This window comes from Pogoniulus pusillus, chromosome 17 (assembly GCF_015220805.1).
Source record: "Pogoniulus pusillus isolate bPogPus1 chromosome 17, bPogPus1.pri, whole genome shotgun sequence".
Taxonomy (NCBI): domain Eukaryota; kingdom Metazoa; phylum Chordata; class Aves; order Piciformes; family Lybiidae; genus Pogoniulus; species Pogoniulus pusillus.
In genome coordinates, this window is record NC_087280.1 from 8,474,975 (window position 1) to 8,583,263 (window position 108,289).

The 108,289-nt window shown below is 38.5% G+C and overlaps 2 protein-coding genes and 1 long non-coding RNA gene across 3 annotated transcripts; 2 read left to right on the forward strand and 1 right to left on the reverse strand.

The window, feature by feature from the left end:
- Positions 1–634: 634 nt before the first annotated feature.
- ADAM10 (ADAM metallopeptidase domain 10) lies at positions 635–46,009 on the forward strand. The gene is made up of 16 exons (XM_064157518.1): positions 635–1,095; positions 16,290–16,440; positions 24,829–24,947; positions 25,534–25,692; positions 30,475–30,578; positions 31,584–31,733; positions 32,659–32,751; positions 33,359–33,542; positions 35,543–35,706; positions 37,254–37,437; positions 38,357–38,507; positions 40,421–40,604; positions 41,798–41,906; positions 42,194–42,414; positions 43,146–43,272; positions 43,721–46,009. Exons 1-16 carry the CDS (start codon positions 672–674, stop codon positions 43,813–43,815), a joined length of 2,619 nt encoding a protein of 872 aa, XP_064013588.1. The 5' UTR covers positions 635–671; the 3' UTR covers positions 43,816–46,009.
- Positions 46,010–49,856: 3,847 nt separating this feature from the next.
- On the reverse strand, positions 49,857–65,371 carry LIPC (lipase C, hepatic type). The gene is made up of 8 exons (XM_064157519.1): positions 65,165–65,371; positions 62,647–62,826; positions 60,646–60,763; positions 58,498–58,731; positions 56,880–57,122; positions 53,901–54,021; positions 53,012–53,230; positions 49,857–50,194 (listed from the first exon to the last, which is right to left on the reverse strand). Exons 1-8 carry the CDS (start codon positions 65,369–65,371, stop codon positions 50,089–50,091), a joined length of 1,428 nt encoding a protein of 475 aa, XP_064013589.1. The 3' UTR covers positions 49,857–50,088.
- LOC135182918 (uncharacterized) lies at positions 55,687–101,125 on the forward strand. Its single transcript, XR_010305350.1, has 3 exons — positions 55,687–55,749; positions 57,997–58,117; positions 101,049–101,125. It is a non-coding gene; the product is annotated as an uncharacterized LOC135182918 (long non-coding RNA).
- The last annotated feature ends 7,164 nt before the right edge of the window (positions 101,126–108,289 follow it).

The following is a 108,289-nucleotide window of genomic DNA, read 5'->3' on the forward strand; positions in this document are numbered from 1 at the left end:
TAGACATATAAATGTTAATAATTACATTATGCCTTACATTTTAATGGCTTTAAAGTTAAAAAGAATTGCTTTAAGACAGGAAGCCCATTATCCACAGTGGCACAAAAGCATCTAGGTCTCAAAGCAGTACTTGAGATCACCTTATTTACCTGTTAATTTAAATACACTCTGTGCTGTGCAACTGTACAGTGTAACCCTATTACTGAGGTAGCTATTTAAACCAAACTATATTTTGTACAATTCTGCATACACATCGATAACCTGTTTCCTCGAAATGCCATCCTATGTTTTCAGTGATATAAATAGCAATGTTTACTCACTGGAAACCCTCACATCTCTGCAAACCATATATTGCTCAGTTTAGCAAAGCATCGTGTATAATTTTACTTCTATTTTAAGGCAGCCACAGAGTAAGCCTATATGACAGCGGCATCTAAGCAGTGTATTAGCAATAGACCTCAAGTTCTCCATGCGATGAGCGCTTAACAGCAAAAATAAGCCTGCTGCTTAATCAGCACAAACTTCCAGCGCTGCATTAACGTGGTTCGGGTACTGGTGCCCCCTGAACGCTTCCCTCACTACACGAAACGCCCCGTTAGCCCCAGCGGTGCTGGCGTTTCCAGGTCACGGCGCTGCCCCGGTGGCACCGCCCGCCCCGGCGCGCACCCGCCATGGCGGCGGCAGGCGCCCTGACGCGCCCGCACACACGGTACCTTCCAAGCCAGGAGCAGTACGTTCATGATGGCCAGCAACGGACAAGGTCCGTTCTCGTTCTGGGTGATGACGGGCGTGTTCTCCTCTTTCCAGCGGACCCACTTGATGTGATAGACCGACTGGCCCGGAAAGCGCTCCTTGGAGGCGGAAAGGAACTGGGAGCCTGCTGCAGGCCTATCCCCTTCAGGCTCGGGGGCCGGGCTCCCCGAGGAGGCCCCCGCCACTACTGCCTCCTCGTCGCTGTTGAGCTCGGAGCTGCTCGGACAGCAGGAGTGCAGGTTGGAGAAGGACTCCAGCGAGTCCAGGCTCCGGGACTCCTCCCCTGGCGGACTGGGAGCCCCGCTGCTCCCGGAGACGGCTCCCGCGGAACCGCTTTCCGAGGTAGGCGCCGCTCCGGGGCTCTCCAGTGTCGCCAGCCCCATGCCGTCCGCAGGTGACAGACTACCTTCCGCGGCCCGTAAGGGCGACGCCGTCAGAGGGACCGGGGCAGCAACGTCCGGCTGAGGGGAAGGGCTGTGCCGTCCGCCGCCCTCCTCAGCCGAGGCCGGCCCGTCCCTGCAATCTCCCTCGCCTTCCGCCACTTCTTCCAGGAGGAGCGGGCTGGCAGCGCCCCCGTCGCCCCTCTTCAGAGAGCCCGGAGGCGGCGGGGGCTGCGCCAGGCTCTCCATGCCCGGCCCGCCACCGGGTCCTTCGCTCTCTATTGGCACTGCAGCGGCTGATCCTTCGCCAACAGCGCCCGAGACGCCATAGTAGCAGCAACGGCTCCGCCCCACCAGGGCCGTGTGGGCGGGAGGGGGAAGTAGTCGCGGGTCACAACGCGTCTCGAGGAGAAGCGGGGGTGCCCCGAGGGCGGGGCCTAGCGGGCCGGAGGGCCACGGCAGAGGCGTAGGAACCCATAGAAGGCAGCTCTGGCACCGGCGTCTGGGGAAACGGGAACACGGGGAACAGGCGGGGAGAGCGCGCCCCCTCGGGCCGCGCGAGAGGCAGCGGTGAGGCGCCAGCCCGGAAGGGGCGGCACAAGGCGCGGCAGGCGCCGGGTGGGATGAAGTGGGATGGGGTAGGCCAGGGCCGAGCAGCGCTTACGTCCTCCTGGCCGCCTTAGTGCACCTTTACTAAGGCGGTGCAGTTACCAGCAGTGCCCAGTCCCCCTCCTTGGCAGGACAGGCCACCTGACCCAGTGCTAGAGGCTACGGCGAAGAGCAGGCAGGGCGGAGGCCCCGCAGCTGCCCCGTCCGGTCCTGCCCCGCCCCGCCCCGACTGTTTTGCCGGAAGCGGGCAGGGGCGGGGCCGCGGCTGCGCGAGAAGGGCGGTGGGTCTCACGCGCAGGCGCGGAGGCAGAGCGCGGCAGGGGGCGTGCCGCGCTGCGCTCAGCTCAGCTCCGCGGAGTTTACCGGTTTGCGAGCGAGTTCAGCTTTCCTAAAGGTTTTTAGTACTTTTAACTGCATTATTAATTATCTAGATTATTAAATACTATTATAGTGAGTGTAATAGATCATATAAGAGCCAATGCAGTTGTGCTGTCTAATGAACCTATTCCCTATACCTTCATGATTTAATCGCAAGTTTTAGTTTTGGAAAGATAAGAAATTATCTTCTTTTCTGCTCCTGGAAGTTCTTTTATCTGAGTGCTTTATAAAGTTGCATTAGCTTTAGCAGCCTTAAGTATGCGCACTGTTTGTGTGATTTCTGTGTTTCTGTTTTTCTCAGCTGCAGCGTTACCGGGGGAAGTGGGTTTGTGTTTTGGAAACAGTGAACGGAAAAGCACAAACTGAGAAGCTTGTGACAAGCTGTAATATTAAAATACAGAAATCTTCTAATTACCATAAGTGAATGTAAGAATTAGCACGTTGACAAAGGTGCAGAACGTTCTGTCTGAACGGCTCCTTCATCGGAGGATTTTCCTTGACACTTGAACTATGAGGGTTGTTCAAGATAGTGACAAGATGAAGACATTTTTGTTCAGTGGAGGCGACTGTAATGCTTTACAATACGTAGAGCATCGAGACAAATAGGTAACCTAACCCAGAAATCGAAAAATGAGTAAATTAGTTTCTGCAAGGAAAAATGTGCAAGGGCTAAAGGAAACCAGCTGATGTAATGCATTTACACTTTCGTAAGGTGTCGTTGTAGTGAATGGCCCGAAGGCTATTCCCATACAGGTTTAAAGTAATCAGAAGCCTGCTCAACAAGTCCAAATGAAGCTTCTCTACCAGCTCGTTCTCCCCTGGGAACGCAGACCCTTCTCACCCAGAATCGGCACTCCAGCCCCGGTGGGGCTGTTGGAGGGACCCAGGAGGCTGCAGCCATTCCGCACCTGATGTGCGGCCCTCAGCCCTAGAGGGGTAGCGGGTGATGACGCTCCCCTGCCTCAGCTGGGAAGCCGACAGCCCCGGAAAAAAAAAAATCGCTCCTAGAGGTGGTCTCGGGCGGAACAAGCCGCTAGGGCCTGCCCTGATTTGACGCCGAGAGCTCTCCATCCGTCCCCGAGCGGCAGCAGGCAGCGAGGCCTGGCGCCATGCGCGGGAGGCGGGGCAGCTGGCACGTTCGGGGCGTGCCCTGCGGACCCGCCTCCGCCGGTAGCGTCGCGGGGGCGGGGGCAAGGCGGCGTGAGGAAGTCGTGGCGCTGGGACCGGACCGGAGCAGAGCGCGGCGGGGCCAGAGGTGTTGGGGAGAGCAGCTGGTTCGTGGGCGGAAACAGTCCTCCAAAGCGGCGGGGGACAAAGCGGAGTGAGGCGCGGAGCTCGCCCCTCCCCATCCCGGTGCCGACTGGGGCGGATGTGCTGTGGGTAGGCGGTGGCGGGGCCTGGGCCCGGTGAAGATGGATCTGGCGGGGACGATAATCCTGCTCTTCTCCTGTGCGGTGGGCGCCGGAGGTGAGGAGCTGCCGGGCCCGCCCAGCCCCGCGGGGCCCTGGCCTAGGGCTATCGGCTTCCCTTCTTCCCTTCCCCCTCTTTGCCGCGGCGCGGCTGGGGTGGCGGGCCCCACTCGCCGGGGCGCCGCTCTTTAGCTCTCGGGCGGCAGGCCGCGGTTTGAGCCGCCGGCCGTGGTTCTTCGTCGCCCGCTCCCGCGTACGGTCCCCATTATTCTGTCTGGGCCTTCTCCCGCCGCTGCCTGGGGCCGGACCGGCGTCACCAACCCTTTCCCGGGACTTTCCGCCTCTGAGGAGCGAGTCAGTTATTCTTTTCTTCCTCGGCCTCTTTTCCCTTACTGCGCTTGCCTGTACCTTCTCCGGCTCGACTCCCTCCTCTAGGCTCCGTTTCAATCCCCCACGGCCTCAGGAGCCGCTTTTCTGTTACCTTCTTCTGGTTAGTCCCTCGCACACGGACGGAGCTAGGCGACGACGGCGGCTCTGGGGAGCTGGTGTCTGGGAGAGACGGCGGGTGGGCCGTGGAGGCGCCTCCCGAGTGCGCGGGAGCGCTGCCGTTGCCCGCTTAGGTATTCCGCTGCCCGTGGAGCGGGGCGCACCCCCAAACCTCGCCTTCCCTATCGCCGAAACCAGGAAGCACGGGTAGACGGAAAGTGAAGCTTAAGGAAATAACGACGAGCCCGGGTTTTCCCTGAGGTGTGACCGTAGCTTCAGAAATGGTCTCCCCTCTCTCAGGGAAGGGAAAAACATGCTGAGGTTTACGGGAGACCTATAACTTTGTGACAGCAACCGCTATGAGTTGTTTTTCAGCATTAGGAAACTAGCAGGATAGTTTCTTTCTGTTTGGTAAATTGGTCAAATCATGGTGAGAAAACAGTTTCAAATTTTCACATGAATAAACACCGGGAAAGGTGGACTTCTTCTGGAGCAGATGATAAGGACTTAGTTTCTCTGTTTTGTTTGGTACCACTCCTGTTTGCCTGTGCTCAACATCTTTATACATCAATAGGTAGGTTTATTAACAAAGAATCTAGTCCCAAATCATCGTCTTTCACATGTACTGAAAAACTAACGTAAAAGTATGTGGAAACTTTAGTAGATTGCATTTGAGTCTAAGCTGTGAAGTGGAAGGCAAGCAGATTTACACGTTCAGAGGTCATCCCACCATTTGTATGATTAACAAAAGATTGCTGGTGACTTTTCCTTCAAACAGTTTTGCAAACTATCAAGATATTTCAGACTTAATTATTGGCATACTTTTCAAGGCCTCTTTGTTTTCTGAACTAAGTGGCGCTGGCACAGAATTAATTCAAAGGGATTCATTAACCAGTTGCAAGGGTTGTTTCCAGTGTTGAATTCTAGGCAGGCAAATACATCTTGAAGCTGAAGTCACAGTAAAAGCATGTGAAGTACAATCCTTTGGATACAGAGCAGCAAGTTGGTGAAGTGTATTTTAAAAATTCATGTTACTTTTTTTTTCTTTGAGAGAAGAATGGGCATCTTCAGTATTTGTGACACTAGGAAGCACAGTAGCTGGTAACAGAAGCACATGCCTTTCAGTGTTCAGCAGTACGGGTAGATTTTTAAAGCAAGCTTAGTAATGCTGGGTAGAAACCCAGAAATTATGGCCAATACATACCTCTAACATTTCGTGTGAAACTTTTAGAATAAAATGCTCATTGTAACTGTAAAAGATTGTATTGGTTCAAGCTGACGGGCCCTGCTAGTAGGGATGGGGCTATGCCCTACTCTCTCCTCACCCTGATGCTAAGGAGAATGGTAGTCTTGTGCTGTTCAGTGGCAAGTCTGATATGTTATAATTTGATTATGTCATTGATCGTTCAGTTGAGTTTTGTATGCTGTGTCATCATTTATCTCACCCAATTGATGAATGGAACAGAAGAGAGCACTTACGCAGTTTTTGAGGATTTAAAATGTTGCTGGGACGCCATCACCAGACTGCTTCTGTTGCGTCTCTCAAATGTGTGCCTGGTCTTGATCATAGAAACAATTTATTTCTAAGAACACTATTTGGGGGCCTGCCCTGAAGTTGGGTAATTAGGGGTGGCAGAGTATGCTGGAGAGTATGGGCAAGTGCCTAGGCTGGTGGTCACCTCCGGTGTTTTGGAATCTCATCTCTGAGCAAGTGGAAGTTCCTGATAAGCTGGTGAAGTGTTTGGAAAGAGGATGTTGTCAGCCTAGAAGTTCCTGAGAAATACAAATCACTGCAATGTGCTGAGGCCTGCTCCATGCCTTCTGAGCTCTTCTCCATTGCTGTTCAGCATACAGAGGAAGAGGTCTCTGGGCATGTAAACATGCCAACACATGGCAGTTGCAGCCGAGAGCCAGCCTTTGCCAGTATTGATCGCTTCTGTACAGAAGTACACAAGGAAAACAGCTTGTCCTGCAAAAGGTGGGGATGAGCCAGGGCCGGCAGAGGACCACGAGGAAGAGACAAAGGTACACTTGATATATATGCCTGGACGAGTGTGATGGTTTGGGGGTTATCTAGTTCTGTTACCAAAACATTCTAGCTTGCTTCAAACTAGCACAACGAGCTGCAGGACATACAGAATAGCAGCGGTCACCATCCAGGTGAGCCTGTTATCATCTGTCTGATCCAGTGCTGGGGAAATGGAGTGAGTAGTCTGGAAATGAAAGGTAGCAAAGCCAAGCAGCTGGTATCCCTGCCTAGGGAAGTGGGCATTGACAAGGTTAATGGAAAAACAGTACAAACCCTTAGCCTCTGAGACTACTTCTAGCAGGTGTGAGGGACAGGTACCCCTTAAAAGAGAATATGACAAGTCATATGGGAAGATTGATCACCATGAAGAAAGGCATCCAATTCTTGAGGGAGCTAGCTGTGCTGGAACTGCTCTATATGGACAGGAATGGCAATCCTCAGTCTACAAACCCAGATATGAATAAATGGTTAGTCTGCTGTAGCAATATGAGGCAAGTCTTTTGTAATGTACGGGTTTGTGTTTTAGTTGTGGAGGAAGTGTCCTGAAGGATTGACTGAAGCCAAGAGAACATGTCCTACTCCTCACCTGTGCAGTCTCATAGTTCAACTATTAGAAGCAGGTGTTTTCCTGTCCAAGGCAAGGAACCTGGGAAGCACACACCACAGTGTATCTGTGACCTGGGGGAAGACTTGAAAAAGTGGAATGGGAAGTTTGTTTCTGCCCTAGCTGCATGAGTCTGTGAATCATTAAAAATCAGCAAGTGCCGATTGCTTCTGCACTCCTGTAGCAGTGGCAATATTGCATCAGCTGGGATTCCCTGATCCCTATTTATAAATTAATTTGACAACTGGGGAGTTGGGAGGTGATCAGTAAAACCCTTCAACAATCTCATATGGCCAGTGTGTACATCCAGTGGAGAATGGAGACTGACAGTGGACTACTGTGGTGTGAACGGGGTGCACCAGCAATGAGTGCCGCTGTGCCAGACATACTGGAGCTCCAGCCAAATGGTATTCCACAACTGACATTGCTAATGCATTATTCTGCATTGCCATAGTACCAGAGCACAAGCTACAGTTTGCTTTTTACCTGGAGAGGTGTCCAGTACACCTGGAATCAACTGCCCCAGGGGTGAAAACAGTGCCACTGTTTGCCATGGACTGATCCAGGCTGTACTGGAATGGGGTGGAGTTCTGGAACACTTCCAGTACGTTGGTGACATCATTGTGCAGTGTGACACAGCAGAAATATTTGTGAGAGGGAAGAAAATAATCCAGAGTCTTCCGAAGGCTGGGTTCACTACAAAGCGGAGTACGGTCAAGAGACCTGCTTGAGAGATCTAGTTTCTAGGGATAATCCAGCACCAGAGGTGTTGTCAGATGGATGTCATTAATAAAATTTCAGGTATGTTTCCACCTACCAATTAGAAGGTAAGCCAGGCCTTCCTGGGTGTCATGAGTTTCTGGAGGATGCATATCCAAGACTCTACTTCGATTGTGAGCCCTTTCTACCAAGTGACTTGGAAGAAGAATGATTTCCAGTGGGGCTGTGAACATTGAACGCCATTGAACAAATCAAACAAGAGACAGGGTGTTACAAATGCTCTCCACACTGCAGCTAGTAGAGCACAGCATGTTACTTTATGATGCCTTTGGCAAAAAAACATCCTAGGAGACATGAAGGCGACCCCTAGGGTTCTAGAGTCAAAGCTACAAAGAAGCTGAGGCCAGCTACACAGACCAAAAAAAATGCTGACAGCATTTGAAGGAGTTTGAGCTGCCTCAGAGGTGATTGATACTGATACACAGCTTGTGCTGTCACCCCAACTGCCACTGCTGGGCTGGATGTACAAGGAAAGAGCCTCCTTTACCTATCATGCCATATGAAGCACATGGATCATACTGATAATACAGTGGGCTCAGTTAGGGAGCCCTAACTGCCCAGGAGTCTTAGATGTCATCACAGACTGCCCAGAAGGCAGAGATTTTTGGGGTGTCACCAGAGCAAAACCTGCCAGAAAATGAAAAGTGATCTGATTTTTTCACTGACAGGTCCTGCTGCCTTGTGGGAAAGCAGAAAAGGTGAGAAGCTTGCTATTCTCCACTTCTGTGGGAACCCAACTCCCACATGACAAGTTGCAGAAGATGCTGAGAGAAAAGGTGAATCAAGTCAGTTTGCGGAGGTGAAAGCCATCCCACTGGCTTTAGATACTGCTGAGCAAGAGAAATAGCCAGCTGTCTATCTCCATACAGGCTCATGGATGGTGGAAATGCTTTATGAGGATGGCTACAGCAATGGAAGGAAAATAACTGGCAATGCAGGGGTAAAGCTGACTGGGCAGCTGAATGGTGGCAAGAGCAGCGAGCTTCATGGTCAAAGTACATAATGAGGATGCCTATATACCTGAGAATTGAGCCACTGAAGAACATAACAACCAGCAGGTAGATCAAACTGCTAAGATTAAAGCGGCTCAGGTGAATCTGGACTTGCAGCGTAAGGGTGAATTATTTCTAGCTCGGTGGGCCCATGATACAGTAATTTTGAAAGTTCCATTAATCTGCAACTTAAAAAATAAATGCACTTCTTTATGTTCAGTCAGAGATATTGTTACAGAATACCTGAGTTTGAACTTTTCTTTCAGAATTATGGAAGGCTTCGTGTCTGTACACTAGACTCAATACCCTCTAGACTCTGTGGACTCAGTTGTAAGAGTCTTTAAGTACTTTAGTTGTAAAAGCATGAATGGAACTAATTGTAACATTAATTCACAAGTATAAATCACAAAAGCAGTATTTTTAGATGTTCAGATATAGCTTAGATGGTTGGTTTGAGGAAAAAGATTTGTGAAATTTTTGTTTCGCTTGGAAAATTTCATATTGGTCTTAAAATTATGTAAAATAATGAGATCAAAGGCAATAATTAGTGTTGCTGCACTAATGAAGTGTACTGCTGTGACTGAATTATGCTGCTTTATAACTGTCTGTGTGGTCTGTGATTAAAATAGACAGGTTATCAGCAATTTGGTCTAAATAGGCCTGGACATGTGCTTCATCACATTTAATATTGAACCACTTTTAGGACTCTCTCAGAAGTTTCTCTTTCTTTGCTATTACTGCATAAGTCTGAACTTCATAAAAGAAGTGGTCCAGTAGATCAGGAAAAGCCATGGTAATTTTTTCATTAATAATTGAGGAAAGGTAGAGTTTATTGTAAATTGATACTGTATACTAGAGGGTAAAATGCAGGGCACGTATCTCAGTTTTTTTCAACCTGAAATCTCCACATTTTCCCAAATACCTCTGATCTGCTTGCTGGTGCTGGTAACAATTTTGAAGTGTACAAAGTGGTACTTAGTTTCAGTAGTATTATTTGCAGCACTTGATAGCATGTATTGTTGCATGTGATAAAGATGCATGCAGGTATATGAAAACACAACTTAATTATCCATACATGGTAGTATACTTTGAGGAATGGAAATAACTGAAAGATGCCCTCCTTCTACTGACAACCATTAAAAATAAGAGAACTATTGAGACCTCTCAAAAGGTTGGATTTAGCAAAGGGGGTCATGTTTTGGCTAAAGAGATCCAATGGTGAACATTGTTGCAAATGTATGATATTTCATTTTTTTCTGGTACTACACACTCTTCTATGTTGCTTGGACTTGTGTCTTAAGTGTCTTGTGCTGCTGGATATTGAACTGCCTATTTCTCAGTTAAAGGAGGAGAAATTCTGGTCTTTTTTCTGGACAGAAGGGGGCAGTTGTGGGAAGACGTTTATGATCTGTCAGCATCTGAGTGATTTGGTTTGCATCATTGCTATAAATTGAGAAGAATACTAGCCTTCATTAGCAAGGCACTCAACCTCCAGCATTTATCTGGAGTTTAAAAAACATGAATTTTATATGGCTGAATGAGACAGACAGCTGTCAGGTGGTTGTTTCAGAAATACCTGTGGTAATGAAAAGTAAATAAAATCAGGTGTTTAGATGGCAACTTTAAAATGCCATGGCGTGACTGTAATGAGTTACTGCTGTATAGTGATTCTGTCCTGACTCTGCATTCCTACCTCTTCTTTCACCATCTCTATTGTCTGATAGCATGTGATGCCAATTCAACCTGATAATTTAAAAGAAACCGATTCTTGCTAACATGTAACTTCCATTGGTTTATTGCACAGACCGAGCCCAGTGGGGAGAAAGAGGCAGGACTTGCATGGCATAAGAGGAAAGAAGGTGGGACTAAAAACCAGACATCTGTTTATTGTTTATACTGGTGGTGCCACACTGTTAACTATGACCCATGAGTGAGTTTTTCAATGGAGGGAAATGATCTTGACTTGACTTTTTTGTTACGTGTTTTTCTTTAACCAAAAACTAGCTTTACCAGAAGAGAAAGTATTTTCCAGCTGAATGGGGTATAGTGCTATCATAAGGGAAGGATAGAGATGGAGTGGATGAAATGGGGCAGTGGGACCTGCCCTTGTATTGGTAGTTAGGAAACTGCAGCCCAAATAAATTATTCCATGAAATTCAAGTCAGGATATTCCACAGGCACTGTCACCTTGGGACATTTGCCTAAATGCTCCACCTAATTCGGCTTAAATTCCTTCCTTTATATTTTCTTCTAAGCCCATGAGAATAAAGCTTCATTCCCTGGAGTTTTTTTTTTCCATAGAATTTTTCAATTACAATGAATTAATGACAGCAGTTTCTCACTCGGGTTGAGATCTTTGTGTGTACTGTTACAACAGTTTCTTGGGGTGCACTGCTGGGGTTCTGTGACAGACCTCTTTCTTTTTGATGCAGAATCTTGTAATAACAAAATCTGCATCTTGCAGCTATTCCCGCCTCATGTACCTCAGTAAAATCTTCTTTCCAATTTAACAGACTTTTGCCAGAGCATCCTGTAAATCCTTATGTTACCAAAGTTGAGTTACTTTCACTCCCTTTCTAAAGAAGACAGTCGCTTTTGATAAGTAGCTGGTTTTATTAGAAGAAGATTGTGTATCAGTTGCAGGCTTTGGCTGCTGTAACAATATTACTGTTACATGTCCTTTTGAAACTGGAAGTACATGTTCATTTTGAAGCCTTGATTTCAACCCAACCTGAAGTCTCGTTTTTAGAAAAGCTAAGAAGTAGCACATACTCAAGATGATACACAACTGCTTTGGTGTAGCAGGAGGAGAGTAGCAAGAGTGTTTGTGTTAAGTGCTCAGTATGAGAGTACTTAAAATGTAAGGACTCTTTTTAAGTTTTGGAGAAAGGGAAAATAGCATTGTTACCCTGTGGTCACAGAACGTGTTTTTACTTAAAGCCCTCTCTGCTTTTGCTTAGCAGAGAGAATAGTTTTAGGGCTTTTTAATGTCAGTAGTCTTTTGCTGTCTTGTCATAGTATTTAGTACTTTAAAACTGTTCACTGTGACTCAGCTTAGTGCAGTCTCTCAATTTTCCACATGGGCACCTGGATCAGGTGCAAAGTGTTATTTGGTCTTCAGTAAGTTGTCATGCTTTAAAACATTTTAGTTAGGTGCCTGAAGGTATCAAATTGTAGCTTGCAATACAGAGAAAAAATAGTCTATAACAATTTAAGCAATGCATTATTAGAAGCCTCCTACCACAGAAAAGTTGAAAACTATTTAACTTGTTAAATAGCCATGAAATTATGGAGTACATATATTTACACATAGTGCAACTTACTAACTCTTCAGTTTTTCACAAAGTTTTTGAAATGAGTTATTAGTGTCCCTTTCTAGATTTAGATTCGTTCTAAAATCTTTAGGTAAAGTTCAGCTTATATCTTCATTTTGAAGCTTACCTTCTTTAATGTTGATGCTTTCGGATCATACAGCTGGAATTAGAAAGCATGTACCTCTAGTCAGGTCAGTTTGTATTGTGCATCACTTTAACAGTTGAATTCAGACTAATCTTACTTGGTTGATCGATGTTCTTGAGCTGTAGGAGGCATTTCTACTTCATTTTGTGGGATTGTTGGAAGCGACTACTGAAACATTGCACAGTATCCTTCTTCCTCAAATTTTTCCTCATGTTGGTTGCTGAAACTTTGGATTTATTCTGTATCTTATTTGGACAAGAATTCACATGAGCTTGCTTAAATCATAGATGCTATTAATGTTTAAGATGTATAAAGGCTGAATGAGAACAGACTTGTATCTTGAGACAAAGAGTGATAGGAAATCAGAATAGAGTTTTATTATTTGATTATTTACAGTCAACAGTGAGCATTGAATACTTGCAGGAGCCTACAGTACCATGAGGAAACTTGCATGTGGTTCATCTGCACAGTATATAATTACTTGAATTTTAAGAAGGTAAAGATCATCTTGTGCATGTTGCTGCTAAATGTAAGCAATACATTTGAAGGTATTAATTCACTCAGTCATCTTTTGTGTTGCTCATCGTACTTATTGGTGATCAGACATTCTAATCCTTTGAATAATAAACAGAAGTACTGAGAAATCTGGTAAACAATAAATACAGGGAAAGACAAATTTGTATCACAGTATTATCAAGGTTGGAAGAGACCTCATAGATCATCAAGTCCAACCCTTTACCACAGAGATCAAGGCTAGACCATGGCACTAAGTGCCACGTCCAATCCTGCCTTGAACAGCTCCAGGGACAGTGACTCCACCACCTCCCCGGGCAGCCCATTCCAGTGTCCAATGACTCTCTCAGTGAAGAACTTTCTCCTCACCTCGAGCCTAAATTTCCCCTGGCGCAGCCTGAGGCTGTGTCCTCTCGTTCTGGCACTGGCCACCTGAGAGAAGAGAACAACCTCCCCCTGGCCACAACCACCCTTCAGGTAGTTGTAGAGAGCAATAAGGTCACCCCTGAGCCTCCTCTTCTCCCAGCTCCCTCAGCCTCAGAATTGTAGTCTAAGTAGAACAACTTATTTTCTCTTTAGCTTTGGGATACATTTGTCTCATTGGTATATAAAGAAAAATACTGCTTTGAAATCTCTGAGAATTCTCACATTTAGGTTCATCTGAGATTAAATTGAAGTGTCCTGTTGTTCTCGCAGAATTAAGATTTTTTGAGAAAACTTTCTGTTTGATCTCTTAAATGCTACACTTTGATATTTCTTCAGGAAAAAAAAATATGGTGGCCTAAGTCAGGTTCTTGAAAAACCAAGCATGATTTGAATAATTTGTTCCCATCCTAAAAGAAGAGGTTGAGAAAGGAGGGCTTTGAATGTAGATGAGGAGCTAGGAACAATGGGGCAAACACTTGCATATACACGAGTAAGAATATAATCTGGTGAAAAAAGTGACAAAACAAAATGGAGAGGGAAAAAAATTACATCTCTGATTGTGATTTCTCTGCGTTCAGAATGTAGTTAACTACTATGAAATGCAGTTCCTGTGATATGGAAGCAAGTCTTACACTCTTCATGAGGATGTATTTGGAAATTACCTTAGAACTAGACAACCAGCAACTTGCATATTCTGTATTCTGATTTCATCTTCTGAGTGTAGATAAGATTGCATTGTGTACCACAGCTTTCAAGAGACAATTCCAGTTTTATGTCAAGTCTGTCTTGATTTATGAAGAGGTTGAGAGATTAATTTCAGTGCCCCTTTTGTGATGAAATTGTGTTACCGCAGGTAAAAATGATAATGCATTTTCTCTCCCGAGTTTATATTATCACATTGCATCTCAGTGAACTGAAAAGATAGGGCCACCTTGTTTCCATAAAAAACATCTAGTTCACTGAAACACCTAAAGTTTTGGAATATGTTTATCAAAGGGGTCACGTAGGGAAGAATTTGTATGGAAACTTTTACTATAAATGGAGAGTGCTGAAACGTTCATTCTGCAAATACATTTGGCAATATATTGCTGTCACAGCTTAAAAGAAATTTTGATTTTTTGCAGAGTAACACTTAAGAAATTGCCCTTTGAGTGATTTGATACGTAGTTTCTGTAATGAATAGTTGGTTTGTTCTTTGGAAACAGTTGCTTCTGTGCAATTAGAAGAAAAGAAGGATTGATTGTATGTTTATTGCATAGAATTACACTGCAAGGCTTTTTTTCAAACAGGGCCAATGTTTTCACGTTAGCTTCTGATAAAAGTTGATATCAAACCATGCAGTTACTCCTTCAAATGTGAAACATACATTGTTGCAGGCCTTCAATTCTTTGCTGGCTTTTATGTTTAATACATCAAGAAACGTGATGTAATTTGGGGTGTATGTAATCTGACTTTGAAACCAGAACCACTGGAATGATCTCACTTTTGACTGTAGATGCTACAGACAGATATTTAAATTATTTACTTGTGATTGGACATTTTAAATAAGAACTGTTTTTCACTGTATGTGAAACCGTGTGCACTGCCTCCATTGCAAAGACACTTGGTGCCATGGTCTAGTTGATTGGTTAGGGCTGGGTGATAGGTTGGACTGGATGATCTTGGAGGTCTCTTCCAACCTGGCTGATTCTATGATTCTATGATTTGCTTCACAAATTGTTTGAGTCCACGTGGTTTTGTTTAGGCTTTTTTTCCCACTGTTTCTCTGTGTTATTTTCTACTGTTGGAACTTCTTCTGGTTTCTGATCATAGTTACTGAATTGATATAATAGTATCTTACACAAGATCTGTGTTTACTTTTGGCAGGCAGATAAAATATTTTTCATGCATAGCTGTTTAGTGCTGGTGTTTGATATAGAAGTATGCTAAAACTTGTGAGGAGTATCAGTGTTGAATGTACAGAGGGAGGGGATGGAGACCTTGGTGATGAGGATATGAAAATGTACTTCTCATGAAATACACACTGTACTGTGAATAGAGTTCTATGATTGATTAGGATGTCTTAGCTAATAAGAGGATGAATCCTGGCTAGAAACTTATTTGGAAGAAGTGCCCAAAATCCGAATTAGCCAAATGTCTGTAATGCATGTAGCAGTTCCTTGTCTGGAGGACAGTAGTGCTATGTTAAGTTCATAACTTCAATTCTTACATTACTGACCTGTTGGATGTGTGGTAGGCAAAAGTACATCTTGACAGCATATCTACAGACATCTGGGCAGCACAAGTATTTTTTTTGTCCTGTTATTGCCTGCTGATGCTTGGAGTGAAAACTATTGTATTTCAGTAAAATGCTATGGTGGTCCTGTGTTTACAGATTACAGATCTTTGAAGAGCTGTCAAATGCCATTGCCTCTGGTCAGTTCTGCATGTCCCTTCCCCCATCAGGATGTTGGGACCAAAATCTTTCCTCATTTTTTGTCACACTTTTAATGCCAGTCAGAAATAACTACCTTACAAGGAAGTGTCTGAAATGTATATCCACAGACATAGATTAAGCTTTAATAAAGTGTCTCCATATAGTGGAGTATTCCATGTGATACAAAATGTTGCATTGCTCGGTGGCATGATCTGCTTCTAATTTTTCAGGATACTTGACATATGAAATATAAATATTCTAAGCAAAGGACTGATGTCATGAGCACAGAGTGAAACTGGAAGTACAGTTCTAAGGAGGCGGAATAAAGGTGTTCACTTTTTGAGCATTTTGTATTTTGCATCAAGAGTGCATTTCCAAAACGTGGCTACAATGATGAAGTTTGTGCTATGGAGTAGTTCTGGAGTGTGGCAAAACACCTGTTTTAGCTCAGGTGTTGCAGAACCCTGACTAGCTTGCCTCGGGAAACGTGATCAAAGGCAATACCCCATGGACTCCAGACGATTCCACGTGAATTATGCCAGAGACATTTATTGATCATTGGGCTCTCAGTAAATACCCTCAGGGCCACAAGGCACGTGCCTACACATTAGCATAATTAGTCAAGGACAACCCACTCTATCAGCATAAGCCAAGCCTTGTTTTCCTCATTAACGAGGTGTCCATTATCTGTCATTTTTGAGATAAAGTAGCCAGCAGCTGGTGGGAGCCAACGTCAGCATCCATCTGTTATTATCCTTCTTCACTCTGTTCCCACATCCTTCTTCACTTTGCATTCCCACACTGGAGTAAATGACCTATACACCTTTTCAATGAAACTGAAGTGGAACATGCCTTCCTAGGTCCACTTAATGCATTCTAAGTGCAAGTGTGCATTCAGTCTGTGTGACCAGAGTAGAATGAATTTGAAATGTGCAAGGGAGAAAAGGAAAGCTAAAATGCATAGTGTGTTTTGCGCCACAGATGTCCTATACCTGCTGTTGTTATATCTGAGAAGTCACTATTATGATCTTACTTTTTTTCCTCTTTTTTTTCAGGCCAGTATGGAAATCCTCTGAATAAATATATTAGACATTACGAAGGACTGTCATATGATGTGGATTTATTACACCAAAAACACCAGCGTGCCAAAAGAGCAGTATCGCATGAAGATCAGTTCTTGCGCCTGGATTTTCATGCCCATGGAAGGTTAGTGATACTTTGAAAGGTATTAGTTTTAATTATTGCATTCATACAAGGTTTAATTATAGAGAATTATAAATGGTGAAATACATTTGCCAAACTAATCCTAGCTGGAATACACTAAAATGTAGTGGTTACAATTTGATATCCAGTGAAAGTGTGAAATGCTCATCTTGTAAGCATTTACAGAAACTTCAAGTGCTAACTAGTAATGCACTTTGAAGCATAAGCAATGGAATTATACTGGGAACAGAACTGTAGTTGATTCTGTTTATAATGTAGCTTTGATGTATTTTTTTACAAAATATGTCACCACTGTTCCCTCCATGTTCCCCATTCCTGTCTCCTGGAGTTCTTTCCAGTGCCAGACTGCTGGAGCAGGTTTAATTGAGGAAAAAGGAAATTTGAAATTGCATTCAAAACTAGAAACTAAGCCCCAAAAATGTTCTATTTTGTGTGCAGTGGTGACCTCTTTTTTTCTGGGCTGTTGTGGAATTTAGGAATGATTTGATGTGGGGAAAACAATTAATGTTGCAAGACTTTCTTTGCTTTCTACTCAGCGCGTGACTGTAGGATCCAGTACAAAAGGTAGATATTCACTGAGCATGTGAAGTACAGTTTCAGTTACAATTTAAGTAATTAGAAGCTGGTAAGTACCTGCTAGCCATGAGCAGAGAAATGAGCAGATTAACCAAGCAAAGGTAAAACCAGGTCTTCTGAACCTGTTTGGAATATTGCTTTATAAATAAGCTTTCTGCTTCTGAGACATCTTGTAATTTCTTTGAGGAGTGAAGTGTTGATACTGGAAGCAGATGATGTAAGGACTCAATTTCAGTTCATGCTCTCAAAAGGTTAGCATTAGGGCTACATATGTAACTTGTAGAACTGCAGTCTAAATCCTGAAGTCCTGTTCTTTAAACCACGGTTGTGGGTGTGATTTTTGTAGTCCAGTGTATTCTATTATTTGAAGAAGAGCCATATTGCTCTTGTCTTTGTTATAGTTTCATAAGCAATCTCTAGTCTTCTTCGTGAAATTGTTCTAATAAACAATACTGCAGAGTAAATTGTTTCAGAGGCTCCTTATATTACAAACCTCTCCACTTTTAAATGGCCCAGCAAGGCTGCAAGACGGTGAGTTTACCTTCAGTCTAATGTTGCCACTCTTAAGATGCAAATTTAATGCTTAATTTAGGCTTATCAAAGTGTGTTGCAAAGTGACTGCACTCCAATCGTTTTTGTACTAGCACTAGTAGTTGTGAAACTGTTAAAGGAATAGGATCTGGGAACTGATTCAGATGAAAATTACTTGCAGAAAAAAGAAGTAAATCAGTATGACTTGAAGGGCAATGGATGGAGGATGAGACCATTCTTTTGGGGAGCAGTCTACATTTCAGGCTACCTGAACAGGTTCATGTTGTCATTGGTGAAGATACCATAATACTCTTCTGTAAAACAGAGCTCTTAGCTTAGTCTGTACATTCTATCTGTGCTACTAAGGTGGGCTGAAAATCCTTATTACATGAAGATGTTAACTGTACCCAAGATAAAGAAGCCTAAAGATTTTGTTTCACTTCTCAGGTCTCAGTCACAGATTTATAAAGATTTTGGTAACAGCTACTATTACTTATGAATAAAAGTATTAGTGTTTATATGTGAAATTGATTAAAATCTCTGTACTCTGAGGCACAAATCCATCACTAACCAAGATGACTGAATGGAAGCCTATTATAAGGTCACATAAGTCCACAGTTCAGGATTTTGGTCATGTCCTGTGACATATCTAATTTCCTGTGAAAGAGGGGGTAATTGACAGGCTGTAAATTTAGTCCACAATTCCTGTTTTGGGAGTGTTCTTACAAACCACTTTATTTCAGTATGAATTAGGAAGAATCAAATGAATTTACTTCAGTCTCTTTAGTAGCTTTGAAGGTGTGTAGCAGTTTGAAAACTGTAGAAATAGGATGGCCTTTTTGCAGTTGCATCTTTTTTGTTGTGTGTAACTATAACTATATATTAGATAATTAAAAATAACACAACATTAAAACCTATCAATTACTCTACTCTGTGCTGAGGTAGAAAATAAAGTTTTTGCAAAACACTTAAAGCACTTAGATGTAGCTCATGGACTTCTAAAGTGCTGTTTTATTTAAATACAGATAAAGAAAGTTAAAGGCATTCAATCAACATGAGGCTTGAAATTCTGCAAATTTAAACCCAATTTTTATTTTAATGGTCTTATACCAAATGCTTACTTAGGACTTTGTCCAGGTGTAGTGGATTATTAACATACAGATGTCTATCTTGCATCTCTTCTAACTTAGTAAGATACTAAACATCAACTTATGTCTACTGAAACTATAATCTTCTGGTTTGAGTTGGCATCTGATGAAATGGTTGTTTCATGCAGCCAGGAAACAATGGGAAAAACTGTCCTGATGTTTACTACTGTTCACTGCTAGAAACAGCAGAAGAAGCTAGCTGGATCACAAAAGCTTTTATGCTGTATCTCTGATACCAGTTTGAACTTTATAAGCTTAATGTTTCCATTTGTGACACAGGAAACACCTGTTGGTCATGTTGATAGTTAAGATGAGAAAGTGATTTGGATGGTTGTTTTTCAGACAGATTAATTTGCCCTTCAATACATGCTGTAAGAAGAAAGGGTGCAGAAAAAAGCAGAAGCTGTGAAAGGGAAGTTGCAATACTATCATTTTGCCCTTTTCAGTTTTAGGTCTGACATATGCCAGATAATGACATCAGGTTTACAGTTTCATGGCTGGCAGCTACAAAGATTTTGATTGTGCAAATAAAATCATAGAATGGCCCAGGCTGGAAGAGACCTCCAAAGGTCATCTAACCCATCCCTCCTTGCAGTCAGCAGGGGCATAGTCAACTAGACCAGGTTGCCCAGAATCCTTTTGAGCCTCACCTTGAGTATCTCCAGGAAAAGGACCTGAAACCACCTCTCTGGGTAACCCATTTCGGTGTTCCACCACCCTCATAGTAAAGAATTTGTTCCTAAAATCCAATCTAAATCTGCTCTTCTCTAGTTTGAAGCCATTGCCCTTTGTCCTGTGTACTGTAGGCCTTTGTAAACAGTCTCTCTCCATCCTTCTTGTATTCCCACTTCAGGTACTGGAAGGCTCCTCTTAGGTCTTCCTGGAGCCTCCTCTTCTCCATGGTGAACAACCCCAGCTCTCTCAGCCTGTCTTCGTAGCAGAGCTGCTCCAACCCTTTGATCATTTTCATGGCTCTCTTCTGGACCTGCTTCATCAGGTCCATGTCGTTCCTATATTGAGGTCTCCAGACCTGTACCAGTACTCTGGGTGAGGTCTCACCAGAGCAGAGTGAAGTGGCAGAATCACCTCTGTGGATCTGCTGGCAACACATTTTTTGATGCAGCAATAGCATTTGTTCTCTTTGGCAGACTATTTGGATTTAGGAACTCTATTTCATAGTTCCCTTTGGTTGAAAAGGGGAAAAGTAAAAATGAAACATATTTTTATATCAAGTTTAAATGATTATTTAACCATGGGCTAATAATTCATTAATAAAATAGATAATGATGGATTTAAATGCAAAGCTGCCTTTTTTCCATACCAAACTTAGTCCTGCAAATGGTTGTATAACATGCCATCATTGGGAAACCTTGCTTTATTTAACCATCACCTGAAAGTTAAATGCCATGCAGTGTGCTGTTAAGGACAGACATTTTTCAAAGCTGTTGTTATTGAGTAATCTAGAATACAACTTAAGGCACATGTAATGAATTAAACCAAACTAGCCACTATTCCATTCCAAAATACTAGTTTAATAGGGCAGTTTAAATTGATTAAGCTGTGGATACATGTTAATTTGAATAATAAACTGTGTAATTTAGGTGAGTTGACATTTTGATTCACCAGTAATGCTCATTTCTAGGAAACTTCAAATGGGAAGTAATGAGAAGCTTTAAAACAATCCTGGTTGCATATCCTAGCTCTTCCAACTATCATTTTATTTTGAGTGTGTTAGTGTGAGTTGATTGAAGGTACCCTTTGAGTCCAGGGAAGGTTCATACTGGATGCACAGTGTTGATATTACTTAGCTAATTTCCCAGTATGAGGTAGCTTTTGAAACTGCTGCACCTCACACACCCCTCAAAAGTACACCAGCGTGATTCATAGAAGAGCAATGACTTTGGCAGCAGCTTGAAATGCAGTGAAGGAATTTAATATGGCATAACTCTTTGTGAGTGAAGATATTATCAGTTTTGACAATGAAGTTGGAACTTTCACTAAAATTGCTGTTGTGTTAAACTCAGTTTTGATTCAGGCACAGAATCTGTACTAGCACTTGTTCACTGACTGAACAGAACCCTACACCTGCAGAGAAGCTGAAAAATTGTTTTCTTCACGCTTCAGTATAAACATTTGCAATATATTAATTGTAGAACAACTTAAGCTGGATTCCTGTCAGCTGGATGCTTCTTCATAATTTCATTTTGAGGGCAGAGCTGGGAAACATGTCTGACATCTGATGTTCTCTGAACTTTTTACCTAATGGCAAACCTGTGAATTCCTGCAATGCTGATGCAATCAGAAAAGGAAAGGAGCTACATCTGTATAGTGTTTAATTGTGCTGCTACTCAACTTTTTACTTAATACATTCCTAATAATTTATGCTTCCTAGTATTTCCTTAATTGTCCTGTTAATTAACTGTCCACGCCCACTTAGTTGATGACTCCTGCTTGGGAAAGTTGTCTAAGGACCTTGAATGAACAGTGAAATCCAAGTGGTACTTGAATACATGGTAGTACCTGCATATTACTAATGAAAGATACATTGAGAACTTTTCAGATTTAGCTGCAATTCTTGTAAGATTTTTACCTGAAATTGCTAGCACTAAGTTCAGGCACATTTGTTGGAATATATGGTCTATACATGATCCTTTATAATAGGGAAGCTGTTACTGGAAAGGCTTCTAACATCACTTCTTTGTAAGCTATACCAATAAAGAGACCTTTTATATGTTTTTTTCTAATACTAAAAGTATTAATTTGTTGACTATAGTTAGGTTGCTCTGTAAAGTCTGAGAGAATTTAAAAATATGCCTTCATTAATAAAAAATATTTCTCTGTGTTTTAATTTGGATTTACAAGTCATGGTTGCTCCATTCAGACTCCTTTACCCCAGCATATTCAAATCTTAAAAACTATCTCCAGTTAAAATAAATCATGTAAATATCAATTATATTATTAATCATCAAATCATGTAAATATATCACTTGGTGCAATTGGAAAAACCTATTCTTCAGCTTCTACCACCTTTTACAGTTCCTTGGAACTTACAAGACTTTACTTTCTTCTGTGGTGATCCAAAATGCATTATTGTGTCATCAGTCTGCATAAATGCTTGTACAGATTTATGCTGTAATAGTCAGAAACTTGGAACTCCTTCTAACTCATGATGAAGCACATTTGTAACTGTTGTAGAACAGCAGTCCAAATCCTGAATTTCAAGTCCTGTGTTTAAGCCCACATTTTTGGTCCAGAGACTAGACAGTATTACTGAAAATGACAAAAAAAAAAATCAGTGCTGGATAACAACTATTCTGCTTTTAAAATATCTATACTATATTCTTCAGGAGAGATGCTTGACTGACTTTCATAGCATGTAAATTAACCAACATGTGCCTACTTGTAATCCTGTTTGGATAGTGTCTGTTATCTCATCAAGTCAATGTGTTTACAGCTGTGTATATCAAGAATATAATCAGTGTCAAGATGTTGAGGATGAAGGCTGCATCCTCGGTTGTGTTCAATAATAATACACTTAGCAAGTCTGACTTCTGAAGGTTAGGCCAGACATCTTTGAAAAATCACAACTGCCACCCAAAAGGTGTTGATGGAAAACAAACATAAGCTGCAGGCTTTCCATCTGGAATTGCAGAGGCTTGCAATACTGTAGTGATTGGTTTGTTGATAAGTCCTTATTAGAGGATGACGCTCTCTGTCTGCATCTAGGTGGGTAGTAGAAAGAGTGATAAACCTGGAGACATTATCTTAAGTCGTTTCAAAGATAAATTTTCTTTATAGTCAGTAGCAGGATCGTCAGAATTGTCTGTTAAGTGGTAATGGACTATGTTGTATGGGCGCAAGTGAAAACTGTGGAAAAATAATAATGTCCACAAACGTGATGGTTCTGTAACTTAGCTTGTGAGTAGTCTGCCATTGAGTTGTTCAGCTGTCTTGTGTTTGATGCAGTTCAGAGTTGGGATGATGCTGACAGTCTGTGGTAACTGAGTTTTGATTTTGGGATGCCTCATGTGAAAGCCGTTAGCAAGTACTCAAATTATTCTCCCCTTCCGTTTTTAGACTCCTTTTGTTTTTTTTAAAAGAAGACAATCTTTGACATCTTAAATGGGAAAAGTAAGGATAAAAAGACTTACACCTCAAGCCAGAGTAGTATCTTCCAGATCCTGACTTGTGAGGAGGGGCTCATGGAAGCAAAACTGCAAAGATTTTTCTGGTTCCTGCTGAGAAGAAAAGAGTATGAACCTAAATGGACTTTTCCTTTACTGGAATTGCATTCTGTACTGCTGTCAACCCATTACCTTCTGTTATGTTTTCTCAGCCACCACTTCCAGCTGTGGAGTAACTGCTTCATCTTGTGTTTAACGTTTGTTTGCTTGATTGTTTATTTAAAGCAATCTTCTATGGTCACTGTGTGATTCTGCCTGCTCAGCCTGCCCTTTTGAGTACCACTGATAGTAGCACACCCTAAGTGTGAGCTAGTGTGTATTGTTTGACTCCCAATACGTAAGTGCATCTGTAGTGAACTGCTTCATTTTTACAGGAGACTCAACCCTCATAAAATACATCAATACCAAAACTGTTGTACAAGCACTGACTGGCTTGGCACAAAGCACAAGAGTCACAGGGGACTGGTGAAGTTAAACCTTTCTCATCTACCAGCCACATCTCAGAATTTCATAACCTTGTAGTAGATACTTCTAATGCATCAGCAAAAGAGAACTCTCTTTGAAACTTTATTAACATTGTGCAACAATATAATATTTTGATTGTGAAATAATACTGTTTGCATTACAGAATAGTTGACATGAATCACAAGAGCCCTTACCAAGTTTTAAGTGTAGGCAGAGCTTTCTCCTTTGATCCTGAATTTTGCATCATAACATACAGTGTTTTCAAAATACTTGTAACTGTAGTGTCATATTATTTAATGTGCAAGTGAAGACTGAAGATACATTTTCCATATGCTTCAGCTGTAGTAAAAAGTAATTGGATTTAATCAGTTATACACTGTGGTGCTTAATCATGATGGTTATTTTGCTGTTAGTAACTGCATAATAGTTTTCCCTAGGAAAAGTCAGTTCTGTCAGTATATTGTGCATACTGAGAAACTGCTCATATTTTTTAGATGAAGGCTGACACGGGTGTAGTCAACTTAGCAGAGTTACATTTTGTGTAACACATTGGTGGCATAAATGTAATATTCCTTTAATTTCATGATTGTGCAGAAAGAAAAATACAGGAAGAAAGCTCAGAGTAAAATTGGAACGACTGAAGTTTCAACAGTTTCACTGATCTGTGTTTGCACTATGTGTTTATACAAAATTTAAGAGAATACTAAATGAAATTCTGAAGGAAGCTAATGGTTGTCACAGGTATGAAATCACATGATGTCAGGCATTTTAAAACACTTCAGTTGCTTGACTTCATTGAAACAAACTTTTCAGTTTGTATGAAGAAAATGTCGTGTTTCACGCAAGATTAGCGGTTAGGGCTTGCATCAAAGAATGTAGTCTTCTAATTTTAAAAAGAACATTCAAGAAGTAGAGTTGTTGATGTTGCCGTGCATGTACCTCTACCAGTTTTTAAGTATTTCTTTTTATTAAATATTGTTGCCCATGTTTTTTTCCCAGTTTCAATTAAAACAGTAATCAGTAATTATTTCATCTACATTTAATTTGCATTGCTTAAACTTTGGCAATTAAAGTGAAATCATTTGAGAGTTGTTTTTATCTCTTGTACTTCACAATGCCATGAAGTAAAATATGTGTTTCATAGCTACATCTGTGTGCCCTGGAGGAATGGGAACAAGAGTATAGTTTAAGTCAGCATTTTAGATTTATGCATTTCAGTCTAACCCTGTTTTTTTGCTTAAATCTTGTAAATTTGGCTATTTATATCAAAAGCTTCTAAGTAATCTTGTGTAAGAAAATATTCTAGGCTGTGGTCTAATTCTTGTACAGTATGAACATTTTTCTATAGATTAATTTTACAAGGTCTGTGAATTGTTTGCACAAAGATGTTGGATATAAGTATTTTGTTTATTTCTCTTTTAACTGAAGCTCAAAGTCAGTTTGCCGTCTTGTTTTATTCACTTCAGACACTTCAACCTTCGAATGAAGAGAGATACATCTCTTTTTAGCGATGACTTTAAGGTAGAAATATCAAACCAAGTAATTGATTATGATACTTCCCATATTTACACTGGACACATTTATGGTAAGTACAATATGTTAAAATGAGTTAAAGTGCAGTCATTTTAAACAGACACTTTTTTTTATAGTACATGCAGACAACCTGTCTCTGTAAGATTAGATTATCTGAATGCATTCAAACTTTGCTCTCATTCTCATGTAAGTTATGCTTACACAAATGAGTATTTTGCCTCATAATTTTCATATCCATAGAACCTGAAGTTCAGCTCTGGTTATGAACAACTGTTTATTGATGTCCAATGCATTTAAAAGGAATTTAAGGAACATAGAACTGCCATCATTAAGGGTAATATGCACAATTTCAGTAAATACAAAAGATAAAATTGATTAAAGAGAAATAAGGAATTAAAAGCACATTAAAAAAAAAGGATTAGAACTTACTCTCTCGCTCTTTATGCAGTCTGTTTAGTTCTAACAGGAACCTGTCTCCTGGAGATCTGTCAGCTGTGTCCTATGGTCTTGAGTGACTGCTTTAAACTGCAAAAAGAAGCATACACTGTTAGCACATAAATTGCTAAATTGGAAGCTTGCACTGGACTTGAAGCTTTTAGAAAGGTGTAACAATACTAACGCACTTTTCCCCCTAACAGGTGAGCAGGGAAGTCTTACCCATGGGTCTGTTATTGATGGAAAATTTGAGGGATTCATCCAAACTCACAGTGGGACATTTTATATTGAGCCTGCAGAGAGATATATTAAGGACAAGACTCTACCATTCCACTCTGTCATGTATCATGAAGATGATATCAGTGAGTATATCCATTTTGTGCTACAGATTAAGTATATATAGTCTTTTAAGTTGTTATTAAATGTCAGAAACTCAAGCCATTCATAAGCATAAAATGAGACTTAGGCTTGCATATGACTCTGGATCATTCTGTCCCCTATACGCAGTTAGGGACATTTACAGCAAACTGACCTGAGTCTTCCTTACTCTGCCATTTTAAGAAATCCTTAGCACTCAGGCTTAAGTGTATAAGCAGCATAATATCTGCTGAATGGATATGTGCTTCTTGTGAAGAAAACAGTCTTGAGTTAGGTAACTATGAACGATTTTAACTACTCTTATGATGATACATGTAGAAATCACTTTCAGAGTTTGTCACAATGAGGCTGTATTGTGGAAAGAAAAAACAAAACACAGGTTTAATGGATAATGCTCTGCTTATGTCTCTTGCATGAGTGCAGTGAAGAAAAAAGATCCTTCTCTGCTAAAAACTCAGCAAATTTTTGTTTTTTCTAATTGAATAAAGCTTATGGAATACAGCTATGTTTTACATTCAGTGAAAGTATTTAGCCTGTCTTTGAATGCATAAACTAGCAGGTATGTTTGTCCTTCCCCTTAACCTCATTCTGTAAATACTGTTATTAACCCGAAGTCAAAGTTGCATAATTGTCAAGAGCTTCTGAATAAATGTAGCTACTGAGTTTTATGTACATTGTGAGCTACACTTGTTTTCTGACTAAATGTATATCTTCCTGGTACTTACAAGACCCATATTCGAGAATAAAGTAACTTTTATAGGATAGTGTTCCATATACTGCTTCTGATTCTCAAAGAGAAGCTGCAGCATATGTTTAATTTTCAGCTCAACAGAGCATTGCAGGTGAGAGTCTGAGAAGTTGGTTTGCCATGCAAGCTGCTGTTGGAGTATTACAGTGTTTGCTGCCATAATGAGTAGTGGGTAAAAGTAACAAAAAAGTAACAAAATTGCAAGAACCTGATGTGAAGCCATACAGTATGTATTTTATGACAATGTTCCTGTGAATGATTTGCACATGCTTTTGTTTGACACATCTCACCAAACAGTTCAATTCACTGCTTGGCAGCAGGAATACTGGCCTACCACTTACATGGCCTGCTCTGTAAATAAGTCACTGTCTGCTTTACAAAGGGTTTTATTAACCCTTTGTAGAAATAGTGGAAGGAGAGAAGTAAATGGAAAATCAGGCAGTCATTTGCATGATTTTTCCAAGGGACAAGACAAGCAAGAAGATCGTTTCATGTCCCAGTTTCCTATGCTGTGAATAGTGAATGACTGAAAAAACTGCTGTCAACTAATGGCAGAAATAGACTTGTACCTTAAAGAAGCAAATAATTTGATGTGATGAAAGTTAATATTGCAGTTTTGTAGAAGTGATCTGTGTTGAAGGAGTAAACAGATTGCTTGACAGCTGGAAGAGGCCAATGGTGAGGTTAGTTTGTGTGGTCATCTTATTAAAGTGAATGGGAGCAGGATATGTGTGTGAGGTTTTAATTATTTAGGTGATGGCATGCTGATTTAAACCATTTTTCCTCTCAAATTCATTGCATCAAAACCATCAGTTAGAAACAAAATCAGATTATCAGAGGGAATTGTTTGGATCTATTCCAGAGAGCCACATTAAAGCAAGCTTCCAAATCAACAAGTGAGTCAATGTGTCTGCTTGCTCAGCATAGTTGAAAATAGCCCCTCTTGGAGCTAAGTCTAACCAGCGCTGTTTGAAAATGTGCCACTCCTGTTGGTTGCTGTCAGTGCACAGTCTGATGTGCATGCCTTTTGATTGCATGATTTAAATTTTTTCGTTGGTATTCTAGATGTCTCCAGGATATCCAGGGTCTGAAATACCTAAAGTATACAACTGCTTCTGTCACTTTCTGAATAATGCTTTTGAGACTAAAAATTTTTTTGCCCTTCATGAGACCTATTTTTGCATTGAACAGCGGCTCCAAAAAAAATCCAATAACTAAAACAAAGCTAAGCTTTAGTGTAGTTTTAAAAGTGAAAGCAAGCATGCAAGTCTGTTTTTTCTTGCTCTAATCTAAAGCTAACACTTGTGAAATAAAGTCAAACTATTAGTACCTTCCATGGGACAAAAGCAACAAAAATGCTTACATTTCTAAGGGATGGGAGGAAGTCGTTGTCTTTGCTTTAATTTAGGATTTTTTAACTGCTTTTCAGAAATCACAATGCAACATATGATTAGCATCTCAATGAGTCCTTGCTCAGCAGTGAAACAAAAGGGGGTTTTGTAAATGGGGATTATATTGTCAACTTCATAAAGCAGCTTTTGTCTGTTACAGTGGATATGGTGACCAGTGGAAAGCAGCCTTCTATTCATGACTTGAAACACAAGTTGAATAGTTTTAGGTTCTAAACTCTTCTTGATCAAACTGGTTTAGTGCTAGGAAGATGCAAATGTCTCTTTTCATTAAAATATTTTGGAAACTTCTCTTTGAAATTCAGGATTTCATTGGAACTGCAGAACACAAATTTGGTATTTCCTCAGATTAATATCAGACTTTCAGGAAAACATTGAATTTACTTTATGGTCTTGGAAGAGCTATGCAGCTGAGGACTGACAGTGCAATATTTCATAGTTTTTGCATATGCCTGAATCTGCTGAATGAACTGGCAGTTGCAAACTACAAATTATTAGTGAGAATTTTGTTTCTTTGGGTTTTTTAAAATATTGTGGTTGTCAGTTAAGAAGGAAAGGTCTACCTGGGAGTTGTCCTGGGAGCGCAGTGTCACAGACTGCTTAGAGTGAAACCTGTGGTAAGCGTTTTTTGTATCTTCTTAAAACTTGCATTTTGTTCTGCATTTGTGCTAGTCCTGGACAAATCACTTGGGCTTTTGAAGAACAGAATTTCCATATTTTTTAATGGGAGTTTGGTGTCCAGGATGCCTAAGTCTGATATCCATCAAGTAGTTAAATTAAATGCTTAACAGATCATACTATTTACTGACATGCAGAAGAAAAATATTCGTGTGATCAGGAATCTCTTTGCAGCAGATAGTACCTTTTTTTTTAAAGATAATAATAATTACCTGTCATCTAGTTAGAATAAGATTTCCTTGTCAGGAAGTATGAAATGACAAGAGGGGATTTTGTTGTTGTTTGTTTTAAGATTTATAATTACTATTTTTAACATGCTGTCAGGATGTACAACATTGGAAGTGGAAAATTGGAAACTGGACAATACAGGAAAAGAAAGAGAAAGCATTTGTTTTGCTTGAGGATTGTCTCTAGTTTGAGAACTGACTCTGTCATTAAACTTTTCCTTTATAGACATGAGGAAAGGTATGCTTCTAGTTTTTCCTCAACCTTACATTAACTGTAAGAAATAGTTTCCTGGTAAAGGCATGTGTTTTGACGAAATCTCAGGATTGTGTTAGGGATACAGCAGGAAGCTCTGTATCCCAAAGAGCTTGCAGAAGGCTGTAACTCAAAGCATTTAAAAGCTTCAGAAAAGCATGGACCAGACTTCTGTGATGGAGGTCAAAACTGTCCAAGTCCTCTGACACCGTGTGGTACTTGCTTAGCTCCAGAAATGGATCTGCTGTAGGGGATGGTGGAAATGAGAAATCACAAAAGATGAAGAGGCAACAGTGCCTTCACAGATTGGGGGTAATGCAGCATTTATCAAGAGAACACTTTGTATGTGACTTCCTTGGAAAAGCAGGCATGTTTCCAAAGTGAACTATCCTAAAAAACCTGCTTCCTGTGTTTAGCAGGGCAGATTCAAACTTGTCCAGGGAGGATTTGTCTTTTCCAGCAAATGCAATTGCTGTTGCAGACTGTTTCATGTTCAATTTCTTGTAATTTTATCCTGTCATGCTTTTAAAGTGTTTATTACTAGATGATTACTTCTGAGGTGAAAAATCTGTGTTTGATTTGCAGGCACTTTAGTATTAAAAATTTATTAAGAGATTTCCTAATATTTTTGGGAAACAAGATGCAGAGGAAATATTGCTCATTTTGTCTAATGTACTGAGAGCATTTATTTCTAGTACTATTCTGTCAGTTGTCACAATGCCATAGAATATGAGTAGAAGTGTGGTGATAGTACAGAATGGCTTTTTGTGCTGATATAGAATATGCTCTGCAGTCACATATCCACTTAATTGCTATGGCTTTTAGCGGTTGCCATCTGCAGAGGTCTTTAACATTACACTGGTTTTGTATAGATAGTGTGCTAATGGTGAGGCAGTATTGTCCATTGCTCACACCATTGTGTAATATGCTTTTGTTGCAGAGAAGTGGTTGATGGTGTGAAATTGGATAGTGGGTAATGAGAACTTTAGGTTTTAAATACTATGGGGGGGGGGGGGAATAAAAAGGTGGTAGAGATGGAGAAGGGAAGCATCGTATCTATAATCTTCTGCATTCAGGTTCAATCCATTGATAGTAAACTGGATCCCAACAGTCAGTGAGCAGTGCTTCTTCTTTAATATTGGTTATGGCAAAGTCAGTGTTCCACTCCATTGTTAATCAAATCACTCATTCATGTACCTCATCTCCAATGATTTTCCATTGTGAATTCATTTTATGTAAGGCTGCTGTTTAAGCTAATTGGTATGTTTCTGTAAATAATAGCTCTTGTTCCTAAGATATTTGCCCATCATATTTTCTTTTGTTATCTAGAAGGAAAAAGTGCTGAAACCACATGGGCAATATTGGACACAAACAGTAAATTGCAGTGATAAAGACTTATTTTGCAGTGGTACCTGGAATTTGAAAACTCAACTTAGCTTTCTTTATTTTAGAATATCCACATAAATATGGACCACAAGGAGGTTGTGCAGATCATTCAGTATTTGAAAGAATGCAGAAGTACCAGATGACTGGTATAGAAGAACCACCAACAGAGGTATAACACAGGCTAATGGATTATATTGATTAGAAATTTATACTATTAGCTTCCTGTTTCTTGGATGTTTTCCCTTCTACTTTTGGCCAGTCCTCATCCCTTAACATTGTGAGGTACTTGAATTATTGCTTGAGTCTCATTAAGATAGCTTTTCCATGTTCTTTTTCTGCTTATACAGCACAGATGTGCTATCTCATGGTCTTAATGAATCCTACATGATTTCAGAGTTTCAACAATTGGAATTGTAGATGGATGTAGAAATCAAGCTTGAGATGAGAAATATGTTCTATTGCAGCCAACAAAACTACACAATATGCTTGTTAAATAGCAGCAGCAGCAGCTTCAAGTTTGTTTACCTTGTGACTCGAGAAATTATCAACAGTATTATACTGTTGGTCTCTTCCAACCTGGTTGATTCTATTCAGTGCTGGTAAGAATAACATACTCTCCTAGGGTTTTACTTGTAAAACCTCATGGAGAGAGGGGGGAACCAGCCAGTGAAGGCAAATGTGTTAGCAGATACATATCTGACTAATGAACATTACTTTAACTTTATTTTTAGGGTACCATTTATTCCATGATTAAGTGCTTATTTTTTTTGTTTCAATGTGAAATGAGATGTGTTAGGGAGGGTGCCTTTAAGTCCCATAGCACTGTTGACTTATTTTTTTCTAATTTCCCAACTTCATTTTAGAAATTATTATGAAAGAAAAATTCCAGAGATCACATGAATGAAAAAAAAATCTATTCACACTGACTGCCTTTTCTATTGCAAAATGGCATGCACAGAAAGGTTTGACTGAGATATCATTTAAAAATAGATGGCATACTTTAAAACTGGCTACAACATACTTAGTTTCATTCAAGATTCTTACAGCTTTGTGAGTTAAGGAATGAAAATCTGTTTGTATTACCAGAGTATGTTTAATAAATCCCATTGCTTTTTTTTTTTAGGTAGCATATAGGTTTACACAATTAATGTATTTGTTTCCTGTGTATATGTAGAAGCCTGTTGAAGAGCCTAAAAACAGTAGTCCACAAGTTTTAAGAAAAAAGCGTGCTACTCAGGCTGAAAAAAATACATGTCAGCTATATATTCAGACTGATCATCTGTTCTACAAGCATTATGGAACTAGGGAAGCTGTAATTGCACAGGTATTTCCAATCCCTTTATTTTAAATTATGATGGCAGCTGTGGTTTCTTTAGCAACTGATCAAGACTTGCAGTGTGACTTTCCTCCATTCTTACTCAGAAAAATACTATTTCCTGAAGAGTTCTGTTCTGTTTGACAGTCTACCAAGCCTCTCTGTTAACACTTGTATGGCCTTCCATTGGAAATCTTAGTTCAAAACACTGTGAGCTAATGACACTGAAGTCCATCCTCATAGCGTCTGATGTAATGGAAGATTGAAAAGGCAGTGGTAACCAAAGTCAGATGCTTTTACTTTATCAATATACAATTAATTGGAAAAAGTTACATTTTTTTTCCCTGATCATTTGCTAAAAATATAGTAAACATGTTAACAAACTTCCCTTGAAGTCTGAAGTTTAGTGCCAGTGGAAATCTGACTTGTACATGCATAATTTGATTTGAGTAACGTTTTCCAAAGCTCTGAAGTTACCTTCAGTGATTTCTTTGTCCTCTTGGGAAAATGAAATTAACCATTACTTTCACTTCTATCTTATATTGGAAATGAAAGAAAAATGCTTCAAAAAAGCAAATTTAAAAAATAAATAAATAAATATAATACTTTTAATATTTTTTCAACAACTGTGTTGTACCAACTAATGGAATCAGTATCACAAACAGGTATCTGAATAGTTAATAGTAATATGTTGGGGAAGAAAAAGGGAAACTAGAAAATGTTTGCTGTTCTTGGTAGCAGTGCAGTTACCAGGTTATACAGTGCTTTATTCCCATTATTTTCCATCAGTGTTTGATTTAAAAGTCCTCTTAAGAGTCATGTGGTGCAATAATCTTATGTGTAAAACTGTAGACCTTGAAGTTGTTGCTGTTTAAGCCAAGCTACAGTGTAGTGTGTAGATCTTTGAACTGTAGCTATTTTCATGTTTTGACAGATCTCCAGCCATGTTAAAGCAATTGACACAATTTACCAGTCCACAGATTTCTCAGGTATCCGTAACATCAGCTTCATGGTGAAACGAATAAGAGTAAGTTGCATTGGAAATACTTCTGACTTCCCTGATAGCGGTTGGAGGCTGTGGTTTCAAAAAAGCCTGTTGCTGTTCTCTTGTAACCACTTGTTGTTAGGATTTTTTTAATGCAGGTCTCTGTAGCAATTTGTTCCCTGACCTGTTTATTTGGTTTGATTTTAGCATTTATTGTCAAAAGCCCACTACTTCTGTTAAGCCTCAGGCAATTTTTACGGGAGGAACTGTTTTAGTAGTGCAGTGTTAAATTTGTGGCAAATAGACTGTTGCTCTCCAAGAACTTTAATCTGGGTAGCCATTATCTATTTTAGTATCAAAAGTTCCTTTTAAAAAAGTTATTTAAAATTATAAATTTAAACTTTTGGGTGTTAATGGAAAAGAAAAAGAAAGAAATGAGACTGGGAGTTTACTACATGAATGCAATTCTTCCTTAACTGTGGGACTTAGTTTTCCAAGTATTAGTATGGTGATTTGTGAAAGCCTGTGAATCTTTAGCAACATATCAAACTATTTAACATAACAAGGTATTGACAGCAGAGAGCCTCTTAGTTGATATTTACAAGTGACAGTGAATCATGTCTTACAGCTTCTTTCAATTTACTTTTAGATTAACACAACCGTAGATGAAAAAGACTCTTCCAATCCCTTCAGATTTCCTAACATTGGTGTGGAAAAGTTTTTGGAACTGAACTCGGAGCAGAATCATGATGATTATTGCTTGGCCTATGTGTTTACAGACCGTGACTTTGATGATGGAGTCCTTGGTCTGGCTTGGGTTGGAGCCCCTTCAGGTAATTATATTGAAAACTTCAGTGCCATAAGTTTTGAGGTATTGTAGGCAGATTCAAGGAAGAAAGGTAGAAACTGTCATTTAAGTTGACAGCAAGTAGACAAAAATCTCATAACTGGTTTGTCACAATTTTGCTTGAGTATGGTTTGATTTTTATTTAAGAGTATATAGTGTCACTTTTGATTGGTCTTGCTGTCTTCCTAATGAGCAAGACAATCATTAAAGAAGGATGTCTGTCTTTTGTTACACAAAGGTGTAAGTTGGATGGCTCTTTGTTTATGATAGGTATAAGTGACTAGTAAAGTAACAGAAGAAACAAGAATTTCTGCTGTAAACAAAACTTACAACTACACAGTTTGAATTTTATAGTAGAACTACACTGCAGAATACTTAAATGTTCTAGATAGCATTGGAATCAATTTTCTTTATGCAATTTCTTAAGTCCAGTGAAACAAGTGAGATCTGGTTTTGGGAAATACTATAATTATTGTGTGACTTTTCTTGAACTGCTTCTCGTTAATTTCCATCTACTTCTTTATTTTGGGTCTGAAGTGTGTCTCTTGATTGAAGAAAACAATGGTCTCTGTGTGCAGCATCTCCAGGCATTTCTCCTAGATGAATTAATCTCATAAGATGTGTTAGTTTTATGATACAATAGGACCTTCTTAGTCTTCAAATTTGAATAAATACAAATTCTCGAATTGTAGCTAGCACAAATTTCAAATTGTGGAAACTTTCACACAAATCAAAATCAGAAATTCAGAAGGAACAGTCTTCCCTTGTTTTGTTCCTAAAGTGTATTTCTATGTAATAAGGAATTATACTGAAGAACAAGTTCTGAGACATTTGCAAGAGACTGGGAACTTTTACTGACAATGTTATCAAGACCTTAAACAAAATTTAAGTAGTCATGAAACAAACATTAAACTGTTCATGAGATGTAGCTGTACTTTGTAACTTTCCTTTATTTGCTCCTGTAATTTCCTTTAAAGCACATGTTGGTTGTAGAGTACTGGAGCTCTGTGGAAAACTGTTGTGGTATGACAGGCTTTGGGTTTTTTTAAACAACACATCTTGCCACATGGCAGGCACAAAGTCTCTCAGACTTTTATTACAGGAAAAAAAATGTTGAAGTAAGTAGAATATTCAGAGAGGTAGGAGATCACTGGACCCATGAAGCGTGCTAGAAGGACCTGTGTGGACTAAGCTTAGAGACTGTGAAAGAACCACAGGAAGAATAATACACAGGTGGCCTATGTAAATAGGAATCTGGGTCTGTTATGAACAATCTTGGTTATGTACTGAGCAAGCACAGGATGAATTGGAAGGTATGTTCCATAAACACTTCTGTTAGCACGCGTACTCACCTAGGTTAAATGGGGTTGTTTCACCAAGCTGTAGTTCAGAGAGCAAGGAAGCTTCTTCAGAGTGTTTTTAGACACAATTTCTATTAGGAGCAGAATACCTGAATTTTAGAATGTTGGTAATGCCTCAGTACAAAGACAAAATGTGGGAAATTTTGGGAATATTAAAGTCACGATTTCAAGACTTTTCTCAACAGTAAGTTTGATGCACTTAGGCATTTTATATCAATGCTAATGCTATGAGAGAGGATCTTCTGTAATTTTACTGTGAGGTAAATTAGATTAGAATGGGATGTAGATCGAAGCTACCTGTACTGGACGTTGCACCCTGCTAGTTTTATATTGCAAGTATGGGAAATCAGAGCTCGTCTGTGCAGTGACAGTCCAAAACAGTCTTGCTTAATAGCTATTCTGAGGCAGCTAACTTCTGTGAACGTATCCATTGAGTGCTTGAGAGCATTACCGTGGATAAATCTTAATCTACCTTCTAAGTTGGGTTAATAATTACACAGAAGAACTCCGAGTCCGTCTGCATCCACTGAGCTGCAAGCTGTTTCTTGTTCAAAATGTCACTAGAAAAGAAACGCAGTACTTCTTCCCTTGAATTACTAACTGTTCTACTTTTGCCTAAATACAGGGAGCTCTGGTGGAATATGTGAAAAGAGCAAACTGTATTCTGACGGTAAGAAGAAGTCACTGAACACTGGCATCATCACAGTTCAGAACTATGGCTCTCATGTCCCTCCCAAGGTTTCTCACATTACTTTTGCACATGAAGTTGGGCATAACTTCGGCTCACCCGTGAGTATTACTGTTGATCTGTTAACTAAGTTCAACTGTTTTGAAGTTTGTGGTTTGCAAATCAAGTTTTTACTTGTTCTTAACAAAAAAAATATGGGCATGACTCCATGTGCACGTGTGCAGGCAGATAGCTTAGTTTGGCAATCTTTTTTTGTATGCTACTTCTATGAGTCGTGAGTGCAATGGTGGATTTTGTGAATTGTTTATTTCTACTAGTTCAATCTATTATAGAGGACCTGTATTCCCTCAGTTTGCTTGCTTGTTATTGAAGACATCTTTTAAATGTGTAGCAGAAGAGGAGAAAGAAGAGGCAGAATTGCTTAAGATGACACTTTATTCAGTAGGTGAAGAAAGAACTGGCTCTTCCTTATGTTGTATTCTTTATGCTTACAAGCTTACCTAAGAAAATTGTGGAGAGGATTAAGATACCAATAATTAAGATATCAATAACAGTATTTCACAGCAAAACTATCTTCCTGGTCATTTAGGGATGTGATTTGCTTATGGCAAGCTGCAAACATGAGGCTTTTGTTTTTGCTGGAGATGAGAACAAAGTTTTCTGGTTTGGCATTTTCATTGCTGAACTTAAGTATGTGTATTTTCTACTCTTGGAAGTAAAATGAAATCAAGATATCAACTGAATAATGACTTTTCCCAACATAGATATTCACATGAGAAGCTTTCTTCATACACCTTGAGAAAATTCTTAACACTGCTCTGAGTGGGAACAAGACATTCAAATATAATTGAAAATATGAACACATGAAAGTAAAAACAAAAAAAAAAACCCAAAACACAGTCCCACAGAGTGAAACATCTTTTGAATCATCCTGGAGAATGATTCTTTCAATTTTAGTCTGAGTTGCATTTGATCCAGGGAAGTAAGTGAAAGCACATGTTTGGTCCTAACAAACTATAATGAATTCCATAGTTCTCACAACTATGTTCAAAAATTTTAAATTTGCTTACTTCTTTCGGAGACCAAGGTTGTGTTACTAGAAATTAGAATGCATCAAACCAGCATTAGAGTTCCTCTTAACACGTAGTGTTGTCAGGCTGCTAGTTCTCAGTATGCCGTCCTGTAATGCAGCGCATTCATCATGTCAGTTATCATATAGATCTTCTCACTCAGTGACAGAAACAGGCTTCTGCTCTGAAGATCTCCTTACATCTCCTTCAGAACAAGCAAAAAGACTAGACTGTGATTTCAGCTAACTCCTTCTGTTTTTATTCCACAGAAGACTTTGTGACCTTAAAGCTACTTTTTTAGGAGATGACTTTTTCAGGTTGGGACTGACAACAACAGCAAACAAAAAAAACCCAATCACCATAAAAGCAACAAAGCAAAAACTAGATCTTTGCTTTCTGTGTGCTTTTTGTATTCAAAAAACCTTGGATTATATGATAGTACTTTGCTTTTATGAACCTTGTATTTTCACTGTGTTAAGGTTACTGAATTGGGTTACTTTTGCTTATGTATAGCAAGCTATCAAAAAAATAGAGAAGCTGTCTTGATTAGAAATAGCTTTAAAATACTTGTTTTCCAGCATGATTCTGGAATGGAGTGCACTCCAGGAGAGTCCAAGAACTTGGGACAGAAAGAGAATGGCAATTACATCATGTATGCAAGAGCTACATCTGGGGACAAACTTAACAACAACAAGTTTTCTATCTGTAGCATTCGAAATATCAGCCAAGTTCTTGAGAAGAAGAGAAATAATTGTTTTGTAGGTATGTACTGCTCATTCTGGAAGCAGAATGGCTGAGCTATTACTGTTACACTTAATTAAAAATGTGTTCTGTTTATATTTATTTTATTTTTTATTTAACTTTTTTAAAATTTACTGAAAGATTCTGTAACTACAAAATTTAGTCTGAGATCTGTAATAACGGGTCAAGTTCTGGGCTTCCCAGTGCAGAAGAGACATGGACATACAAGAGTGAATCCAGCAAAGAGCTGCCAAGATATCAAGGGATTGGAGCATCTGACATGAGGCCAGGCTGCGAGAGTTGAGTCTGCTTAGTCTGGATAAGAGAAGGCTAGGGAGTGGCAGACTCTTTATCTTTTTAAGTGCCAGGTGGGAGGGATTAAAGAGTACAGGGCAGGACTGTTCTCAGTCATGCCCAGTGAAAGGACAAGAGTTAAGAAGCGGAAATTAAAATAGAGGAAACTCTATTTGTATGGTATTTTGCAGTAATTTTCTTTCTGGAGTCTAATGTGTGAGCTCTCAAGTTTTGTGAGATTTGTGCAGCATAAAGGTACTAGTAATGCAGGCTAGCACAATCAGCTTTTGCCTTGAGGTCCTCAGACTGTTAAAGGAGGAGTGCAGGAAAGGAGGCAGGTCTCCTGGAGGCATAGCAGAAAAGGTCTACTAATCACTGTTGATTTCTTATCCATGCAAAAAACTCCCATTGTTATCAGCAGAAACGTTTTACTCGGAGGCTTAGGATTGTATGAATTGCAGGAGTGGCTAAGCTGAGTGGCAAGCAAATAATGCAAGTTGACTTGAACGCTAGTCTGAAGTCCATCTTGACCAGGTGTTTTCAGTCCTGATTAGCTGGATGTCACTGCAAGTCAGTGTTAACATTTTTAAGTCTGTTTGCATATTATTTTTACAGCCTTGTACATAAATATACTGGCATTTTTCAGAATCTGGTCAGCCCATCTGTGGTAATGGGCTGGTTGAACAAGGAGAACAGTGTGACTGTGGATACAGTGACCAGTGTAAAGATGAATGCTGTTATGATGCAAACCAACCAGAAGATAAAAAATGCAAGTTAAAACCAGGCAAATCCTGCAGGTATTGTGCATGTCTGTTACAGTATGTCTTAATCTGGAGGATTTATTGGTAGCTATAATTGGTATTTTAAATCAGAATCTGTTTACCCACATTATTTTCAAAGCATTTGTTTTGTTTAAATGGTCCTATACAGGGAGAGAGAAGTTTCTAAGCACAGTTATGCTGTGCAGTTCTTGGTGCTGTTTGTAATTTGCTTTCTCTTGGGTGAATGTTCTCTAGCTTTTGAAAAAAACATAATAAAGCAACAGATTGCATCAGTGCTAAGGTATCACAGAAAAAGATGTTGAAAATCTGTAATCTTTGTCAGAAATGTGTTGTGCCAAAGCTGCATGATTCAGAAAGCCACAACCAGGATGCTGTTTTAACACTGGGTACAGTAAAGTATTCATTACCCAAGGGATAATGCAGTGCCTAGTGCCATTTCTATGACATTGCTTGACTGGAAAATGACTGAAGGATGTAGTTGATTGATTTTGTTTTATTTATTAAATGCTTGTTTTATAAATTAAGTAGAACTATGATTTAAAGTCACCTTGTTTCTTGACAATGTTGTGTATGCTATGATTTATAAGAGGAACTTCTAAAGATCATAAGACTGATGGTGAAGTAAGTTAACCTCTATCTTTTAATTCTGTGACTTAAGATAGGTGTTAATTTTTTACCTTATCTGAAAACTGAAGTGGATTGTTTTCACATGAAGGATATGACCTTTCGTTCCTCTCTAGAGACAGACATTTATCTAACATTGGGTTAGAATCCTAGCCAGAGATTAAGAAAAAATTGCTGATGTTTTTAAGTCTAAACCAGCTCAGCCGTTTAATGCAATGTAAACCATTTTGTTCTAGTTAAGCTTTCCTGCTCTTAAAAATTATCTTTGTCCAGGCAGTGGAAGTAAAGGTGGCATCTACTGATAAAATGTGTTTGGCAGTGTAGATGTGGTAGAAGGGACCATCTCCTGTGAATTCGTAGTTGCAAAAATTTACCTTTTTTCCCTCTTCCTTTGCATATTCTTATGATTTCTGCTAAAAGATAGGCCTTATATTGTCTTGTCTTAGAATTGAATTCTGAGATTTTATGTTGCATGTACGGTTAGGAGCCGTTTTCTTCTGAGTACATCGGGTGCAATTGCCACTTCCTTCCTTTGCTCTCTGTATTCAGCATACTGTAATATAGTTTTATGCTCTGCTGGAACACTCTTAAATATTCATTGCTGCATCATTCTCCCTTTTTCCAGTTCTGTTAATATTGAAAGTTTTGCTGTACAACAAGGTTTCCAAAGGTAGAGCAAATTTTAAGTGTAAGAATGGATCGTATAAATACACTGAAGGAAACTGGTATCTCTCCAGGTGCTTTGCTTGTCTTTCAGGTGTGACATAAGTCATTTTTCTTATCATGCAGTAATTTAAAAATAGATCCTGACCTATAGAAGGTCTGTGCTATCTTTTGATGTCCGCTGAGTGCCAATGACCACGTACTGTGAAGAGTGTTGAGATACAGAATAATTTGAGATGCCAACTCCGGATGCTTAGTTTTAATCAAGTAGTTTTATAACCTTCGCTCTGCTGCTTGTAATGACATGTGCACTGAAGCCTAGCATCAGAAAGTGAAATTGTTTCCTGCAGATTGCATGCTGCTATGATATGCTGGTGTACATAGCAAAAAGCTCTCAGTCAAGTATTTTGGTATCTGTGGCAGAAAGAACCCGAAGTGTTTCAGGGGAACCAGTGAAGCTATGTGGCTTCTTTGTGTGCAGTGCTGTAGCCTTTTACTGCATTAAGGGATGGGAAAAAAAACATTTTCAATTCACAATTTACTGTAATCAGGAATATGTTATTTGAGTTATTCTCAGGATGAATAATTATTCTTGCATCATTCATGCTTTCTTTACATCCACATTTTCTGTTTATTTCTAGCCCTAGTCAAGGCCCTTGCTGTACTGCACAGTGTAGTTTCAAACTGAAGACTGATAAGTGTAGAAATGATTCTGACTGTGCAAAGGAAGGAATGTGTGATGGTGTCAGTGCTCTCTGTCCAGCATCTGAGCCTAAAAAGAACTTCACAGCTTGCAACAGGAACACACAAGTTTGCCTAAATGGGGTATGTCTGCTTTAGAATCACGTGCAGCTACTGTCATCTCTTGCCAGGCCCTGTAATGTGAAGTGATACGGTTTCAATACTTAATGGAGAAGAGTGTAAGATTAATCTTCTCTTCAACAACATTTGACTTACTCCAATTAGAGTAAATAAAGACACACAGGATGTTAAGAAGCAGATAATAAATACCAAGATGGCTTTACTATTTAGAAAAGTTCTGTTTACATTTTTTTTTTTTGGGTAAAAATCTGGAATGTGAAAACGTTTTATTTCCTAGTTCCATCCTTCCATTTTTATTTGGTCTTGGTCAAGTGATTTTATTGCCTTAGAAAATTATATATCTGATCAGTACATGCTGAATTTGGTTCAGTGATAATCTACGGTTCTTCCACTTGTGTGCATGTAACACAGATATGCAAGCATATAGAATTAGGCTCACCTGCCATTAGTTTCCAGGGTTAAAGAGTCTGTGGTAGTTGCTATGAAATATTGATGGCAAGCCTCATAGAAAATCGATCTCTGGTTACTTGAAAGCAGAAACAAACAAAAAGTTATCCTCTTAGAGCAACACAAGTTTAAGCCCTTTAAGTCTAAGTCTTTTTTCCACAGTCCAGATTTTTAATCAAGTGATACTGCTTGTAGTAATTTTTTGTCTAATTTAGAGACATTTTAAAGATAGAGGAATTGTCTTTTTTATAGTTACTGGATTTCAAACCAAGATTGTAAATACACAGGTTTGTGTTTTTTACTGTTATTCAAGCTTGAAGGGTCATGTCACTGGAATTACATAGTCTTTCCAATCATTAGGTTTTACTATTTTGTGAGAGAAACTATTTTTGAAGATAAGCTTTTGATTTATTTTTCTAAGCAGTTTTGAATAATTCTGTTTCAGTGTGAATTGCATTGCTGTGACTGTTTTGCAGGGTACTTTGAGACCCCAAAAGAAGATGCAGTGTTAAAAAATAAAATATGGTAAATCACCTTTAAAAAGTAAATCTAAGAAGCCTGAACACTGCAATCAAATACCTGCAGTAATTGTTGTGTAAATTTTAAAAGACAGCCAAGCTCTTATTTCTATTGATAAGCATCTTTAGACCTACCATTGTGTTTTCGGCTATTAAAAATGTGTATCTTTCTTAATGTTGGTGTCTTAAAAGTGAAGCTGACTTTTGTGTTCTTGTGCTTTTGTCTCACAGCAATGTGCTGGCTCTATCTGTGAGAAGTTTGACTTGGAGGAATGTACATGTGCTAGTTCAGATGGCAAAGACGATAGAGAATTGTGTCATGTCTGCTGCATGAGAAAAAGTAAGATTTGTCTGAACTGTAAGCATAAATATAGCATCTGAGGAATGTTCTCATGCTGTTTTTGTTTTAGTTAATCTGAGAGTGTACTGCAGTTTTGTTCATACTTCCTTTCAGATGGACATTGCATTGTATTTTGTAGGAAGTAAACAATAGATGTGGGTTTTTTACAGATTAATAGGAACTTGATGTCTTTCAAAAGCATTTTGCACAATTAAACACCAGAATATTAATGCAGATACTTTAATAAAAGAAAGGTTTGATTTATCTAATTTGTATTTGCTTTTCAGTGGACCCAGCTAGTTGTGCAAGTACAGGCTCTCACCAGTGGGAGAAACACTTTGGTCGTAAAACTACTACTTTACAACCTGGATCTCCTTGTAACGACTTCAAAGGCTACTGTGATGTGTTCATGAGATGTCGGCTAGTAGATGCTGATGGCCCTCTAGCTAGATTAAAAAAAGCAATTTTTAATCCAGAACTATATGAAAATATTGCAGAATGGATTGTGGTAAGGTTGTTTCTGTGTTTGTTAGGGTTGACTGCTTTTTTTTTCTTAACAGTATAATATAAAATTTCCTTTACAATAATCACAGTTATTAAGTTTTTCTACACATATACAGTACTTCAGCATTCTTCAAAGTATAATCTGTCATTGTTCTCCTAGTTTTTCAGTAAGCACCTTGAGTGCAGCAAATCATTTTGACAGCCTGAAGGGAATAGAAACAACTAAGAAGTAAATATTCTGTGTTAATAATTCTGCACTGTTTTGGTGTTAATGTTTACATTTTTAACTCAATTGATTTTCTTGTTTTGACTTCACACATGTACCTTCTGATTTCTTTTAAAGAGCTAAATACATGAATCTCTAGCATTTTTGAGTTTTACTGCACTAAGTGACACTCTCCTAATGAAAGACTGTGAGAAGAGCTACAATGAAATATGTTTATAGAGCTGCACAGTCAATTTTGATTGTTTTAAATCTATATAGCTCTATTGAAATGTATCTTCTGTGAAATACTCTTCTGGTAACAGAATGAGTCTGCAGTTACTGGTTGTTTTGCATAAGAAATTTGGTCATGTTCTTGTTAAAGATGTTGTGATTGTTTAAGTGATGTTTCAGGGCAGTTTTTTGACTGTTAAAAAAGGCAGAAGCAAGCCATCCATATTCAGTGACCTCTGTCTCTAGTGCATGTGTGCTAGACCTGCAAAAATACTTTCTTTTTTTTTTAATGTTTTTAGGCTTACTGGTGGGCAGTGTTGCTTATGGGAATTGCCTTGATCATGTTGATGGCTGGTTTCATTAAGATATGCAGTGTTCATACTCCAAGCAGTAATCCAAAGTTGCCTCCTCATAAACCACTTCCAGGTGAGTACACGAAGTAATTAATATGTAGAGAAATGCTTTATCCTCAACTATTTTGTTTGAAAGAGAAATTACAGGTGTCCTAACCTTTAGTTCTTAGTCTGGCACTGAAGCTACAAGTGGAATTTATACGAGTGAAACAACTTACCAACTTTCCTACAACACAATATGCATATCAGAAGAAAGCTTCCAAGATTTTTTTAGACTTTTTCTAAATCAGAGTTCATTTTTTTCCCTCTTCCATGCTACATCTTTGTAAGAATGAACCTGAGAACTACAGTTAAGTTAATAAAATGTATTCTGTAAATACTCCATGCAGTTAGCCTTGCAGATCTAAATCTGAAGGTTTTCAGAAAATAGTTATATTTAATTTTCATGGCCAAGGCAACTCTTTTGGAAATAACTTATGTATTAAATTCATTTTAATAATGATACCTTTTTCCTGAAACAGGCACTTTAAAAAGGAGGAGACCACCACAAACCACTCAGCCACCACAGCGACAAAGACCCCGAGAGAGTTACCAGATGGGACATATGAGACGTTGACTGCAGCTTTTTGCCTTGGTTCTTCCTAGTGCCTACAATGGGAAAATTCACTCCAAAGAAAACCTACTAAGTCATTGTCCCCGATCTAACTTTCAAAAATTGAAGAGGAAAAAAACAAAAGGCATGATATGCCCTCAATGGAAGTGGAAATGGTTAATTTTTAATGAGCAAATCTTCCAACTCAAAAAAGAAGAAAAGTTTTTTCTTGCATATTTTTAATTTAGTGGCACAAAGTCCTAGAGTATCGTGGTTCTTCCCCCCCTTCTGTGCTCTTCATTGCTGCATTTTCTTCACTTGCAGGCAAATATGGCTGTAGTAAAACTTTTATTCAAGAATTGAAAAGATATATTTTTCAACTGCCAGACAAGGCTAGGAAGGTAGACCACCTCAGCAATGGAGACATTACTTGTCAATGTATATACATTGTTATATGCAGACATGTATTTCTAACGTACACCCGTACTTGTGTGCAATTGTAAACAAGAGATTTGCAATATGGATGTTTCTTTGTATTATAAAACTTTTCCGCTATTAATGAAGAAATTACTGTTTAATTGACATACTCAGGATAACAGAGGATGATGGTATGTAATGGTCAAGGATCCCGTGATGATTTACACAGCAATTTTGAATCGAATCAAATTGGTTTTGTCATGATCAGAGTTGTTTCAAGCACTCATTTCATCTTTCTCAAACAGCTGCTAAGATACAGCATACAAGATAGAATGGTCTTTTAGAGATAAGTGTTCTGCAAACTTTGCAAAGGCCAGAATGTTTCAAAACTGTTTTATGTAAGTGTCTGATTTGTTGTTGCTCAACATAACTATTTTTAATTTGTCTGATTATTCAGTTACATAATGAATAGTTAGATAAACTATTTCCATGCTTTATTAGAAAATTCTGCCTGTTACTCAACTTGTTTTAAAAATTAAAATCAGTCAGTTCGGGCTGTTCAAATATTCTTCCAGTATGATAACTAAGTTTGTATTCTGAAGGATGTGGAAAGAGAAAGAAAAGCTGTAGCTCTTTGTTTTGGTTTGTGGGGTTTTGATTGGTTTGTTTGGGGTTTTTTAATTTATCAGGGCTTCGGATAACTTTTGAGCATGATACTGTTGTTAACCACTAAAGTAGAGTGATTTGCCCAGCTACAGTGGCAGAGTTAAAATTGTAGTTAGGATTACCAAGTTTCCCACATTTTACACCAGTAGTGAAGTTCAACAGCACTATGTCCCATTCCAAAGTTTTTTATTACGAATGTAAATAATTGGCATTTTTGAAGAGAAAAACAAAAGATGTCTTAAGGTGCTTACTGCTATGCAGGTAATGAAAGGGGGCATTACAAAATGTTAAAGCTTGTGATATATTTATTGCTTGTTTTCCAAAAGCACCAAGCTAATTAGAGATGCAAATGGCTATAATTTTCCTGGCTTTGCTTAGGAGAAAAATTACTAAGGGTTGGACAGGCTTCCTTTGTTTGTTTTTTGTTTTGTTTTTTAAGAGTATAAGGTTTACACAATCATTCTCATAATGTGACGCAAGCCAGAAAGGCCAAAAATGTTACAGAATATAATGGGTTCTCTTCCTTGTAAACTTGTACAGTATGTGGTAACTTTTTCAAAATACAGCTTTTTGTACATGGTTTAGAGACAAATTTTGTACATGAAACCCCAAGTCCAATAGACTATATAAATAATTCTAAATGATCTTAACTAGTTAGAAGTGTATGTAGTTGCTTTTAAGTCATTTAAAAAACATTTGTTTCAAGACTGTGCAAAGATTGGAAGTGGGTTTGCATTTCTAAAATGGTGACTTTTATTCAACAAGAGTTCTTAGTAACTTCTTGAGTGTGGTAGACTTTGGAACATGTAAATTTTTTGCCTGTAATGTTATCCTGTGGTAGGATTTTGGCAGACAAATTCTGCCCTATTTTATTTTGAGTCTAAGTTAAATGTTTTCTGAAAACAGAAATGTGCACTGAACTCTCCACTGCAAGTCAAGATGTGGTAAAACCGAAAGTTAAGACAATGAAATGGAATACTACTGTCGATTCATGTCCACTGTGTTTTATACAGTATCTTTTTTTTTGTTCACTTTGGAAATTTTTACTAAAAATGCAAAAAATAAAGTATTGTGCAAAGATATGTAAGGTTTTTTGAAACTTGAAATGCATTAATAAATAGACTTGATGAAATAATCTTCTAAAGATCCATTTACTTTTTGAACCCTGAAAGCAAAAAAGGAACATAGAGATTCTACTTACACATAATTTTTGGCTTCTGCTGAAACAGGACTGTGGTGCAAAAAAAGTAACTGTACTGCCTTTATACTATCAGGCTGCACCTCCTAGTTAAAGGATCATGCAGTCAAATGTGAGAATAAATGATTTTGTGAAACCTTTTTTTAAGGAAAAGCCCTAAATCTACTTTTATATTACTTGTATGCTCACAGGAATAAAGCTTTTGCTGTTCTTATCTAAAAAATGGAAACTACTTACTGCTGGGATGTTCAAGCTTTGCAGCATAGCTACTGAATGGTATCTTCTGAAATAAATACTTTTTTGAAGAATAATGAAATTAACAGGCAATACTTTGAATGCACAGCTATGGATAAAACTTCTAGAAGCAGCAAATCTGCTTTTTTTCAAAGTGTTTTCTAACTGCCAAGCTGAGACTGGGTTTGTGTTTTAAGCTGATTTAAGTGATAAGACTGCTTTTTAAAAGCCAGGTCTCATTCTTTAGGGCTGTTTGTTGACAGTGACCTGCTTAGACATCTGTTTCCCTAACTGAGCAGCATATGCTTTGATGTAATCAAAGCATTTTCATAGTTCCTTCCTCACAGCACTTGTTTTAATAGCAGTGCTTCCTTTTGTAGCTAAATAGCACTGTCAGGGTAAAAGGTATTAAAAGACAATCAGGTGGAGCGAAGTCCTGCAAATGAGCATCATAAGTGCCTAATAGATCTGATCATGGTTGCTTTTAAATTTCTACCTAAGTACGAAAACTAGAGAGATAGAAAGGATGTCTGAATGTCTAAAATAGAAAATTTAAAGTGTGTTTTGGGGAAAACTTAAATAGCTGTAGTTTTTCTAACTAATATTTGACCTAATACTTCCTAGTTGGAGCTATTAATTTATTCATCTTATATTTCTTAATGTTTAGTCATTAAATATTTAAATTCACTTCTGATGTAGAGGCATGTACACTCATTATGGTGTGAATGTGAGAAGAGCACAAAATCCAACAAGCTATGAAACTATTTATACCATGCAGAATATAAGTCATTTATATTCTTTGCATTTTAATTAATGTTCCAATGTTTCTTTCAGGAAAAACATACAAAAAGGAAGGAAGAGATTTTTTTACTTCCAAATATTGAATGCTCATTATTACAGAGAGGTAAGTGAAAGGACATTAGTCATTGCATCATTCTAAGCTGGGCTTGCTCTGGCAGGAGTTAGGCTCCTAATGGTACTCAAGGGTTTGTTTTTATTTTATAGAGTGAGTTAGAAGTGATTCCAATGAGTACAAAGTAAGGCACCATTATAGGCACCTGGAGATACTAAAAACCCATCTGGATGCATTCCTGTGTTATCTGATAGAGGTGATCTTGCTCTGCAGGGGAGTTGGATTGAGATGATCTTTCAAGGTCTCTTCCAGCCTGTGACATTTGGTGATTCTGTGATTTAGGTATGACTTTAGTATTCTGCTTAAGCATTGTGAGTATGCATCAACTTGGATTTTTATTTCATTTCTGCATCAGAAATTGTTGTAATGGCTATCAAACTTAGGGACAGGACATAACATTAGAAAAAGCATCTTAATATCTGCAGGAGTTCAAATACTGATGAATGTTCTTCTGATTTTCCTAATTGACTTAAAAAAATCTCAAGTTGTCTTGAGAGTATTCTAGCTTGTTGCAGTTCAGTTGGAGAGTGGGTTTTTCCCCCCCCCCCAAAGTTTTAGCAGTCTTCAAACGGCAGTATCCCCATTATTTGAGTTTCAGCATACTGTAGCTGACCTTTTTCTGACCTTATTCTGACCTTTTTTCCACCTGCTTTTCTTGAACTAATGCTTTCAATCTTGTTTCTCCTAATGTTTTGATTGCTTTATTGGCCTTTGTAACAAAGTAATATTAAAACTGTATTTCTTTCATGTCACATATTTCTGAGTGTGTTGGTATGTGCAACTAGGGGGAAATCATCATCAAAAGGCTCTATGAGTAAGTATGTTTTACATCATACACATGTAAATAAGCTGTCTCACTATCTCTAATGCTTTTTTTTTTTCCTGGCATAGCTAACATGATAGTTTTTGCACTGGAGAAGCACAGTCAGCTTTTTTTTTAAACCTTCCCTTGCTCAATCATCCTTCAATATCTTCTGAACAAAGCCCTTTTGCTTTTTTGATGTTTTTTTTTTTAACGTTGAAGGGTTTTGTTTGGTTTTTGGTTGTGTTTGTTTTTTGGTTTTTTTTTGAGGAGGTGGAGTATGATTTGGTTCAGGAAGTTTTACTAAGTTCACAGCTTGAAAGTCAATCATTCTAATGAATGTATTTCAATTCTTCTATCAATAGAAAATTATTTTATAAACAGCCCTAAAAGTAGCTGATCTTCAGCTTTGTCCAGGAGGGAAAAGGGATTTCTAGAAATTATTTAGTGAGATGTGTAATTTGGGTTAGCCACATGCTCATACTTCTCTCTGTGTCTCGTTTTAAATTATGCTTTGGAAAACTGAAGTGGCCAGGGTACACTGTCCTTTGTTTCTTGTCTACCATTCTTCATGACACAGCCCATTTTGACTTTAAAATACTGTCATTGGATCTCTAGCAATTCTCCAGTGAATTGTAACTACTACAAATGTAAAATAAAGCGTCATCTAAAAACATTTCTGGTGCTAAAGGTCTGTGTCTTTGTTCTAAACTATTCCCTGTGTATTAACTCTGCCTTTTCTGCTATTCCTGTTTTAGGGAATGGTAGTTACTGAAAACAGCTATTAAAAGTTAGAAGCTAATATTCTGAGTGGTAATCAGAGATGCCTGCATTCAGCACTTGATCGTGTTCGTTGCTTGCAGGATTGCTGACTTCCACTTGTCAATTTGCCGTAATTCTAAAACAAATAACACTTTAATCCTGGTAATATCTGTATATTTTGATTCAAAACTCCTTGCAACCTTTAGATATGGAAAAATATGGTTTCCTCTAGGTCATATCTTTTGCCATGTAGAGAACACTGAAATGACATTCAGAATACAAAGTTATAGAAATGTTATTTTTAATGAATCTTATGCTTAGCAATACAAAGTGACAAATACTTCGACAGATGTGGATTTCTGTTTCAGTATTCACTAACCATAAAATACAGAGACAATGATTCTTTATGTACTTTATATTCTGACACAGGAAACAAGGTAATTGGATACATTTGTATTTATAAAGTTTGTGTACAATGAATATATTTCAGAGTTTTATCATTTTTGTGTGGTTTCAGATCGTGTTAGAATTTGTTATACAGTGATCTAAAAATCTCAGACCTTATCTGAATGGGGCAATATGATTTTACTGCCAAAGTTAACTGAACTTGGTTGTGGTAGCATTGTGTGTAGTATACTAAGCATCATTTAAACAATTGAATTACTAGTGATTTACATCAGTACCTTTAAAATAATTGAACAGCAAAGCAGTTTTCAACAGGATAAAGCTTAGTATAGCATTTTTGGGTGATACAGTTATTTGGCCTGTAATATGGTTATGACAGATAGCTCTGGCATTCTGTGGGTTCAGGTGCATGTTAGTTTTCAATTGTAATAAAGTTGAAACACCTGGTTAACAGTGTTGCTTTGCAATCAGTTCTTCTGTGAATTATTTAACTCTCCATTAGGAAGTAAGTTAGGAAATTTTAACTAATACTAGTCACTAGTAATGTTTTAAAGCATTTAATGGAAAATGAGGCTTTTTTCTTTCCTCTAAATCTAACAAAATCAAAATTTTCAAAGGATTATGACAATGATTCTTTCAAATAGTATTTTTATTTAGAAATACCTGCTTGTTAGAAATTAAACTTTATGAAATGTACAGTTGCCATTGATGAAAACTGCTCATTGATCACTTTGAGAGTAGACTTGTAAATAAACAAAACCATTTTTCACCTTACCATTGCATCACAAGATAGATACATGTATTTTTCTATGGGAATATTTTCATTTCATGTGATTGTGCATTTTTTAACATGTTGTACTAGAATATGTTTTGCTGAGTAGTTAGGGGTTTTGTTCTTGCTCATTTTCTGGTTTGTCTCAGAAAGCGATCTTCACATCTCACAAATGTTTTTTCTTGGGCTGGGTGAAGGTGAAGGTTGTCAATGCTTTGAGAACAAAATGTCATTCTAGAAAGAAAAAATACAAATAATGTTACTATTTACATAAAACTGCTTTCTAGATACACTGAATCTCCCTATTACTGAGTGTATTAACGCCTCCATCTCTTTGTGGTACCATACACAGCATGCCGGTCTCCATAACATACCCTCACAGTGATTTGGTCTTTGTATTCATAATGGCCATTTTCTGTGTTTCAATTGTCATTGTTATTAGCAGGACTGTTTCATTTGGCCTGCTAGTGCTTAGTTGGACCACTAATATTTAGCTATGAGGTCGCTAATAATGAGTTGTGTAGAGTGCCAACAATTTCAGCAACTGCATGTGCTACAGAAACGTATTTCATATTTGGAATTCAAATAGGTTGGAATCCAGTATTTTATTGCTTGCTATAGTTGTTTATTAACTACTTTTAAAATTTACAGTGTTGCCTATCTTTGTCAGATAATCTAAGAAAAAATTATCATATATGTAAATATCACAAAATGTAAGGAAAAGATTTGTTCATTCCAGTGCTTGAGCAAGCATAAGACAACTCAAAACAAATCTTTGTTTACTATCTTTTTCTAATGTTGAATTTCCAAAATTGCTACTTCTTTGATTGCAATATTTGAAGTAATATTCTTTCATTCCCCCCTCAAGCATTAATACAGTATTTCAATGGTAACATGTAATTTCCATTCCCATGACAAGCCTAGACTGCACAGAACAAAACTCAGCACATAATGGCAATCCATTGAAGTTCCTGACCCAAAATCTCACTTCTGCTTGCAGCAAAAAAAATGAAAAGCATTATGCACCTGAGAATACCAGCATAATTTTTTGTGAGTGAAACAACCCACTTCAGTTACCAATTCCTAGACAATTTTTTTTAAGTAGTACATCAATAGTAATTGACTTGTGCCATGTTATTAACTCTGTATTGTGCCTGTATTAACTCCTGTCCTGTACTGGACAGGAGCTTTCTGGCTCCAAAAATAAGTACACCAATCTTTTCACAGCCTTCATATTTTTATTTCAAGTTACAGAAATCTGTATTTAAATAATATTATTTAATTTGCTTTGGCAGCTAGATCAATGTGGATTTGGGGTCATCACTTTTAAAACAGATGTTATAGAAATGTTGGTTGTTTGTTATGGCAGGAGCATGCACCAAGTGCTGGGTTAGGAGAGGAAAATACTGAAAATAAGTGTTTTCAGGGGGACAAAACCCAGAAAAACTTGATTCCTCCTTTGTCTCCCAGCACACACAAACAGTTTTATGAAAATATCTTGTCTCATTTGTCTTTTGTGTCAGTATCAAGGAAATGCAGCTCTGTCAGTTAAGTGTTGTTCTACAGAAAGTCTGGAGTAGTTATGCTGGTGAGAAAGAAACTGTAGCAAGGAAAAATCACTTTCTAAGACTGAACCACAATTAAAAGGTAAGACATGCTTCTCTCTTGAATCTTAAACTGCTCAGGTAAAATTTCTCGAAGGATTAAAGCAGTGGGAATTATTACAATTTAGTTATTTCATCTGGTTGAAATTTCTGTGTGTGAATGAACAATTTCAAAAGCGTTAGTGTTGCAGTGTGTAGAGAAAAGAGCTACTCAGACTTGCTGATCTAGTTCCAAAGAAATCAGCAGGGAAAAAACAAGAATACCCAGTCACACACACACAGAAACAAACAAACAAAACCAAAGAAAACAAACGAAAAATACAAACAAACAAAAAGCTAACACGCATCATACACAAAGAAAACCCAAACAGCTAGAAAAACACACCCATAGCCTCCAAACACAGACTTCAGTTTGCATTCACAATTTTAATTTTCTTCCAAAAACTGCTCTCTATGCTACTTGATTGTTCAGCTGACAAAATTCAGATCTCTGAGTTCATACTAGTTAAAAATGCACAACCAGAATGCAGAAATTGCTATCAGATAGCAGTGAAATTGTGGTATGCAGAAGTATAGGTAGTCTTTTTGTTTTTCAGAACCATTCACGTTGAAATTTCTGTAGTGGATAAACAAAATGTCCATAGTTGAAACCTTGTTTCCACAATTTATCACTCCAGGAACCTTTTATGCAGCCTACACAGCATAGTGATTCATTATCAACTATCACACACTAGACTGAATCATGAATGAGTCAAAAATAAGGGAATTTTATGATAAAGCCCCTTATCTTCAAGGAATACTAAGATGACTACACAGTTCTGTATGTGGTCCTTCTAATGAGTACTTTCAAGAATGGTAATGCTGAGTTCCTCTATGAAGTAGATATTAAAAGTCAAATAATTAGCATTTGGCTTTTTGTAAGTAGTAAATCAAATTCTTCATGGCCTTAATGTTGGAGTCAATATTATATAGTATCTTTATTTTTGTGTGTGAAATTTCATGTAGTCATTATGGAATGAGATAATCACTTTTTAAAAACAAGTCAGAAACTGTTATCAGTTATTGTCATTCATTATGCATAAAAATTACATTGCAGAACCTGTTAAAGTTGTTTCTTGAGTCTGTGTGCTTCTGTCTTCTATTCCCAAGTATTAACAAAATTGTCACCTGAAGTTATTGTGCCTTTAATTCAGATTAATGGCAGTGATGAGCCAGAACATTTCCTACTATTCATTTCTGACCTGAGAACAAAGTAATTCTTTAAGTCACTTAAAAAAACATGCAGTCTGATCTGAGGGGGAGGGAGGAAAGGCGGAAGTTGTACATGTATAAATTCACCTTTTGCATGAGTGCTGGGGCTCAGAGGCTTCTATTTGAACTAGAATAACCTGTGTGCCAAGCATCTGCGATGTTACTAGAGAAAACTTTGTGTTTTCATTACACTTACTTCTGCTGTGTTTCTCCTGCTTTCACTCTTATTGTCTTCACTACAAGTCCTGGTCGACGAGTGCCTTTTGTCCATGGTATTATGGTTTGAACTGTGTCCCAGATATTTTCCCAAACTGCAGTTCCTTCCCATTTGAACTTGATCATTATTAGCTCACCAATGTCAGTGTCCAGAGTGATGAGAAAAGAGTAGGTTTTATTCCCATTAACACCTTCAACTCTGCAGAAAACAAAACCAAAATAATACTGCTCTAGTGATAAATTGAAGTGGAAAAATAAATAGTTTCTCTTCTTCTTAAAACCAAACAACAAATTGTATTTTCTCTTTGTTCTCTAAGAGGGCACATTGCTGTCTCTAGGATATTCTTCCTCCAGGTGCATAAAGTGGTGAAATAGGACATCATGCTAGAAAAAAAGCAGAAGTGGGAGAAGCCTGAACAGCTAGAGAAGCAGTAGTAGTTTCTAATAGCAAAGGAAAAGGCATCCTATAGTAGCATCTATGTTATGTCTTTTGTATGCTAGACCAAATGCTGACACACACTATTGGCTTTGTCCATCATGAGAAATACCTGGAGTTCTTTACCTTAAATTACAGCTCATTATTTGTGTTTTAATTAATTGGACTTCCCTGTGCAGACCACTACAGGGACCCAAGGTAAGTGGACAGGATACTTCATGGAAACTTCTAAGAGCACTAAGTTTGTTTTACAGAGTTTTTTCTTGCAAAAAATGGTAGAAGCATTGTAACAGTTTGAGATTTTAAGGGATTATGGGTGGAGATTTAGCTGTGCTAAATGATTTCAGTCATAGTGTGATGATATACATGATCACTAATATAAATTGGCACTTTGTTTCTCACCTGTACAATGACTTGTAATATCAATACTCACAGTGTGATGGGCAGGTTTTTAGCATCCTCCTTAGTGCCTGTCAGCGACATGGTGAAAGTTGGGTCTATCTGTTTTCCTTCAATTTCATTGATGAAGTGGATCTTGAACTGATAATGATAGACTGTAGAAAGGAAGAATTTTCAAAGTGATGAAATTAATGCTCAAAGAAGCATTAGATTTCTCAGGGAAAAGAGTTTTGCCTTTAAGAGCAGAAGCTTGATTGATAATTCATATTTTATTTTTTAAACAAATCTATTGAAATTGTGGTATTTTCTGATTATTGCTGGGCTGCTGTAATCCTGTAGGGTTTGGGTTACTATTGCTCTGTTTGAAAGGAGGGAAAAAAAACACAATCCAGGCTAATTCAGGATAAAATATTCTTCCATGGGAAATATTTCCAGTTTTCTGAAGCTTAGATAGATATCTTGCCAGAAATTGTAACAATCACCAGACAAATTCTTATGACTGGACACGAGTAGAGATCTATTACACAGATTGAAGACCTTATGCAATGTAGTCAGGCTTTTTTCTCTGATGGACTAGAAAATTGCCCTCCAAAAGAGATGACTCACAAACTTTCCTTGAATGCATAATGAGACATTGTGCTTAACATGCACCCATTAACAATGTGACCCTTGTTCAAACATATTGCTATAAGAAAGATGCCATTAATACTTTGAGGTTTGGTGGGTATCTAGAAGAATAGCGTTTAGGGACGTCTTTGAACTGGATATTATCAGAATGAAGAAGGCCTAAGAAATCATCAGTTATAAGCAGTTTGACATTTAGCAAATTACCAAAAAAAGGGCAAAAAAAAAACCCTCCAAACCTGATGTTAGGGTTTGTTTTGTCATGGGCACATAGATATTGCCAGACAGATTTAAATGTTTAAAACTCTGATGATTCTGCCAGGCATCTTCTTAACAAGGCTGGTAGATTATTAACTCTTAATTAAAAAAACCAAAACAAACAAAAGAAGTAATTTCCATTAACCACGACCCTGGTATTTGGAAAATTAGAGGCGTTGTATTTATCCTTGCACCAGGGTCAGGTTACACACTTTCCTTGCTTCCTCTCTTCAAGGCTTCACTAGATGCGAGAATTCCTCTGCAGTATGGTGGAGTCAGTTACCTTTTAAAGTATATACACAGATAAATTTTTCGTTTGGTTTTTGGGATGGGTTTTTTCCTTTTTACCGATTTCCCCCCCCCCCCCCCCCCCCCAACTTCAGGTGTTCCCAGTGAAGATATTTACTAGGAAAACTATCTTTCTGTTGCTGTTTCATAGTTGCTGTATGTAGTGAACAATGCGTCCTCCCTTGAGGGGAGGGGAAACAAAATGGCCAGTTCTTTGCTGCAAACCAGACGAGAACGTTTTCTTCTCTGTGTAAAAACTTGGTTGTGCTGATACATGTTCTGATAGAGCCTAGGTTTTTGTTCAGCTCTCTCTAACGAAAAGAAGTGGACGCGTTCATCTAAAAACTCTGGCTGAGGAGAGGAGCTCCAGTGCAGGTAAGTCCGCTGTGGGAAGGGAATGGCGGCACGAAGCGCCGAGCGCTCTTCGCGCCTTTTGCAGCCCCGGCCCCAGCCAAGGCGGCGGCTCGCTGGCGCTCAGGGGCTGGCAGCTGAGGGCCGGGCTGCTGAGGCGGCACGGGAAGAGGGTAGGCCCAACACCCGCCCAGCCCCCACCTCGGCGCCTGCGCTGAGGGAGGCGCAAACGTGCTGAGCGTGGCTCGCCCTGCTCACACCGCTCCCCTTGAAGGAGGCCCTGAGGGAGCTTAGTGACCACCGAGCTTACGGGCAGCCGGTGAGCGTCACCCGGGACGCGGATTCTATGCGCACCAAGCAAGGTAGAGCAAAGGGGGAGTCGCCTGGGTGTACCGTGGAGGCTTGAATGGTTAATCGTACGGTCAGGTCAAGCTATGTTCTCAACCTGGCCCAAAGCTGTGGTCAAGAGAAAGGCCATGACACAGACCGAACTCCCAGGGGCACAGACGAGAAGGCCAGTGGTATCCTGGGATGTGGTCAGTAGGCCGAGAGATGTTTTTTTCTCCCTCTGCCCAGGTGAGGCCGCATCTGGAATATTGTGTCTGGTTCTGAATATTCAGTGCCTGGAGATATTCAGAGTCTGCCTGGATGCATGCTTGTATGACCTACATTAGGTGATCCTGCCTTTGCAGGGGATTGGACTTGATGATCTTTCGAGGGGCCTTCAATCCATAATGTTCTGTGATTCTGTCTTAGGGTCCCATTGGAGCTTTATCATAAGTGTGAACTGCTTTGTAGCAAACGCTTTTGGTTTGAAATGCATTACTGTATGCTACAGAATACAGTGCTATTAACTTGAAAAAGGTGCAGATTTCCTGGTGATGCAGATGAATGTGAAGTGTAATGCTGAGTTTCTCAAATATCTTGTGTGTGGGCTTCTCACATGATCCTCAAACATTTGTGGGTTTTTTTGAGTGTTACAAAGATGACTTTGTATACACACTTCCACAGTTACTGCCTTGTGAGCTTTTATGAAGGGAGACCATTGTCTGGGGCACAAGATAGCTGCATATGCACCAAGGACAGTTTGAAGCAAAACCAGTTTCAAACATAAAAACACAATGTGTTTCAAATTGAAGTCAAAGCCAGAGAGCACAGATCTTTCAACATGAGCTGAAACTGTCTCTGTGTTCAGAGAATGCAACACAGGAATAGCATTTCTATGCCCAGGTGTGGTGGTAGTGGACACTGTCCTCAGAGCAGTTCACTTTCCCAGTTCTGATGGTGACCTGACTTGACTGAAGGAAAATTACTTCAGGAACTTGATGAAAAGCCATCAAGACAGTCTAGTGGGATTCTTAGTTGTCTGAGCAAATTGATTATTCATATAGATTTTATAAGCTTTCATAAATGAGTAAATAGCATCACAAAGATTAGGCTCATTCTGACATTCTGTGATTAATCTGGAGACTCTTAACATATTCCCACAAACCTTTGAAAGGCATCTGTGCTCTTGTTTTCAAAAAGAGTCGTCTGCTTTTTGGGAGTCTTTCCTCTCTGATGTTGTAGCCCAGTGTGTTGCAGCGATTCTTCCTACAGCTGAGGCACATTCCTTTGTCAAAAGTGTTGATGTCGTTACACCAGTATGCTGTGCTTTGTTTATCATTGTGAAGCAAAGAGTCAATGAACAGGTGAACTGACCTCTCATGGGCGCATTTCACGGTTTGAGTGATGCCTTAAAAATAATGCAAACAAAAATTTTCATGCCATTGTTCCTCTTTACCATTCCAACTGCGAAAGGACACACTAAACATTTGTAAATATGTTATTTTAACCACCTTCCTCTTTACCACTAAAACATTGTGATTTTGCCTCATTTACTGTAGCGGTTTTATTTCTGGGATAATGCAGAAGTAGTTTGTCTGAACGAACATGACAATAAAATTCAGTAATTTGCTGCTTAAACTTCTCTAAGCATGACTATAGGACTGTCAATAGGGATCTGGATTTTATTGTCCTGGCTGTTTTGGTCAGTGTGAAACACAATATGAGGCTGTGTGCAGTATTTCAGATCTTGCCACATTAAAGATAAGTTTCATTCTGACTGGTTGAACACAGTTTTCTTTCGGGTGCTTATGCAATAATGTCGTAAATTGTTCCTATCAGAGTGACAAACTCCCGTTCTGGACTGAATTTTACTTGCAGCTACTACTGGGAGAAGGAGCAAAAAGTATATTAAATATATTAATATTTAATAACTACATAGATCTACTTTTACCAAAAATGCCTTTTTATTTTCTTCTTCTGTAAGCATTATCAAATTCAAAAGTTACCTTATTCTGTGTAACAGGAATATATCAGGATGGACTAGTTTTTTTTTATATCTTCACTGAGGAGCTTTCTAGCAGAGGCTTGGGTTTATATTTGTCATGAAATACCTGCTAACAAGTAAGGCCTGCTTTCAGATAGTGTGATGGTAGTTGAGAAATATTTTTGTAATGCAGCATGCTGAGTGAACAATGCTCTTGGGGTATTTCACTGAACAGTTTTGTTTGTTAATGTGCATCAGTACCTTATACTGCATCAGTTTCTTTTACATTTACATTTAGGTACATTGGAAATAAGCTTCTATATATAAAACCTAGACTGGAATATTGGCAAGCAGATTCTAGAGAGAGCATCAACTGCGCAGCTGAAGGATGGAGAGTTGAGAAAAGGTGAATTAAGGAGGTGAGTAGTACAGCTCTGTTTTTCATTTAATTTGAAATAATTGCACATTGAGTCTGGCTTAATTAGAATAAGTTCTCATTTCCTCTACTGCTAAACCATATACCTTTGAAATTATTCAGAAGTGCTTGACAGCATCTCCTGACCTCATTTTCGGAAGTGGTGGACAGCCAGATTTCTTACTGGAGTCAGTAAGAACATTTTGAACTCAATCCATGTAAAAAACAGATAATGAATTTCTAGAAAAGAAATTTCCTAGCATATAACAGTTATAAATACTCCCATAAAATGCTACTTAAGACACAAAGATATGCAGAGTTTCCTAGAGGTATGGTCACTGCACCCTACAGTGCTGCTTTCCATTTTGTGCCATTGGTTCTTACCAGTAATTCCGTATTGTGCAATGTGGTTATACACGTGTAAGATGTGACAGCCGGGCTGAAAGGTTCCTCCGTTGGGATAAAAGTCAAAATGAGCTACAGGTTGCTTGATGCCAACACTGAGACCCATGTGCTGTTTAGTGAATGTATGAATTGCATCTACGAAGTTTGCATCATCTGGAGATAAACGGTCTGTTGGTGACATTCCCTCAAACAAGGGACCAGCAGGGTCAAGGCCTACAATAAATTCAGATAGTCCATTGTGATCAGTGTGGGTGGGCCACTCTTTTACTGTTATGAGAAAAGCCTGTAATAAATATTTTAAAACAAACAGTCCGGGTACCTTGCAAGGTCTTTCACTGGTAGAAGGAACACTTGTCCTGCAGAGGTTATGTGGTCACACCAAAAGGATAAGTAAACACAGGCGCTGAATAAACAGTAACTGCTACATGCACAAGGACACAGATCCAGAGATAGATGTGTTTGTTATAGACAAACGATGCTCACTACTGCTTTGTCACTTCAGGGATGGTTACATAACTTTGCTCTTTCATACTCTAGAGGTCATGAGTTTCAGAGGCCTTTAGAAGATATCAGTCCCACAACAAAGCTGACTTTTATCCCACATTTGGGGCCTGAAACTTTAATCATACAATGAATTGAATTAAGCTTTACAATGTACCACAAATGAAAACTCAAATATAGTTACACAATTTGCTTATGGTAATTTTCTTTGTAAAATGAGTGACTGTCAGGGAACAACAGTGTGTTTGAATAGCTTTGGTTCAAGACAGTGATCAAAGAATCATTAAGGTTGGAAAAGACCTTTAGGATTGAGTCCAACCGTAACCCAGCTACCATGGCCATTATCCTTAAGTGCCACATCTATGCGCTTCTTGAACACCTCCAAGGATGGTGACTCCACCACCTCCCTGGGCAGCCTGTTCCAATGCCTCACCACTCTCAGTAAAGAAGTTTTTTTCCTAATGTCCAATCTAAACCTCCCCAGCACACCTTAAATCCATTTCCTCTTGTACTAGTTACTTGGGAGGAGAGACCAACAGCCTCTAGTTGTAAGAGCAATAAAATATTCCCTTAACCTTTTCATCTCCAGACTAAGCACCTCCAGCTCCCTCGGTTGCTCCTCAAGTGATGTGACATCTAGATTCCTCACCAGCCTCATTGCTCTTCTCTGGACATGCTCCAGGACTGCCTAATCTGTCACACCCAGAATTGAACACAGTACTCAAGCTGTGGCCTCACCAGGGCTGAGTACAGGGGCACAATTACTTCCTTAGTCCTATTGGACACACTGTTTTTTATATAGGCCAGGATGGTGTTGGCCCTCTTGGTCACCCAGGCACACTGCTAGCCCACACTCAACCAGTCATCCACCTGCATCCCCAAATGCTTTTCCACTGGGCTGCTTTCCAGCCACTCTTCCCCGAACCTGTAGCATTGCTTAGGGTTGTTGTGACCAAAGTGCAGGACCCAGCTCTTTGTCTTGTTAAACCTCATTCTGTTGACCTCAGCCCATTGATATAACCTGTCTAAGTCTTCCTACCCCCAAGCAGATCAATGTTCCCATTTGGTGTAGTCATATCTGAAAACTTGCCAATGGTGCACCTCATCCCTTCATCCAAATCATTAGTAAAGGTACTAAAAAGAATTGGCCGCAGTACGAAGCCCTGGGGACACAGCTTGTTATTGGCCACTAGCTGGATTTACCTCCATTTATCACAACTCTTTGTGCCAGTCCATCCAGACAGATTTTAATCCATCAGAGAGTACACCATTGTTAGTGGCTAACATTTAGTTTAAAGTGTTATTGGGAATGGATATAAGATAATTTCAAGCAACATGTTACTTGTATCCTTGGTCTGTGATGTGTAATCTTCACTCTTGCATATTCTGTATGTTGTAATTTGGACTGAGCTAGGAAATACCAAGGTTAGAAATACTGTGACACTTTATTTTTTAAAGTGTTTGCGTTAAATTTTCTAACATGTGATTTCTGAGCCAAAGGGATGAAACTTCTAAACAAATATTGGTAATCAGAAGCTAAATACTGGTACACCATATGGCACGTCAAATACCTCTGCAACTTAAATCAGTTGCCTCTCATATTTCTTAAAGTTCTAAGTCTTTTACCTGTAATTCTTCCAATCTTCTTTGTACCACTGATAAAGCTTCCAGCAAATCCTGAAACGTGAGCTCCTAGGCTGTACCCAATTAGATGAGCATTGCTTCTGGAAAATTGAATGGACTCCTGGAAGACAGCAGCAACTCGATTTAAATGTAGAAAATGTGGGAAGTAAACATTGTGTTCCTAGCTTGTAGCAGATATTTCAGTGAATTGCAACACAAGAAACTTGTATATTGATGATGGAGGGGAGGTCAAATGAGATTCATAGATCGTGCACTGAATTTATTCACTGGGTGAGTGTTATTCTTTGGTTCCTTCTCATGCAGAAAGAAAATGCCACACATGGGGAACCACTACTTAGTTGTTAACATTCAGGAAAACTATCTACACAGACAGCAGGACTTTTGTTGCTATTGCAAGCAGTGCAAGTGTGCATTGCCTTTATTCTGCAGCATTTGGATTTCCTGTGGCTAAAAGTGGGTGTCTACCCTTAACTTCACAGTAAAACAATCCTTTGTAGAGAATGTCTTGCCTTTGTTTTTCCTGACATGCTAACACAAGCCAAATTAGAAGCCAAAGTATCAAACCCCTGATCAGGCTTGCCAAGTGCTGCAGCTATGACATTTCTGGGCTGATTTGTACAGAACTGTGCGTCTGATCTGAAACAAATGTATTGAGGCAGAATTGGCCTCAGGCCCTTCTTTCTGCCTAATCAATACTATCTAGATTTAAGCATTTAATTCAACTTGCAAAGCTCAAAACTTTTCTGACTTGTAAAGAAAAATGTGTCATGTTTTGCTTGCAGGAAAGGCAAACTTCTGTTTTAATTTCATTGTGCGTATTGTCTGTTCCAGTGAAGTGACTTTGCAATCTTGATGCTTTTCTTTTGTGAATATGAGGTAAAACTAGTTCTGGGAGTTGGAATGAAGGGGGCTTTAACTGTTACATGTCAAAAGGAGGCTTTTCAGCAGAAGGAAGGTTTACTGCTTGAAAGGGCTCATTTGAATGTGAAAATTCATGGTATATTTAAATCCTGGAGCATATCATAAGGTAGAAGAGAATCTAGAATGCTGAAACAAGGAGTAATTTATTCAAGCCTCATTTTGTTTGCTGGCATTAGAGAAATCACAGACTGTTGACGTGGTATGTCCTCCTGGGAAGTGAACAAAGTCCACCGTTTGATTCATTCAATAATTAAACAGATTCAAAATACAACTTCAGGTTCTGTCACCTTAAACTACATTTGACCAAGAGCTGCGGTTTCTTGTAATGTCACAATGAGAAACAGTGGCTGGCTTTTCTGCCTTCTAGCCCAACCCTTCCTGTTGAAGGCAGCTTAGCCCTTCAGTGGTACTTGGTACAAATCTTTCAGCTTTGCATTGTGTTTCCCTTTTACCTTAAACATCACTGCACTTAAAATTATTTAAAAATTAATTATGAGATAAAGAAGTATAATTTTACTTCAGGTTAGGTACCTTAAATTAGTACTGCAGATAAATTAAATAAGAGTTGCCTAGGATGCCTGGTTTGTATGAGCAATCTCATTCTAATATTTGCTTTTTGCCTGTTCTTAGTGCTGGGGACCAATGATGCCTTGCAGACTTGTCTGCAGCTTTTTCAATGCAGCCATGACCACTGCTCCCTATGTGGCAGGAGTTCTGATAAGCAGTCACTGCATTAGTGTGCTTCTGTACTCACTGTTGCCTTCATGTCATCTGTTTTGTGTGAGGCACGTCTGTCCTCTTATAAGGTTTCCTTTTACAGTTTGGATCTCTAAGCCATTATTTTAGTTTTTGTTGTTGTTGTTGTTTGGGGTTTTTTTTGAGAATGGAGGGAAAAATCAAAAACAATGTCATGCTTGAATTCTGCATTAAAAGCAGAGATTAGCATAGACAACACAATCATTTTACTTAACAGCTTGCAAATTGTAATGTGTGCATGCTTTCAAAGCGTGGGACTCTGTCAGCTGTCCACACACGTGCTAATTGAAAAACTAAACTTCTTACCTCCAGCCATTCCAGGAAGCCTGCTATCTCCTGTCCTATGTAGCGTGTATTCCGTACAGCAATGGGATAGTGCTGGTGTGCAGATGTAAGCCAGTCTGCAATGATCACATTAATTTGTTTATGCTGAGACTTCAGAGCTGCTGCCATTTTCCAAATCCAACCTTCTAGCACCCCATCCACCTGTTTCATTAAAGAACAAGCAAAAAAGGTTTCTTAAAGAAGAGCTGACTGCCAAATATTTTTTGTAAGAAGCTCAAGGAAACAAATAACAACCAAAACACCCTGACAAACAAACAGGCAAAACCCAAACACCAAAAAATGAGGACTTAATGCAAACAGATAGATTTTGGGGGGTTCAGCATAATTCAGTGTTGAGAGCTTTTGTGGGGGCAAGAAAACTAAGAATCAATGTCTTGTAATATGAACACTTAATCAGTGATGTCCCTAAATACCTCCACTGATGCTAGTATTGCTGATTAAGAAGAAAGACAGAAGTGCCCAGAAAATCTCTGATTTCGCTTGGGAGCTGCTGCTGCTCCTGTAAATTTAAGCTGAAAGTCTTGGAGAAAGAGAGAAGCTGGATTGCAGACCAGTGGGTTTTTACCTTCTGTAGCCATTCCTTTTTGAGATCTGGGGTTTTTTGACCTTTCTTTCTTAAGGATCTGATCACGATTCCTTTACTAGCGTCAAAGACTGCTTATTATTTGGTGGACCAGAGCTGTTATTTAATATATCAGATCTAATTGTTGCTCTAGTTGCACACATTGCCTGAGTTGATACTGCATCCTTATCTCTTCTGGTGGGAGTTTCTCTTTGGGGTTTCTATACATATTCATTTAAGAACCCAACACCTCTGCAAATTATGTTAATATGGATGATGAGTTTCAGTGGTGGCATCCTCGTGTCCATGGTTTGTCTTTGAGCAAAATCTTATTTGGGAGGACTGATGAATGTAATTTAGGGCAATATTTCGTTCAGAGGCATTTACCTTTTTAATAGTTTTATCAATTACTTGGATGAGGCAATTGAGTGCATCCTCAGTAAGTTTGCAGATGACACTCAGGTGGGTGGCTGCGTCGATCTGCTGGAGGGTAGGGAAGCTTTACAGCAGGATCTAGACAGGTTAAACTGATGGGCCAAGGCTAATTGCATGAAGTTCAACAAGGCCAAGTGCCAGGTCCTGCAGCTGGGTCACAACACCACCATGGTAAGCTATAAACCTGGGAATGTGTGGTAGGAAAGCTGCTACTTGGAGAGGGACCTGGTTTGTTGACAGTTGACTAAACATGAGTCAGCAGTGTGCCCAGGTGGCCAAGAAAGCCAGTAGCATCCTGGCTTGTATTAGAAGCACTGTGGCCAGCAGGAACAGGGAGGTGATCATCTCCCCTGTACTCAGCATTGGTGAGGCCACACCTTGAGTACTGCATTCAGTTCTGGGTCCCTCGCTGCAAAAAGGACATTGAGGTGCTGGAGCATGTCCGGAGAGGGGCAACAACATTCATGAAGGGCCTGGAGCACATGGCCTATGAGTAGCATAGGGAGCTTGGGTTGTTCAGTTGGAGAGGAGGAGGCTTAGGGGAGATCTCATTGCTCTCTCCATCTACCTGAAGGGAGGTTGGAGTGAGGCGGGGACCAGACTCTTCTCCTTGGTATCAAGTGACAGGACTAGACAAAACAGTTTCAAGCTAGGCCAGGGGAGGTTGAGGCTGGATGTTAGGAAATATTTCTTCATAGAGAGAGTTCTCAAATATTGGAACAGTCTGCCCAGAGCAGTGGTGGAGTTGCTGTCCCTGGAGGTGTTTAAGCATCATGTGGACCTGATGCTTAGGGACATGGTTTAGTGTTCAACCTTCAGTGCTGAGTTGAAGGCTCAACTGGATCATCTTTGAGGCATCTTCCAACCAGATATGTTCTGTGATTCTGTGACATTGGTTCTATTAGAATCAAAGACCTGTTAAAATTACATTATTTCTTATCCTGCCTTTTTTTTTTATGTTTTAAATAGAAGCAGTTCAGTTATAATTTATTGATGTTCAAGGCTTCATTTTCAGTTGAAGGTGTTGCTTATAGAGAAGTTATCTTTAAAGATGATAAAGGTGATATCTTTAAAGGTCAGTGAGAATGATGTGGGGAGTTTGTGTGCACTTCTTTCCAAGAAGTATGTAAATACCTGGCAGTGGACATACCAGAGAAATTAAATTGGTATTCAGTTCTCCGGAGGCGTAGTATGTTAAATCGGTTCCTAGTTTGAAATCTGCTGGCTTTAAATTAAGCAGGGCTGAATCTAGTTATTGGCATGGGACTCTCATATGAAAAATTGCTTATAGACTATTATTTCAGAATCTTAGTGAGGCATATCCACTTTGTATTGTTTCTAGCCATGACTGCTACCAGAGATATCCACCGTCTTTGTAATCACAAGCTTTCTTTTGAAGTTACTTATAGTACTAGCATAATGGGAAGGAAAATATATCAAATGAAATGCAGTTTGAATTAAAAATAAAATGTGAGTTCATACCGACCAGCCATGGACTATCATCACCAGAGGAAGTGAGACATTGAAATTGCATTTGTCAAGAGTCTCCAACTGATTTAAAAAAATCTGACAGCCTTCTTCAGTTGTATCTGTATAGAGTCGAAATTTGGTTTCTAAGTTTTTCTTTGTTCTGGTATGCTGACTCTGTGATCCCAGTGCCTCTGAAATGAAATTCATAACAACAGTCATAATAGGATTGAATCTAAAACCTGAAGAAGTTACTAGTGAAACACAATTTACAAGACAGAGTAAACTAGTAAGACTGAAACTCTAGCTATGTATGTTCTTTTAAGCTGTACTTTTGGGGTTTAAAAATTATGTCTTTTGAAGTTTGAGATGGTCTAGATGCGTCTCTTTAGTCTATCTGTTTAAACAGTAACAGGTCCACAAGAAACGCTGATCTTATTCCAACAGGCCCTTATAGAATAACTAAGTATTTTTGAAACACAAGTACAAGTAAAGTTGTGACTTTACAACACTGTGCACATAGAGGCAAGCACATTCATAGGATATTAATGCTACAGGGCATATTTTACTAATGTGCATTTGCTAGTAATTGCTGAGCAAGCATCGTTACACTAAAATTACCATTTTATTCAGGATTATAACTGCTTATAGGATTAGGTGACTGCTTAAGACTATTAAGATCATATAGTAAATTATTATTTTTCTCTAAAAATGCAAGATGAAATGTACTAGTGGTAATTTTTTTGTGGCTTTGTCTTTAGACAGAATAGCTTGGTATATGTAGGGCAGCATTTTTTAGAAATGTTTATTAAGTAACTGGGATGGTGCCTGTATTTATGAAGGAGACAGCAGGGTGAACTGTGGTCTCATCAACATTATGAGCATAGAAGTAAAAAGATTAATATTGAAACCGCTGAAAATTGGATTAAAATAAAGCAGAAACCTACAAAGCATATTCATGGAATCAGCCAGGTTGGAAGAGACCTCCAAGATTGGGACATGCAAGCCTGGTGTTTCTTTGTAATAAGACTTAAGACACTTCATTTATTTGAGAATAATCCACATTATATGTTAGAAACAGTGAGGATTAGTAGAAGAAAAGTTAGGAAGTGATGGACTACACAAGTGAGAGGACACATTATTTTGTGTTGGAAAGGAAACAGAGTGGAGAGTGTTTACTAATGGACTTCCTTTGGATTGTTTGGCTAATCTTGTTTCAGTTCTTCAAAGAAGCAGACAGGAAAGTGACAGAAATTTGTAAGGCATTTGCTAGTACTGAAGAGAGTGAAACTTCAAACATTAAGAATTAGATGACTTTGAAATTACAGCAACAGAAACAGACAGAAATCTTATACTATGAAGCACAAGGTCATACAGTTGATAGGAATTCTTCTGTAAATGGTGCTCATAAATTGGAAGTGACAGAAGAGTAAAAAGACTTGACTGTAGTAATCAATAACGAAACTGACTATGAGTCACTGCTGTAATTGGCTGTGAGAAAAGAAAATACAATTCCAAGATGCATCAAGGAAGACATTTTTAATAGGAAGAGAGAATGTTAGTATCAATAAGTCAAGGCATTTATTAACCACATAGAGAATAGTGTGTGCAGCTCTTGTTACCAAGTTCAGGTGATGTTACTTCAAGCTGCAACAGCTGCTCAGCAGCACCACTAAAATGGTCAGAGAGAAGGCATGTGTTTTATTGGCCCTAACGAAGCATGAAATACTCTCAGAGGCAGAACTGCAGTATTCTGTTCACTGAGAAAAGAACATAAAATGATCTGTGTTGGAACAGGAACGATATTAGTTAAATTTTATTTCTTATTTTTATTGTCTAAATACTCCTTAATACAAAATTAATGTTATAAATATTCTATTTTATTTTCTAACTCAGCAAATATGTCCTGAAGTTTTATGATGTTGTCTTAATAACATTTGGATAATTTACAAAGTACTTTCATACATTTGCACACGAGCCTTTATCCTGCAAGCATATTTAGTGATGGAAAACCCTCATATTTATATATTTGTAGTAGTAGCATCTTAAAATGCACAGCACAAAGAAATCTAATGTGAAAGTCTGGCTTTAGATCAGGCTGTATTTTTGCCACATGTCAGTCTTGTTGCAGATTTTATTCATGGCTTTAGTATAATGATAGGACATGATACAGACAGCTTATTTAGTTTGTTTAATTGAATGGTAATTCTGACCAAAGAAACCAAGCCTCACAAACTGTACTGCACTGGATATTTACTCTTTTCTGTTTGTTGCTAATGATTGTACATTTTAAGTAACTCCAGACTGTATTATGTTTCACAGCCAGGAAATATTATTGCTGAAAGTTAAGCAGCATTTTACAAGAATAGAAATTTGAAAATCTCCAAACTTAGTGAAGATTTGGTTGTCAAAATTCTTAGCTTCAGTATCTCATATTTTTCCTTAGGGGCACTTTTACCTATGCTAGCTAGCTGGGACTAAGTCTCATCACTTCTGTCTTACAATCTCTACTGGTTTTTTTTTTTTTTTATTGTGGGATAGTTCACTTCCTGAAGAGAGTAATTCTAGGAGAAAGTGAATGCAGGTAAAGAATGGAAAATTGGAAAGAATTTTAGTTGTTACAGTGTTCTTAACCTCTAATTTATTCAGGCTTTGATGAATAGTCTCTACACAAAGATAAGCATTAAATTCTATTTTTAACACAAGAACAATAAAAGTAACATATACCTGTTCCGTTTTACCTATCTTTTCTTTGGTTTCTGCCTTGTTTTTGTTTTCACTGTTGGTGTTTGTGCAATGCAAAGATGCTTTGTTGCCCTTCATATTGTTTGTACCACAACAATGAACTACTGAAAACAAGTCTAATAAATAGCTTTGGCTTTCCAGTAAGTCTGAGAGAGGGAATTAAAAATAGTTTGAACTTCATGGCTGTCAGAAGTTCCGAGTTCTACTAGAATCTATTGTATTAGAGAAACAACTGCTTCAATCCATTAATCCATGGAGAAAGAAACTTGGAGAAAGAAATAGAGCCTGAAGAGTTTGGCTTCTACAACAGACTCTTGCTAAAAAAGTTATACCAGTGATTCAGTGGCATAATTGAAGGGAACTAAAAAGTTTTATAAGTCACTTTACAAAAACTATAAAATAAAGCTGCAAAAAAAGATTGAAATGCTAACTGCGGCTAAGGGTGCCAAGATATTTCCAAAATTCCAAAGAGCTTCTGTTTGGAAAATTAGCCTTATCCAGAAGAGTGAGTTGCTGACTTAATTTTCTTTTTTTTTCTGTAGCTCCTACTCTAACGTCAGTTAGAGGTTGTTGGGGTTTTTTGTTTGTTTTGGATTTTGGTTGCAGGGTTTTTTAGGAGTTGGGTTATGATTTGCTTCATGAAATTTACTATGTTCATAGCTTAGAAATTTGCATTCCAATGAATGTATTTCAAGTCTTCTGTAAATAGAAAATTATTTTATAACCAACCCTAAAAGTAGCTGATCTTCAGTTTTATCCAGGAGGAAAAATGGAATTCTAGAAATTATTTAGTGAGATGGATAATTTGAGTTAGCCACATGCTCATACTTCTCTCTGTGTCTCAGTTTAAATTGTGCTTTGGAAAATTGAAGTGGTCAGGGCACACTGTCATTTGTTTCTTGTCTACCATTCTTCATGTCACAGTCCTGGTTTTCCTCCATTGCGTTATTTTGTTTGTTTGTTTTGCCTTTAATAGAATTCTTTTACTGTTTTTGTCTGAAAGCTTTAGCTAAGCCAAAATAGCTCAGGGGAAATCCTGTTTTTACAGCACACAGAAGCTTTGATAATCACTAGGTGTGTTCTTCTAAGAGTCCGATGATTTCCCTGATACAGTATTGAAGGGCTTTGAGCATTTAAAATGTATTCTAAATTTCTTCAAACTCATCTTTTACAGTGGATGCCTGTAGATATTTCTTCCAATACCTCTGCAATGCATGCTATTTATGAAGTTTTATCTCCATGCAATTGTGTTTGGATTTATGCTGGATTTTTGGGTTTAGTTGGACTAAGAGGAAGGAAAATGTACTGTGGCAATAATTTTGAGGTAGATTCTGCATACTGAACCGGCATAAGAATTTTTAGTATTGCTGTCATACAAATTTTGTTCGGATTTTTCTTGTACCAGTGGACTGAGTCCATCTTATAGTTGCTATGTTTTGAGCCACAGTTCGCAGAAATTTCCTGCTTTGGCAAGGGGGCTGGACTCAATGATCTCTGGAGGCCCCTTCCAACCTCTAATGTTCCATGATTCTCAAGCACTTTTATCTAGTACTCTATAACAACTCTCTCTTCCAATAAAAGGGGTCACACAGCAGTGTCCTTCAGAGATTGTTTAGCATCAGTTTCAGGTGAACAATAATCAAAATGAACAAAGCTGTTTCTGAGCTCTGCAGGCCTTTCCAGGATTATTTGAAAAGTATTTAGTAAGATGTTATTTTGTAGTGTGCTTAGTACTACATGCATCACACAAAGCAAAAAAAAAACATTTAAAAATATTACCAGCATATAAAACTTCTATTAGAAGTTTTAGCCCTTTAACCCATAGGGCATATTGTGATTCCAGTCAAAGGGACAAGATGTATAAAATTACTAAAAATGTATTTTAAATTAATGATGCTAAGGTCCAGCAAGTTATATGTTTGGGTAGCTGATTTATGTCTTGTTCAGAGTCTTAAATCTCCATTTTAAGTGCGATAAAGCTGCCTCTTGGCAGCACTGCAAGGGCAGGCAGTGCTGGGATTTTAACCTGCCACTAGAGTGACAGTGAGAATTCTGGTTTTGAGCTTTTGGTAGTGTTTGGGTTTTAGGAGTAAAGTTCTACATTTGATAGCCAGAGAGAAAGTATGCTGGTTTGAAGCTAGCTAGAATGTTTTTGGTGAGAAGAACTAGATTACAGGCTGTGAAAGGGAAACATTGGTGATGTCTACATCACTTATAGGCTTGCTGAGATGCATAAGAACAAGAACACAAACATAGATAAGGCAATTGCTCTCTGTCTGGGCTTTGGGCTGCATTTTTTCTGTCTGACCTAATCTGCCGTCTCTCTGATTAATCCACCTACTTCATAACCCCCCTGGCCGACCCTCCAGTCTTCCATGGGCACAAGGCAATGTCTGGGGTAAGGTAGACAGGGGTGGGAGAAGGTGTAAGGGTGGTTGAGAGCCCCTCCTGGGGACTCAGGTTTCTGTGAGGGCTGCTGTGTTTCTGTATTACCGTTTAACTTGTATGTTGCTGTATATATTGTAAATATTTGCTTGTATATTGTGCTAAGCTGTAAATATAAAGCTTCATTCAATTTCCAGAGCTGCTGAGTCTAGTCTGGGTGATTTACAAAGTTGGGGGGGGTAACACCCAAACCATCACAGAAAGAAATACTTTGTTTCCTGGTGACTTAAATTGTAGATTTTGGCACTATCCCAAGTCCAAAAATCCAGAAGCCAGTAGCAGTGAATACGTATTAGAGAGCAATAAAGTAGTACCTGATGATATATTAGAGTATAATTTGGTTCGTAGGGGCAGAAGAGAAGAAATGCATACATGATGACAAGACTAAAAGAATCCTCTGGGTCTGCTAGAATCTTCCCCAGTTCATATCACTGGGACTAGTTTGAATAAAGCTGCAGGATGTGATTGGTTCATAAGCATAGATTATCTTTTCTTTAGTTATTTTGTATGTGTTAATGTATGAAAAGAGAAATATAAAAATTGAGATCCCTCTAGGGAGACCACCACAAAAAGAAAGAAATGTGAGCTTTTTGTTATTTTGTTTGCTTGGGTGTTTGGTTCTTTTAGAAGCAATGTCTAGACAGATAAAAAAGTCTGTTGACCAAGCAGTGACTAAAATGATGAACCCTTTCCTGTGTGTATCCATCACAGAAAGGTAGAAGCTGTTCCTTTGGACATGATTTCAAGAAATTATTTATGCTTGTCAACTACTTTTCATTTTATTTGGTGTTGCATGGACTCAGCATCTTACAAGATCAAGCTATTTGTTTTCTTTGGATTTCTGTGGTGCTTGCTAGCCTGTTTTTCAACTCTGCTTTTTCTGAAATCCATTCTTTTCATGTCCTCCTTCTGAGGCAGAAGATTTTAAGTGTCACTTAAGACTTTGGTTAAGATAAAGCAAGCACTGATAAGATGGCTATTCCTGATCATTCTGTGATTAGACAATACATTGCACTTATTTTTTTCCTTTGCACAGTTTTACAAGTCATCCATAAACTTGTCACTGAAAGATGGAAGGCAAAAATCCAGATTTATAGAAGGGAATAAAAGTATATGACAAGTACAAAGCCTCATTCTTCAGGTCAACTATTAATTTCCTGGATAAAAATTATTTCTTAAAGTTGTTGTTATTATTATTCAGGATTGATTCCTCTCTGACCAGATTTTTGGCAACTCTAGTTTTATCTGTTACGTCTGTTCCAGTAGTCCTTGGTGTTTGGGCTTTGAAAACAGTATGTTAGACTGAAGGAAGTTTTAACATGCACTTGCATTATTTTTTTTATTTGCATGTTTGTTGTTTATCAGTTGCAGAATGACTTGAATCAAGGTTTGAAGAATTAAATTGTTTTACATGCTGTGAATGCATAGAAATTTGTGAACAAAATCACTATTTGCCAAAGAGAATTGTCATGTGATTGCTATGTGATTGTTTTCTGTGACACCTGAAAGCATGCTTTTTTTTTTCCAGTTAATGTTTCTTAATTATAGATTGTAAAACCTATTGCAAAACAATTGGGAGACAAATGTATGAACTGCAACTATTATTTGAAGTACTGGAATTCCAGATACAAAGAATGTCTTCCAATAATTTGCACTAAGTAGGAGGTATCAGCAGAACAAACTGAAAGCTGGAAACAGACAAATGGTTCTGCAGGTTCAGAGCAACCATGGGATGCCTATTTTGGCCTTGATGGTTTTGGTCTGTGAACAGAGAGCTTCAAACTGTGAGTCAGTAAAAGCCTTTTCATTAATAGCATGTTCCAGATGGCAAAAATGTGTCGTTTGAGCAAAAGATACCTTTTTCCGCACTACATTGTTTTCCTAACTGGGGGCAGGTTTTATTTTAGAACTGTTTTTTATATTGTTAGTGCAAACTGTCTTAATCCATTGGCTGCTCTTGCTCATTCTCTCTACACTTTTAACTTCACAAATGTATCAATATGAGAATTCATTCTCCAAAGTTTCTTTGATCTCTGTTTGTGATATCTACTTGGGGAAGAATTTATCATAAATTAAGTGAACCGTGAATGAGTTGTTGAGATTCTTCATGCTATTAGTTTTCTTGATGGGTGGGTAATGAAACAGCCTTGTGTTCTGTCACCAGGAGCTGTTCAACAGAAACCAGGAGGGCAGCACAGTAAAAGTATCCTGAAGCCAAGTTTGCTTTGCAAAGCAAACTGAATCTACTTTAGTGGACAAAATAAACATGGACAATGTTAAATCTTAGTCTTGTAAGTTGAGAGTATGAAATATTTTAAAAAGGAATATCCATTTTGGTGAACAAGGTCTCATTTATCAGGAGTAGAAATGTTAGGGAGTTGGATCGTGATACTTGCTGGGATTATAACAGAAAAATCCTCAATAAATTTCAAGGTGAGAATGGGATATGAAACCTGACAGCCTGGAAAGCACAAACAAAGACTCAAGAGTTCAGTTGCCAGATGGTGAAAAGAAAGTTGTTCAGAGCTGATCATGCAACAACAGGGGTAACAGAAGGCCTGCAAATATCCTTTTGAAAACTGAGGGAGCTGTGAGTAGTTAGTACCTTCCATGGATGCTGATGAGTTTTTGTGGACTGTCACCTCAAGCATTTTTTCTTCTGCTGTAGTGCTTAGTGCACTATTAGTCTAACAGCTTTGCTTTCTGATCAGTGATACAACTTCTGTCTACTTTGATGTCACATTTTACATTTCCTAGTTTTGTTGCTGAATTACAGGTATGTTAGTGAAAAGGAGATGACAGTCAGCTGGGTAGTTTACCTTAGTGCATGGATGCTTTTCTGACAGGTTCATAGGAGAAGTTCATGACAGGCTTGCCACTTCTGTGGTAAAGGTTGAATCTGATCATTCTGGATTTGTCTTCCTAATGAGTAGGCTTATTTGCCAAGTTTCAAAGTATTCAAGTTGTGTTTTAGGAAAAAGGACAGGTAGACAAGAGACAATAGCCTTGAAACCTCAGTAAATCATAATCTCAGTACAGACAGTGCACAGATCTCTTGAGATGCCATCACTAAAAGCACTATATGCTGACCATCTCTTGACTTGGATAAGTTGTACCTGAGCAATAATACCACCTGGGAAGTAAGCAGGGGGGTATACTTTGTGGTAATGTATTAGTTGATCAGTGAAGAAATGTAATTTTCTTGTCTGATGTCAGAGATATGTACAGTAACATATCTGCAGCCTCTGTATTGCCTTCTGTGAATGCAGTATTACAAACTAATCACCTTTGGGGAAAGCTTGTTTTCCTTACATGAAGGTAAAATTATTTGTAATGCAGATTAGAAAAATTCTGATAGTGGTGATATAGCTACTTAGTTTAATTGGTATAGTGGCAAGAAATAAAGTTGCCATCAAAAAAAAATGTAGGCTCATAGAAGATTTTTTGCCTTGAAGAAATGCATTGGTTTTGAGACTTTACCACATGAGAAAGAAAATTTGAGTCTAATATGTTCTGCAGTCTACTGTGCTACCATCAATGGTCACCTACCCAATAATGGGTAGAAAATGTTAGCTAACTGGTAAAAAGCCAGGAGCAATGTCACTGATAAAGTCACTGATCACATGTACAGCTGTTTCACAGTGATTTAAGAAGAAATGAAAAAGGTTACTTCAATTTAAAATGTTGCAATCAATGTAAAACAGAAACCGATGTGTTTATGCTATGTTGTTCTTTCTAAGTGCAAGTTATTAGAGCCTATCTACATTCTACTTTCACGTTAACATTTCTTTTGGACTTTTATGTAAACAATACATGTAATACACACATTAGCAGAGCAAAATAATTTCCCTGAATGTAATAACTCCGAGTATTATTATTTGCCTTCTAGGCATGCTCAGAGGCTTATTCAGGATAGGAGCCCCACTGCTGCAAATGCTACCAACCACCCAAGATTTTGTTCCCCTGAGAGCCATATTGATTTAGCAGAATTTTTCATGAGCATAGCTCATGTCTTTTCACAGTCTTCAGCATTACTTCTGGGATCTTTATGTATATAACTCTGTAAATCAATTTTATATAGCCTTAAGATAATCTTACATGTTCATCTGGGACACTGGAGCTATTTTTTTTTTAAAGATTCAGGACTGGGTGTACCAAAAAACAATGGGAGAAGGCATAAAACACGGAGACTGGAGACAGTCAGAGTTAGAAATAATTGCTTCTAGAGGAAGTAGGTGGTGTTGGCAGTAATATTTTTCATTAGGATCTTTGTCTGAGTCTTGCTGGGTGAGGATGGTGTGCTGCCTGTTAGGGTGAGTTGGGATGCTGAGTTTGGTGCCCAGATGTGCGTTGTCATAGTTCATAGGCATGAAGATTTTACCGAGACACATGCAGTATTGGGCCAGATCTGATCCTAGGAGTTGAGCATCCTTGAAGTTGATACCAGAGATCAGAGGATCCACTCCCTGATTCCTGAGCATCAATCTTGTGGCTCTTCTACACATCTGATTCAATTAGCAAGCAAATGAAAATTTGCTTTTCTACTGGGTTAGTTTGCTGTTGACTTAACTAGCTAAAAAGACTCTTGCATAAATCAAGTGAGTCAGCATAAGGAATAAGAAACGAGATCACAGAACTAATCAGGCAACTGCACTCAGAGTCTCCAAATGTGAAAATCAAAGCAAATGCAAGACACATCTAAAGACTTAAGGAAAAAAAAATTGTCACCCAAAAGCAATGATTGTTGAAAAATTTACCTTTGAATTTGCTCAAGATTATTGTTTGAAAAATAGCAACGTGACCTGCTTGTGTCTTCCCTTATTTTTTTTTATCAGTCTAACAAAAAGTACCTTTGAAAGCATCTGGAAAGTTGAATTGCTGTGGTTGTTTGACTGTCACAAAGTATGCAGAATCATAGAATGGCTTAGGTTGGAAGTGACCTCAAAGATAATCTAGTTCTGACCCTCTGTCATAGTCAGGGACACTTCCCACTAGAACAGGCCACTCAAGGCCTCATCCAACCTGGCCTTGAACATCTCCAGGGAAGGAGCATCCACAACCTCTCTGGGCAACCCATTCCAGTGTCTCATCACTCTCACTGTAGAAAACTCCTTCTTAACATCCAGTTTAAATCTTCCATCTTTCAGTTTAAAGCCATTACTCTTCATCCTGTCATTACAAGACCTTGTCAATAGTCCATTTCCAGCCTTCTTGTAGGCACCCCTCAGATACTGGAAGGCCATTACAAGGTCTTCTCAAAGCCTTCTCTTCTCCAGGCTGAAGACCCCCAACTCTTGTAGCCTATCCTCACAGGTTGTGAAGTTAAATTCTCCAAATAGTTACAGACCAAATGTATTTGGTCAACAGTCTGAAAATTCTTTGAAATGACTGGGAAAACCTAATGAGACTCTCAAGAGGACAGCTAGAAGCATATTCCTCTTGAATGCTTGAGAGGGGACACAGCAGAGCCAGAAAGTGTCATGAATACAATGTGGGGGAAAGGAACATTTTGTTACCAATCCAGAAATTGCTATTTCTTACATTCACAAGCCCAGAAGACAGATCAGTGGCTCAGATGAACAGCCAGAGAGTCATTTTCGCTGCTTGGTGAACAGCTGCCTTTGTTGCACATGGCAAGCTTACAGAAAGCACTAGAACAAGGTTAGAATGACAGATATACATTTATACTTCACACAGAAGGGCTGAAAAAATATAAAGATGTGACAAAGACATCAGAAGACTTGTAATCAGAATTATCATGCAAACATTTATGAGAATAGCTGTCTGAGTAAATTCCTAGTGGTCATCTTTTTGATCCTTTTGCCCAAGGAACTGCATTAAGACACTTAAAAAGAGAGGAGGCTGAGTCTTGGGCTTGATGCTATGGAGAGGGGCACTCTGCGGGATATGGCAACAGCTGGATGGCACTGCAAATCAGAATCGTATAGTTAGACGTCTCTATGAATGTGAGGAGACAGCAGTATCTGAAGTGATGGAAACCTGAATGCACAAATATGGAGATTACCTTTCTGTGCTGAAATGAATTTCTGTTCTGCATTGTGCTCTTAACTACTCCAGTTTGCCAAAAGCTGCTTTCCCATATTGTGCATAGCTGATGAGTATAACACTACAACTCATGCCTTCGACTTTGGTTGGCATGTTTTATCTAGAACCTGTCATATTTCCTAGGGCAAAAAAAAGAGGGACTGCTATTCATATGCAAAGAATAAAAGATTCAGAATTGAATGAAATCTTATGTACAACAGTAATAGAAAGTCCTTCCAGAAATCTTCTTTCTTTTCACTGTATATGAATTGAGGTTTGAGGTGTTTGGGTGTTTTTTTTTGTTTGTTTGGGATTGTTTTGTTTTGTTTTGTTTTTGTAACGATAGGAACAAAGTTATTTCAATGCCTAGTTTCTTTTGTATGTAAGAACCTGAAAGTGCTTCTGTGTATGTAACTCCATGCTGCAGAAAACCAGTACTTTAATATTCATTACAAAGGAGCCTTCAAGCCTCCTACAAAGGAACGTTCATTACAGCAGTAGACAGATCTTCATCTTTGCATCCATCTGATAAATGAAGAGGTTACCTCCTCCAGCTTTTTGTCATCTCCCACTAGCTAGAGATTGTAACCCTTACTTTCCTGTTGCTACTGCTCCAGCGCTGGAGAATTGCTGTTAGCTATAGGGAAAATCAGCTAGGCTACCTCAGATCACCTGTTTTTTCAGCTGTTTAAGCTAGCCTAATTTATATTGCATGAAATAGATAAGGACATGCTTATGTGAACTGATCTGCTCCGTGTGGTAGCTTTCAGAAAACAATGAGAGCTGGAGGAGTGCTACTCTTGACTAGAAAAAGGATATTTGTTCACATCTTGAGACAAATTCATGCAATGATTCAGTAGCTTTCTGAAGACTACATTACTGAATTTCTCTTGATGCCTTAGCATTTCAAAATGGAGGTCACACTAGCATGTAATGCTCATTCAGTCCTACTGTGCCCATTGGAATCTAAAGGTAGAAAAATTAGCTATAAATACACAGAACCTAGGCATTTTATTGTCCTCTTCTCAGCAAGTAGTAGTATCAATTTATCAAATTTCTTAGCCAGAAATATCAAATTGTTCCCTTTTATTAAATCACAGAAAGCTCTATAATTATTTCAGTCCCCTGTTTTGTCTCTGTAAATCATCTTTTGGTTCATTTCTGAAGATGAACTTTGTAGAATAGTTGTAAGGTTACAGAGATAAACAGAATAATTTGTCTGTGAGGGTCATGCCTGGAACACCAAGTAGGTGAATTTACTCACTTTGTTTTTTACCATTGCATTTGAGTTCAGCCTAGAATCATAAAAGCTAAGAAGTTTTACATAACAAAGGGAAATTACAATATATGTCATAGTTTATGTGGTTAAGTCACAGGATGTGATGATATAATATGCACTGCCAGAAGTGTTTTCAGTGTCTCCTCTCTTCGGTGCATAATTTCCCTTTCCGTTCTGGTCTATCTTTTCAGAGTTGTGATAATACCACTAAATATTCATATCAGTGTCCTGATTTTAGTATTTCAAAGTGTTGCAGTCTCTTATTGTATCATGCCATTTTATATATACCTAGCAAGCCCACATGCCCAAATAGGCAATTCAGGTCTTCCCTGTCAGACACCAAAGGAATCAAATGTAGCGCAGTGAGACACATTTTTAAAGATGCTGCATGTACCATTGCACATAGGAAGTTCACCCTGTCATTGGAGTAAGTTCTATGACTGTGACCTCTCCAGTCTTCATGTCTCCATGTATTTGGCACTCAAAACCAAAAAACTCCTCTGCTACATTGGTCATTTAGTTGTGCATGATAAGAGAAGTAATCTCAGAGTAAAACCTGACTTTTTAAAGCTTGAATGTTTCAGTGCCAGCTGCCAGCACTGCCTTTGACCGCTGCAGAGTCAGCCTCAGCCAAATTTATTCTTATTCACCTGTGCATCTTGTCTGGAAGGTGGTAAAAAACAGAAAATAAGATGAGCATCACTGGCATGCAAATAGAGCCCAAATTTTCTCACAGCTTGTGGTAGACTAGTGGATGCTGCTGAATGAACCCCACTGTGACTAGGGGGAACCTACTGAGATCATCCAGCTTTGAGGCTTTCCCTGGAGACCTCAACTGAAAATCAGGAAAAAAATCTGTAGGAAAAAAATCCACAACAGTCTATTCCAGTAGGTGGCAGTTGTCCTAGGTCATAAATTTAATGAAATCAGCATGGATACTTGGACAAAATTTTTGGTTGAGGAAATCTGCAAAGACTGTATTCTGTTCTTCACTGACAGGGAATAACGACAGCAGAAACATTCTGTAACAGTCATTCACTGTTCTAGTGATTTTCATATTGCCATGAGGAGATGAACAGGTATAGAGGGCACTCATACTGATATCTGTGACAGTGTGGGAGTTAATGGTGTAGTGACAGAGGAGCAAAGTTGTAAGTATCCATATGCCCTAGCTTACCATGTCAGACTCATTTCTGTGACACTGGATTTTTGTTTTGTTTTGTTTGGGGTTGGGTTTTTTGGTAGTTTTTTTTGGTGGGTGTTTGTTTTTTTTGTTCTCTCTAGGGTGTGTATCATGCATCTTGACTGTAATAATCATCTATTTTCTTATGAGAGGAAAAATTCACACAAGATGAGTTTTAGCCAGGGAGTTAAGAGAGCTGTTTTTTTTTTACTTTATAAGCTAACATAGCAGGTTTCATTTAAAAAGTTCTACAGTTCATAGAAAAGCTGTCATTCAAGATTGGTAAAATAATATGTATATTTGGAAAAAATATTTTCCACTGTGCAGAGTCTAGGTGGGACCAGGGGAGAAACCTATATTTGAACCTGATTCATCACAGAAATAGTTCATACTAGATTGTTGGTCATTACAGTTGGAGGAGTCTAGTCTTTGTTAGTAATTCTGTATTAAATGAGCAGGTGAGTTTGGCCATCTTTCACAGCAGACTAGTGATCTAGGTTTTAAAGGTTAATGCTGTAACCTCTCTTTTCCAAGTACTAACTTCCCTAAGCATATTCTTACAAACATTCTGTGATGGTGTTTTCAAGGGAGAATTCTTTAGTGTCATGTGATGCCTCTGCTTTTGGAAATTAGAAGTACAAAGTAACAGGCACCAACAGAAGACAAAATTAAAACAGCAATAACAAAAAACCCACAACCATAAACAAAAAAAAACAACTTCATGATAACAGTATATTCTGATAGCCACTGGTGCAGCAGAAGCTGTGTCTTGATAGAATAAGTGTGCAAAGGAAAAAAAAAAGCAAGGCAAACCTGACTTAAACAGCAGGGACATCTGACATTTGATGCAAGCTACTACTTCTCAGAAAGAAGTTCAGGTTAATAGAAAGCTATGAATTGACTTCACTTGACATAATCTAGAAATGTAAACTTTACAGAAAAATACAGAGTGAAGTTTTTGGAAAGTAGGTTCTATTATTTTCTTCTAGTTTTAGAATTATGTGTTTTACAGGAATTATTACATAAGTATTTCTCATTAGGATTTGATAAGTTATGTTTATTTTCCTTTGTATGAAAATCCTGGCTCTATTTGTTCTTCAAAATTTGAGGAGGTACAAAGTACCTATTTCTATAATTATGTATTCTGTAAAGTCTTTGTAATGTCATTGAATTTACCTTAACATTGAAAAAAAGAAAAAAAAATCACTTTTATCAACAGTTGAGGTGTTGACAAGCTAGTGGAAAGCAACAGAAAATGGTTTATGATAATTACAGAGAAAAAATTGCCCAAAACATTTATACTGAGCCAATTGAAGGAGACAACACACACACACATTATTTTAGTTCAATGCTATAATTGCTGTCCTACATATTTTGTTTCCCTAGTGCAGTCTGGACAACACAGACAAATTGAGAATTTGTAATTAGAGAGACTGTGAGAAACACATTGGCTGCTTTCATGGACCACAATGGGCAACTGCGTCTGTCGTATACTTATATGTACTGATGGTTTTTTTGTACTGTGTCTAATATTGCAGATGGCACATTGTTGTGCATGCATTTAATGATTTAAGTGCCACTACAGGATTGCCTCTTTGTCAGGGGATTTTGGTATTTGGTTTTTTTTCTTTGCTTTTGATTGATTGGTTGGGTTTGGGTTTTGTTGGTTTTGTTTTTCTAAAGTGTGTATATGATAATAGATAATGCATACACACCTGTGGTGAGTGCTGGTGAATATTGCTTGCTTTACAGGCTCCTGTAGCTGTCAGCCAGAGATAAATAACACATTTTCTGTGGGGCCTGGGTCAGTTGTTAGAAATGAAAGTGAAGCTATTTGTCCTTTCTTTTTCATTTCGTTTTGTAGCAGCATCATGGGTTTTGTTCAGATTTATGGGACAAAAATACTGGCAAAAGTCACTCTCTACTCCGTTTATTTTGAAATAGAACCATGTACTACCCCTTTACAGTGAGTTTAATAACTCCCATAACTTTCCACTACTGATTCACAAAGAGGGCATGTTATTTTTTTTAAAAAGAAATATATTTTCTTCTACTGAAACTTGACATGTTTATTAGTAAGCCCTTCTATTAACTGAAGGAAGTGTTTCCTTTAAATATTTTCCTCCAAATTTTGGAGATAATTAAAATATTATTTCTTACTGTATGAGAAGTGAGGAACAGAAGGACTACAAACATACAATTAGAAAATTAAATTCTAGTCCATGCTCACTGGTCTGTTTTGCCTCTGACACAAAGGTGAAAGAAACCAGCTTTGTATTAGGCCAGAGCTTCTCAGCTGAGGTGTCACAATTTCTGCTGTCCTGAAGTCCAGATGAAAACAGGTCTATGATTGGTTCATAATCCTTTAAAGCAGGGCTCCTCAAACTATGGCCCACGTGCCAGATATATGGCCCCCAGGGGTACTCAATCAGGCCCGCCGGTATTTACAGAACCCCCTGCTCCCCGCCCAGGGGTTGGGGGGGAAACCAGGCAGCCCCTTCCTGCTACTTGATCCGCTCGCTGGCCTCCCAAGCACTCGCCAGGACTGGGCTGGACCCAAACTATAGTCCAGCCCCTGACAGTGTCCGGGGGACAGTGAACCGGTCCCCTGTTTAAAAAGATTGAGGACCTCTGCTTTAAAGGGGTATTACTATCTGCCATAACGGAAGGCAGTTCGAAGGCTCTTTTCAGTCTGGAATAAGGGTAAAATGGGGGATACAATGAAAAAAGCTCTATAGTGATCCACCCTTCTCTTTCTCCAATAGGTTATTAGGAAAACATGAAAACCATCTAAATCATAATCTTGCCGTAGTCAGTTCTGTTTGGACCATATGATTTAGACCACGTTCCTTTGCACAGGAACCATGTCACATGATGTGTCTGCAGCACAAAATCATGCCTAGAGCCTAGGTGTGGAGCACAGCAGCCACAGCCCAAAAAAGCTGCTGCTAATTCCGTTTCTTAGTTCTTCAGCCAAATAGATGTTAAATTCTGTTGAATTTAGTTTAGCAGTAAAACATATAAATGAGTTTACTGTAGCATTTCAGCCTAGGCTAGAGAGCCATTTGCTGGCATCTTAAACCTCCCAGGCAACAGGTTTTGCTAATCTTGTCTTTGGCTCCACAAGCTGTGAATGTGTCAGCGAGTCAAGAGTTCGCCCACCAAGCAGGGAATAGGTTCGGACAATCAGGCACAGTTACATATGTAATATATATGTAGTATAGGAGTAAAAACAGTATTTGCAGCAGCAGTTGTGGGCTGCCTCCTTTCTTCCCACACTTGACTCAACTAGTGTTGTGCTTTGCTGTCTTGGTTTGAAAGATAAATCTATCTGAAGGCATAAATGAAAAGTCACTGTAGCCCTGAAGATCCTATTAGGAGTTCAAACCCTGGTGTTACTAGTTTTGGACTAGACACGACTAGAGCACGTTCACTGAAAATCATCAATTGGAACACAATTCTATAGTGGTTATGCATGTGATACTAGAAGTGAGTATTTAAGAAAAGTATTGATTTGTAGACCTGTCTTATCTACAAAGAGAGCAAGATAGCTGACTTGTTTGCCAATTTGCATACAAACTTAACTTTCAGTAAGGCTGTTCAGTCTGAAAGTATTTCCTGAAAAGGAAGGCAATGTTTTCAAAATAATTAATTGAGCTTAATTCCTAGCACTAATCCTGATGCAGACTTTATACAAGAAAAAAGATAAAGACCAATTTTGACCTTAACAGTATTTATTCCCTTCGGACACCCTACTATTTTCTCTTTTAAGTCTCCATGCATTGCACTGAAGATGTACTGTTGTGCTGATTTCACAAAAAGAAACCCTTTGGGTAAAATAGGTCTTTTTTGCTGAATGCAGAAATGTTGGCCTGATAATTATTTGCTTGGTATAATTAACCTGTTTAATGTCTTAATCAACTTCTTTGAAAATCACTTCATTAAAATGTTAAGTGGAAATTCTATTTGGCAGTAGAAATTTTAGAAATAAACTATTTGTAGTTTTGCAGTTAATGAAACCACAAAAGAAGCTAACCTGTTTCCAGCTTCTGAGACTGCTTTTCACCAATGAGTATATTTTAGCTTGTCTTGCCTAGATTGACTGTTAGGATGCTGTTTAAGCAATTTAGTTGTGACGGCACTGTCATTAACAAAGGAAATAATGTAGGATTGCTTTAGAACATATCTGTGTTCTTATATAATGATAACAATGTGTAATATCTATAATGATACCATGTTCAAGGAAATAATTAGGCAAATAAGGATTCCTCTACAGTTACTTGTTCCCAACCTAATTTGATTGTAATACAGAGTGAACACCTGGACATACAGTTTGTGCTGTTATGGTGGTTTGGGTGCTACCCGCCCCCCTACACTTTAAGAAGGTACCCCAGCTAACTCAGCCGGACTCTGGGAATATAAATGAAGCTATTTACAGCTAGCACAATATAGAAGCAGATATTTACAGTATATACAGAAATATACAAGTTAAAAGCAATACAGAAACACAACTCCCCTCCCAGAAACCTGAGTCCCTGGGAGGGGCTCTCAACCACCCCTGCACCTTCCCCCTGCCCCTCTCAACCTTACCCCAGTCCTAAAGAAGAATAGAGGTTCAGCCAAGAGGTTAAGAAGCAAGGTTAGTGGCAGTGAGGTTAGGGAGCTGCAGCTGAGTCCCAAGCCAACCAGAAAGTGAAGACAAAATGGCAAAAGTGTTATCTAATGTTTTCCCTTCTTGTTCCCATACCTCTCAGCGAGGCTGTGAGGGAAGTTGACATCACAATTCTTTTCCTTTTCACAGCTAATTATCTACTTTTTCTCACCAAAACATTCTAGCCTGCTTCAAACTAGCACAGCTGTGAAAGGAGTGTTGAAATGTTTTATATAACTAAGATTCAGCTATATATTTCTTTTGTTCAGCATCAGCATGAATGACCATTTTAAGCCGTGTGCACTCAAAGTAGATCTCCTGATCTATCCTATCATGGGGTGATCTGGTTGCATACAAACCAGATTCCCTGCAGATTAATCCACGCCAAGTCCTGTCCTGCCATTTCTGATAGGCACTTATCCACAGAAATGGACTAGAACCAATGCAAAGTAATCCCCACTTGTCCTATGGAATCCTGTAGAGGGGTCACCTGTGTTTATTGCACTGTAGTACTTCTTACAGCAGATGTGATCTACATCACCCTGCAGAGGGACCTAGGCAGGCTGGATGGGTGGGCAGAGGCCAAAGGGATGAGATTTAACAAGGCCAAGTGAAGGGTTCTGCCCTTTGTCCGCAACAACCCCAAGCAGCGCTACAGGCTAGGGGCAGAGTGGCTGGAGAGCAGCCAGGAAGAAAGGGACCTGGGGGTACTGGTAGATAGCAGGCTGAAGATGAGCCAGCGGTGTGCCCAGGTAGCCAGGAGAGCCAATGGCATCCTGGCCTGGATCAGGAACAGTGTGGCCAGTAGGACAAGGGAGGTTATTCTTCCCCTGTACTCAGCACTGGTCAGGCCACACTTTGAATACTGTGTCCAGTTCTGGGCTCCTCAATTCAAGAGAGATGTTGAGGTGCTGGAACGTGTCCAGAGAAGGGCGATGAAGTTGGTGAAAGGCCTGGAACACAAACCCTATGAGAAAAGGCTGGAGGAGCTGGGCCTGTTTAGCCTGGAGAAGAGGAGGCTCAGGGGTGACCTCATTGCTGTCTACAACTACCTGAAGGGAGGTTGTAGCCGGGTGGAGGTTGGTCTCTTCTGCCAGGCAACCAGCAACAGAACAAGGGGGCACAGTCTCAAGTTGTGCTGGGGAAAGTATAGGCTGGATGTTAGGAGGAAGTTCTTCACAGAGAGAGTAATTTGCCATTGGAATGGGGTGCCCAGGGAGGTGGTGGAGTCACTGTCCCTGAAGGTGTTCAAGAAAAGACTGGATGAGGCACTTAGTGCCATGGTCTAGTTGATTGGATAGGGCTGGGCGCTAGGTTGGACTGGATGATCTTGGAGGTCTCTTCCAACCTGGTTAATTCTATTATCAGATGAATGATACTACTGATCATGCTGATATGATGAACATTAATACTACTGTTGTGGAGGTAGTTTAAAGATGGTGCAAAGTCAAAAGGCTGACCATTGGAGCTACAAAACATGATGTCATGCACCACATGGAAGGGACTGATGTATATCCTACATACATGTATATCCTAGAGTCCTTATTCTCTGCTATTTGACATTTGGCTGTATGAAAATGCATACAATTCTTGGACTGGTAAGTGGAGCATATGGTGTAAGTTGCCAGCTGCTCAGTGACAGAATTCTGTAGCTCAGAGTGATACAGGCAACCCTCAATCAGGATGCTAGCTAGCCATTCAGCTAGCGTTCAGCTGGTGGGATGCATTTCCATATGATGAACTGCACTGAGCTGGGCCTTGAAGCTTCGCGAGCAGAGGACCTTTTATATTGTGTTGTGCTTTCTGATATTGCAAGGAATGGTAGTCGGAGAAACATCTTGACTCTGTCTTGTAAGACTTTTAATTGCTTCCAAGACTGTGCGATGTAGTGGCATGGTATTGGAGGTGAATCCTTTAGGTACCAGATTCCTACATTTTGGATTCTACAATAGATAGTTTCACTTTTCATGATTCTGTTTAGACTTTTGCAAAATTCCTTTGTTTTGAAACACTTTCATCATATCTCAGCCTCAATAGTAATTTGTTACAAGAATCAAATATCATTTTATCAGGATCCCATTCACACACAGCAGACCTGTGTTTCTAAAGAGGAACTATTTCTGTCATGCTTTCAAAAGATGTTAGCAAATTCTGCACCATATTGAGTGCTCTTTGGCTGCAGGTAAGGAATTCAAGAGCCTGTGGGAGTGCTAATTAGAGCTAATAATAACTTCAGTGACCTGCTCTGGCTTTAAAATGCCTGACAGAAATTACCCTGTTCTTGAAGGATAGAGATTTTGATTCTGTACATGTCTAATTAGAGACCCTTATGTCTCCCTGGTTCTGTGTTTAGTGATCATACAAAATTAACTAAGTAGCTGCTTTTGTGTGAATGAAAGGGGGGGGGCTGTGAGAATCAAGAGGGCAAAAGGCAAAGACAGATCTGGAAAATACTACACCAGAATTCCGTTATTAGAGGGTTAAATAGCCTTGAAAAAAACACAAACAAACAAAACCAACCAGATATAAAGATAGGAAAGCAATTAGAATTGGAATCAGATTATTCTTTGTTAAAACTTTTCCCCCAAAATTTGGCACTTTTTTCTATGGTTAGTTTGATGAAATGTGTACAGAAGGTCTTAGGGAAAGCTTCAAAGTTTTGAGCAAGTATGCAAAATGCTCTGAGCTGCAAGATTTTTTTATCTGGCTAATAGATTGCTGACAGCACAAAAAAACAATACTAATTTCAAGGACATTGCTCTAGAACATTAATATAAATAATGTTACTTGCACTGGCCAGAAAAAAAGACTTGCAATCTTTTGATTTCTTATTGGACTAATAAATGGGAGGAGGGAGGAAGGCGGTGGTGGTGGTAGTTCCAATTTCTCTTTCTTTCATTAGAGTCATTTTTGGAAATGGATCATTTAAATTAGAGGGAAGAAAACATCTTTAAAATTCTAGTAGAACCAAAAATTATATCTAAAATCACTGTAGTTATACGCGGAACGGTTAAATTCTATTTTCTCCTACACAAAAATGAGTGGAGAACACTTCACCGAAACTTCAGTGATTAGTTCCCAGCTAAAGATATGGCTTCAGTGCCACCTGAGGAACTCTTAAGCAGATTTCTTCCCCATATTGCTTCCACCCACTTATTCCTGACCTCCTGTAGTCCTCATTGTTGTCACAGCACAGCTGGTCACTTAGCTGCACAGCGAACAAGATCCGGGAGCTGATGCAGCTACAAAGTAGGATGACTGCTGAAAAACAGGATTGTTTTCCAGCAGTTGTCCTGGCACAATGGAGAGGAAGCAGCTGCAACAGTGGCCTCAGGTAAGAGCTACTTAAATCATTAGAGTAATGGAGTGTGTAATGAACTACAACCGTTCCCTTTGACATCTGCCACCACTGAACACTGGTCAAGTACAAAACATAAAAATCAAGTACTTGAGGCCTTGATCTTCCTCAGAACTGGACAGATGTGAAATGTCACCCTTTCTATTGATTTTGGTTATACTGTTAAAGGGTGTTCTAAAAAGTCACCGAACAAAGGATAGTCACATTTGATTGCCTTATTGTGGTCAAGTAAGCTTGCTCAGAAACTTATTTATCGACTGAGGGATTAACTTGCTGAACAGCAAGAGGAAAAGTGTTGGCTTAATGGATTTTCCAACTACTGACACCATTCAAGAGTAGAGAACATTCATGGTAGAGATTTCCAGACAGTATCAGCTCACAGAAAATCCATGGGGAAGTCTACTACCAGCTTTAGTAGAAATCAATTTAACTTGGAGTAATTTCAATCGTAATTAATTTTATTTAATCTAAAAATAAAATAACATTTTAATGAACTAAAGGAACACTTGAAACAATCTTACATCTGGAAATTTTAGAGATCCAGAGAGCTCTGTAGTGGAAAAGTTCAGTAGTGTGGATGTGTTTACTTTAAAAACCAAAAATCCAGGTACTCAGGTGCTGATTAGTCAGTTACTTGCAGTAAGTGATTAATTGTGGAAGAAATCTTCAATCACTCATTAAAAATACAAGACTCATCTGTTCATATTACTCTGTATGTCTAAAGAGGAGAACAGAAGCAATGATGTGTGCTCAGGTTGCAGAGTGTTAAATGCTGACCTGAAGCATACATTGTGAAAGCTCGGAGAACGTAGTCCTGAAAAGATGCAGACTAAGTCAGAGGTCTGAGAATTCAGTAATTTGGTTCCTTTCTGCATATCAGGATTATCATATTCTTTTTTTTTTTAAGCCAGTTTAAGAACACTGGAGTACATCACAGATGGAAAGTGAAAGATTTTTTTATGGCTATACATAATCTGGGCTGGGCTTGACAGATAGAAAAGGGCACTGCATCATAGGCAGAAATAAGTGTGAGCAAAGCCTATGGATTTTCTGAAATTCCAGCAATGAGTTTGGGAGGAGTGCAAAGATTCCCCTTGCAAAGAACAGTATGTCACACTTCCACTTTTGTTTTTATTTTTAAGATCCTCTGTGGTAATGGTGTTCATTTCTGCTAGGTAATATTCCAGATAGAGGAAAGCAGTGTAGTGAGCAGCATGCTGGTGTATTTTGTCTAGGAATCTTTCTAGAGCCTATTGGGCAAGATATAGACAAACATTTCTGATACCAAAGTCTCTCAATATCTCAGCTTTAGTGACACTTTAATGTCATCTAATAGGAAAACAATAATTTTTGTTCTATACAGAAAACTGTTCCAAATCAAAGGAACAGGCTTATTTTCCAAATAGAGAAGTGAAGCTTCATGGATAGAGAGCACACGACTTTTTTACAGGATGTGCCAACTGGCTTTCTGTGTATTTTTCTAGCACTGCAGAGGTCCAGTCACTAATGCTTTATGCTGGTAACAGTAGAATGGATTCTGTCCATTAAATGCTTTAATGCTTCTAGAAAAAAATATATTAAAAAAAAACAATCTGCTTTGAGGTTAATTTTAAGTATGAGAGAAGACTCCGTTTTTTCTCTGGTTGCTGTTGGTCCTTAACCTGTACAGCAGATAGCAGAATCCTGCACAGTGATGAGATTGTTATAGAACCTCTGCTCTAGGTCATACTGTATCTGTCTTATGCTCATTTGCATAAATATATTAAATGTAATTAGATTTGTCAAGTTTCCTTGTAGTTTAGCTACACTGTTGTGTAGGTGGTCTGTTGTCATAGTCATAAACTATTTTAGTCAAGATGACTTATGGAATTGCACAGACATTTGCAAGGTCTGAAAACTCTAGTGATCTGCACAAGGAGTGATACTGCAGCATTAACAGGAACTGGAGTCTAGGATTAGACATTAAGAAAAGTGTAGGTGGCTTCTAAGAGCTTGATGCAATATCTGTGGAAGGCTTTTGGGATTCCTACATAATGTAATTTAGGAAGAAATGTGTATAGTTTACAAATTGTGTATCTGGCACAATAAACTGCAGGTTAAGCCTTTTCCATGTCCTGAAAAGATGTCTAATTCATGTTGTTACTTCTTTCTCACGATTGAGGAACTGAAAGCAATATACTGCTGCAGTAAGTAATAAATTACAGAGAAGCAGTAATTTTCATAGTGTACATCATTCTTAACAAGTGATGAAACTTTTAAAAACATTTCCTGGAAGGTCGAAGCTCTGGGATGAAAACATTTCCTGAATAATACCACTCAAAATATTTTGTTTGTAGTAATAAAAATTGGGCAAAGAAATCCCCTTTACAAAAATAATATCAAAGTTTCTTTCATATCCCTTCTCTTCATATTGCTAGCAGCTAAACAAGAAATCCTGAAGACACTGGCGCTATCATCCTAAGTACAAGTGACATAAATAATACTGCTAGACATTTTACTTGTCAAACCACATAAAATAATCAACTAGAAATATAACTAATCAAAATACATTCCCCTTAATCAAAAGTATAATTTCTTAACCTTTTTTCTTTTTTTTTTCTGGTCTTCAAGCCTATAACATTTATCAGTAAATACAACTCACAGAATTTCAGTCAAATGTTATTTTAAGTTTAAGGCTGAAAGTTATTTCAGGTTTTAGGCTGAAGCTGCTTGGATAATAAATCAATTAGACAATTAATTACTTGATAAATGAAAATGTATTTTGACAGGGTTTTAGTTGTGCAAATAAATAAATTAAAATAAAATACTAAGGGATAATCCTTGCTCCTTCACTCTCCAGTTTGACAGAATCCCAATTTTGAAGGGCTTTTGGAAATTCAGATTGGCAAACACAGAGTTAAACTTTAACTGATGTCCTCCAACATCCCTTATTACCCCTTATTTCTGAAACATAGAAGAGTGGTGTTTGGAAGATTGAATAAAATCCTTCAGTTAGCTACTACAGATTATTTTCAGACTGAGATGTGTAAAGCCACAAGTGATTTAATATACAACAGATTTTTTTAAGTTACAAACATAATCTCCTACAAAGTTAGCATTAAGATATGTGAAAATATGGCATTATATCAGAGAGTTATGGAAGTTTGTCAACTCTGTGGCAAAGATCAAACATTTGTGTTCTTGTCCTTGGCCCTGCTTTGACTTCATCACCCATGGTTCATTACCTTTGTGTAAGTAGCCTCCATCTGTTTCACTTAGTGTAACAACATGCAAAATTAGAAAATGGTATTTAGATCAAATATTTCAAAAGAGGGGAGTTCCTGAGGAGTTGTCAAAAAACATCTTTCAAATGAAACTTGCTAGTTTTGCTCCAGAGAGTACTATGTGTTTAAATATGTTCTCCACTAATATTCAGTATTTCTAGATTTCTTTTTTTGGCATTTCCTTTCTGTCCTTCTGTTGTTTACATGATAGCTATTTGCTGCAACACCATGAAGTCTGGAGGCCAAGTAGGAGCTCAAATATAGACAGCATTGTTGCTAAAAGATTCAAACTGATTTTACTGAAAAGATAAGAAAATTGGAGAGGGCAGAAGAATGTCTACTTTTAAGCAATGCATCCATAATGCAACTGTGTTACAATAATAGCATTCCACCACGAGTAAAACCTTTCATTAACTGCTCCTAACGGATATGTGCAAGAGTGTGTAATCTTGTGCAGTTAATGCTTCCTGGGAATATTAGTGATTGTGACATTTTTCTTTTTAATTAAAAGTGGCAAGCACACAAAATGTCATAGTAAGATAGAAATTAAAACCCAGTATATTTTTCTAGAAGAAAGGCTACAAACTGTAAAGGTAGTATATTTTTTACTTAGACCATTTTTTTTTTTAAATGAGAAGTGTAATTCACATTTGGCAGTGAAATGTATCACTTTGTCTTGGCATATGTCTATAGATGGCCCCTTCTGTCTCTTTTGCCAGTTACTGCTTATTTTGCCATACTGCTTGGAAGTGGCTGCTGGCTTTTGTATGAGGATTCCAGCCTTCCTTCAGCAAACAGTCTCTTAGCTCTTGCTAACATATAGGGAAAAAAGTCACTCTGCTAATTCCCCCCTAGGGAACCACATGGTGTTATGAGCTATATCATCAGTATTGCGCTGCTATTGATGTAACCCTGAAGCTGCATGTGGATTACTATGCTTTCCAAAATGAAATGTGCAATGTAAACCTAGAGTGAGGCACAAAATAAGCAGAATAGAAAAATACTCTTTTTAATAATTGATGTTTTTAGTGACAGTTATTTACCATTAAAAGTGTGTATAATTAAAAGCAACTATAATCTTCTCTCTAGTTTGAGACAAAAAAGAAAATAAGTTACATCATCTATGTTAATGTCACCAGTGTCATATGAGTTCAACCACTATTCATACAGTAATAGTGAGATGAATATAATGCTTAAGTCAAGTGAATCACAAGCCTCTGGTGAGTCTAAGCTCCTCATTAAGATGTTCAGTCAATTGCATTAGTAGAAATATTGAAGCTTGTGTCATGCATGGTTAGTTTCTTTGTCAAATGAATACCCATTATTGTCTCTTTTCATGGGAAAACTCAAAGAGTCTTCAATTAGTTAGACTACAGTTATATATTGGACTCTGTGTTGAAAAATTATGTCTGAAATTATATTTGTAGATGTTTTTGAAGGTGCCGAAAGGAAGAATAACTGGTTTAAGTGAGAAAAATGTTGGTAGACTAAGACTCCTGAGAACATTGCAATTTCTTTGTGCAACTACTGTATTTCTGAAACACAGCTACAGAAATGGCAGCAAACGTGTATAATTTTTGAGTATAGCATAATGGAACTGGTTGGAACTCTAATACATGAACTTTCAGCTTTTGGGACTTCTTGGATTAGTATTTCAGTATGTCATAAATTTTAGCCCGTAAGCTGCTGTTTAAATCATCTAACTAGATGTGATCCAAACTCAGTTAAGTAAATTAGAACTATTAATGGGTTTTAGACTTGTTTCCATAAGCTGTCATCATGCAATATTTCTGCATATGAAGAACAGTGAGAGAAAGGAGATAGTTCTCTGCAGCACTTTCCCTACCTTATTTAAATACTGATTCCTAGACTCAAGAAGTATCAAATATGAAATTCCTACATGTTTTATGATAATCAACAGCTGAATAGAGAAGGGACACCTTTGTAGAAACACATTTGCTCTTGCTTTAACATAGGGTTCAAGTAAACATTTAAGCCTAACATATAAGGCTTAGCTGTTACCTTGCGTTCTGGCTCCCTTAGTGAGGATTAATGCTTTGCCACCATTTGCCTAAGTCATTGTGGCAAATGAATTTACCACACTGACAAGTGAAAGTCAGAAAAGGACTTCTTGATGTTTTAAGAAATGTAGTTCTATGATGCACTGTCATACTTAATAGTCACACAGATATCAGCGTAATGTGCAGTGTCACAAATGCAGACAGTGTTGTACAACCTTGTAAGTGATAAAGATCCCCCACAGTAGTTATCTATAAAACATACTGTAGATGTATCTCTTTCACTCAAAGATATTTATCACATTCATGGCGAAAGGCAGTCTACATTAGGCAACTCAGAAAATGAAAGCTTAAGCACTGTCTGACAGCTACAAATTTATAATCATAGATTGAACCTAGTTTGTAGAGTGCTTGCAGACAAAGAAGATTATAGCTGATAGCAGTTCAGTGTATATTTTCAAACTAATACATTTCTTAAATTATATTCAGCAGAAATTTGTTAAATTCTAGAGTCTCAGAACAAACAAATTTCCACATATCACACAAACCTCCCCAAATTCCAACATACTGATGATTAAACAGCCAGTACTACTTAATTCTTGTAACATATATTTGTTTTTAAAGTTCATGATAACTATGTTTGAGAGAATGTTACCTTTTTTGTTTCCTCCATATGTGTTTACTTGGGTGATGATACAGGAAAGCAGTAAAAATGAGAGAAGCTGCAAACTTTTCATTTCTTCTTTCTCTGAATGAGAGTAGGGAATGCCCTGTTAAATTCTGCCAAGAGATGGGTAAAAGAAGAGAATTATCAATGCTTTGCAGTAAATTCTTTTCCCATTAATCATTAACCTTGAATATTCCTGTCCTTGAATTCTCCAGCCTTTCCTTTTACAGAAGTGAAAACAGAATTTGCCTGTTTCCAACCTCTTCTTTTTTATTTTCTGCCACCTGTGGCAGAAACAATTTGGAACTGACTCTTACTACCTCATTCAGTAGTATACATCTTCAAATACAACAGGCCTGAGGGTGTTTTTTGCTGTAATACTGCTAAAGATGCAAGTACCCAGCCTGAATTTGGTTGGTCAACAGGTCAGTCTGAACACGTTGCAAAATAAGAGCCGAAGGTTTATCTAAGGATTTCATTAACATAGACAAAGCCCACTAAGGGAAACAGCACAATCCTATATATAACAAACACTTCTCTCATTTCACTGATAACATGGGTACCAATTTAAGTAATCACAAAATGATTAATTTTTTATCACATAAGAAATTTAGTAATGAAGCATAATTATCACTGCACTTTCAGTGTAACAGTCGTAACAGTCATAAGGAAGTGATTCAAATCAGAACCTTAATTATACAAGTGTGTGTAAATACCACAATGAATAGCTGCATACTGCAGTGTGACAGCAAAAAAATACTCTTGTACAGGCAGCATTACTCCTGTGTGGGATCTCACACATAAGAAGGGCAAAATTCTGTCCCCTGGGCCTTGTCAGCATCAGTCTGGAGTTACACATCACATATCAAAATGGCTCTGCTCAGCCACATTTGCTTCTGCATGAGCTGCAGTGAGCGCGAGATAGAATTTTCTGGGTGAAAAATATGGGGGGAAAAGAGAATCCCTGGGGAAAACAAGAATGCTCCAAGCCTTTGTATTTGTTCACTGGTCATTCATAGGGTATTTTATATTTTTGGACAGACTGACAGAGCAGTATGAACTGTAAGACAGCTCTGCTACAGTTCTCTATCAGTGGCAATACAAAATTTCCAACCGCAGAATATTGGACAAGTACTAGAAAATTAGAGAGCAGACATCTCGAGGACTCCTTAAAAAGATGGGAGATTGATGTGGGATAATAATGCTTTGAATATGCAGGCAACGCTGTCCTGATGTGACTTTAAAGAGTGAGTAGGTTTGTTCTTTACAGTTGAGCATGTTACTCAGGGTGAGGCAAAGAGATATTTTGGTATTTACAAAAACCTTGATTCTTAAAAAAAAAAGTCTGAAATCAGTTCCTTAAATGTAAAGTTTGAATATGCTAACCATAAAATTTAAGGGTTCCATTTAAAAAATAGCAAGCAAATAGATCTCTCTTTTCTGTAACACCCATCATTTGCACTGTATTTCATTTTCCACACTGAAATCACTGATAACTACTGTAGTGATGAGGACTTTTAAAGAGTATTAAATTAAAAAGTAGACAATCCAAACTGCCATCCTATGAAGTAAAGAGGGCACATGTTTTTTGTTGCATGGAAGTTTAGTGTTTTGCCTACTTTACATGAAGTAGAACATTTCCATAAATGCACAGCATCCAAAACCAAATTTCTAGTGTATGTTGCTGTATTTATATCTATCTTGCATAACTGGTGAGAGGGCTTTATATCCTTCTCTCTTCTTCTAGAGACGCTGCTTGTACAACATACACCCAGGAGGTATACTCTTAATCAGAGTCCCCATCTGCTTCTTGGCTTATGTTCCAATTATAGTTAGACTTCGTGCACATAGTCACATCTATAATAAAACTGATGGTTTCACTATTGGGAAGCAGCATGTGAATGATGGTGTGTTGCACCATGCAAGCTTATGCTGGAATGTATCACTCTAATCCAGTTAAATAAAGGAACACAGAGCAGAAATCTGTTAGGCATGCAGTTTTGTTTGGGTTTTTTTTTCCTCCCAGGCCATGCCGTTCATAAAGATGCTTTTCAATCACCTAAAGACCAATAACACTTTAGTACAAGATGTTCTTCCAGGTTTAGAAGGGATTTTATGGGCCAGAACTTCAGCTGACATAAATTGGCATCCGTGCAGCTACAATGACTTTCACCAGCTGAGGATCCACTCTGTGTTCTTATAATTACCCACTGGCATCTGAAAAAAAAATCATGAGATGATTATGATAATACATCAAAGGTTATAGAGCTAGAAGATTTTTATGTGGTTGAGTCTATAATGTGATTTTTAAATTCAGAATTTATTCTTCCTGTTTTCATCTTTTCTGGGAGATTTTTTAGATGGACTTTTGCATGTGGATTCATGGCCTGTGTCAAACATGCAGTGGCTGCACACACATCTGAAACTTCCTTTACAGCAGTAGATATGTTTTCTGATATGAAATAAACCCACTTGTTTACATAAGCATAGCCTCATGGAATGGGTGTCTTCTGTAAGATTAATTTCATGTACCCCCTGGTAAGGTAAATTTCCAGGGTTCATCACCCAGAGTATTGTCTGACATTCCATGGACACACAGCTGAGACTAGAAAGTGTATTCTTGAAATCTTAACGCATCCTGCATTTTTGGGTCTTTTAATGATTTTTATAATGCACTGAGTAGTTGGTATTATAAACAGCTTTTAATGAAGAGAACCCAAATACAAATGCCAAGCCTAACTGTCATTATACAATACAGAGGTCACCTCTTCCTACCTCCAACTCAGGGAAAAAAACAAACAAACAAAAAACCAGTGGGTTTAGCTTGTTTCTGTCGGTGTTAGCCTAGTGCTTGTATAGCTGCCTTAGAAGAATGCTGTTTCATGGCTTCGGTCAGTCTGGTTTCCTCATGGGTACATTGTGTTCTATTAGGGGTATGTCATCAAAAGCTTACCAAGTCAAAATGAAGTAGAACGGGAAAACAAAGCCCAGTAAGTCTGGGCTGCCTGTGCTCTTGCATTAGGAATTTTTTTTTTTCCCAGAAAGAGTGGTCAAGCATTGGAATGGCCTGCCCAGGTAGGTGGTTGAGTCACCAACCCTGGATGTGTTCAAAAGTTGTTTGGATGTGCTACTTGGGAATATAGTTTAGGGTGAACCTTAGAGGGTTATTGGTTGGACTTGGTGATCCTGAGGGTCTTTTCCAACCTGAATGTTTCTGTGGTTCTTTGTAGAATATTGTGTGCTTGCCTATTATTCATGCCTTAAAATAGGTAAGGAGCTGGCCTGTTTCCAGAATTTCATTACAATTGGTTCCATTATTTAGGCTGGACTAAATTTCTCTGTGAGTATATACTACCAGGTGTTACAGCTGCAGACTTTTTTTCTACATTATGGTTTATTTTTGATTTTCACTGTTATCAGTTACCTACTTGAAGGAAGCTTATATGGCCTATAAAGTTTTCTGTTCAATTTAGCATCATTAAAGCAGATAATTCCTAGAGCTGTGATCTGCAACACGTAGGAAAGCTTCCATGAATCAGCACTGCAGTGTTAACACTCTAAAGAGGAGATGTGCTCTCTGTAAACCCCAGCATGCCTGCTTTAGGTCATTTCTCTTACTAAGGCTGTATGAAAAAAACAGCTAAACAGATGCAATAAACCTTACTGGCAGACAGAGACCCTATCTCATTCTCTCTCTGAGGGTTGAGCTATATGGTTTTCAGCAAAAGCAACACAAATGCAATGCCTTTTGAAGTTGTCTTGCTTCTTCATGACCCTCACATCAAACTGAAGCACATCTTAAAAAGATTAATACGTGGTAAAACCAACACCTCTCTCTCCCTTTCTAGCTACTCTATTTAGGACAGAGCATTCTTAACAGACTTTTTTCAGAAACTGATTGATGGCTCTTATGAATAAAGAGGAGAGCAAGAGCAAGACAACTAGGGCTGATTGTAGGCAACATATTTGAAGAGGATACACATAAAAGCACATGAAAGGGAGGAAAGCTGGAAGATGTTAAAGTGGTGATTAATGATAATTCATAGGAGTTACACCCTCATGAGAGCAGAACCTGTATTTCTTTGGAACTTCTGTCACTGAAATTGAGGTTTTATGAGGAGGGAGGAACACACAGCTAAAAATACACAGGACAGATGTAAACAAGTAGATCTGAACAATGAGAAATAAATCTTTGACAATTAGGAAAAACAATGAGAAATACAAACCTGTTATCTGCCTTCACAGCAGAGCCAGACAAATCTTTAGTGGAAAATGTTTCCAGACACTCATTTCTTCTGTACTTGCTACATGCATGATTTCAACACTTGTATCTGCAACAAGTGGTTCTGGCCACCAGCATCAGAAGGCACTTTCAGGGGCAGTAATGAAGTTAAAAATACTGCATGAAAAAAATGAAACAAAAATAGGATGAGGGAGGACCTTTCCCAGGAACTTCCTTGGATTCCTCACTCCACTCTCCTCACCATAATGTCACTTTGCTCTGCCTTGACAGCTAGCATGTTTTGGCTTTCTTCAGCACAACACTCCAGTCATCACTTAAGAATGTAAAGAATAGGAGGATGAGGAAGTATAAGGGGGAGAAGCAGACTGTTTGAGATGGTTAATTATTGACCACAAATATTATGTTTATTCCAGAACCTTAAACAGCTCTTGCTGCTATTAGCAGAACTTAGATACTGGATTGCTGTCAGTTCCTCCATTTGTACAAGATTAGAGAAGATTAAAGGTTAGGAAATTGGCTTACTTGAGGGATAAGGAAGCTTTAAATACTTTGAGCATCAGTTAGGATAAACATACATTTTAAATCTTCTCTGAAATTTATGAAAATCCACTCTGAAAGACTGCCTGAAAATATTTTCAGGAGGTCTACAGAAGAAAGGAGCACTAAAAAAATGTTGCAAGTATTTAACTGGTTTGAACCTTAACATTTCAATTTAGGTTCATGTTCTGCTTGGCATACACATTTGAACCAACTTGACCAATCTTAATTGATCTGGGACAAGCAATGTTGTCTTTTTAATGGACTTCATATCAGCAGCTTGCTTTTGTTCCTTGGCAGTTCTATAGGTTCTAAGAGCATTTGAAAGCTTTGCAGTCTGCTTACTGCTGTGAGATCATCAGAGTTATGCTGGTTGCAAGCTTTTCTGGAAAATGCACAAATTTATACTTATTTCCTATGCAAGGATGAACATTTTCTGGTTTATTTCTAAAGGCAGAGCTTTAAAACTAGCATGGAATGAATTTTTATCTGAAGTCGTGTTCTGCAAATGTGCACCATTAAAGAAAATGACTGCCACATTGTGGCTTCTGATAAACAGCATATAATCTGCAGATTGTGTGTTAGGCCCCTGAGGATTGTGTAAGAAAATCTTTTGACAGGTGTAAGCTATGAATCATTTGTGATTCTCTGACACTGAAACATTTCAGACTTCTCCATGAGCATCAAAATTATGTGAAAGTGAAAACTATGCACACCCCAGGTACATCAATAAAAGTTGTTATCGTGGCTCTATGTAGAAATGATTAAATACATTCTTGCCTGACTGGCTTTGTAATACATATTCTTAATAAACGATCATCAATAAAATCTCACAAATTAAGATGGAGGAAGATAGCCTGGCAGTATTTCCCCACATGCCCCCTGTCAGAATAATCTCAGTCTAATTCAGAAGAAAATAGCTTAAAAAAATTTAAGTCCTTATCAACCAATGTCCTTCAGGTAATGGAAGATCCCTCTAGCTAGTTTCAAGTCAGTCTGTGCAGTCAGGTTGCCTTCTGCATTCCTGTTTCCTCTATCCTTGCTGCTGAGTTGGGAGGTGTTGTTTCTCTCTTCAGTCCCACATTACAATCAGATTTCCTCTGACAAGACGAGCTACGAGCTATGTACACAAAATGTGTGCCTCATTCTTGGCAGGGCAGAAGGAGGTACATATTTTACTGAGTTTGCAAAACAATGCAGCTGTTCTGCATTGAATATTCCCCCCTGTATGTGGTGCTATGTAAATTTCAGTGCCAAATGAGCCATGGCATATTTCAGTAACAACTGTAGGTTGGAAGTTGGTTTGCTCAGGAGATAATTCACTTAATAGGGAAGTTCAGCTGTGGTAGCATAAAATGGTGAAAGACTTTGTTTTGGTTGGGAATTAATAAAATACTTATTTCTCTATTACTTCTGGTACTGCACATCTTTGATAACCAAATTAACCGTAGGATAATTAAGTACTCTGGCACTGTAAATGCCATAGTTGTTGAAATGATTCAGAGCAACAAATGAGTATTGCATTTGAAGTGACTGTAACCATGTATTAAAAACAGCTTCTTAATATTGTAAATACTGATGTTTCACACCTGAAACATGAAATGGGAAGAGCTACTAAACACTGAATTTAATACAGGTGTTTCCTATTATAAAAGCTCACTAAAATGTCAGTATTCAATGGGCCTGCCTTCTGTCTGTAGTTAGGCCAAAAGAGCAGGCATAACACTAAAAATAAACCACAGCAGGTGTTTTCTCTATGTTTGTTTTCTTGTGCTTTTCTAACTGTGTTTGTGTGTATGCAGAAACATTTTAGGTAGAGGCAACACAGATAAGACAAAGCTAGCTCTCCATCTGAGAGTCATACTTATTGCAGTCTTGTGCAAACAAAACTCTGAGCATATGCTACATACATAAGTGCTAATTGAGAAAGTATGATGGTGTCAATTTTGTAAGAGCAATATTATTTGGCAAATGACCACTTTGGGCCAATCCATCTGGTTCAAGAAAATGAGAAGTGCCATTCCTTTGAAAAGGAAGTTGAACAAAGAGTTAAATGCAAACTGATTGACCAGATAAACACTGGCTGAGTAACAAGGCCAACAACAAAGAGAATGGTCACAGACTCAATCAAATAAGATCATGCAGGTACAGCTCACCTTTCAGTAACTTGTATGGGAGATAAAGTAGGACAATGAAGCAAGCTCAACACTGGCTGTGCAGATAAAAAACACTGCAATCAAACAAACTACTGCTGTTTCTTCCATGCAAATTTATTTAGGTTTGAAAGACAGACTTAATTTCTCACTCACACACTACAGGTATTGGATAGATGACATTAAAGAATTGAGGTTTGGGGAAGCACTTAAATTTTTGTTGTTCTAGTTTCTTCTATAATTCAGCGTGAGATTGCACCAGAAAAAGGAAATTCTGTCTGCAGGAGTCCATAACGGCTTCTGAGACAGAATACCTAGTACAATGTTAAAAGACAGGGATACAGTGTTCTATGAAACTGCCTTGCGAGCTCAGAAACTTTCTTTAATGTAAGAAAGATACTTGGAATGTTTGGTCTACACAGTTATTGAAAAGAATTTTAAAGCTTTGATCAAAAACTACAAGCACAAAGCTAAAAAGTAGATTTTTGATGCTATAACAGCACATTTTTATAGTGAGAAGGGGGCAACCTTACTACCTCTGTTTGGCTTAAGTGCTAAAAAGTAAGACTAAGCTGTTATAATGGTTCAGAATCACAGAATGTTAGGAACAGATTGTCTAGAGCAAAAGTCATCTAGTTCCTCTCATGCTGAGCAAGTCGACCACTTCTCAGGATGCAGTTGCAAAATACATCCCTAAAGAAAGCTGTACATCTTGGCAATATAACCATCACAACTTTTCATTTCAACTAAGTTGAAACCAAAAAAGCATCCTATGGCTGCAGTTCTTGGACTTCATTCAGTCAACCTTTGAAAAAAACAGAATGTGTTTTTGGTATAAATCAAGAGCAGACTTAAACACATGGGGAAATTTGCACGCTGAATTTGAATTTAAGATTCAGCATAACAAAAGATATTACAAGGAGCTATAGTGAAATTTTAAAAAAATGAGTACAAAGCTTGTTGCCACTACTGTTCTTGCAGATCAAAGCTATGCTAATATAGTCTAGAGTTACTTTAATGTTTTGCAGCCTCTCATGTGTTAAGTACGCATATGACTTGCTTGCATTTATAATGAAATAATATGAAAAAGACTTCTGCTTTGTATTGGGCTCCTGAGGTAAAAAGAGATACTGAGATGGCAAATCTCACATTGCTTGCTGCAGCTTCATTATATATGATGAAAGAAATATCTTGGTCACATCTGGTAATATGCAGTACTCTCTAAATAACTGGACTGTTGTAAGGAAGGATTTCTTTTTAACTTGCCTTATGAAATTGTATCCTAATTCTTTCCCTTATCTTCTTTCTATAGGTGGTTGACAACCTATTAACAATTAACTGCACAGCATGATGGAAAGCACTGAAAAAGAATTTTGTCTTTAGGGATGGGTGAGTGGAATCTTTATGTCTTCCTGAGGTACTGTGCAGGGTTTTTTGCTCTGTGCTGAAAGAGATGTGTGTATGTTCTAAATATAATTATGGGACAGAGTGTAAATGTTAGGCTCCGTGACTAAAACCAGACCTATCAATTATGTCAGTTGGTGGTTACTGCCAAGATCAAAAGTTGATTATAGGCTCGTCTAAGTGCACTCATGCAGCTTTACTTGTGTAGCAATCTTGATGTGATAGCCTGGCAAAAAAACCCAAACCAAACACAAAAAACCAACAAACAAACCCAATCATGTCACTAATTCCAGATTGACTGAAAGATGCTACTTCACACAAAAATGTTGTCTCTGCTCCATGGCTTTTGGTGTCCTGGCTGAAGTCTTAACTGAGTAACTATTCCTCTTACCCATTTCCAAATTAACAGAAAGAACTTCATTGGAAACAAATGCATTCAGAACTTGCTGACCTAAACTGCTCTCATATTGCTATGCACTATTAACTGCTGTTGCTTTTCAAACTGTGGCTGACTGTATTTCTGTTGTGGACTAAGCACGTGCATCTCTGGCTTGTTTGAAAGTGTTTGGGACAAATGGTGTTGTGTGTATGAATGCTAATTTTAGATCCAGACTGTGTAGGCATTAAAACATGTTCACAGAACCATTACCATATTGTGATGTGGCTGGGTGAAGGCATGAGACTACCTGGAAACAGATTGTATGCTGTGGGTTAGGAAGCTAGTGGCTACTGCCTATCATGAAAAAGAAGCATTCACTGAGAAACACTGCAGAATTACACAGCAAAATGAAAGGCAAAGGGAGTGGAGATACACTAGTAACAGGGGGCCAAATACTTTGTGGATACCTCTTTCTTGCAAATGAGAGTAGCTCTTTCTTGCAAATGAGAGTAGCTAGCAGGATACACTTTGTTGTTATTTTTTCACCACAGGTAAAATTTTTGAGAAGTCTGATAAACTCTTTCACAAATTGTATGCATGATTTATGAAGGTTCTCTATTTTAATTACTTTATAGCTTCTTTTAAAAAAGATCCATACTCTGCTTGAAAGGCGAGGGGGGGTTGACTCTTTCTGACAGGATGAGAACAGTAGATTCCTAAACCTCTCCTATGAACCCATGTGCTCTATTCAACTGTTCATGGTAAACTTGGATGTGTTCAGTATCTGCCACTTGTGTGACTGATACCACAGCTCTACATCTTTATGATTTTTTTCTTTCCTAACATTATGTGCAGATTTAGGAGTTTCTTGCTGCCCGCCACCCCCAGCCAGATTCACCAGACTAACCCAGTCGGTTGGAAGTTAAGGAATGAAGCAGTAGCACAATTTACAAGCATATATATACACAGTATATATAGATATTTACAGCTATATACAATTTGAAAATAATACAGAGATACAGCCCTGCCCTGAACAGCAGACTGCCCAAGGAGGGCTCCTGACCAACCTCCCACCTTCTTTCCACCCCCTATCTCATAATTCCTCTTTCACAGGGAAGAACTGTGAAAGGTCAGCAAGAGGTTAGAAGAAGAAATGATTAGTTCAAGTTATACAGATTCAGGCAGAGGAGTTAATACAGCAAGCAGGCAGCCACACACTGACTTCATCTTTCTTTGTGTTCTTGTTTTTATATCCCTGTGCAAAACCAATGGGTAATGTAGCCATCACTGTTATTTTCTTTTCACAGCCAATGATGTAGTTTCCCTCATTAAAATATTCCAGTTAGCCTCAAACCAGCACCAGTTGCTTTCTGAAATTTTTATCATGCCTCTATACTGTTAGAATTTATGCTTATTGCTGTTAGTCTGTATTGGTGCTTTTTCTTTTAAAATGTCTCTATTATGAAACTGTAATGAAAGTACAGGGTTCTATACAAATAGGAAAATGTCAGTTCCTCCCCATAGTTCATCACCAAGGAAAAGAGCAACAATCAAAAATAAAAATAAATCATTAAAGGGACCATTGAGGGTATTCCCCTAATCTCTACTGGACTAAAACCACAAACCAACATTTATAGAAACTGTAGCATCTTCAAATAGTGTGTTCTGGATAAAGTGGGTTCATTTAAAAATGGACTTTACTTACTATGAGTATTTGGATGGCCTTTATTTAATTGGCAGGCACAATAACCAATCATATCACATTTCTATGATCTGAAGCATGTTAGAGCCCTTTTGCACCACTTAATAGTTATTAGTTTTCTTCTTCCAACATCTGTTTTAGTCAGTCTTGCCAAGTATCCATCCATTGATATTAAACATGTATTAAATATTTTAAAACACATAACAGCTTCAAGATGGTGCCTGAATAACATTTACCTCTCTCTCATTTTGCATTTTATTACTTTGTTTATCACATAGATAACTTTAAAAGAAAACACAGGGACCTGTTAGTTAAAAAAAAAATCAAAACACAGTGAGTACATCATGAAACATTTCAGCAGAGTGACAGATTCTCATTCAGATTTCAGTAAATCACTGAGGAAAACCAGCATTTTTTCATCCAAATAGAAGCAATCCACACCCTTTTCTTTCCCTTTAGTAACAGTCCAATTCATTGATGTTATAGTGTATTGGAAAACCTATTATAAGCAAAATATATAGGTCTGTAGTTTTCATTCTGATGGATCCTAGGATGAGTTGACTCCTTTTGACAGGCTAACAACAGTAGATTCATAAATGTCTCTTTATGAACAAATTCTTTTTTTCAGTAATACTGTCATTTGTAAGTGATAAGGGATATCACACCGATTTTAAGCTTTTCTTTTAGCCTCACTGTAAAACCAAATCATTTTCAGCCAGCTTAGGGAAACAGCTTCAGTCTGAACAAACTTCAGACCACAATGTGCTGCTTATACAAAAAAAGATTGCTTACCTGCCTTTGCCTTACTTGATGGTATACTCCAGATTGGCATAAACTACTTTATAAACTGAAAATTGAGAAAAAATGTTCATGAAGATTCCCTCTTGTACCATATTCTTCTGTCAAAATAAACAAAATGCCCTATGCAGGCGAGTCACATATGCATTTAGGCATCCAGGGCAGAGCCTCAGGATGGTTTTTTTAACTGTAAAATAACAAGCCTCTGTTAGGAGGTAAATGCTGTTCTCCACATGAGACTACCCAAACTCAGAAGAACTGATTCTCTCAAATTACAGCAAACTTTCAGAGCCAGGAGAGAAAGACAGAAAATATTTCTATGTGGGTTTCAGATCATGGTCATTTTTAAGTAAAAGGCTGATCTGTCTTTCCCTAAAAGAGCCCAGTAGTTTGCCTTTGGTGAACAGTTACTTTGAAGCCAGCTATATGGTTGAATGAAAGAATAAAGAACTATGCATTAATGAGATCAGATTTCCTGTTATGACTGAGGATGCACAAGTTGGTGTGCACAGTAGTATTCTACGTGCTTAATCTTGAACAGGAGAAGAGGCCATGCAATAAGATATGAATTTTGACAGAAGTCTTCAGCCTGTGGTTTCACTAATCTCTGACGTGATGTTCACATCATTAAATTAAATTTTGTTATGTTTTATTGTTTGATTTCATCTTTCTTTGATATCAGTACCAAAATTATGCAAAGCTTTCTGTCTGGCTGTAGGGGAGAATGATTTTCAATCTGGGTCTGCTCTGCAAGGGTGATCTTTTAGTCCAGGTTCAAAGTCAAAAGCATCAGAAAGCAGTTATTACAGAGAGGTTAAAATATATGGAGCTTTTAAACCATAAATGCTGTACTTGATAGCATTTCTGCTACTCACAGCAGGCCAAGTGCCACTCTTGTTTTCATTTCTGTGCATTTCATTCTCTGGTCCCTCATTTCTGACTCATCCTAGGAACTGTGCAGAAGAATGGGAACTGGTGGCTGATCAGGGCTTGGTGGGTGTTCTCCCAAAGTCCCCCCACACTCACTCTCATCAGACACCCTCCTGCTGCACGCTGTGTTTCCCAGTTTTGCCATTCCGTAAGTTGCAAAAGAATTAAAAAACAAGCAATAGTGTGATTTAGTGGAGCTACAAGCCTGAATTTCAAATGTGATAGAAAAATGTCGATGACATTTACACTTTCTGAATAAAGGGAGTGCTTTAAACATTGTCAGTGTTTTAAGAGCTCAGATTCTGAAATATGAAATAATAATCATAAAATTAGGTAAAATTTTCATCAGCATCCCCACTTCTTACTGAAAACGATTTAAAATTAAAACAAACGTCAGAAGTTACCGGCTGACACTAATAAACTCACGGATGGGGTGAAAAAACTTAACCAAGTGACATCTAGTGGCCACACACCGAACTGGCTGAAGCGCCTGGAGAAGTTTGCCTCAGAGCAGAACTCTGCACTACCTGTGATCTTTAAGCCATTACAGGTGTGCCAATAAATGCAAATGTCATGAAATTTTGAAGGGAACATACCTGGAGATGGCATTTAAAAGACTTTACCGGTAGCTGGTTCTTATCTCTTTGACAACAGTGCATCCCTGGAACACAGGGTGAGTCATGTTCCAGATAGAAAGTTACCGCAATTACTCTTCAGGAAGAAACTGCCACACCTTCACTCAGGCTGTCACATCAGTCATCTCTTCATAAGCTAGTGACGTTTCAAGTTGTTTTACCAATACTGAGAGTCAATATTCAAGTTTTCTTGGTTTTTGGTAGCATCAGCTCACTTACAGGGAAAGCTGAATCAGTGGAAGAGATCAATTTAGTAGCTCTCAGGGGTCCTCTCAAACTCTCATTCGACACCCTGATGAAAGTAACATGCAGCACAAATGATGGGTTACATTGTGGGCAGGAGTTCTGGCTGCAGCACACATCTATACAGTAACTTGAGAATCAAAAGGCTTTTGCACAGCTTAGCCACTTGAGTCACCTGACTTGCCAGAAGGCTTACATGATCTGTGCCACCACTGCTACTAAGTAACCAAAACAGCTGATTGACATAAAAGCTAGATAGCTTTTTGCATAGTCACACCTTTTATTGTCACAGTGGAGGAACTCAGAAAGAGCAGCTGCTGCTTACCTACTCTTCCTGAGTGCCAGTGCTGCATCAGAGTGTTTTTATTAGCAGCTGCTTGTAACAGTATGGGCAAGATTTATTTCAAAATATAGTTTATTAATTTTGATATTCAAGAATCTTGCCACAGACCAAATTTTTTAACAATAAGTTGTTTGCACAGTCATGAAAAATATTACACTGGGCCCCCCAGTTTAGGAGGGACATCGAGATGCTTGAGCGTGTCCAGAGAAGGGCGACGAGGCTGGGGAGAGACCTCGAGCACAAGCCCTACGAGGAGAGGCCGAGGGAGCTGGGATTGTTTAGCCTGGAGAAGAGGAGGCTCAGGGGTGACCTTATTGCTGTCTACAACTACCTGAGGGGTGGTTGTGGCCAGGAGGAGGTTGCTCTCTTCTCTCGGGTGGCCAGCACCAGTACGAGAGGACACAGCCTCAGGCTCGAGGTGAGGAGAAAGTTCTTCACTGAGAGAGTCATTGGACACTGGAATGGGCTGCCTGGGGAGGTGGTGGAGTCGCTGTCCCTGGGGCTATTCAAGGCAAGATTGGACGTGGCACTTGGTGCCATGGTCTAGCCTTGAGCTCTGTGGTAAAGGGTTGGACTTGATGATCTGTGAGGTCTCTTCCAATCCTGATAATACTGTGATACTGTGAAAATAGGGAAAAGAAAGAGGTTCTTGCCACCACTTGTCCACCAGAGGGAGTCAAGCTTCTTTCTGCTTTAGGCAGAAGGGCACTTGGATTCAGTTAGAGAATTTCTTACAAATAGGCTTTTAAATATTCATAGCAACAGAACAAGGGGACACAGTCTCAAGTTGTGCCAGGGGAGGTATACGCTTGATATTAGGAGGAGGTTCTTCACAGAGAGAGTGATTGGCATTGGAATGGGCTGCTCAGGGAAGTGGTGGAGTCACTGTCCCTGGAGGTGTTCAAGACTGGATGAGGCACTTAGTGCCATGGTCTAGCTGATTGGATAGGGCTGGGTGATAGGTCAGACTGGATGATCTTGAAGCTTTCTTCCAACCTAGCTGACTCTATTCTATTCTATTCTAAAATACTATCTCCAGACTCCTGGCGCTAAGATATAGTTTCCAGCCAGCACCCAAACACTTGCAGGGAGTTAAATAAATAAGTGTATAAACATGTGTGGGTACCCTGTTTACAACTTGGAAGACACATGGTGGCACCAGGCCTTTGTCTTCCTTACCCATGGTTGCTTCTCCCACCAGCAGAAGGGAAAGCAGAAAACATGTCTGGGCAAGCCAGGACATGTTTAGGCCTATTTTGGCTTTCCACAACACTGCTGGTATACAGGGAAGGAAGGATCAGCAAATTTACCATGGTTTTGAAGTGTGCTGTCATTCCTATACAAGGTCTGCCTCAGTTCTTTCTCTTGCCATAGTTAGAGCAGCTTTATGGTAAAATGCTGAATAGTCTATGTAAGGCAAATCCAAACATGAACCATCTCATTACTGATCACAGTGTTGTAATTGCTATTGTGGAGAAGTTAATTTTATATTAACTGAGCTAAAAGCTCTGTTTGTGCATTATTATGTGTGTGTGCAGTTTTATTGAAGTGATGGAATCCTGTGTATGGAACAAGTTTTTAGACCACTAGAGCTCTCATGCCTACAAAACCCCCTTCATGTCCCACCCTTTGTGTGACCTAAAATTTATACTTCACTAGACATTAACTTGGACTTGTGTATCCAAGGGCATTGAGAGGTATTTTGACATACTGTGGCTGGCCAGCTGTCTGTCATTCTCAAAGGAACTGAGTCACACACTTGGATTAGTGAAAACCATTTCAGATACTTTTACTAAGCAACTTTAAATTTCAACAACTATAAGAATTCTGTAGTTGAAATTCAGCAATTATTTTCTGCAACATGGAGTAAACAGGAGTGATGAAAACAAGCTGTAGAGTATGATTTAAATGTTGTAGGATGGGTGAAATATATAACCAATGTACAATCCAAGAATCCAGACCTTTAAGTTTATGATGAAACAATTTTGTATTGCAATAACTTTTCATGCATTTCCAGAAGGGAGAAATCTATAATGGATTATAAATGGAAAAGTAACATTTCAGAAACCCTTATGTTAAAAATCTATAGCAATTCCTCATTTGACAGGGAGCAGAGAGA

What these genes read in the sequence shown, in the direction of transcription:
- LIPC (XM_064157519.1), bottom strand. Translation starts at nt 65,371, where the DNA reads ATGACTGTTGTTATGAATTTCATTTCAGAGGCACTGGGATCACAGAGT. An exon ending in AGCACAGATGCCTTTCAAAG is followed by an intron (nt 54,022 to 56,879) that starts GTTTGTGGGAAT and finishes TCCTTTCTACAG; the next exon opens with TCTATCATTATCAGTTCAAG. An exon ending in AAAAACCTGCCCATCACACT is followed by an intron (nt 53,231 to 53,900) that starts GTGAGTATTGAT and finishes TGTTTTCTGCAG; the next exon opens with AGTTGAAGGTGTTAATGGGA.
- ADAM10 (XM_064157518.1), top strand. Translation starts at nt 672, where the DNA reads ATGGCGGCGGCAGGCGCCCTGACGCGCCCGCACACACGGTACCTTCCA. An exon ending in GTATCATGAAGATGATATCA is followed by an intron (nt 25,693 to 30,474) that starts GTGAGTATATCC and finishes TCTTTATTTTAG; the next exon opens with AATATCCACATAAATATGGA. An exon ending in TAGAAGAACCACCAACAGAG is followed by an intron (nt 30,579 to 31,583) that starts GTATAACACAGG and finishes GTGTATATGTAG; the next exon opens with AAGCCTGTTGAAGAGCCTAA.